At 43.4% G+C, this 144,179-nt stretch overlaps 3 protein-coding genes across 6 annotated transcripts; 2 read left to right on the top strand and 1 right to left on the bottom strand.

Annotated features, from left to right (window-relative positions):
• The first annotated feature begins 7,664 nt into the window (after positions 1–7,664).
• On the top strand, positions 7,665–64,651 carry Klhdc10 (kelch domain containing 10). Of its 2 annotated transcripts, XM_052719360.1 has the most exons (10): positions 7,665–7,949; positions 31,949–32,035; positions 45,081–45,302; positions 47,532–47,686; positions 50,384–50,532; positions 54,705–54,789; positions 56,214–56,280; positions 57,049–57,096; positions 58,862–59,001; positions 60,001–64,651. In XM_052719360.1, the coding sequence occupies exons 1-10, from the start codon at positions 7,769–7,771 to the stop codon at positions 60,208–60,210; spliced, it is 1,344 nt and encodes a 447-aa protein (XP_052575320.1). In that variant the 5' UTR covers positions 7,665–7,768; the 3' UTR covers positions 60,211–64,651. The 2 variants fall into 2 exon arrangements, with proteins under 2 accessions (XP_052575320.1, XP_052575321.1); XM_052719361.1 differs by lacking the exon at positions 31,949–32,035 and having other exon boundaries at positions 7,666–7,949.
• A 26,209-nt stretch (positions 64,652–90,860) lies between these two features.
• Positions 90,861–126,696, bottom strand: Tmem209 (transmembrane protein 209). Of its 3 annotated transcripts, none has more exons than XM_052719823.1 (15): positions 126,588–126,696; positions 125,613–125,749; positions 125,388–125,446; positions 123,195–123,326; positions 122,231–122,472; positions 119,350–119,551; positions 114,055–114,230; positions 112,885–112,956; positions 106,088–106,184; positions 104,680–104,805; positions 101,898–101,995; positions 100,278–100,392; positions 99,834–99,931; positions 97,828–97,901; positions 90,861–92,819 (listed from the first exon to the last, which is right to left on the bottom strand). In XM_052719823.1, exons 1-15 carry the CDS (start codon positions 126,588–126,590, stop codon positions 92,765–92,767), a joined length of 1,686 nt encoding a protein of 561 aa, XP_052575783.1. In that variant the 5' UTR covers positions 126,591–126,696; the 3' UTR covers positions 90,861–92,764. The 3 variants fall into 3 exon arrangements, with proteins under 3 accessions (XP_052575783.1, XP_052575782.1, XP_052575784.1); XM_052719822.1 differs by lacking the exon at positions 126,588–126,696 and adding an exon at positions 126,414–126,571; XM_052719824.1 differs by lacking the exons at positions 97,828–97,901; positions 126,588–126,696 and adding an exon at positions 126,414–126,571.
• A 2,437-nt stretch (positions 126,697–129,133) lies between these two features.
• Positions 129,134–139,108, top strand: Ssmem1 (serine rich single-pass membrane protein 1). The gene is made up of 3 exons (XM_052719825.1): positions 129,134–129,316; positions 135,675–135,732; positions 138,000–139,108. The coding sequence occupies exons 1-3, from the start codon at positions 129,134–129,136 to the stop codon at positions 138,494–138,496; spliced, it is 738 nt and encodes a 245-aa protein (XP_052575785.1). The 3' UTR covers positions 138,497–139,108.
• The last annotated feature ends 5,071 nt before the right edge of the window (positions 139,109–144,179 follow it).

Consider the following 144,179-nt stretch of genomic DNA (forward strand, 5'->3'; position numbering starts at 1 on the left):
TTTTTTAAAGAACACTTTTTTTTATAGAGCAATAGACAGAGACGCGGGAATGAACCCTAGTCTTAGTACTGAGGTAGATGAGGTTGTTGGGAAGAAATCTGTACAAGATCTTCGAAACCCTCTAGCTGGAAGACTGATGTATAAGAACAGCAAAGAAAGAGGCCAGTGGGATGAACTCTCTTCTTTCAGCTTACTTCCCATGTGCTCCTGACTCCAGCACTGTTCTCAAACACTGGAGCCTGAAGCCTACGGATCTAGCACTTGGGAAGCAGGAACAGGCAGATCTCTGCACCTGGTCTGGTTGGAGGCCTCAGGGTCTACATAGTTCCAGGCCAGCCAGAACCCCATAATGAGGCCCTGCTTCCAAAAAAGGAGAGGACAAAGGAATTCTTACTCAAGAATTTGGTTAATAGGCCCTGCAGGCCAAGAGCCAGAAATTTCAGCAGAACTGAAAATAGCTTTCAGAGATAATGCTTGTTTTCCTCTAACAAGAATATTTTCATTTGTTTGTTTTGTTTTCTTTTGTTTTTGAGATAAGGTTTCTCTGTGTAACAGAGCCATGGCTGTCCTGGAACTTACTTTGTAGACCAGGCTGGGCTCGAATTCACAGAGATCTACTTAACCTCAGCCTCTCAAGTGCTGGATTTAAAGGTATGCACTGCCACACCTGGCTACAAGAATGTTTTAATAAGCCTGGCAGGTGGATCTCTGAGTTCTAGGCCAGCCTGGTCTACAGAGCAAGTACAAAGACATCCAGGGCTACATAGAGAAACCCTCTCCTGAAAACCTGAAACATAAAAAAGAAAAGAAAGACAGAAAAAAGGAAAAGAATGTTTTAGTAACTAAACTACTTATATAGAGCTGGAATACCTGCTGCCTTGAGCTCGAGCTTTTCTGCATCAAATGTGTGAGCACTCTTCTCTCGTCCCTAAACATAAACAGTGCAGCTCATAAACCCACCTTCAAGTACCATTTATTGGGGCAGTGCTGTGGGAGGATCTCTGTGAGTTTGAGGCCAGTCTGCTGTACAGAGCTAGTTCCAGGACAGCCTGAGCCATACAGAGAAACCCTATCTCAAAAAACCAAAACCAAAAGAAAGAAAGAAAAAATGCAGTTTACAATAGGAAATCCTTTGAGAGGAATAAGAAAATTGTGGCTTTTTTACTTAATTTTAAATCTTTAATACCTAAACTTAGTTTAGTCTTTATTTTTTACCCCCTCCCCCTCCTGTCTCTCTCTTTCCTTTTTTCTTACCAGACAGGGTCTCACTATGTAGCCATGATTGTCCTGGAACTCCCTTTGTAGATCAATTTGGCCTTGAACTCATGGAGATCTACCTGCCTCAGCCTCTCAAGTGCTAGGATTAAATGTGTGCACCACCACTGCCTAGCTGAATCTTTTTTTTTTTGCTACATATCTATTACTATTTTTTCTTTTATGTGTGTGATGTATGTTCATGTACATGTTATTGTATATATGTGTATGCACTCATGTGCATATGGCAATGTGTGTAGGCCAGAGTGTGATGTCAGCTGTCTTCCTCAGTCACTCTCCACCTTATTTGTTTGAGGCAAGGTCTCTCACTTCACTGATTTGGCCTCCACACAACACACACACACACACACACACACACACACACACACACACACACACACACGAGCGTGCGAATGCATGCATGCACATATGAACAATGGGGCTAGGGAGATGTTTCTCAGTGAGTAAGAGCGCCAATTCTGACAACTTGAGTTCAATTCCTGGAACCCACATGGCTCATATCTAGAAGTTTTGAGCGTGTATACATGTATTTGCATGTGTGTGAAGGCCAGAGGTCAACCTTGGATATCTACCTTGGTTTTTTGTTTAGCTTGCTTTTTGAGACAAGGTTTTTCTGTGTAGCCCTGGATGTCCTGGAACTCACTCTGTAGACCAGGTTGGCCTTGAATTCACAGAGATCCACCTGACTCTGCTTCCTGAGTGCTGGAATAAAAGGCGTGTGCCACTGCCAACTGACTATGGCTAGTGGTTAAGAGTAGTACTTGCAGGGTTAAGGATTTAGCTCAGTGGTAGAGCGCTTGCCTAGCAAGTGCAAGGTTCTGGGTTCAGTTCTCTGCTCTGGGAGGAAAAAAAAGAGTAGCACTTGCTCCTCTTGCAGAGGCCCTGGGTTTGGTCCTCAGCACCCACATGAGGAGGTTCATAGCACCTGTAACTCCAGTTCTAGGGAAATCTTAGGTCCTCTTCTTACCTCCATGGGCACTATGCACACGGTGCCTCTGACTCCTGAGTATTGGGATTGAAGGAGTTCACCACCAGAGCCCAGCTAAAAATGTTTTTAAAATCAAAATTATAAATAACCAAGCAAACAAGTAAACCAATTCTAGGTCTGTATCTTAGACACAACTCAAGTTACTGGGCTTCTGGAAATCTAGTTTTGCTAAACACAATCCTTTTGTGCTCAAATAGTGATCGAATGCCCAACTGAGCGTGAGAGGGGGTTTAAAGGCTCTGAGGGAGGGGGATGTAGCTCAGTAGGGATTGTGTCTGCCTAGCATACGCCATATAAATCGGGCATAATGGCACTCGGAAAGTAGAGGCAGGAGGAGAAGTTCACGATTTTCTATCCTTTGCTACATAGGACATCCTTTGCTCAAGGTTAGCCTGAGCTACATAAAACTCTCTCTTAACAAACAAAAGGTTCTATAGTTCATCCGATCCTCCACAGTAGAGCTCTCTATTTGACTATCTCCAGGGAAGAGTTTTCTAGCTTTTCCTAGTTCCTGGGCAGGGTTTCCCACAAATCCCACTTTTAATCAAACGACTTTTTTTTTCAGAGTGATTTTCAGTTCACGGCGGATTAAATAGAACGCACAGAGAGTTCACAGCCATCCTGTCCCTGCTGTGTCCTCTGGCCATCCATCAGCACACTGCGCCCGCGTGTGGCTCGTTTGTTAAAATCGATGAACCAGTGTTGACATGTCATTATCAGCCCAAGTTCATAGTCTACACTAGTGTAATCTAGAAGTGTTCCTTCAGGAACTATTTTTAAAAACCTTTCTACGAGAGGGAGAAAAATCAAATCTGCTTTTTAAAAACTAGAGCGAGAATACAGTGAACTCTGAGGCCCCATCACCCAGCTGTAGTTAACATCAATTCTTAGCAATCCTAATCTGAATTACCGCCTTTCTCCAGTGTCCTCCATCCCACGCTACCATGTTCCTGCCCCACCCCCATCTCCCATTGTTCTAAGACACATACTAAGTATTAACATCATGATGTTTTAGGTTTATTTATTTATTTTTATGTGTACAGGTGTTCTTCTGCCTGCATGCTTGTCTGTGTGCCTTGGGGAGCCCAGAAGAGGGTATCGGATCCCCTGGAACTGGAATTACAAATGGTTGTGAACCACCATTGTGTTCTGAGAATTAAACTTGAGTCTTCTGAAAGAGCAGCCAGTACTCTTAACCACTGAACTGTTTTTTCTAGCTCTATCATAGGGGTTTAGCTATAAATATTTCCACCTAATTTTCTTTATTAAAGTTTATTTATTTATTTATTTATTTGTTTAAATGTTTGGTTTTTCAAGACAGAGTTTCTCTATGTAACAGTCCTGGCTGTCCTGGAACTTACTTCATAGACCAGGCTGGCCTCAAACTCGCAGAGATCCACCTGCCTCTGTCTCCCAAGTGCTTGGATTAAAGGCATGTGCCACCACCACCACCCAGTCCAACACTTGTTTTTTTTAATGTATATGTGTCAGTGTTCGCATGTATGACTGTGTACCACGTTCTTGTCTGTTGGCCACAGAGGCCAGAAGAGGGTGTTATATCTCCTGGAACTGGAGTTACAGAAGGTTGTGAACCACCATGTGGGTGCTGTGAATGGAATACAGTTCCTCTGGAAGAGTAGCCCGTGCTCTTAACTGCTAAACCATCTCTCCAGCTAACCCTGCTCCTTTGGAGATAGTATCTCACTATGTAGCTCTGGCTGGCCTGGAACTATGCAGACCAGACTAGTCTCCAATTCATAGAGATCCATCTGCCTCCAGCTCTTGAGTGGCTGGAATTAAAGGTGTGTACCACCATGTCCAGCAACTTTTTAAAGGTTTATTTATCTTTATTTATGTGTACCTGTGTATGCTTGCATGAAGTTATGTTTACCACATGTGTCCAGTTATGAACTGCCTGATGTAGGTGCTGGGACTGAAGCCGGGGTCCTCTAGAAGAGCAATAAACACTCTTAACTCATGAACCATAGCTCTAGAAAAAAATTTTTTTTAATAACCACGAGTCCAGTTGGTGTTCCTTACATGGTATGGGTGTGGGTCCCCACACTGGAGCATGGGCAACTACCAGTAGCCACACCTTTAAAGAAAAATGACCGCCCCCCAGCAGCCATCAGATGTCCCCAGTTCCTCAGCTAGAAGTAGAGTAGAACCTCATGACCACTGCCCACCCCCTACACACCCACTGTGGAATGTGGTCAGCTTGATCTTGTGCAGGCAGCCATAACCATCATTAGTTTCAAATGCAGTGAACAGTTTCCCAGTGTTTCTTCCCAGCTCCTACATCCTCTCTGCCTTTACCCACTGAGCCATTTACCTGCGCTCACCAGTTCTCATTGTTTGTTTTTTCCTTTCCCTTAAGCCTACTGCATAGTCATGTTATGTTCTGAAGGTACATATATTGTCATGTGATATTAGTGCTGGCTGGCATTCGAGTGGAAGGATCTCTTAATTATTAATGGTGACACACTGGTGGTATTCTAACATATCTTGTTTATGTAGAAATACTCCTATAAAGAGAACATTCCCTTACAGTAGTATTGGGTTAATCAGTTGGCCCAATTCTTAAAAAAAACAAACAAAACAAACACACATGTATGTGTATGGGTGTTTTGTATGCATGTATGTCTGTGCACCTTATGTGTGCATGGTGCTGTGGAGGCCAGAAGAGGGAATTAGATTCTCTGGGACTGGAGTTATAGATGGTTGTAAACTGCCATGTAGATACTGAAAATCAAATTCAAGTCCTCTGGAGGAGCAACCAGTGCTCTTAACTGCAGTTGTCTCTCCAGCGAGGTTGTACAGTTCTTTAGAAATTAACATGGGGGCTAGAAAGATGGAGTATAGGGGGCTGGAGAGATGGCTCAGAGGTTAAGAGCACTGGTTATTCTTCCAGAGGTCCTGAGTTCAGTTCCTGACAACCACATGGGGGCTCACAATCATCTATAATGATATTTAGTGCCCTCTTCTGGCAGTCAGGGATACATGCAGACAGAACACTGTATATATAATAAGTAAATAAATCTTAAAAAAAAAAAAAGGAAAGATTGGGAGGCAGAGGCAGGCAGAACTCTGTGAATTCAAGGCCAGCCTGGCTACAGAGTGAGTTCCAGGAAAGGCACCAAAGCTACACAGAGAAACCCTGTCTTGAAAAACCACACACACACACACACACACACACACACACACACACCCCACAGGCTCTCAGTTATTGCTCCAGTGCCATGTTTGTCTGTTCCCCACTATGATGATAAGGGACTGACCCTCCAAGACTGTAAGTAAGCCCCCAATTAAATGCTTCCTTTAAAAGAAAAAAGGAAAGAAAAATTAATTCTCCTTAATTTTGTTTTTCATAGTTTAGAACCACAGAGTTTGCTTTTGGGGCGTGGTTGAGGGAGCCTCATGTATCACAGACTGGCTTTAAGCTCATCACACAGCTAAGGAACTTGAAATTGTGAGCCTCCTGCTTCGACCAGTGAAGTGCTGGGCTGGGATGCAGGCAAGCACTATCACACTGGAATTCTACTGTTCTGTTTGGTCCTGTCCTTTAATTTAATTAAATTTTATGTTGTGTCTGGGTGTTTTGCTTTCTGTCTGTTTGTGCATCACTTGCATGCCCAACACCTGGAGGAAATCATAAGAGAGTGTTTAGTCCTGGATTTGAAATTACAAATGGTTGTGAACTGCTATGTGGGTGCTAGGAATCGAACCTATGTCCTCTGGAAAGCCAGCCAGTGCTCTGCACTCATCCTTCTGGCCCCTGTCCTGTTTTTTTTTTTTTTTTTTTTTTTTTAGACAGGAGATAATGTAGTTAAGATTGGCCTTGAACTTGGTTTATATCTGAGGTTGGACTTGAATGCCTGATCTTCCTGCCACCATCTCCTCAGTGCTGGGATTACAAGGGTGCCACCATGCTGTTTTAGACAGTGTGGGGACTGCACCCAGAGCTTGGTAAGTGCTAGACAAGCACTTTAAGCGACTCAGCTACCTACATTCCCTAGCACCACAGGCTTCCTCCCCCCCCCCACCCCCCCACCCCCGCCTCCCCCAGATGTCAAACGTTAATAAACTGCTTTATAATGCATAATGAATAAAATACTTCTTTTCCTACAGAAACTGGGCGTGGGGATACAATAGCACAAGGCTCGTGGTGACATGAAATTCGCTCACTAGGATCAAAGAATATTTCTCATCCCGGCACTTGGCACTTTCTCCTCCCCCACTCCCAATCCTTAAAAAAAAAAAAAAATTCAACGTGTAAGGTTCTCCTGTGTGAAATATCAAGGGGGCCAGCAGTCCATCAGAACAGATCTCAGAACCTTGAAAAGTTTTGTTTTCCCCTGAGAAATTTATATCCTTCTTCCTTATTTGGAAACAGCAGTGTGCATCTGCATTTTCTCATTTTGCACTGCGCCCCACCAAGTTCAAAGCCAAATTTTCTGTTTAATTTTGGAACAACGGGAATTTCTGATACATACATTTGATTTTTAAATCATATCGTCCGTTCTGTTTGCTGTCATTTACTTAATTTTACATGTCTTTCATTGTGTATATTGTAAAAGGATTGAGGTTGGTTTTTGTCTCCCGCCCACGCCCCCATCCCCCCAGATAAAACATTTACATGGCCATCGGTCACCTATGAGAGTATGTTTTGGTGGCACGGCACACACAAGTCGTGTGTTATTTAAAGATCTTCACTGATGTATGTATGTGAGGAGCCTGAAAGGTTTTCTCGTTGGAGTTTTCATTTGTGTTTCTATGATTACTCTTAAGATTGAACGGCTTTTCGGTATTTGCTGATTAGGTTTAAAGCTGTTTGCTTGGGACGTGACTTATAGCGGAGAAGGGTCCTGCCAATGCCACTAAGGGACAAAACAAATGATGAAACCCAGGAATAACTCGTTTTTCAGATTTCATCCCTGACTCCGCCCCCCTTACCCCCCACGAGCCCTTTGTGTGTGCCAACAGTCCGCAGACAGGTTCTCAATCTGCAGAGCTGGAGACAGATGTACTGACACCAAATACATGCGTTGTGTACATATGATACTTCTGAATACAATGCGAATGGGACAGAGTACTGGAGCACCGACCAGCCCCGGGTAGCCGCCCTGTCTGGGAGTCTCTTCAGGCGTAGCCTCCCCGCTCGGCTTTCGACTGGCTGGTCTGAGGACCCCGCATCCCGGAGAAGCGGGCTTGCTCGGGGAGGTCGATACGCTCTATGAGCGACTGCTTTTGCCTTTTCTCCCCCCCGCCCTTTTTTAGCTATAGCTATGGTTACCACGTCTCTCCCCGCCTCCCTCCACCTGCCAAGAAAGAGACTGCTCATTGGTTCTCTGTCACCAAGGCGGCCAGCCATTGGTTGCTGGTGAGCCCGGCGCTCCCCCGGCTCCTGTCTCCCTGGTCTCTTGAGGAGCCCGGGAAGGAGGCTCAGGCTCGCGCTGCCGGGGCAGGGGCTTGCCGGGACCGGGCTGCGGCAATCGTTAGCGGGCCATGTCGGCTGCCCAGGGCTGGGATCGAAACCGCCGGCGGGGAGGAGGCGGAGGCGCGGCCGGCGGGGCTGGCGGGGCCGGCGGGGCCGGCGGGGGTAGCGGGGTCGGCATGGCCGGCGGGGGTCGGGGCACCGGCCAGCTCAACCGATTCGTGCAGCTCTCCGGAAGGCCGCACCTGCCAGGTGAGTGGTGGGGCTGCTGCCGGCGAGAAGGTGGCGGCCGCCGGGCTCTGGCTGCTCCTCGGACACACAGCCGAGGACAGGGAGGCAGAGCCCCGGGAAGGTGGCGTTGAGGTCAGGAGGGGGACCAGAGCACGCCTGAAGAAAAGTCTCGCTGTGTCCACAGCTCGGGGATGAGAGTTGTTTTCCTCTCGAAGGAGAGGCCACTGTCTCTTTGACATTCCCAAATGATTTGCTTGCCTGGTTCCTAATCTTTTCCCCTTCCGCACATTGGTGTTGTGAAAGAAAGGCATGGGTGTTTAGCTGTGGAAAATTATTTGGAAAAGAGTGCCAAATTGAGAGGAGACGGGCAATACAAGAGTGATTTTGTTTAAAAGAAAAAAAAAAAGCCACCTAACTGTGTAAGAGTTAAGTATTTTGAAACGGAATGAGCATGTGAAAGTGTGTGTGTGTGTGTGTGAATGAATGTGTGTGTGTGAGTGTGTGTGGGTGTGAATGTTGGCTGGGGAGTATATGGGAAAGAAAACCAAAAAGATTAAGGAAAACGGTTGAATCATTAATATTTGGGGATGTCCAGAGACAGAATGGATAATGGTGTCTAGATTTTAAAAGGGGAAAATGAAGATCAAGAATATAAAGAAACAAATGATGCTGTGACCCTGGGTCAAAACTGAAAATTGGAAAAAAATGTACCTATTGCTATAATTTAATGTTCTGGTCTTGGAGTTCACATGCCTCAAAAAAAAAAAAAAAAAAAAAAAGCCCAGAGTCAAAATGATATGTGTGTAAACAGTTTTCAAAGAATACATTTATAAAAGAATTTTCAGTTTGTTAAAAGAAAGGTAGAGAATTAAACATGCACGGAATGCCAGTCATTATATTGGGCAATCGTGTTTTCTTACCGTGAAGAGAACTGTCAGGAATGATGTATTAGAGCTTCGCCATGTTTTTTTGTGTATGTGTGACTAGTGTTAAGTTGATTGTATCAGTGATATATTTGTTTCGATCAGTTTTGAGAACCTGATGGTTTCTGAATTGTGTTTATTACTGTGATTTGTGTTCTTTTAGGTAGTGAAAAATCAGTTGATTAATTTGAAGATAACAAAGGGAATTTTACTTACTCAATGAGACAATTACTAATATTTGTGATGTGGTTTTAATGTGTGCCAGAAGTTTTCATTAATCCATTTGTATGTGCCACTAAAATAAGATTGAGACATTTGTAAATAGCCAAATATACCATGAATTGGATTTGAAATGACAGTATCAGACTGGGTATCCTGGAATTACTAAATACGTGATTTTTAACATGAAAAAAGAAAAAAAGGAGACATCTTTTTTGTTGTCCCCAGTTAACAACAAAACCATAGATTTTTGTGTGTTGCTAGCCTAGAAGATAAATCCCTTGGTAAGCACTATTCCAGGTTGCCCTCTGCCACCGCAATCTTTAAGTCTTTGGTCATGGATTAATTATTATACCATGAACTTCATGTGGGCTTTCTCAGGGTCCTGTAACATGTTGGTGCAGTTCCTCACTGCTACCACATGAGGGCGGTGGAAGCCATGATTTCAAATAAGGGCCTGAAGTATGGCGCTATTTCTGCATTCCCTTAGCACACGAGGACAAGAACAGCCATTTGTCCAGAGGTGAAGATAAAACGTGCTTAAACTGTGAAAATTCGAGAAGTGGAGTCATCAGTCTTGGTTCTGCTTATTTTCTTCCAGGCTGGCACTCAATTCCTCCTTCCCCACACACAGGCATTCTCCATTTTTCCCTCATTGTCAAATTCGGAAAATGTCTGATATCTCAGTAATATACTTTAGAAATTATTTCATACTAACCTTTTGTTCTCACAGGTATTGCATATTAAATCTCTTAACTCTATTTTGAGATAATTTAAAAGGTTTTAAATGGTATGGAGGAATAGGAATGTGTAGGTCTGTTTCATGGCTGACCCTGCAGGCCTGTCTCCCCCCCCCCATGTGGTGTATTAATTTTCCATCTCTTTTGACCTCTGGTACTAGCTCCCACATACTGGAAGAACCTTTTTTTCTTCCCTTTTACATTTCTACCTTGTTCCCAGTCCCTGTGAAGCAAAGCAGTACAACCTGGTGATCTTCCTAGAATGCTCCCACTGCCTTTCAGGGATGGCATCTTTTGAAAAAAAAAATTAAAAAGACAAGGTCTCGCTATGTAGCCCTGGCTGTTCTAGAGCTTCCTGTGTAGACCAGGGTAGCCTTGGACTCACAGTGCTCCTCCAGCCTCTACCTCCTAGCGCTGGGAGTAAAGGCTTGTGCTACTAGCTGGCTTGGTGGGAGCATCTTTACCCATTTGCTTATGGGAACCTTAAATCGGGGTGACCTCCTCAAGCTCCCCACCAGCTTCGGTTGTAATTAGCTACCTAGTCTTGTTTCTTTGCTCCTGCCGTGACTAGTTCTTGTGGTCATTGTCCTGCAGTTTACCACAGTAGCTTCTGAGTACTCTTCTAGTCCACTAGCACCTTCTTCTTTCGTATGGTACTGGTCTTGGACAGTCCAGAATCTTTCCTCATCTCTGCTTACAGCCCTTTTCTGGCTTTTTTGTTTTTAAGATAGGGTCTCACCCCTGTCTATCCTCCTGCTTCAGCTTCTAGAGTAGTGGGATGCAGGCATGTGCCATCGCACCCAGTCTTTCTTGCTATTTCATTGCTCTCAGTGTCTGTGTCCTCCCCTTGGGTAGTCCTCCATTTTGTCGTCTGCTCTCGCTCTCTCTCTCAACACAGGCAGCCACTGCGTTTGTTCTGTCCTGCAGGGGCCTCCATCGATCCCTTCTCTAATGTAACTTGTTGTGTTGACTCTCAGTTGTCTTTTTCCCCATGGGAGCCTTCTCTTGCCTTCCTGACATGGTCCGTTCTCCCGGTACCCTCTCCTAGTATTATTTGTTTCTCCTTAGGCACATGTAGCATTTGTGTGTGAATATTCTTGGGAAAGACATACCATGTTTCTGTGCATACACACACACACTTATATCCTTATACCACAATGTAATGTCTTAAAATTTTTTAACTAGGAGCTGTAGAGAGAGCTCAGAGGTTAAGATTATTGGCTGCTCTTTCAGAGATGCAGGGTTTGATTCCCAACATCCACATAGTGACTTATAACCAACCATTTATAACTCCAGTTCCAGGGGATCTGATATCCTCCTTGGCCTCCACAGGCACCAGGCACATGTGTGGTACACAGACATACATGCAGGCAAAACACCTGTACACATAAAATTAAGATATTTATTTTATTAAAAAATAAAAACGAGCCGGGCGGTGGTGGCGCACGCCTTTAATCCCAGCACTCGGGAGGCAGAGACAGGCGGATCTCTGTGAGTTCGAGGCCAGCCTGGGCTACCAAGTGAGTTCCAGGAAAGGCGCAAAGCTACACAGAGAAACCCTGTCTCGAAAAACCAAAAATAAATAAATAAATAAATAAATAAAATAAAAACGAATGTATTGGCATTATGTATAAGATACTAATGTGCAATGATTTGATTTGATTATTGTAGTTCAATCCTCCATAGCCCCACTGGCTCCAGACAAACAGATAATATCGAGTTCTTAAAAGTATCTGGTAGTGTATCAGACATAGTCCCAGTACAGTGTTTTGAAATTTTGAATATTGTCTTCCCTTTCTGCTATCTTTTTAAAATATTTTTTCTTTAAAAACAGAATCACTTATTGTCTGTATGTGTATGAGCGTGTCACAATGTGCATATGGAAGTCAAAGGACTTTAGGGAGTCAGTTTTCTCTGTCTACCATGTGGGTCCTGGAACTAGAACTCAGGTCGTCAGACTTGGCAGCAAGCTCCTTTACCTCTGAGTCATCTTGCTGGCCCCTTTCTACTATTTTCCAAGATACAGCAGTGATGATGTATTTACCTCACAGGCCAAGACATTCACAGGTTTTTAGTCCTCAGTAATTAATAATCTTTATATACCCAGGGAAAAAGTAGGAAATGAGGGTGATATTTTGTAGATTAAGCATTTAGAGAACAAGGGAATTGTGGAACAAAATACAAGTTAGTATTACGTTTTAATATATGAGTTTAATTAAGGGAATGTGTTAGTAGGGAAAAACAGTTAAATATCATTGCTAACATAGAAACAGACAAAGAGAAAAAAAAGTACTGAACAGTTGGTAATGCTGGGTGAAAAATAGTCCTGAAATCTTAATTTAAAAGTCTTAAGTAAGGCTGGGCGATGATGGCACACACCTTTAATCCCAACACTCAGGAGGCAGAGGCAGGTGGATCTCTGTGAGTTCGAGGCCAGCCTGGTCTCCAAAGCGAGTTCCAGGAAAGGCACAAAGCTACACAGAGAAACCCAGTCTCGAAAAACCAAAACAAAAAAAACCTAAAAAAAAGTCTTAAATAAGAAATGTGGCGCCGGGCGGTGGTGGCGCACGCCTTTAATCCCAGCACTCGGGAGGCAGAGACAGGAGGATCTCTGTGAGTTCGAGGCCAGCCTGGGCTACCAAGTGAGTTCCAGGAAAGGCGCAAAGCTACGCAGAGAAACCCTGTCTCAAAAAACCAAAAAAAAAAAAAAAAGAAAGAAAGAAATGTGGCTGGATGGTGGCGCTTGCCTTTAATCCCAGGATTTGGGAGGCAGACACAGTCTGATCTCTGAGTTGTAGGCTACCTCTCTGTGAGAGCAAGTTCCAGGACAGGCAAGCCTACACAGAGAAACCCTGTCTCAAACAAACAAATAGAAATGTGTAAAATTTAAATGGTAGAAAGAGCATGTGATAGCCACACATGGTAGTACATGTCTGTGATCCCAGCCACAGGAGGAAGAGGCAGGAAGTCCAGGTCTCCTCCACTACAGAGCGTCATTTGAGTTGGAGGCCATTTTGAGCAACATGAAACCTTGTCTCAAAAGCAAAAAAGCAAAACAAAACAACACATGGCAGAAAGCAAGTTTTCTTTCTATCTTTGACCCTACCCATTGGCTTCTCTCCCTAGTAACAAACAGCGATACATTTTCTTGGGGTGTGTGCCATTTGCTTGGTCTGGGGGTGCTGTATGTTTAGATATGCTAGATGGGGCTTGCAAGTGCAGTCTCCTCCTACAGTGACACAGTGAATTGCCCTGTGTATGAGGGATTTTACACTTAGGATCTTTGTCTCGCAGGAAAATTCTAGAAGCACTGTTTAAACCTCGATGAACTGTCCAATTGCCCTTCATAGCAGTGGTGCCCGGTCATGTCTGATGACAGTGTTAGAGTGCTGGTGACTGCTTGGTCTCTTGGTAATGGAGTGGATTGCCCCCAACCTCCTGTCCTTCTAAGTACTAGGGATGGAGCCCGCCCAGGCTTTGTACATCATTGGAAAGCTTGCTACCCTGAAGCTATTCCCCCAGGCCAGAGATTGAGGTTTGGTTGGTTTGTTTTTGAGACTGGGTCTCACTCCATAGCACTGGCTGACCTGGAACTCCCTGTGTAGACCAGGCTAGCCTCAAACTCACAGAGCTCTTCCTGCCTTCTGAGGGCTGGGATTAAAAACCTTGTGCCACCATACCCCGCAAGCCCCCTTGATTTTTTTGTTTGTTTGTTTGTTTTGTTTTGTTTGTTTTTCGAGACAGGGTTTCTCTGTGTTGTTTTGCTGCTTGTCCTGGATCTTGCTCTGTAGGTCAGGCTGGCCTCAAACTCAAAGAGATCCTCCTGGCTTTGCCTCCCTGAGTGCTGGGATTAAAGGCGTGCACCAGCACCACCCAGCACCCCTTGATTTTTGAAAAAGGGTCTTTCTATGTAGCCCAGACTGGCCTGAAATGTGTAGAAATTGTCTTCTGCTTCTTAAGTGCTGGGATTACAGTCATTTACCATTATGCCTGGCTAAACTTTTATTATTATTATTTTTCAGCATGTATGAATGTTTTGCTTGCATGTATATCTGTGCACCGTGTGTGTTCTGGGTGCCTTCAGAGGTCAGAAGAAGGCATCAGATACCCTGGAACTAGTATTACATATGGGTACTGGAAATTGAACCTGGGTCCTCTGGAAGAACAATGGATGCTCTTAACTACTGAGCCATCTCTCTGAAGCCCTAAACAACTTCTTAAATTGCCAGTTTAATAGGAATATTTTCTTAAGCATCTTTTCAGCAAGTGAAAGAGCCATATTTGTTTCATTTTCTTATAGTCTCTGTTTATAGATTTTATTCGGTTTTCTATTGAAATATTTTATATTATTTATAGGAACTCATGTTCTAAGGAAACTTGTACTTACAATTCTTTGACATATATTGCAGATATTTTCTAAGGTTCTTTAATTTATCTTTGACCTTGTTTATAGATAGATTTTTCCAGCAGGAATTAAACGATGTTTATTAGTTTATTAGTCTTTTTGAGTAAAGCTTTTAAAAGATTAATTAAAAAAATTTTAATTATGTGATATGTGTGTGTGTGTGTGTGTGTGTTCATGTGTGAGTGCCAGTATCCTTGGAGTCCAAAAAAGGTCATTGGATCCCCTGGAGCAGGAGTTACAGGCATTTGTGAGCTGCAGGACATGTATGCTGAGACCAAAACTCAAGTCCTCTGTAAGAGCCTTATTAACTCTTAGCCAATAAGCCATCTTTGAGCAACTTTAGTATAATATTTTGTGTTTAAGAAAGATCATCCTGAGCCGGGCGGTGGTGGCGCAGGCCTTTAATCCCAGCACTCGGGAGGCAGAGCCAGGTGGATCTCTGTGAGTTCGAGGCCAGCCTGGGCTACCAAGTGAGTTCCAGGAGAGACGCAAAGCTACACAGAGAAACCCTGTCTCGAAAAACCAAAAAAAAAAAAAAAAAAAAGAAAGATCATCCTGAACTAATACTATTTTTAGCTAAAATTGAAATGGATAGTGTTGTGGTTTTTGGTACTTTCATATTATTATTACTATTACTATTATTATTATTATTATTGTGGGTTTTTTTTTTTTTTTTTGACTCAGGGTTTCCGCTGTGTACCCCTGGCTGTCCTGGAACTAGTTCTGTAGACCAGGCTGGCCTTGAACTCAGAGATCTACCTGCCTCTGCCTGTGGGATTAAGGGGATGCCCCATCACAGCCTGGCTACAAACGTAGTTTGAGGAAGCACTGAGGCAGACCTAGAAGTCTACCTTTTCTCTGGATGCCTGCCCACTACTGAGCATCCTCACTAAGTAGTCCCACTTTTTGTTTTGCATTTGAAATCTATCTATGGAGTGCTTAGTATGGGATTACTGTTTGCTTTATTGATCAGTCCGTTCTTGATTATAGAATATAATCAATACATTGCCCCTTGTTCTTTTCCTGGGTATTTTTCCTTATTTTTCCATAAAATATGGAATTAGCTAATTAGTGCCCCCATTTTATTTTATTTTGTTTTCTTATTGAGTCAGGGTCTCATGTATACCCAGTTGACTTTAAATTTACTATGAAGCTGAGGCTGGCTTTGAACTGATCTTTCTGCCCTACCTCCTGAGTGCTAGAATTACAGATGTGCACTGCCATGCCTGGCTTTTTTTTTTTCTTTTTCTTGGGGGGGGGATATGAGTGCCTTACTATGTAGCCTAAGGTGATCTTGTTGCAAAATCTTAGGCTCAAGTGTCCTTTTTGCTCAGCCTTTTGAGTCCTTGATATTGGGGTGGGCTGGAGAGCTGGCTTTTTATTTAAGAGTGTACATTACTTTTGCAGAGGACTGGTGTTCAGTTCCCAGCACCCACATAGTGGGGCACAGCTGCCTATAACTCCAGCTCCAGGGGATCTGGCAGAGGTGTGTGTCCTCACACACGTGTTACACATACAAATCAAGCGAATCCTTAAAAAAGAAACATAAGGCTGGAGAGATGACTCAGCAGTTAAGAGCACCAGCTGCTACTCCAGGGTCCTGGGTTCAGTTCCTAGCACCCACATGTCAGCTCACAACTGTCTATAACCGTAGACCCATGGGATCCGATGCCCTCTTCTGGTATGTAGATAAAACACCTATATACATAAAGTAAATAAATTTAAAAAAATACTTAAAATAGATAAAAAAGAAATGGCTATTATCTTTTGAGGGTACACCTTCACTTCTTTTCTTTTCTTTTTCCAAGACAGAGTTTCTCTGTAACAGCCCTGGCTATCCTAGAACTCACTTTGTAGACCAGGCTGGCCTCAAACTCACGGAGATCCACCTGCCTCTGTCTCCCAAGTGCTGGGATTAAAGGCATATGCCGCCCGCCACTGCCTGGCCTCATTTCTTTCTTTTCTTTTCTTTTTTTTTTTTTTTTTTTGAGACAAGGTTTCTTTGCTGTCCTGGAACTCACTCTGTAGCCCAGACTGACCTTGAACTGAGAGATCTGCCTGCCTGTGCCTCCCAAGTGCTGGGATTGAAAGGATACTACATTCATTTCTTGATTTTCATATTTTCTACAACACTCCACCACTTTTCACATTTGCTTATTTTTTATGTACGTGAGCACAAGTGTGCCATGTGTATGTATGTGAGCATGAGTGTGCCTTGGCACAGATGCTGAAGTCAGAAGACAGCTTTCAGAGTTGGTACTTTCCTTCCACTGTTTTAAGTTAGATATAGCCACAGGAGAATACATGTCTTATTTGAGCAATTGCTTAACCCCTTTATTCCTTTTTCAAATTTTTTATTTATTTATGTATATATATTTTTAATGTACAAGTGTTCTGTCTGCATGTATGCCTGCAGGCCAGAAGAGGGCATCGGAACTCAATATAGATGGTCACAAGCCACCTGTGGTTGCTGGAATTGAACTCAGGACTTCTGGAAGGACAGTCATCTCTCCAGCCCCTATTCCTTATTTTTAAAAGATATACTTATTGCATTTATGTGGTACACATACATACATGAAGATGAAACACCCATATACATAAAGTAGATTTTTACTTATCGGAGTCTAGTCTATTTTGCTTAACATGATCTCAGTTCTGTAATGTGATCTCAGTTCTGTTGATTTTCTTGGTAATGACACAATTTTATTCTTTAGGGCTAAATAATATTCCAGTGTGTGTATGTGAGTGTGAGTGTGCAGGGGCATATGTATCTGGAGGACAATCTTGGTGTCATCCTCAGGAACACTGTCCACCCTCTTTGATTGAATTTTTTGTTGACCTGGAGCTCAGTTAGGTTACACTGGTTTGCCATTGAGTCCCAGGGTAGTTTTTGTCTTTGCCTCCCCAGCTCTAGGATTCCAAGCACCACCTCACCTGACATTTTTACATGGATTCTGGATGGAATGCCTTGCAAACATTTACCAACTTAGCTGTCTCCTCAGCCCCTTCATTCCTGGTTTGGTTTTTGTTCGTTTTTACTTTTTTTTTTTGAGACAGGGTCTTGATGTGTAGCTCTGGCTGCTCTGGAAATTGTTATATAGACCAGGCTGGCCTCAAATTCATAGAGATACATCTGCCTCTGTCCCCTGAATGTTTTAAAGACATGCACTTTAAAGAGTCTTACTGTTTAGGCCTGGCTAGCCTGAAATTCTCTGCATAGACCAAATTGGCCTAAAGGCATGTACCACCACATCCAGTCTTGTGTTTTGTCTCCCCTTTACCCCCTCCAAGACAGGGTTTCTTGTGTAACCCTAAACCAGGTTAGCCTGGAACTCACAGAGTTCTGCCTGGGATTAAAGGAATGCACCGCGTCCTTCCCCCCAGGCTTGGTCTTCATAATTATGGAGCAAATGTTCTTATCCACCCAGTCATCTCTCTGACTCTGGCTTTATTCCTTCCTTCCTTCCTTCATTCATTCACATTTATTTGTGTGTATGTATAAGTATGTGTGTGGGCACACAAGTGCCGAGATGCACATGTAGAATTCAAAGGACAACTCTTTGGTGAGTTAGTTCTCTCTTTCCACTACTTGAGTTCCAGAGATCAAACTCAGCTTGTCAGGTTAGGAGCAAACAAGCATCTTTACCAGCTGAGCCATCTCACCCCCCATGTTTTCATCTTTTCCCATATTAACTTACCAAACCATCTGGTGATAGATATTTAGGTTGTTTGTAGATTTTCACTGTTAAGCATAATGCTGTTGTGTGTATCTGTGCACAGAAGTCTGGACGTGCCTTTCCCTTAGGTAAATGCCTGGAGTACAATTGTTGAATTGTGTAGTAACTCAGTGAACTATGTTTAGCCGTTTGAGGAATTGCAGACAGTTTTCCAGAGCAACTGGAATTTTACATTCCCACCAACGCTGTGCGCATCTTCCCGAACACTCGTCGTCTCCTTTTCTGACTCTGTAACAACTATTTTAATAGGTGTGAAGGAGAATCTCATGCTCCTGGTTTTTAGACAAGGACTTCGTGTTGTTTTGGCTTGGCTCAGACTCCTGGGCTCCAGCAGCCTCACTCAGTAGCTGGGCTGTAGGCGTTGTACCTGCGTACCTTCGTGTGGTTTCTGATCTGTTTTCCCTTGATGCCCAACAATGCCAAGCACCTTTGATGTGCTCGGTGACCATTGTGTCTGTTTCCTCTGTAGAGAGCTATGCATCACTTGCTTCATCCTGTTTTTAATTGGGTTGTCTTTTTATTGTTGTCTTAAGAGTTCTTTATATATTCTAAATATAAGTCCTTTGTTATTTATCTGATTTAACATTTATTTGTGCATTTCCTCCTATTTTATGGCTTTCTTTTTCTTAGTTGTGTTACTTGAGGCACAGTGATTTTTTTTGTTGTTTGATAAAGTCTAACTAATTACCTTTTTTTTTTCCTTTTGTTGTTTGTGGTTTTGGTGTGATATGCAAGGATCCTGTGCTGTCCTCTAGTGTTTCATGGTTCTCCCTTTGTCCCAGGACTTGGTGTCAGGGTCTTCCGAGCTCCTCTCCAGCCATCCCAGTGCCATTTGTTTCTAGCACTTTTCTTTCCCTTTTGAATGGTCTTGTCACCCATGTCAACAATCGGCTGATGGTAAAGCGGGCTCGTTCTGATCTCTCCATTCTGCTCCATTGATCTGCATGCCTGTTCATGTGCCAGTACCATACCACTTCATTTACTGGAGCTTTGAAATAAAGAAGTATGGGTCTTCCTATTTTATTCTTCTTTCAAAGGTTCATTTTGGCTCTTCTGGGTCCCTTACAATTCCATATAGATTTGGGAATCAGTTTGCCCACTAGCACAAGTCAATAGGATGGGTTAGTGGTTAAGAGTACTTGCTTTGCAATCATGAAGACCAGAGTTCAGATCCCAACACCCACGTACTGAACCATGCTCTCTGCACACACCGCACCTCTTCTCTGAGGGAGAGAAAGGAGGATCACTGTGGCTTGCCAATTAAAAAAAAATTTTTTTTTTAAAAGATACTTATTTATTGTGTATACAGTGTTGTGCCTACATGCCAGAAGAGGGCACCAGATTGAATTACAGGTGGTTATGAGCTACCATGTCGTTGCTGGGAATTGAACTCTGGAAGAACAGCCAATGTTCTTAACCTCTGAGCCATCTCTCCAGCCCTGGCTTGCCAAATTTTTTAGCCCACTGAGGAAATGGGAGCCCCAGGTTGTTCCCCAGGTTGTTCTCTGACCTGCACATGTTCATCATGACACACACAAATGTACAGGTACATACAGACATAAAATAAATGTAATCTTAACAAAGTTTTATTCTCTGTTGTCTTCTCCAGAGACCCAAATACTTCACAGTTCATAATAGGGTATCTTGTAACTCAGGCTAAAATCTCCCTATGTAGCAGGATGATTTTGAACGTCTGACCTCGCCTCAGCCTCACAAGTGATGGAATTACAAGCAAATTCCACCATGCCTGGCTTATAGTAAGCTTTATGAAATATGTGTTTATTGTCAGTATCCATAGCTCCTTTTGTGAGAGTATGGAACTCAAGGTTATTTTGCATTGAATAAATTATTATTATTTTTATTTTTGAGACAGGGTTTCTTGTAGCCCTGGCTGTCCGGGAACTCACTCTGTAGACCAGGTTGGCCTCAAACTCAAAAGATATTTGCCTGCCTCTGCCTCCTGAGTGCTGGGATTAAAGTTGTGTTCCATTATCACCTGGCAAATTTAATTTTTTTAACCTAGGAATCTGGCAAATGTGGATTTAGAATAGATTTTCTGGTTTTGGTTTTTTTGAGACAGGGTCAGACAGGCTTTAAACTCACTGTGTATCATTGGTTGCTTTGCTGTGGCAATCTTCTTACCTTAGCCTCCTAAGAGATGAGATTACATGCATGAGCCACCATATTTAACCAACTCATTTTCTTTACTTTTTTTTTTTAATAATTTATTTTATTTTATGTGCATTGGAGTGAGGGTGCTGGATCCCCGGAACTGGAGTAACAAGACAGTTGAGCTGCCATGTGGATGTTGGGAATTGAATCCAGGTCCTCTGGAAGAACAGCCAATGCTCTTAACCATTGAGCTATTTTTCCAGCCTGTCTTTTTTTACTTTTTTACTCTTTTATTTTTGTGGTACTAGGGATGGAATCTAAGACCTCACACATGCTAGGCATGTGTTATGCTTATCATGTGTAACCCAGGCTAAATCTCCTATAAGAAAATACAGAATACAATTTTAAAAAGATATAAAAAATACAGAATACACTCTTCTCTGAGTATCATCAGAAGTGATTGTAGCATCCTTCATAAGTGCTATGATTCCAACTCTTGCCTATCTCTGCACAGAATCCTTTCCATACTCTGTGAAGGCGTTTACATCTTCTGTCTTCTCTTACAGTCACATTCATGAAGGCTTTGTCTTTGGTCACCACACTTGCCCCCCATCACTTTCCCGAAACAGCTCTTGGTAAAATCATGAATGGCTTACATGTACCAGATCAAGTGGATGTTTCCAACCTCCATCTGATGTAATCAGTCTTCATAACGAAGCATCATTTCCCTTTGCTTCTGTGTATGTGTTTGCTTGTCTTTGTGTTGGCCCCAGTGTTCTTGGTTAGCTCTGCAACCCCCCCCCCCCCAAATAGCACCCAAAACCTTTCCCTTTCCTTCTCCTGTGGTCTTTTGAGGTAGGGTCTTGAGATGTAACCCCAATGAACTGGAATTCACTATGTAGAACAAGTTAGCCTCAAGCTTGTGCCATTTCTGCCTCTACTCATGAGTGGTAGGATTATAGTTCTATACCACTATGAGCACTTGCTTTTCGTTTGTGGTATTTTTTGTTTGTTCATGTGTTTTGTTTCTTGTTGTCATTTTTTCGAGACAGGGCCTCATTATGTGGCTCTGCCTATCCTGAAACTCATTATGTAGACCAGGCTGGCTTTGAACTCAGAATCTGCCTGGCTCTGCCTTGAAAGTGCTGAGGTTGAAGGTATGCATCACTATGCCTGCCTTAACTCTTGCTTTTTTTTTTACCAAAATATTTTTGTTTGTTTGTTTTGAAACAGGGTTTCATGCAGACCAGGCTGACCTCAAACTTGTTATATAATTGAGAATGGCCTTGATCTGATTTTCTTGCCTTCAACTCTGGAGTGCTGGGACTATGGATGTGGGCCACTATGTCCGGTTTATATGGTACTAGTCAGACGTTGAATCCAAGGGCTTCGAGCTGCTAGGTAGGCACTTTCCCAACTGAACAACAATCCAAGGGTGCCAGCCGGGTGCTTCCATAATAACATTTACTCATAACCCAATGAATAATTAGGTAAATTGGGTACTACTTTTTGTCCCCCCTTTTATAGGGAAGAACACTGAGGCACAGAGGGTAAGTAAGACTTTGTAAGCTGGGAAGGTACAGAGTTAGGCTTTGGGTCCAGACAGTGTGGTTCTCAAAGTCCTCCATCTTGACTGCTCTCCTGTGCTCTGCAGCTTGTTCCTCCCAGTTCATCCTATCACTAGCACAACTGAGGTGTTGACTGCCTTCCACTGCAGTGCAGAAATAGATATAGTTCATCTCAGTCTTCTTTCCTAATCTACTCCATGTATCAAAGCAGGACTAATCTTGCTAAAGAACAACTATATCTGTATTGCTTCCTAGATCATAATTCTTCGTTGGCTTCCTGCCACATTTAGAATCCATCCTGGACTTATGCTGTCTAGGATGTGATCATTGAACGAAAGCCTGGGTAGTGAAATGAGAAGTATGATGACTGATAAGAAAATGAGATGATAAACTATTGGAGTTGAATGATGCCTTTTCTTTGAGTTGTTTCCCTTTTTACCCACAGTGACGTCTTGCCATATGGTCTCCTCACCGTCAACTCCATTAGTTTGAATCGGATGTATAATTGATGAAATGCTAAACTATACATGTGTTGGTGTCACAGGAAACAAATTCCTTTAAAAATGTGCACACAAACCTCATGTAGGACTATGGAGTTTCCACTGTGCACATTGAATTTGATCATTTCAAAAGAAGTAAAGTATATTTAGTTTTAAATACAGATACATATTTAAACTATTCAGGAAAATAATTTCTTAAAGCTATATTAAAAAATTTAGGGGTTTGAGACAGCCATGGTGACACATGCCTTTAATCACAGCACTCAGGAGGCATAGACAAGTGGATTTCTGTGAGTTTAAGGTTAGCCAGATTTACATAGAGAGGTCCACATCAGCTAGAGAGGTCCACATCAGCTAGAGAGGTATATAGTGAGACCTTGTCAGAAAAAACAACAACAACAACAAAAAAAAACAAATAGGGGCCTAAATTATTATTTTAAGTGAAACTCACCTGCTATTATAGAAAAAACACTTGCATGCACATGAAATGTTATGAAGTGTTGTCTTTTAACATTCTGCTTTCCGAGAAAAGAATAGGCTTACTTTCCTGAGATGGCCTCCAACTTTGTAGTCTAGGCTGATCTCTAACTTATGATCCTCCTGCCTCAGCATCCTGTGTAACTTGGATTGGGGTTGAGCACACTGTGCTATTCTCAAAAATAGGTATTTCTGAGTGTAGCTCTTCATATAGAAGTCATACTAGGTATCATGCCTACTTTGGCCATATTCATAGTTCATCCTTTTTTTTTTTTGGAGACAGAATCTCATGTAGTTCATGTAGTTTTTTTGTTTGTTTGTTTATTTTTGTGTTTTCGAGACAGGGTTTCTCTGTGTAGTTTTGCGCCTTTCCTGGAACTCACTTTGTAGACCAGGCTCTCACAGAGATCTGCCTGCCTCTGCCTCCCGAGTCCTGGGATTAAAGGCATGCGCCACCACCGCCTGGCCTTAGTAAGTTTTCTATTGCTGTCAAAGCCTACCCTAGTGATACACCTCTAACAAGGCCACACCTTCTAATCCTTCCCAAACATTTCCACCCACTGGCGACCAAACATTCAAATATATGTACTTTGGGGGCCATTCTCATTCAAACCAATACCTGGAGGTTTTGTTTTTGTTTTTGTTTTTCCCCAGGTCTCGATGTAGTCTTGGCTGGCTGTCCTGGAGCTCCCATACAGGTCAGGCTGGCCTTGAACTCACAGAGATATTCTTGCCTCTGTCTCCCTAGTGCTGGAGTTAAGGGTATACACTACCATGCCTGGCCACACCTTGTTTTTGAGACAAAACTCCCTGTATAACCAAAACTGGCCTCTGACTCCTGGCAGTCCCCTTGCTTCACTTCCCTGAGTACTGCGATCATGAAGGCTGCACTCCTAGGCCTGGCTAAAACTACCTTTGGGGAGTGGGATGGAGTTGATACTGGGATTGAACCTAGGGCCTCATGCATGCTCGCCAAGTAGTGCGCTACCACTGAGCTATGTCCCCAGTCATATCTGTCACATTTCAATAATTTTTTTGTTGTTGTTGTTTTTAAGACAAGGTCATACCCTGTAGCCTGGGGTGGCCTAAAACTCACCTTGTAGCACAGTCTCAGCCTCTCAAATCCTGGGGTTACAGATATTAGCCATCATACTTGGTCTCCTTATTAAATATTTTTAAAATTAATTTTAATTACGTGTGTGTGTGTGTGTGTGTGTGTGTGTGTGTGTGTGTGTGTGTGTGTGTCTACACTCCACAGTGCATGTATGGAGCTCAGAGGACTTTTCAAGAGTCCTCTCCTTCTACCATGTGAGTCCTAGCGATCAAATTCAAATTGTCAGCCTTTATCCACTGAGCCATCTCTCTAGTCCATCCTTTTGTTGTTTTGAGATAGGACCTCACTATGTGGCCCTGGTTGACGCTCTCTGTAGAGAGGTTTGCCTAAAATTCATTGGGATCTACGTGCTTCTGCCTCCAGGGAGTGCTGAGATTAAAGGCATGCACCACCACCGCCTAGCTAAGAAATATTTATTTTTATTTTATATATGTGAGTGTTTATCTGCCTGCATGTCTATGCACCATGTGTATGCAGTGCCCACAGAGGCCAGAATGGGGTGATAGACCCCCTGGAGCTGGAGTTACAGCCACTATGTGGTGCTGGGGATTGAATCCAGGTCCTCTGCAAGAGCAGCCAGTGCTCTAACTGCTGAGCTGTCCGTCCATTCTGAGTTTAATTTCCAGCCTTACTGAGGGAAGGCTGGCTATCTGCTTTGATGTTTTTGTTTTTCTAGTCTAATGTCTTGATAACTGTTGAAATGGGTGGGTATAAGGATCTTGAAATATTTGTAATTCTTTTGAGAATTGTATGATTTTGAAGTGTCAGAGACTGTCCAGTATGCATGTTATATGAAGTATTTAGAGTTAGTTCTTCCTATCAAAATATTAAACTGGGCCCAAAGGGTGGAGTTGTTTTTTTTTTAATAAAGATTTATGTGTTTTATGTGGTTTTTTTATATGTATGTTTTGCTTTTTTATATGTATGTATGTGCACCACTTGGTGCTGGAGGAGGCCGGAAGAGGGCCTCAGATTCCCTAGAACTGGAGTTAAAACAGGACCCAGGTCTTCTGGAAGAGCAGCAAGTGGTCTTAATCATTGAGCCATGTCTCCAGCCCTGGGTAGAGTTTTTATGTTGAAGTCTTAAACATTAAGAATATGATGACATTATTTTAAGCCAGAGTGTTCCCAGGAATTTTATGTTTATTAGATTCAGATGTAATACTTCAATCTAACAGATTTATGAATTATAATACTTTTTGATTAATATATGTAAATTTTAGCTTATTTCCCAAGGATAGTCTAGCTAAGAATCAGTCATTTATGTAGATGAGTGATTTCAGTGTCACATCTGTTTGTGCCCTTCCTTTCTTCCCCCCCAAAGACAAAAACTCCTCATCTAATGAGCTGACTTTTTTCAGAAAAGGGATACTTGAATAACAAAACCAATGACAAAGACCAGCTCAAATTAGAAGCTGTTTTTCAGTATGCTGTGATTACTTCATGTTTATAGAAGAAAGTTCTGTGATAGCCTGCCTCGTTCTATGAAAACTAAGAGGAGTGTTGGAGGAATAAGAAAATCAAGAAAACCACTGCAGGATGGCAAGAGGAAGGGTGTCAGTCAGAAAGGACCACACCTGCTGAGAGCAAACAGGAGTACCAAGAACGGAAAGTCGGGAACTAGCCCTTTCTGCCCACTTCCCGTAGTTTGTTCTTCTCCTAGTCCCAAAAGCTGAGGTGGTTTATAAATGAACACATATGAAGAGATGGGGCTTAGTATAAATGTAGAGGGTACAGTTAAACTTGGAAGAGATAGCCTGTCTGATGTCTCAGGGCACAGAGTTGCTTTGCCTCACTCTACTCCTTAAGATCTGTTTGCTGTTGGTATTATGGAAGTACACTAGAGGAAAAGAAGTAGTCAGCAGCTCTTCACAGCCTAGCTACAAAGTTTATAAGAGCAGCATCAGAGTGCATGTGCAGGCCAGCAATGGTTTGTTTGCTTGTTTATTTGTTTTGAACAAGGTCTTTGTAGCCTAGGTGGGCCTCAAACTCATAATGTATTGGGGACTGTCTTTCAACTCTCATCTCACAGTTATTCTTTTTGTTTTTGTTTTTCGAGACAGGGTTTCTCTGTGTAGTTTTGGTGCCTGGCCTGGAACTCACTCTGTAGCCCAGGCTGGCCTGGAACTCACAGAGATCCGCCTGCCTTTGCCTTCCGAGTGCTGGGACTAAAGACGTGCACCACCACCGCCCGGCTCTCAAAGTTATTCTTAATTAATAGTTTTTGTTTTAACTCCTGAAACTTTGGTGTGATATAAAACATTACCATATTCTTCTTCTTCTTCTTCTTTTTTTTTTTTTTGTTTTGGTTTTGGTTTTGGTTTTGATTTTGGTTTTTCAAGACAGGGTTTCTCTGTGTAGCCCTGGATGTCCTGGAATTCGCACTGTAGACCAGGCTCGCCTTGAACTCGGAGATCCCCCTAAATCTGCCTCCCAGTGCTGGGATTAAAGGCGTGCACCACCACTACCTGGCTGATAAAGACTCTTTACTGGCTATTATATTTTACAAATACACTGGAGAACCATGCAGTTGTGCCTGCACTGGGAGAAACCCTGGGCCACAAGTCTGCACACTCTTGTGACTGAGCTGTGATGGCGGAACCTTTCATCGTTAATTGTGATGTAATTGCCTTGTTTTATAGTAAACGTCTATTTAGCCTTGTAGAAACTGCCATGTCCCTATCAGAGTGGCTATATAGCACTTATATTTCTTTGTGTGTGTGTGTGTGTGTGTGTGTGTGTGTGTGTTTTGTGTGTGCTTTTTTTAGACAATTTCACTGTGTAGCTCTGGCCGTCCTGGAACTCACTATGCAGACCATGCTGGCCTCAAACTCATAGAGACCTGCCTCTGCCGCAACTGCTGAGATTAAAGGTGTGCATTACCACACCTGGCAGTGTTTTAAACGACCTAGTTTCTATGCATGTTCACCAGTATTCAGTGCTATCACTTTTTAAATTGTCTCTGTTCTAATAGATGTATGATATAGTTTTGTTTTGTTTCATTTTTTTTGAGACAGGGTTTCTCTCTTTAGTCCTAGCTGTCCTGGAACTTGCTCTGTAGACTGGGCTGGCCTTGAACTCAGAGATCCCCCTGCCTCTGTCTTCCAAGTGCTGAATTAAAGGCATGTGCCACTACCACCACCCAGAGATACATCGTTCATAAAAATATATTTTTTAAAGATTTATTTATTTTTATGTGTATGGTTATTTACCTGGTGTGTTCATTAGGTTTATGTTGCTGTGATGACACTCTTTGACTAAAAGCAACTTGGGGAGGAAAGGGTTTGTTTCACATTTCCACAGTACAGTCCATCATTGAATGCAGTCAGGGCAGGAACTCAAACAGAGAAGGAACCTGGAGGCAGGAGCTGATGGAAAGCTTGCTCAGTCTGCTTTCTCGTTTGATTTTTTTTTTTTGGTCTTTTTTTGTTTGTTTTGTTTTGTTTCTTGTTTGTTTGTTTTGAGATAGGGTCCTGGATCTTACTCTGTAACCCAGGCTAGCCTCAAACTCACTGAGATCTGCTGGCCTCTGCCTCCTGAGTGCTGGGGTTAGAGGCGTGTCACCCCCACACCCCCACAAACCCGTACAGGGGACCATGAGCCACATCAATAGCTAAGAAAATATAGGCATGTACCACCACACCCACTCTGAGTTCTCACTGGAAATCATTTATTTATGAGTGTTCTTCCTTATGCCAGTGCCTGCTACTTTGAATGCTATACCATTGTAGTAAGTTTGGGAGTAGAAAGTGTTAGTCTTAGTGGGGGCGGTGGTGGTGCATGCCTTTAATCCCAGCACTCAGAAGGCAGAGGCAGGCGGATCTTTGTGAATTTGAGGACAGGCTGGTCTAGAGAGTGAGTTCCAGGACAGCCAGGGCTATTCATAGAAACCCTGTCTCATAAAACAGAAAAAAAGAAAAAAGAAAGAAAATATTAGTCTTTTTTCTTTTTCAGATTGTAGGGGTGTTCTGGGTTCCTTCCATTTCCATATGAAGCTTAAGAGTCATTTGTTCATTTCTGTAAACAACCACAAAAAACTGCTTCAAATTTTGGTAGAGATGACTTCTCTTCAGTATCTTAACTTTTTAAATCCTTCTGACTTTTTTCATGTTTGAGTCTTGGTTTTATGCTGGTTCATCCTGCTTTGAGTCATTGCTAGCCTTCCTGTGACCTTCCCTCGGTGTACTGTGCAGGTCCCCCATTGATTGTGGCAGGGATGAGAGAGTACTGAATGATGTACCTGATCCCTACCATCCTCTAGTGCAGCTGCCTCTTATCTGCCAGAATGCTGCTGTCCACACAAGGCTCTTCTTCTCTGATCCAACTGCTCCTTTTGTTCCTACCTGGAGAGCATATTCTTGGTCATTGCCACCATTCCTATCTGGGAAGAAATGCCTCTTCTTAAAAGAGAGAACTAGATGGGCGGGGTTGGCCCTTCACTTTACTTCTGTGCAGCACCAACCAGCTATGTGGTTAGTTTTACAGACTATGTCCGCTCTTTCTGCTGTTGCCCTCTCCGGCCTCAGTTCACCTGTTTATACCAGGAAAGCCACCGCTCATCCACTCCTTGCCTGGCCCTGTGGGACTGAATTCTTAGTCTGTGCTGTCAGCTTTGCCTTCTTTTTTTTCATCTCTCACTGATTCCTCATAGTTTTAGTCTATTAGGGCATTTCCTTTTGTTTTCTTCCTATTGTAGATTGTTTGTTTGTTTTGTTTTTCAAGACCCCTGTCTCCATGTAGTTCTGGCTGTCCTGGAAATTACTCTGTAGACCAGGCTGGCCTCAAACTCACAGAGATCCACCTGCCTCTGCCTCCCAAGTGTTGGCATTAAAGGCATGAGTGTGCCACCATGTCTAGCTTCTATTGTAGGTTTATAAAAAGATGATATTATTTATGATTTGGGGAGAAGATGAGTTAGCTTGTGTCTTTCTAAGTCTTTATTTTTAGTCTGTCTATGGTGAAGTAAATTTTGTAAAAAAAAATTAAGCTAGCAGGTAAAATATTGATTAAATCATTGGGGACATTATGTTTTTCTTTGTGAAGATTCCTTTTAAAATAAGCACTATACATAAGCAGCTTAATGTTTGTGTAAAATTTAACAAATAGATGTTTAGGTCAGGAATAAATTTATATGAATTTTAAAAGGTGCATGTTTCTTTAAAAATACTAAAGTGCATGTGCACGCTACTGCTGTGTTGTTATTGTTATGCTATTGTGCCTTTCCTCTCCTTTCCTTCTTTATTCTTTATTCCCCTACCCCTGCTTTGGGTGAATATGAGCACATGGGTCCTGAATCAGCACCCACTTTGATTGAATAACTTCCATGGAGTCAGCGTTAGCTTCTTCTGAGACAGAAGTAATATATTGGTTGCTGTGAGAGAAACATGCCAAAGACGTTTAACAGAAGTTCTAATAAAACAAAATGGGGTGGGGCTTAGGATCGAGCCCAGGGTCTTGTGCAAGCTGGTCAAATGTGCTCTATACTGAGCTACACACTCAGCCCTCCAAAACATCTTTGGTTATAGCTTTGAGTCACTAATTTTTAGTGTTATTTCAATATTCTAAAGTAGTTTTATATTTCACATGGTAGCCAGGTGTGGAGGAGCACACCTTTAATCCAAGTAAGGAAGAGGCAAGTGGATCTCCATGAGTTCAAGGCCAGCCACGGCTACACAGTGAGACCCTGTTTCAAAAAACCAAAAAGAATTTTCATGTGACTATATTATTTTATATAAATAATATGCCATATAATTTTTGGCTAACATAGGAGGAGTAATTATCCCAGCCTCCATCATAACTACACTGTTAACAGTTTGGTGTGTTTCTTTCCAATATTTTTTAAATTATATTTTCAAAAATTAAAGTAATATGGTATTTTTTTTTCAAGTCCAAAAGTAATGGGTACTCAATGAGAAAGCATGGAAAATAAAGACAAAATCATTTATAAAATCTACCCAAAGATAATCACAATTAAATTTTGTTGTATATCTTTTTTATATTTTTTATGAACATATACTTTTTTAAACTAAAATTATATACTATAATACTACTTTATAAATGGATCATTTGCAATATATTGTGAATGTTTGTTAATGGTAATATTTATATAAACTTTTAAGTGGTATGTAGCATATGAGCATATTTAAGTATGTTTAACTAACATACTTAACTATCTCCCTATCGTTGGACTTTGAAAGTGTTTCTAATTTTTTTTACCATTATAAATATTATCATAGTTAATATCTTTGTCCATACATCTTTCCATGCATCTATGATTGTTTCTTTAGGAATAGATTCCTAGAAGTGGAATAGCTGGGTCAAAGGGTATGTACACTTTAACGCTTTTGATACGTGACAATGTCAAATTTAAGCTAACCACTTGTTCTATTCTGTCTTGTACTGCTAGTCAATTGTTTTGTGTGTCTGTCTTGTCTTTCCCATTGGAACACAAGTGAGAGTAAGAAGTTTCTTCTGTGTGTTAGGACCCTTTGGCAGTGTGGCTTCCTGTGTTGGGCTCATGAGTCATCAGTGTATATCAGATTGATTCAAAGCAGTGGTTCTCCAGGGTTTTGGATGTCACAGTTTGTATATTTAAAAGTATACGTGTGTGTGTGTGTGTGTGTGTGTGTGTGTATATATATATATATATATATATATATATATATATATGCATATTTAGAGTAAATTTAGGTTTGCAAATTTCCTATTTTTCTAGGCAAAGACATTTAGAAATAAAACCAAATAAAATTTTCTATCACCATTCTCTTAGGAAATAAAGAAAATTTAACAATAAAAAAGGATAGAGCTCTGAAGAGAACATTTTAGCTTTTTGTCCATATTTTTATCATTTTATATTAGGCTGGGAATTTTCACCTTAACTTAGAAGTGAGCGAGAGGCTAACATTTGGGAAGCACAGACTTAAAAGATTTCAGAGCATTAAAAACAGAAACCCTGTTGCAGGAGTATAATTTCCCCATGTCTCTCTCCACAGTATTGTGAAGGTCATGCTGCTGCATTAAACAGGATTTGTGTTTCTCCATGTCAGTGTTTGAATAAACAAGCTAGACCTGCTGATGAGCATCGGAATATATTTCTAATCACTTAAAACAATGCCCATTTTCTTTCTAGGGAATTGGAGCCAGGGTAGGTGTGATGTAGTGGAAAGAAGGGATGTTTAGGCCAGCTCCTTTCCTTCCATAGTCAGTTTTCCTTGTTTCCTTACTAACATGGTGACTATGATACGATCTGTGAGTGGTTTTATAGCTCTTATTACACTTACTTCACTGTGATGTGATTATTTGTTTATACAAATCCTTTCTTACCTGTGCATGAGTTCTTCCAGGTAGGCTAAGTCATATCCTTCTTTTGCAGCTCTAGGTCCTAACACAGGGATCCAGGCATAGCAGGTGCCTAATAAAATGAGTGCTGAGCCCGTTCTGGATTGTTGAGGGAATTAATTATGTGATATCATGTATATGGAAGAGCTTCATAAACTTTATGTGCTATGCAAACAATGGTAATTTTTGTTTTTGACAAGGGCTATTTTAATGGGGAGTCTCAAAATGTTGGGAAGGGAGAAAATTGCTCCTTTGAACAGTTCTGTAAGTGCATTACATTTTTCTTCTATTTTGTAAGAAAACAAATTTTAATTGGGGTTAGTATGGAGCTAATTTGCTTCTTAGGAAGGCATATATACTCCTCTTCCCTGTGCTACATGGAGGTGCCCAGATAGCAAATGTTTGTTTGACTTGGTTATCATCTAATTTTAATTTTAATAAGCCAGTATCCATTGCTTCATAACTAGTATAGAAGGGTGCCACACCTTGAGCAGAGGAGCCTGTGTTGTGCCTGATGCTTCTGGGTAGAGCTCCTTTTGGCTTCATTGGCTTTAAAAGACTGTTCTTTCTAATTGCTTCTAACTCCTGGTAAATTTTTGCCACAAGATGGCATTGGTGATTATTTGAGTGTACATGTTATTGACACAGCTCAAAAAAGGTGCACATGATTGTATTGTTTGGGGGGGGGATAAGAATTAAAGACTTTCATCACTGCTTATGTATTACTTCATTTTAACTTCCAGAGTTAAATGATACTTTATATCACTTTCCTTCTGTATTCAAGTATTGTTTTGTTTCCTGTTTTTCTGTCTTTATAATACAGTAACTATGTATTATTTGCCATGTGTTGTATGTGTCTGACTTACTGCTGATAATTGTGGTGACAGGTAAGAAGAAAATACGATGGGACCCAGTTAGGAGACGCTTCATTCAGTCCTGTCCCATCATAAGGATCCCTAACAGGTTCTTGAGAGGTGGGTGATCACTAGCAAGAGGTCTGTGCTTCCTGTGGGTTAAAGGGAATTTTGAATGGATTTTCTAAATTCAAAACTGTTTTTCTTTAAGTTGTCTAACAGCCAACATTGAAGTAAAAGAGTATAGGCCTCAGTTTTAAATTTATGTTTTATATTGACCACTGTTGGAATTGTAATGACAAGTTTGGGGGAAATTAGACTCTCTTAATGTATCCTAGATGGTAGCATAGATTACCTCACCAGTACCACTGGCAGTCCATATAACCTTCAAGTTAGGATGGGATTCTAAGGAAGAAATAAAAGACAGTGTGATAGTCTAAACTAAAAAGCCTTTATATTAAATACCATAAATCAAAAGCCATGGAAAGCATTTGTAATGGGTCATTAATATGAATATAAAGAGCTTCTAGAAACTAGTCATCTATACCTACTAGAAAAATAAGTAACTGCATAGGAATAGTCAATCCATAAAGAAATGCTCAGGACAAAAGTGCTTGCTGTCAAGCCAGGCGGTGGTGGCACACGCCTTTAATCCCAGCACTCGGGAGGCAGAGGCAGGCGGATCTCTGTGAGTTCGAGGCCAGCCTGGGCTACAGAGTGAGTTCCAGGAAAGGCGCAAAGCTACACAGAGAAACCCTGTCTCGAAAAAACAAAAAACAAAAAATGCTTGCTGTCAAGCCTGGTGACCTGAGTTTGGTCTCTGGAACCCACATGGTAGAAACAAAGAAATGACTCCCGTAAGTTATCCTCTGACTTCCATACATGTGCTGTGGTACAAGCACATGTATGCACACACAACACATACAGCTTATAAAATAAATAATACATAAATGTAATAAAATGTTGAAAAATAAATGCCAGTAAATATAACCCTCACTTAGTTCACTCCTGTGAAATAAATATGATAATTAAAATAATATAATATTTTACTTATTAGGTGTGAAGATTAATTAAAGTAAAACTACCCATGTTGGCAAGGATGGTGAAAAGAAAGCTTAAATACTGGGCTTTTTTGCAGACATTTTGGACCTAAGTGGCAAAATGTAAAACTGCTGGTGCTTTTGGCTGGGCAGCTCTTCCTTTTAGAAAGGCCATGTTGTTTCTGCTTAACCACTTTTCTGTCAGCTGTAGACTGTGCTGAGTGAAAAATTGCTCGGAAGAGGATTGAAAACTTTAGCTTATAGCAAATTATTTGTCTTAGCTATAGCAAATTATTATACAGGCATGCTTGATGTTGCACTTTAGATCTTATTAAATTACTTACAAATCATTTTGTCTAATTTTAACTGGAGAGATTCAATTAAAAACGTAAGCTGGGTGTAGCTGCAATACACCTTTAAGGCACACAGATCAGTGAGTTCCAAGCCAGTTTGGTCTCCATAGCAAATTCCAGACCAGCCAGGGTTACACAGAGAGATCCTTTCTCAAAAAACAAACAACAACAAGAAGTTACCTACGGAGAGATTCTACAGCTGCTATAGATGTTTCTCTGTCTAGTGTCTTCATATTTTTAGCAGCCAAACCCCGGAACATGAAAAAACTAAAACCAGGCCTAAATAAATCAAGATCAGAAATCCAGTGATAGTGAGCCACCTTTCACCGTCCCAAAAGAAAATAACTCGGCAATAGAGTTAGTGAAGAAAACGCTTGTGTGAGGCTGGAGAGGTGACTCAGAGGCTGAGGGCGCTTGTGCTCTTGCAGAAGACCCCATCAGTTGCCAGCACCCTCATGGCGGCTCCCAAGCGTCTATACCAGTTCCAGAGGATCCCATGCTCTCCTTTGGCTTCTGGCAGCATCAGGTGTGCATGTAGTGCACATACTTGCAGGCAAACACTCAAACACATTTTAAGAAAATCTTTAAAAATCGTGTAAAATCCTATAAAATATAAAATGACAAAAGAAATAGTCAAAACAAACTTGGTTATATCAGCATGGTAGGTTTTTTGTTTTTGCATAGTCTCCATTTAAAAAATTTTTGATCATGGGGAAAATACTGCACAGGTAAGTTTTATACCATTGGATGTTTGTAAGTCCTAAATTCAAAATGGCTGAGGAAGTTGGTGATAGATAATTCTGAAAAGAGTGAGGTGGGAGCAGGCTTAGCACTAAGGATATAAAGATCACCACAAACCTCCTTTGAAGCGGTGGCCTTGTGTGTCTTCTCACCTTTGACCAGTTTGAGTGTTGGATGCTGTTGGCCACCTGCATTTTCTCTTCCTTTGGGTCACAACACTGTATGATCCTAGGTGTTTTCTTCTTCCTCTTTGTCCATTTTGTTCCCTTCTCTAGTTTTTTATTTCCACCCTTTAAAGGTGGGAATTCAATGTTCTGTCTTTTCTCCATGATCTCTGATTGTCCCATCAACTTTCTTAGGTTTAACTCTGTTCATCATTCATTCCTTCATTTGGTATTTCTTCCTATGTAGCATTTACTGTACTTGTTAGATTGATGATGCAGATCTTAGAAAATCAGGTAAACAGACAATTGCAGAGTAATTGGGATGAAATTATTTGTGATAGTGTGTCCTGATAAGGTGGTATGGCATGGGGCACACCAAAGAGGTTTCTCATCAGCAAATGGAGAAGAGGATGACAGAATAATGTCATTTGATGTTTTCGAAAAGTTGCTTAAATCTGAATGGGTTTTTGCAAGGGAAGGTAGATCTGCAGACCACAGGTGCAGGTAGCTTGGATATGGTGTTTATGCAGACCCAGGCATGGTGCTTTCAAAGATTTAGAGCAAGTTTAGCATAGTGGCAGCTAGAGGCTGGAAAGGGCCAGATAGAAGGAGCACCACTGAAGGAGAATTTTCAGGATCAGACTTGGTTTTGTAGCTAGTAGAGAGAGTGATTCCAGTTACCAAAGTGAGGAGAGCTGCAGCCTGAAATAAAGGCGGCTGGCTGGAAGTAGGAATTGGGGGATGGTTAGGTAGTTTGAACTATGCATATGCTAAATTAGATAAGATTTGATCACTAATTGAAAAATAGGAGGGAAAAACAAGTAGTGACTTCCAGGGGCTGGAGAGATGGCTCAGTGGTTAAGAGAGCTCACTGGCTGCTCTTGCAGAAGGAACAAACCCTCTTTTGGCCTGTTTGGACACCAGGCATACACCTAGGGCACATGCATACTGAAGGCAAAATACTCATACACAGAATAAAAATAAATCTTTTTTCAAAATGGCTTCCAAATTTCCTGTGTGACTTGTACTGCTCTTCTCTAGGTATGGCATAGATAATCTTAGGACAAGTTTTAGGAATAGGTGATACACTCCCATTAATCTGCAAACCAGTAGTTGATTATCCCTTCACTAAGAAGTATTTCCAGAAAAACTTCTATTCTTTCTTAATTTTTTGGTTATTTTTGAGGCAGAGTTTATATCTGTGTAGCACTGGCTGTCCTAGAACTAGCTTTGTAGACCAGGCTGGCCTCGAACTCACGTTGATATGCCCGCCTCTGCTGGGATTAAAGGCATGGACCACCACCACCCAGCTAAGCCTCTGATTCTTTAACACTAAATTTAACAGTTATTTCCTGGGAAACTTGGAAGGCCTGTCCCCTCTCTGTTCTGATGTCACCTGTCACCTTTCATGGGCTACCTGTATTAGCACTGATCACATGGAATTCTATTCACGTGTGTGTGCCTCCCCGAGCTCAGGCTGTAAGCTCTGCAAGAACAGGGCAGTAGGACAGCTGCTCTGACTTCTTCGTCTCCATTTGGTAGCACAGTTTATGTGAGAGGGTATATTGAGTTAGAGCTAATTATAAAACTGTTGTCAGGGAAGAGAAGGGTATAGACTTTAGTATACTCTCAGTTGTAGTGGTAAGTTAATGAATTGTTGAGAACATGAACACACTTGTTCAGTGTTCATTAGGTGTTTTCTTAAAAAAAAAAAACCTTATTTATACTTTAGAAATAACCTTTCAAAATACTTTCAAGCCCTTTATTTTGGAAACCCCTTACCTTGATTGAAAACCGTTTCATAGGTCTCTTTTCTGTAACTAGATCCTACATCTTCTCAAAAGAGATTTCTGCCAATTAGCAGTGTGCTGTGGTAAAAATAGTTCTGATATATTAAAATGCTGGGTTTCCACCATGAAGTAGTAAACTGAAAGCATCCACTTAGCGTCCTCAGTTCTCCAATACCATTGAAAAGGGGGAAAAAATGATAAATGATGATGTTACATCGTAATTGTATTGAAAACAAAAGACAAAGGAAGTTTGGAGCCAGATTACCTGCATGTGAATCCAGGCTCTGCCATTGGCCAACTGTATGACCTTGGGCAAGTGCTGGCTTATTTTTTTTTTTAATTTCTTTGCCTCAGTTTTCTTATTTGTAAAGTTAGAATGGTGATAATAGTACCTACTTACAGAGAGAAATACCAAGAGAGAATGTTTGAAAAGCTTTTAATTACGTTTAGGAACATTTAGTTAATGTTAGCTGCTAGTTTTTATTGTTGTGATAATGCCAGGAATTTTGAGGAATTGCAGGGTAATTAAAAATAAGCAGATGGTAGGGGACGGAGCCTAATGGTAGAGCACTTACCTATATGAATTCAGTTCTCAGTGCTGCAAAGCTAACTGAAAACTAAGCCTGGTGTCACCCGTTTGTATCCTAGAAAGTGGAAGGTAGAGGCAGGAGGATTAAGAGTTCAGGTTAACGTCAGTTATATAGTAAGTTCTAGAACAGCCTGGGCTACATGAGGCTGCCTTAAAAAATGGTACATCGAATGAGAAACACTGAATATAATGTAGTTCAAAAGCAGGTATTCTTGATACATGATAGAGACTTTATTTATTTTAATTAGTTAGCTTTTTTTTGAGACAAGGTCTCACTATGTAGTCCTAGCTGGCCTGTAATTTACTATCTAGACCAGGTTGGCTTTGAAGTCACAGAGATCTGTCTATCTCTGTCTCTTGAGTGCTGGGATTAAAGATGTGCATCCCCATAACTGGCCTCACGGTGTTTTGTTGTTGTTATTGTTGTTGTTGTTGTTTTTAAAGACTCAGTCTCAATATAAATATAAATAAATATTATATATACATATGTGTGTATATGTGTGTGTATATATATATATATATAAAATGTATGTATGTATGTATGTATGTATGTATGTATATATCCCTTGCTGGTCTGGAACTCACTCTACAGACCAGGCTAGCCTTGAATGCATAGATCACCTGTCTCTGCCTCCTGAGTGCTGGAAATAAAGATGTGCATCACCATGCCTGGTTTGCTTTTTTTTTTTTTAACTAGTATTTTTTATTTTTATTTTATATTTAAGACAGGGTTCTCACTAAGTAGCTCTGGCTTGACTGAAACTTGCTGACATCAACTCACAAAGATTGCTAGATTGAAAGTTTGTACAGTTATGCCTGGTCTTGAGGAAACACTCTGGAACATTAGGAAGCTCTTATCACAAGTGTACCCTCACAGAGTGATAGTGAGTTGTTTACTCAGCAGGACTCAAGACTGACCCCAAGTTTCTAACATGCATCACAGACTGCTAAATAAGAGATCTGAAATTTTTTTTTTTTTAAGATTTATTTATTACATATACAGTGTTCTGCCTGCATGTATCCCTGCAGGCCAGATGAGGGCACCAGATGTCATTACAGATGGTTGTGAGCCACCATGTGGTTGCTGGGAATTGAACTCGGGACCTCTGGAAGAGCAGTCAGTGCTCTTAACCCCTGAGCCATCTCTCCAGCCCCGAGAGCTGAAATTTTATGCTGTCCACTCATTTTGGGAAAATTAGTTGTAGAGGTTCTTCTGATAATGTGAAAAATCCAAAATGAGGAAGGTTTGAATATATGAAGTTGTATGTGGAGACTCTAGTATACTTACCTGTGAAGCTAAGTCTAATTGCAGAGATTTCTAATAATAAGAGGAATTGTGTAATATGTGTGTATACATAGGAATTACACTCCATACCTAACATTGAGCATGTTGGAAGTAGTGCTAAGGTCTCACAGTTTGGGGTTTTAAAATAGACAAGTCTTATTGAGGGGATTAGGATAATGGCTTCATGAGAAAAGTGCTTGCTGTGCGTGCCTGAGGGCCAGTTTGGATTCCTTAGATTCCATGGAAGTTCCAGGGGGCATAGTACCTGTAATTTCAGTCCTGGGAAGGCTGAGACAGGGCTTCCCAGGAGCAAGCTGGCTAGCTAGACTAGCTGTATCAGAGCTAAATTGAGAGACCTTAGCCGGGCGGTGGTGGCGCACGCCTTCAATCCCAGCACTCGGGAGGCAGAGGCAGGCGGATCTCTGTGAGTTCGAGGCCAGCCTGGGCTACAGAGTGAGATACAGGACAGGCACCAGGCACCAAAGCTACACAGAGAAACCCTGTCTCGAAAAACCAAAAAAAAAAAAAAAAAAAAAAAAAAAAAAGAGAGAGAGAGAGCGAGCGAGCGAGCTTTCCTCAGTGACCAGGATGAAGAGTGATGAAGACTCCAGGGCAGCCTGGCCTCCATGCACACGCCTATGCTCACAATCACAGATGCATACACACCACACACACACACAAGCAAAAAGAGATCTTAGTAAAATATAGAGTTTCAATATTGAAATATATAGCTGAAGAGTAAGCATCCTTGTTGCAAGCTTATGCAATGAATAAATAAATAAATAAATCAGTTTTTTAAAAAGACATTTTAGTTGGGTGATGGTGGCACACGCCTTTGATTCTAGCACCCAGGAGGCAGAGGCAGGTAGATCTCTGTGAGTGTGAGGCCATTCTGGTCTACATAAATGAGTTTCAGGACAGCAAGGACAGGGAAACCCTGTCATAAAAAAACAAACAAAAGACATCTCACTAGAAGAATATATAAAAGTCTGGAATAGGCATTTACTGAAAGGAAAATTCTAATTGGCCAATTAACATAAAAAGTGCTTAACTTGGTTGGGCATGGTTGTCCATGCCTTTAATCTCAGCACTCTGGGAAGCAGAGGCAGGAGGATCTCTGTGAGTTCAAGGCCAACCTGTCTACATAGTGAGTTCCAGGACAGCTATATAGAGAAAGCCTGTCTTCAAAAACAAAAAAACAAAAGAAAAGTGCTCAGCTTCCTAAGCAATGAGAGAACTGTGTGTTCTAGCATGAGATAGGTTTGTAGACTAAACGGAAGATGACGGAGTGACTGTACCAAGAATTGGTATGCAGGTGGGGCTGAGAGATCCCTATGCTGCTGGTGACTGTGAAAACTGTTCGAACCCTTATCTAATCAAGATTTCCTGTAAGACTCAGAAATTCCATTTCTGGATTTATAGCCAACAGCAGTATACCCCCCCACCCCCGTGCACCCGAAAACATGTATGGAAATGTTAACAACATTATGAGCCACAGATTGAAATTATCTAAGTGTCTGTTCACAGAACTAGACTGAATAATAAGTAAGTTGTGCTGTATACTCACACAGAGAAATAAATGCTGCTTAACAATGGGAATGAGCAGACTATGTACACCATCTTCAACAGTATAACACAAAGGAAGCCACAGAACAATTGGAAATAAGAACCTAAAAGAATGTATTGTAGCATTTTGTTATACACTTTCAATATTATTTAGGGATGCATACCTAGGTATGATAGCATATAATATAGCTATAAAGAGAGTGCTAGTTTTATGATTGACAGAAAAATTAACAGGGTTAGAGAGATGACTTAGAGGTTAAAAGCATTTGTGGCTGTTAGGTTTTGATTCCCAGCACCCACGTGGCAGTTCACAACCATCTATAACTCCAGTTCCTTCTGACCTCCATGGGCACCAGGTATGCACATAACACCTATGCACGCATACACATCAAATCAGTCTAAAAAGAAAATTAGTTCTAGAAGTGAAGGAGTGAGTTGGAGGGTGCTGTGGTCAAGAAGAGAAAGCTTCTGGGAGTTGGCAGTACTTACACGTACAGGTTCAAAGAAAAAGTATGACTTTTTCCCCCTGATATAAAAATAGCAAAAATTCATTTTGTTAAAATTACTCACACTGTGGCCTTATATGTGTACTTTCTGTATGTAACATTTTAGTGCAAATTTTAATTTAAAAACATACCCTTTGCTGATAGGGAACAACCTTTTTTGAGATGGTTTCTCTGTGTAACAGCTCTGGCTGTCTTGGAATTCTCTCTGTAGACCCGGCTGACCTCTAACTCACAGAGATCTGCCTGCCTCTGCCTCCTGAGTGCTGGGATCACCACCACTGCTCTGCTAGGGACAAAATTCTTAACATCTAGAGATTATTTTATTGGCAGACCGTTAACAAGAAACCAAGAGGAAATAAATGTCATACTTAGTGGTAAAATCTGACTGGCATCCTCATTGAATTAAATTTAAAAAGACTGTTCAGTATCATCTCTGCTATTGTCTATTCAGTTTCAGCTAAAAACTTGAGTAGGATAAACAAAAACAAAATTACTTGCTGGGGGACCGGAGAGATGCCTCAGCACTTGATAAAGACCCTATTTGGGTTCCCAGCACCCACATGGCAGCTCCCAACTGTCTGTAACTCTAGTTCCAGAGGATCCGATGCCCTTTTCTGACCTCCTTAGGCACTAGGCATGCACATTGTATGTATGCTTACATTCAGGCACTCATACACATAGAAAATCTTAAAAAAAAAAATGTTTTGCTGGGTTGTACTCTTGTGAGGCAGAGGGAGAAGATCAATAGTTCCAGACTTGTCTGGATGTGGTGGTGCATGCCTTTAATCCTTGCACTGAAGAGGCATAGACAGATAGGTTTCTATGAGTTCAAGGCCAGCTTGGTCTACATAGGGAATTTCAGGCCAGCCAATGCCATATAGTGAGATCCTGTCTCAACAAACGGAGTTCAAGGCTGGCCTAGACTGCATACCCAGACCCTGTCTCAATAAAAGAAGCAAGAAAGACAACAGTGTTGGGAGGGGTGTGTAGCTCAGTTGGTAGCATACTTGCCTGTCATGAATGAAGTCCTGAGTTTCATCCCCACCACTGCAAACATACCTGTAGTCTCAGCATTCTGGAAGTAGAGGTAGAAGGATCAGGAGCTCAAATCATCCTTGGTTATTTAGAGAACTTGAGGTAATCCTGGGCTACCTAAGACCGTTGTCTCAAAGAAAGAACAAAATATACACGTTTATACACATATTTAGGAGTATAAATTGGTCCAGTTCAGCTATTGGAGGAACAGTACGGCTCTACAATAGTTTTATCTGTAAACATTTGAAACGTGTGTTCCTTTGACCCAAAAGCTCTGTTTCCAGATATAGTCATACATTTTTATATGACTATGTAAAAGAAACTTTATGCCAATATTATTTGTTATAATGAGAGCATTGGGAATGACCTAATCATCTGTTGTATAATCTCAGACAGCTAGTTGGTTTCTGTTAAAATTCAAGCCCGTTTCCCTAGTCACTATCCTCCTGTTTATCCCGAGTTAGAGTAAATGCTTGACCCAGGAAAGCCAGGTCCATGGTCTCACAGCTACATGTGTCTACTGGTTGTTAGATCACCTCAGCATGTAGGTTCATTTTCCATTTTTCACTTCTACATTTGCCTTTTTATTTAAAGTTTTTGCATTTTATGTGTATTTTATGCGTGCGTGCATGAGAGAGAGAGAGAGAGAGAGAGAGAGAGAGAGAGAGAGTGTGTGTGTGTGTGTGTGTGTGTGTGTGTGTGTGTGTGTGTGTGTGTGTGTTCAGAGGACAGCTTTCAGGACTGAGTTCCCTCCTGTCATGTACATTCTGGGAATTGGATGCTGGTCTTCAGGCCTGGGAGCGAACAACTTTACTGCTGAGCTCTCTGTGAACCCCTGATCCCATGTTTTCTAGTGAGAATTCTGGACCCAGGTAACCCAAACCTGGAGATGATTTTATTAGCCAAAAACTTGAGAAGATTCAGAGACTTTAGACTAAAACCCAATCTCATTTTGTCAAGATTGAGGAGCCTGTGCTATATGCCATATGATGAAAACTCATGCTTAGTTCCTGTGGCATTGCCTTGATAAATTGCTGTGATTTATTAAAAATGAAATGGGTTCTGATATGTGAGTGAAATGGGTGGGAAGGAGTGAGTACTCAGTGCAGCTAGCTGCAAAGGTCCCTTGACAGGATGGTTAGCATTTGTCAGGCACTGGTCAGATGCTCTTGACCCAGGCGTTTCATTTGAACAGACCCCGAGAGCAACAGAAGTGAGCTGTAGATTAGCCCAGCACTGTCTGATAGACATGTGAGCTGTGAACTTACTACAAAGCATGGTGTTAATATTTTTATTTAATCCATGCCATCTTAACACATCATGACTATAGAACTGGTAATTTGACATTCTTTTAGGGATGCTAAATCTTTGAACACAAATCCCAGTTTTGCCCAGCCCCATTTCCAGTGTGGCCAGGAACAACTGTGCCGTGCAGGGCAGAACTAGACTGTAAGCCCCACTGACAGTGTCACTGGCCCACACCTGTCACCATAACAGTTAACAGGTGCTGCCCAGTAATATTTAGGCTGAGAGTGAATGAATGGATACATTTTATGTCAAATCATCTTTTCATTTTGCCTCAGTATTTGATCCACATGAATTCTTCTCATCACAAGGATAGTTTGTGGTAAACTTGGATCACGTTCTCTGCTGTGTGTCCACTGAAGTCTAGAGGAAGTCCTAGAATGTTACTGTATTCTTTTCACATTTGCCCAAATGTGAAAAACCTCAAAGTTATCTAATGGCTCCTGGAAATGAAAAAATAATAACATTCTAGAGATTCTTAGTTCCTGTCTATTGAGCGTAGCAACTGTTTTAAGTTTGCCTTGCTTATTCCTAGATGTCTTTATAACTTGCAAAGATCATTCCACAGTCTAACACCTGTCCCTAGACCACACTCTCCCCTTCTTCCCCTTCTCCCTTTGCTGTTGGGGACTGAAGCCAGGGCCTCACACATTCTAAGCACTTGCTCTGCCCTTGAGCTCCATGCCATATATATTGGGAAAACCATGTCAGAGTACACAGAGATGGACATTGTTTTGAGTGCTCCTGTCACTGGTTACTTTGGCCAAAAGTTAAACTCAGGGAAACTTTAGGATGTGTTGTGTTTTTCCAGCAGTGCCTTCTAGGTGTTGTGGGTGATGCAGGCCAAGTATACATGCTGTTTGCCTTTGAGGAACGTTTACTGTTTGCATTAGAAAGACAAACAGATGAAATGAGTAGAGAAGAATCAGTTACTAACTAGTTCATTCTCAACGTTGTTCAGTGTTTTCTGTGAGCCTGTAAGTTAGAGAAAAGTGAATGCACATACATTTCTCTTCCCTCCAATAGCTCACTGTGACCTGGAAAGATACACACATAAGCCAGTGAACATTTAAAAACAGACCTGGGGGACAGTGATACTATCCCCAGCACAGATGAGATTTAGTGAAGGTCAGTGGCTTGCCCAAGGTATTGGTTGAAAGAACCTGGATTCAACCTAGATGTCATGGAATCCCGTGCTCATCTTGCACATACACTCTCTGGGTTTCCAGTGTGCCAGAAGGAAGCAGTTCTTCACTTGCATTAAGTCACAGCTCATTTGTAAATTCGCCAGCTGGTTGTAGTTGCCTGGCATTACACTCGTATTTACAAAGGTACACCGCTCCCATCTGATGACTGTTAGGTCTGCCCTAATGTTTGAGCAGGAGGCTGCTAAACCAGAAGAGCCCTCAAAGGGCTGCACAGAGTAGACTTGGGAGCGTTTTTACACTGGAGACTTGAAGGCCAAGATCAAAGCAAGGACTAGGACTGCTGAGCAGTGAGGCTGACTCAGCCCTAGTGAGTAAGTAGAGGGAGTAGTTTAGCATCAGAGGTCTCTGAGATGTTGACCCAGGCCACTAAAGGAACCATCAGTGATTTGTACACAAAACTGACATGGACCAGAGGAACTAAGATTCATTGTTGGTTTGTTTTTTGGTTGCTCTAGTTCTATGCATATTTTTTCAAGTTTTGTTCTAAAGTGTACCCTAGAAAGTGGGATTTTTGCTTAAAAAGACATGAAAGGCCTTATTAGGTTGGTAATAGGTACTTGTTAGTAAAGCATATTTATTGTCTAGCCCTGTCCTAAGTATTAATGAACATTATACTAGTATCAGCACATGAAAATAGAGATGTTTTTAGGACTATAGCAAATATAGTATCATCTTAGTCCATATTGTATTTTATCTTGTTTGGTTCTCTAGTCAAGGGTTCATGTAGACTGGTATAAGAAGTTGTAAGGATAATAGAAATATAAATAGTGGGCTTTTTTTCACCCTTTAAAATGATCTCAAAATAATTTTGAATGAAGTAATATGCATGTATATAATTTAATCATTTACTTATTGTATACTGGGGATTAAGCCAAGGGCCTTGAATATGCTAGGCAAGTACTCTACCCACTTGAGCTGTATCACTAGTCTTTTTTTCTTTTTTTAATTTTGAGACAGGCTATCCTTAAATTGCCTAGGTCTTGAACTTAGGCTCTGAGCCCAGGCAGGCATTGAAATTATGGTTCTCCTGACTCAGCCCCCCGAGTAGCTTAGATTACAGGCTTGTGCCACAGGCCTGGCTAGTAAATGTAACTGAAACTTTAGAAAGAGTCTGTGTCTGTAGCTCAGTGGTGGAGTGCTTGCCAACCATGCACAAGGCAGGTTTCATTTCTGTATCATAAAGAAAAAAATCTTTCCATTCTAGAACTTGCCTCCTTCCTGTTTGCCAAGCTTTGCTTTTGTCTGTGGTCCTGGGTCCTATCCAGGATCTGTACTAGGCCTCTCTTCTTCCTTTTCTTGAATTCCACATCGTCAGCCATTTCCTTGAGTTTACCATGCTGTGTCACCTCTCCTGGGAAAACTCTCTCCTAGTCTTTGAAATTTAGAAATCATGAAATAAAAATGGAGACGAGCTTCTTAAAATCTGAAGTAGTGTGTGAGTGTATAAAATAACCTAAGTAAATGACATGTATTGTGTTAGGAATCCTTGCTGACTCCCTTTAAGGTTCAAATGGTTGTTACTAATTATTTGTGTGTTCTTCATCTGTGGGCCACTTTTGGAAAACTGTCCTCTTCTTCCTTAGGCCACAGACCTCCCCCAGCCCGTAGTGGACATCGCTGTGTGGCAGATAATACCAATCTCTATGTGTTTGGAGGGTATAACCCAGACTATGATGAATCAGGAGGGCCGGATAATGAAGACTATCCTCTCTTCAGGGAGCTTTGGAGGTATCATTTTGCAACAGGCACATGGCACCAGATGGGGACAGATGGCTACATGCCCCGGGAATTGGCATCTATGTCACGTAAGTGCCAGCAGTTCTCAAAATTTGACTTTCAGGTTCAGTGTCACTTGTTCCTTGTTAGTAGTTTATACTATTGTAACATGATTAAGTGTTGTCACTGTGATGATAACACAGTGTGGTGACCTGGAATCCCTGAGTTCCTGGGTTTGAATCTAACTGTATAATATTGGATTGCTGGTTCAGTTTAAAGTATTATATATATATGTGTATATATAATATACATATATATATGTGTATACATATATATATACACACACAGGAAAATGTAATCAAAATGAAAAACTGGAGTTGCAACTATGGTAGTTAAAGCTATTAAGGAAGGGAAGGACTTCACTTCCTTACAGCATCACTATAAGTTTCTCCAGTGATTGCCATTGTATAAATGAAGAACTCAAGGTTCCATAGAAGCCCTGATAATCATAGCTAAGAGTGCATGCTCTGAAGCCAGACTGCCTGGGGTTGAATCCCAGCCCTCTTGAGGAAACCCTCAGCAAGTTATTTAAATTGTTCTTACCAGACATAGTGGTGCATGCCTGTTATCCCAGCACTTGAGAGGCTGAGAAAGACCTTTGCAGTGAGTCCCAGGCTAGTCTGGGCTACATAGCAAGATCTTATCTCCTGAAAACAAATAAACAGAGGAATTAAAACACAAACATTTGCTCTGTTTCAGTTTATCGTCTCTAAAAATGGAGGTTGGGCTCATTGCTTAGTGTAGAGCGCACCAAGTCCTAGATGCAGACAGCACAAAACGGGAGGCAGAGGAGAGGGGAAGATAACATTTACAGTTCCTACCTCATAGAGTTGTTGTGGAGATTAAGTTAGGGAGGTTAACTAGTTTTCCTGAAGTCACACTAGAATTAAATCCAACTCTTGACAGCACTACAGTATAGACTGTTCACCTCTTCGGGGCCGACTGTTGACTGCTGTGGGGGCAGACTGTTGACCTCTAACAGCTACAGGGCAGACTGTTGACCACTAACCACTGCAGGGCAGACTGTTGACCGCTATCCGCTGAAGGGCAGACCGTTGACCGCTATGGGGGCAGACTGTTGACCGTTAACCGCTGCAGGGCAGACTGTTGACCATTAACCACTGCAGGGCAGACTGTTGACTTCTAACAGCTACAGGGCAGACTGTTGACCATTAACCACTGCAGGGCAGACTGTTGACCTCTAACAGCTACAGGGCAGACTGTTGACTGCTAACCGCTAGGGCTAACTGCTATGGGGGCAGACTGTTGACCGTTAACCGCTGAAGGGCAGACCGTTGACCGCTATGGGGGCAGACTGTTGACCATTAACCGCTGTAGGGCAGACCGTTGACTGTTAACTGCTCTGGGGCAGACGGTTGACCTCTAACCGCTGCAGGGCAGACTGTTGAACACTATCCGCTATGGGGCAGACTGTTGACTGTTAACTGCTATGGGGCAGACTGTTGACTGTTAACTGCTATGGGGCAGACTGTTGACCACTAACCACTGCAGGGCAGACTGTTGACCATTAACTGCTATGGGGGCAGACTGTTGACTGTTAACTGCTCTGGGGCAGACGGTTGACCACTAACCACTGCAGGGCAGACGGTTGACCGCTACGGTGCTGTTAGCCACTATGGAGTATGAGTTAGCACATTGTGGGCTAAGTTGGGGAGCTACTGAAATGAGAGAGGCAGATAAAGAAGGGAAGAAAGAAAAAGAGAGGACTCTGTAAATTGTGGCAAACAGAAAAGATAAAGATAGAATACCAAACTTGTCTGCAGGATATTGATGTTGCTTTTGATCTGGTGGAGGATTAAACTGACAGAAACCATAGTATAAAATATAAAGATCATTCCTCCGACCGAAGATCCTTTTGATTCTCCCATCTGAGTCCTACAGGTTCTTTTCCAAGGCAAAGATGATAAATTGTTTTCCTCTGGCTTGCTGTGATTTGAGCTGTCTTGAACAGCAATGGTGCTCTGTAGTTTGTAGACTTGACATTGCTATGCACAGTTTTATTTAATGAATTCTATAAGTGCATTTGGCTGTGTATCATACATGTAATAGTGAACCATGGGAGATAATCGATATAGTGCAAATAAAGCCATTTTCTGAAGAATCCGGTAGTTCAGTGGAGTGGTCTTAATAAGATCATTAAAGTAGACATGTTTGAGCTTTTCAGATGATCTGGGTTCATGGTCAGCACACTGCAGGAAGCAATTGCATAAGTGGAATGTGTGTTTCTTCCTCCCCAGTTGTGCTGCATGGAAACAACCTGCTAGTGTTTGGAGGTACAGGCATCCCGTTTGGTGAGAGCAATGGCAATGACGTCCATGTCTGTAACGTGAAATACAAGAGATGGGCTTTACTCAGCTGTCGGGGGAAGAGACCCAGTCGTATATATGGACAGGTACTAATCTATGGCTAATGAATGGGGACTGTGCTTATTTCATATTTTTCTAGTCTAGCAGCAGTGTCAGAATACAGTGCTACCATTATTTTAATAGAGATTGGAAGTAAATTCATGTATCTTACCACTCCCTCTCTTGTTTTCACTATTCTTTGCTGGGGGTAGGCTAGGGGACAGCCTCAGGTATTGATCTTAGGAGCCGTGTCCACCTTCTGTCTCCTTTGAGACAGTCTCTCTGGGAGATCTGGGGCTGCTGAGGCCTCCCCAGCGTTGCTTTTACAAGTGGCTCCGACCACTCCTGTTTGTTTGTCTTGTTGTTTTTCATGAGTGTAGGGATGGAGCTCTGGTCCTTGTGCTTGCACACTGGCATTTTACCCCCAAGCCATCTTCCCAGGGCCACTGTTTGCTTCTGATCCAGTTTTAAGGTTAGGAGCTAGATCTACGTAGACATTTCTTTGCACAACCCCTAGTGCAAGACTGAGCTTTAGCATGGTCTGAGTCTGCTCTGATGATGGCCATCTAGGAAGAACTTTATTTCCTAAGAAGTGTAGCTCATCAAGAGACTCTACACAAAGCTGAACTAAAGCATGTAGAGACTGTTCGTAGGTCAGTTTAACCTTTGGTCTTAGTTTTATGTTTGTTTGGTTTGGTTTGGTTTTTCAGGACAGGGTTTCTCTGTGTAGCACTGGCTGTCCTAGAACTCACTCTATAGACCAGGCTGGTCTTGAACTCAGAGATCCACCTGCCTCTGCCTCCTGAGTGCAGGGACAAAAGGTGTGTGCTACTACCACTTGGCTTAATCTTTGGTTTGTAAAGTTATATCTGAAAGATAGTGGGCTACCCACCCTAACTAGACTTTTGAGACCCGTGCTTGAACTTGGAATAACCACCATTTAGTATCAAGCTCAGTCAGCTGTCTTGCACACAGGAGTGATTAAACCCTTCTGAGTTCTAACTGCGAAAAGGTTCTTCTAGACCACTCTCTCTGACTGCAGAGGCCACGCAAGCTCTAAGAAGTAGCTGTGAGCCGGGCGGTGGTGGCGCACGCCTTTAATCCCAGCACTCGGGAGGCAGAGCCAGGCGGATCTCTGTGAGTTCGAGGCCAGCCTGGGCTACCAAGTGAGTTCCAGGACAGGCGCAAAGCTACACAGGGAAACCCTGTCTCGAAAAACCAAAAAAAAAAAAAAAAAAAAAAAAAAAAAAAAAGAAGTAGCTGTGGCAGTGACTGAAGAGGAGTCTGGTGGAAATGTCAGCTCTGGGCTCCAAACTTCTAGGACAGTGCTAGCCTCGTTCCCATCTGTTGCTGCTGCTTAGGAGTGTGAGAGGCGGCTTTCAGGGGAAAGGCTCCTATCCACTGGCCCTACATTCTTGACTCTTAAGATAGTCACCGAACAGATACCTTTCTGGGTAGAACTAGCAAAGCTTTACTTTGTAAAGGTAAAACAGCCCCCAGGTTCTAGAAAAAGATTTAGTCATTTGTTCATGAACAAGGTTTCACATGTTGCACAGACTGGCTTCAGCCTCATGAATAGTTGGGATTATAGGCGAATGTCAGACACCTGGCTTTAGGGTCTGATTTATCTTTAACCTTTCAGAATTTTTGTTTGTTATTACTTGTGTGTGTGTGTGTGTGTGTGTGTGTGTGTGTGTGTGTGTGTGTGTGCGCGCGCACATGCAGCACAGCTCAAAGAGAACAACCTTTGTGGTTGGTTGTCTCCCTTGGCCGCAGGTTCTGGGGATGAACTCAAAGTTAGGCTGGCACTTTTGCCCACTGGCTCATCTTGCCAGCCCTTTAGCTTTTAATTTTTGAGATTCTTGGTAGGGTCTTTTGGTTTTGGGGGTTTTTGTTTTGTTTCTAAAGTCTCACTTTGTAGCTCAGATTGGCCAGGAACTCAACTCTGGAGCCTTTAACCTAGCCTCAGACTTCTTTCTGATCTTCTTGCCTCAGCCTCATGAGTACTAGAATTATAAGCAAGCACCATCATACCTGAGTCAAAGTCTGATACTTTATTTTATTTTTAGATTTTTGTTTGTGTGTATGTGTATTTTGCCAGCATGTGTGTGTGCTTAGTGCTCATGAAGGTCAGAAGCGGGTGTTGGGTCTCCTTTAACTGGAATTATGGGATGGTTGTGAACCACCACGTAGGTACTGGGAACTGAACTCAAGTGCTCTTAACTCCTGAGCCATTGATCAGCTCTGATATTTTATTTTTATATTATGTGATATGTGTGCACAGATGCCTAGGGAGCTGAGTGACAGGTGGGTGTGAGCTACCCAACATGAGTGCAGGGACCTGATTCCAGTTCTCTGGGAGAGAAGAGAGCACTCCAGCTGCTGAGCCATGTCTCTAGCCAAGATTCTCATATTTTAAAGGGTTAAAAAGAAGAGAAACCGGGCGGTGGTGGCACACGCCTTTAATCTCAGCACTGGGAAGCAGAGGCAGGCGGATCTCTGTGAGTTCGAGGCCAGCCTGGGCTACAGAGTGAGTTCCAGGACAACCAGGGCTACACAGAAACACACACACACACACACACACACACACACACACACACACACACACACACACTAAAACAAGACAAAACAAAACAAAAAGAAGAAGAGAATTTGATACAACATGATTTGGGGGCATTGTTAAGTTTATGTTCTGTAATAAAGTGTTAAGGATTAAGGAGTCATTCTTATTCACCTTTCTACAGGCTATGGCCCTCATCAATGGTTCCCTTTATGTCTTTGGGGGAACAACTGGCTATATCTACAGCACAGATCTGCACAAGTTAGATCTCAATACCATGGTGTGGACACAACTCAAACCAAACAACCTGTCCTGTGACCTGCCGGAGGAGAGGTGAGGTGCTGGGGCTGAGCACGGTGGTCTTTCTTGCTGAGATTCGAGCTTTTCCAGAATCTTGGCACCAGGAAGAAAGAACTCGCTTGATAAAGTAGTTAACTGGCACGTGGGTCCAGATCAGTGGTAAAGAAAGGGCTGTTGGTGAAAATACAGTGTTTTCCTCTAAGTGTAGAATTTTTAAAATATTATTTCTCTTGTATGTTTTAGTCTTTTAGTAGCAAGAAGCTTGTAGTTTTGAAAGGAGCCAATGGTAGCAGTTGCCGATAAAAGTCATAATGAGGGTCAGTGAGTGTGGATTGGAAGGGGGGCAGATGGGAAGAGAGATGATGGATGGAGGGTAGCTGGGATAGTCCTTTATCTCACCGTCTCTGAAACATCCCAACATCCTGCTGCTTTCTGTTTTTTGTTTTTTGTAGCCCAGGCTGGCCTCGAACTCACAGAGATCTGCCTGTCTCTGCCTCCCGAGTGCTGGGATCAAAGGTGTGCCCCACCACCGCCCATCCTCTTCTGTTGCTTTCTACTGATGGCCTTAGATCTTTCACCTTTCTTTCCATAGGAATAGTTACCTCTTAGAATTAAACTTAATGACAAACTTAGTATTATTTTCCTGAGTTTAAAAACAAAGTAAATATTTTTTAATTTCCTCTCTTCAGACTAATTGGGTGTCTTTTGTTGCCTTTAAGCAAAATGTCAGCATTTGCTGTACTCTAGTATCCTTACAGTAGCATGTTGGTGGGCTGGCTATTGCAGAGTTACTGGGAGGAAATGGGAGGTAGCTATTAATGCAGTTATTTGGATATAATTTATGCTGAGAGCACTAGGGGCTTTCAGGGAAAAAAAGACAAAGCATTTTCACATAGTGGCCTTCTTTAAGTTATTTTATGGACATTGTTGCCACTAGAAGACTTAAGGCAGGAGGATTAAGAATTCCAGTTCTAGCCGGGCGGTGGTGGCGCACGCCTTTAATCCCAGCACTTGGGAGGCAGAGCCAGGCGGATCTCTGTGAGTTCGAGGCCAGCCTGGGCTACCAAGTGAGTTCCAGGAAAGGCGCAAAGCTACACAGAGAAACCCTGTCTTGAAAAACCAAAAAAAAAAAAAAGAATTCCAGTTCTAAGGGGCTGAAAGAATGGCTCAATGGTTAAGATGGCTGGCTGCTCTTCCAAAGGCCTTGAGTTCAATTCCCAGCACCTGTATGGTGGCTCACAACCATCTATAACTAGTCCCATGGGATTCTATAGTTGTTTTTTAAAACTCTTATTCTTTTGGCACTTTTGGGGGCGCCTATCACCCAGCTCCCAAATTCTTTTTGTTTTGTTTTGTTTTGTTTTGGTTTTTCGAGACAAGGTTTCTCTGTGTAGCTTTGTGCCTTTCCTGGAACTCGCTCTGTAGAGGCTAGCCTCAAACTCACAGAGATCCACCTGCCTCTGCCTCCCAAGTGCTGGGATTGAAGGCATGTGCCACCACCGCCCGGCAGCTCCCAAATTCTTATGAATGCCTGGCCTTAGCTTGTCTTGTTTCTAGCCGGTTTTTCTTTTTTTTTGAGCTGAGGATTGAACCCAGGGCCTTGCGCTTGCTAGGCACTGAGCTAAATCCCCAACCCAGGCTTTTCTTAACTTAAAATTATCCTGTCTATCTTTTGCCTCTGGACTTTTTTTTCAAGACAGGGTTTCTCCATGTAGTTTTTGGTGCCTGTCCTGGATCTCACTCTGTAGCCCAGGCTGACCTTGAACTCACAGAGATCCACCTGGCTCTGCCTCCCGAGTGCTGGGATTAAAGGCGTGCGCCACCACCGCCCTGCCCTATATGCCTTTCTTTACTTCTTACTCCATGGCTTGCTTGTAGCTAGGTGGCTGGCCCCTGGAGTCCTCCTCCTTTTCTCGACTCCAGATCTTCCCAGATTTCTCCTCCTATTTATTGTCTCTGCCAGCCCCGCTTATCCTTTCTCCTGCTTTGCTATTGGCTGTTCAGCTCTTTATTAGACCAATAAGGTGTTTTAGACAGGCTCAGTAATACAGCTTCACAGAGTTAAAACAAATGCAACATAAAAGAATGCAACACATCTTTACATCATTAAACAAATGTTCCACAGCATAAACAATTGTAATACATCTTTATTCTATGCTTCCCCCTTTTTGTCTAATTAAAAATGAAAAATTTTAACTTTTTTTTTTTCTTTTTGAGACAGCGTTTCTCTGTACAGCTTTGTGCCTTTCCTAGAACTCTTTAGCCCAGGCTGGCCTCGACCTCACAGAGATCCGCCTGGCTCTGCCTCCCGAGTGCTGGAATTAAAGGTGTGGGCCAGCACGCCTGGCCTATGTTTCTTGATTATCCTAAATTGTTTATAAATAATAGCTTTCAAAAACTAGAAGTTTGCCTTACATTTTTAAATGAACTGCATAGGTACAATACCTTAAACAAGAGTAGAAACATATATATATATATATATAGTGTGACAAAAATAATGTGAAGACATCTTTAGGGGTCCCTGAGAAAATTGAGATAATGATCAAGTCCTGGGAAGACCAGCAGCAGTAACCTTTGTTGATAGATATTACCTGTCAAGGTTCAGAGGTCTCCCTTGATCAAACCTGATCCATATTAACCTGGAGTGAATCCACAGCCTCTTGTTTCCTGTGGAAACAAAGCATTTTTAACTTACATTTTACAAATATACTTTTTGACTTTTATTTTAAAGTGAAGGCATCCCTAAAATGTCTAGGCTGGTGTGTGTCATCAGTCCCCCTTCAGTCCCATGTCTCTCGGCAGCTATTGATTGCTTGTCAGCAATCAAAACATTCAAAATCAACACAATGACACCCAAGATCCAGACTCCCTCTGTGTCTCCCTTCTCGACATGGCTTATTCTTTTTTATATTACTTTACTTCTCTCTTTAAAGACTTTATTTTTAAACTATTCATTTTTTTCTATGGCTATACCCTTTTTCTTTTCTTAAGCCTACACACATTGTTAAACACACTATTGTCTGTTTAGGGTTTTTCCATTTGTACCTCTTGTACTGTGTGTCTTTTATCCTGTAAGGCCAGTGAAAGAATGGACTTTCCAAAGAGAGAAAGCAGGCAAAGAGAGATCAAACTTCCTTCTTCCAGATCTTTTATATAGGCTGCCAACAGAAGGTATGGCCCAGATTAAAGGTGGATCTTCCCACTTCAAAAGATATGGATTAGGCCGGGCGGTGGTGGCGCACGCCTTTAATCCCAGCACTCGGGAGGCAGAGCTAGGCGGATCTCTGTGAGTTCGAGGCCAGCCTGGGCTACCAAGTGAGTTCCAGGAGAGGCGCAAAGCTACACAGAGAAACCCTGTCTCGAAAAACCAAAAAAAAAAAAAAAAAAAAAGATCTGGATTAAAGATGTGTCTTCCCACTTCAAATGCTTTAATTAACAAAAAAATTCTTTGCTGGGAGGTGGTGGTGCACGCTTTTAATCCCAGTACTTGGGAGGCAGAGGCAGGCGGATCTCTGTGAGTTTGAGGCCAGCCTGGTCTATGAAAGGAGTTCCAAGACAAGCTCCAAAGCTACACAGAGAAACCCTGTCTCGAAAACAAACAAACAAAAAACAAAAAAAGAAAGAAAATACAAGTCAGCAAGTTGAAGAAAAGAAAAATAAAACTAACCTTAGAGGTAGCTAAGGTTGCCATCTAAGATGGGAACACCCTTTCCTTCCTGTGTGTTTGCACACTGAAAGGTTTTTTTTTTTTTTTTTTGGTTTTTCGAGACAGGGTTTCTCTGTGTAGCTTTGCGCCTTTCCTGGAACTCACTTGGTAGTCCAGGCTGGCCTCGAACTCACAGAGATCCGCCTGGCTCTGCCTCCGGAGTGCTGGGATTAAAGGCGTGCGCCACCACCGCCCGGCTGCACACTGAAAGTTTTAAGACTGGCTGCAGTCTATTTCACATGGAGCTCATTTCCTTTCCAGTTAATGGTATGAACAGAACTTTGGGATGGATTAGCCGTCCTTTGTTTCTTATTGATTGTATACTAATGCATTTTATGCATATTCTATAGTTCATTTAACTAGTTCACTATTAGTTAACACTTAGGTCATTTCTAATAATTTATCATCATAAATAATGGCAATATTTAGCTAATAAAAACCTCACAGCTAAACCTTAGGGAGGTCATTTTCACCTAGTTATATTTTTCAATATTTTCAGGTACAGACATGAAATTGCTCATGATGGGCAGAGGATTTACATCTTGGGAGGAGGGACTTCCTGGACAGCCTATTCCTTAAACAAGGTACTTTTTTTTTTTTCCTTAAAGAAGTAAAAGGTGCCGGGCGGTGGTGGCGCACGCCTTTAATCCCAGCACTCCGGAGGCAGAGCCAGGCGGATCTCTGTGAGTTCGAGGCCAGCCTGGTCTCCAAAGCGAGTTCCAGGAAAGGCGCAAAGCTACACAGAGAAACCCTGTCACCAAAAAAAAAAAAAAAAAAAAAAAAGAAGTAAAAGGTAGTGGGAGACAATAGGCAGAGGAATATATCTTACTAATCAAGATGATTCTGTTAGTATTTGAATTTTTGAGCAGCTTCCTCGACACTTGTGTAGAAGTAACCAACCGTCTTATTAAGTAAGAAACACAGAGCCAATGCAGAGATGAAAGCCAAGAGGTCAGAGCAATAGCTAAGAGCTAAAAACCTTACCCTTCACTGTGGCGGTGGTCCTACCTCTCCGAAAGAGACCTACTTCCTGTGTGTCTGTCTTTATAAAGACTTTCTGTTCTGCCTTCTCATTGGTTGTAAGCCCAATCACATGACCTCCTCGTCACTGCCTGTCTGTACAGACCTCCAGGTCTTCTATGGTTTGTATTGAGATTAAAGGCGTGTGTCTCCATGCTGGCTGTATCCTTGAACACACAGAGATCTACACTAGCTCTGCCTCCCAAGTGCTGAGATTAAAGGCGTGCACCACCACTGCCCAGCTTCTGCTAAGGCTTGCTATTAGTTCTGACCCCCAGGCAACTTTATTTATTAACATACAAATAAAATCACATTTCAGTACAAATAAAATATCACCATACACTTGTTTTTGATCAGCGTTCTCTGTGACAGAAGGTTAAACTCAGTGCTCCTGATGTGCTTTGCAGCTGATAGTCACATTTATCACACGCTGAAAAGTCTGTATGAACATTGTGGTGGATGAGGACGATAACTAGAGAATGTATAGTAATTAGAGTTGGAGTCAGTCTTCACAGAATGTCACATCCCTCTCGTTGGTGCAGTGCATTAAAAAGGACAGACAGGCTTAGGGCTGTACATTACTGATTCCAGAGAGCCCAGCTCCTTAGGGCTTTTAGTCCTCCATCCCCATGGCATTTAGAAAATGTCACAGTTAGAAATCACAGAGGAGATCTGGGTCAGGTGACAGAGCTTCTGGCCTGCCTTGGACCTTTAAGGAGTTTGTTGATTTGTCCCATTCTCTTACCAATGCTGCTTTTTTCCGTCACAAGAATGTTTCTCGCTCACTGTGGAGATGTCAGAGGAGTAGCACAGCATACAGAGCGCTGAGAGGCACGCATGCGCACACGCTTCTCTCCTCATTCTAGCCTTTTCTTTTCATTTTTTCTAAAACTGCATTCAAAATGTTCATTTTCAAAATCTGCTTTTATAGTAATAAGATTACAGCTATTTACTTGTACATATGTGCTTTTTTTTTTTTCCTTCCAAGATCCATGCATACAACCTTGAAACAAATGTATGGGAGGAGATCGCAACAAAACCTCATGAAAAAATAGGTAAATTAAAAGTATTGATTCATGTCTTTAGCAAATGTATTTTATACTTGTTGGGGGGGCGGGGTAAGGGTAATTTTCTTAAGTGATATGGCACATAAAATAGTTATTAAAATGATGTTAGAAGTTCCTTTATTCTTCAACTCAGTTGTTATTCTCTCTTAGCTACTGAGCAGAGAGATTTTAATAGGGATCACTGAGTTATGTGGCACAAGCGAAAGAACACATGAGAGATAAGAAATGGAGCCGGGCGGTGGTGGCGCACGCCTTTAATCCCAGCACTCGGGAGGCAGAGCCAGGCGGATCTCTGTGAGTTCGAGGCCAGCCTGGGCTACCAAGTGAGTTCCAGGAGAGGCGCAAAGCTACACAGAGAAACCCTGTCTCGAAAAACCAAAAAAAAAAAAAAAAAAAAAAAGAAATGGGCCTTAGGGACTGGAGAGATGCTTAGTGGTTAAGAGCTCGCACTGCTCTTCTGGAGGACCTGAGTGCAGTTCCCAACATCAGGACCGTACAACCTCCTGTAACTTTAGCTTGAGGCACTGTGAGTTCCTCTCCGGGGGTCTTTGAGGCATACACATGTATTATATACACATACTCACACAAGAATGAAAAAGAGAAAAGATAATGGGAACTTAAAATCTGCCCATCTATGACACTGTCACCCCATCCCTTCTCCTTTCTCTGTTTCCCTGACACTCCATCAGGAAGAACTGGAATGGCTAGCTGTTGTTTTCTTGAATAATGCAATTCCTGTATTTATGTGTTTGACAGGTTTTCCTGCAGCCCGAAGATGTCACAGCTGTGTTCAAATAAAAAATGGTATGGAGTCTAACTAAAATTTTGATTCATTTCTGTAATCTTACCTGCTGAGAATGACTGATTTCCTGATTAGCTCCTCTAAGGGGTGCATAATTTTGTAATTTAAACTTAAAGGGAACTCTAGGCAGTTTTCAGAATGTAAACTAGTTTTGTGTCTGGGCTCTCTCTGTTAAAAGAACTCTGAAGTTGATGATAAATAAGCTTTTATTGGATCTTCCAGCATGATTTATGGTTCTAGCGCTGTGAGTGCTTGCACAGATAGACCTCGGTGCACATTGTACTAAAATTGTAATAACTTCTCCAGAATACTATAGCATAAAGTTTATTCTGTTCTCTATCTGATGTCAGAACTCTGAGTTCATCCCTTGGTTCTCCTGTAGCAAAGGCCTTGTATGATTTCAGAAAGTAGCAGCTACTTGAAGCATGATAACAACTCTTCTTTGGCTAATATTTCTGGCTTTTGATTTACAGGACATTTTATAGTTTGACATACCTCCTTGAGCACCCCTTACTCTCCCCCCCACCTCTGGGAAGGGGTATATGCCGGAACTTGATAGCCTGTATCCTTTTAGCATCCCACTTCAGATTTAAGTAGTATTTATCTGCCATTTTTTGTACACACGGGGACTTTTTAAAAATTATGCTTCTGCTTTTTGGATAAGAATTATAGGTTGTGACACTGTTCTGCTTTGCCTCTGAGAATGGAGCTATTCTTTAAAGTTTTTCTTGAGTCCCAGCCAAAACAAAAGTTCCTGGTATATTTTATAGTTTAATTAAGTATTGGCTTAAACTTGGTCCAAACTTGACTTAGCCATTTATTCATTTGCTTCCTGGGAGCCATGCATCATTCAGTTGGAACTTCTGGGCCTTTAAAAGGTCACATGGTCTTTGCTACGAGTTGATCAATAGTTAAAACTAACCCACCCAGAGCTATACAGATCAAATGAGCTTTGGCTATATTTATTTACTTACTATTTATTTGTTTGTTTGTTTGTTTATGGTGGTTTTTCCAAGACAGGGTTTCTCTGTGTAACAGCCCTGGCTGTCCTGGAACTCACTCTGTAGACCAGGCTGTCCTGGAACTCACAGAGATCTACCTGCCTCTGCCTCCCCAGTACTGGGATTAAAGGCGTGTGGCACTGCATCCAGCTCATCTCTTTTTTTTTTTTTTTTTTTTTGTGAGGAAGGACCCATTTTGTGGTCCAGACTGTATATAATATTTTGTGGTCCATTTCTGCATATGCAGAAATGCAGTGAGCATTTCTCCTAGGTGAAATGTCCATGGGGAGGATATTTGTTGGTAGGAATAAAAAAAAAATGCATGCTTTTTCCAAGATGTTACTCAAAAGAAGAGTTGAAAGACTGGTTTGTAGCTGTGTTTTGTTTTTGATTAGTGTTTTCTTGTCTAGTGGGATTTTAAGCTTCTCTTGGAAATGGAGAAGCAGTGGCTAGCCTGCTCCTTCCAGGGCGTCTCCCTTGGGCTGCATGGCCAACCTCCTTCAGAGCATGAGCTTTCCCCAGACCTCAGTTTCTTTATTTCCAGCTTCCTGTTCCTTCACTTTCGGTGCCTGGAACCAAGAAATGTTTAAATTTGAGAAGCTGACATGAAGCCTCCCTAGAGGCTGGCATCCGTAGTCCCAGGGAAATGTCCCAGCTCTGTTGAGGAATGGCCCACCTGTCAGCTAACCATATGTTCTCCCGGAAGACATGCTGTAGCTGCAGCTCACGGCCTTTGTGTGCTATTGGCTTTCTCCTTTCTTGGCAGATGTTTTCATTTGTGGGGGCTATAATGGAGAGGTGATCCTGGGAGACATCTGGAAGCTGAGTCTGCAGACTTTCCAGTGGGTGAAGCTCCCTGCTACCATGCCAGAGCCTGTTTACTTTCACTGCGCAGCTGTTACCCCCGTGAGTTTGTTACACCATTCTTACAGAGTGGGTTGGGAGGAGTCTTAGCAAGGAGAAAAGATGCTGATGGTGACAAACTGTGGGCTACGAAAAGGAGAGGAAAACACTACTCCATCCAGGTTGAAAAGAGCACTATAGATGTAAAGGAAATTCAGTATGTGGTTATTTTAGGTCCTAACAGTCCATTCTAAGGTGTTTCCTAAGAGGGCAGAATAATATTATCCTTTGGTACCATATTATTAAAGATACTGTTTTTCATCTTTATATTACCAGCATTTGATATTTTGGATACTCATTATACTCTAAAATTAATTGTTAATAAAAAGTTGTTTGTAGTTTAAAACACACACACACACACACACACACACACACACACACACACACACACACACAAAGCCAGGCAGTAGTGGTGGCACATGCCTTTAATCCCAGCACTCGGGAGGCAGAGGCAGGCAGATAGATCTCTGAGTTCAAGGTTAGCCTGGTCTACAGAACAGGTTCCAGGACAACCAGGGCTACAGAGAGAAACCCTATCTCAAAAAAAAAAAAAGAACAAAACCAAAACACAATATAAAAAAGAAAACAAAACTATAGAACTAGACATGGTGATTCTACCATGCAGGAAGCAGATCAGTTGAGCTTAAGAGTTTGATTTCAGCTAAGCAATGTATGAAGCCTTATATCAAAAACAAAACAAAAATCCCACCAAAGTCCTATTTTTTTCTTTACTAACCCACTCATTATATAAGCACTCTTCGGTTTCTGCATAGGCTCAGATGAGTTGAGAAATTCTGTGTCTGTGGAGCTGGGTGTTGAACCGGGGGTTGGCGGTTATACAAGTACTCTACCTGATTGCAGTTCCAGCCTGAGGGTTGTTTTGTTTCTTCTCACCTTAATTCCATTTATGCTGCTCCCTTTCCTTTGCTGAGAAGTCTCTGCTTTGGTAGCTTTTGCTCTTCCATTTGAATTTGTCTTCTTTTAACTGCCATTTGTTCATAGGCTGGTTGCATGTACATTCACGGAGGAGTTGTGAACATCCACGAAAACAAACGGACTGGGTCATTGTTTAAGATCTGGCTGGTGGTACCTAGCTTGCTGGAACTGGCATGGGAGAAGCTGCTCGCGGCCTTCCCCAACCTAGCAAACCTCTCCCGAACACAGCTTCTGCACCTTGGACTAACACAGGACCTCATCGAACGCTTGAAATGAGGATTCTGGACTGTTCATTGATACTGGAAGTGTTAATTTAAAGAGACTCCTTTATTTATGGGCAGTGTAGAGTGTGCTACAAAGAGAATTGGTTACCCTGATCAAGGCCTTATTCAGAAAATACATCAGATGCCTTTCGTGAATGGGTTTAAGTTTATGGACATCTCACTCTCTCATGTGCTATCTTCTTTGCTTCCCTCCCTCCTGCCCCAGTCTGCACCCCATATATGCATTCCCTCTTTCCTGATGGAGCTGAGGGAACATCTGAAAGTACCTTCATGATGTTAGGAATCAAGAGAGATAAATTGTGTGTGTGTGTTGTTTTTTCCTTATTTTAAAGAAATTCTAAACATATTGACCATGTCAGCTAATACCACCTATTAAAGCATTATCATCAACAAACACCAAGTTTAAAAAGCCAGCAACAAGTGGTCTGGGAGATAGATCGAGAAGACTGACCTGGATAATCTTGCAGGTTGTTCTTAAATTTGGATGTTGAGTTAGTGTTTCTGAGATGTGTCTGAGTGGCTGGACTCAGACAGCAGTGGTTGACTTGGTGCAAAGATACCTAACCTTGACGAAAGGAGAGAGTTCCCCAGCGTTTGATTAGTGAGCCCCTCAACCTGTTGATGCCCCCGTGGTTAGCATTGGCCTGCTGAGACTTGGCCTTGTGTGTCAGCGTCACGTGGTTGTTGTCTTTCAAATTAAATGTATGGCGTCAAGTTCTTTCTAGGCAGTTGTGAACTTCCCCTGCGCTTACTACTGGCTTTAACTATGTCGTTAACCTCTCCACGGGGAACTGTAGATTCTAAGTGTGTGGTGTCAGTGTCAGAGGACAGTAGAGTAGAGCGTAGCACCTGCACCCTTCAGACTTAGCTTAGCTTCTGCTTGGGCGATGGCCTTTGACTATCAGAGCAGCCGTTTCCTTTTAATCTCTGGACCACGTTCTTGCATTTTCTCAAGCAGTTGGTCCCGGAGTCCCTCCTGAGCTTCTGACCCCCTTGCTGTCTGCTTCAGTGTACACGGTGCTGTAATTGCCTAGTCATTAGGTCAAAGGTCTTAGGGAAGAGCACAGCTTATCCTCCTCAAGAAAGAAGCAAGTGGCCTTTGAAAACCAGCAGGAGGAAGGAGTGAGACAGGATCATTTGCCTCTTTTGTGAGAGCTTTGAGTTCTCGTCTGTTGTGTTTGGAAGGAAAGTGACCTAAGTTTTCACTTGTTTTGTCTTCAGACTGCTGGAAGAGTTGTGGGAGTTGCTAGTGTCAGCCTGTGGGTATCTGTAGGGGTAGTCAAAATACTGGAGGCCTGCAGGAGGGCGAGCCAGACCCTCCTGCAGGCCTGTTAGGGAGGAGACATGTGCAGGAGATTTGGAACACTATTTTTCCTTTAAGTGCCTCTTTTTCACCTAGCTTTAACATTATTCTTTTTCTTTTCACCCAGAAGAGATCTCTTTAGTTAGTGTGGATTTAAAGTCACCTTTGAGTTACAGTTGAAAAGTTCCTGCCCAGTGTGCAGTCCTAGGGAGGTCTTTTGACTTCTCACCACAGGCCTTCTGCTCCATCCGGGTGGGCTGTCAGTGGAGCCTTTGCTCACAGCCTGGAAGAAGCACTTATCTGTGAGTTTGGGTCATTTCTGAGGAAATGGAGCTGCTCTTCTAGGGGTCCCATCCCCCAAATCTCACCATTTCCTGTTGGTGTGGCTTTGACTTCTTACCATCAGAGGAGCCCTCTCCAGAGTAAGTCAGCCTGAGCCACTTTGTGAGTTCAAAACTTTGTGACTCCAGGCCAGGTCTCTGGACCGTGGCGGAACTACATCCCAAACTAATAAGCCATGTTTTCCAGGGTGACAGATGGATTTTTGTCATTGGTTTATATAGGGACCAAAGACTGTTCAGCTTCTGTGCTTTGACTGCCATGGTCCTTGGAATACAAGAAGGCCTCTGGTTCTGTTACACCAGAAAGTTGTCAAGAGAGGGCTGATTCAAGCCACACTTGCTGGCATCCTTTTGAAGCCTTTTGAAGGCACTCTTCTTTGAGATAGATGCTGGAGGCCTGACATCAGTGACTGGATGTGTCTTTGAGGTCCATGTTTGGTCCAAGTGTCTTTGAATAGAACACCAGTGGAAATGGTGCAGGGGGCAGCTGCGCTCCTGTGCACGTGTTCTGGGTGCCAAATGACTGTAGGTGAGGACTTAGGAAGGTGACTGCGTTCTCCAAGGGTCGCCAGCATTGTAGTTTCTCTAGAACCAGCACTTGGACTCCTAACCTGGAGCGGGAAAGGTGATGGCGCCTGCTGCTCCTCTGCCTCTTTGAGGTAGGCCCCGCCATCTTCCTGTGCCCTGGAAATGGAAGTGCAATACTTAGACATGAGTGGTCTGGATAGATTATGTAGAAGCAATGACTGTAGAGAGCTCCACTACCGTTTGTCTTGGGCAAGTCAGCTTATTGCTTTAGAGTAAAAGTATGCCAAGGATTTTCAGTGTGATCATAAGCCAACTTTTGGTAAAGCTGGATTTTTTCAAGTCCATGTTTTCCTATTCTAGTTCATAAAAAATTGCTGTTCCTTGGTTTATTAGAGTTGAGATATTTTTTTTTCCCATTCCTGTTTGTATTATCTTCTGTTTGCATGTCTTGCCCAGGAATAAGGAAGTCCACTTGAAAGTGTTGCCCAAGTGGAGAATTAAAACCTAATATTAATACAGTTCTCCTACATGTACACTAATTTATCTGGGAATTTAATACCTTATTAAATGATGCCTCCATCACGATAAGGTATTTCCCACTTCACAGAAAAACTGCAAACCAGTATATAATAGATTGAAGCTCTGCCTGCTTTTCAAGGCAAACCAAACCCTTTGCACTGGCAGGAATCTTCTTTCAGGGCCTAATGACTTGATATAAATGCTTGCTTTATAGCATTCGTGTCCAGCACAGAGCTAGATTTAAAAACTATATATATAAAATGAAAATATTAACATTTCTAGATTAAAAAAGTATGAGACAGTGACCTTTGGTTCTCCACAGTAGCACGATGAAAGCACAACAGACAGTTGAAATCCACAGATAAATCAGGGTTTCAACTCTTCTGTTCAACCATTTCTTTACTTATCTCCCTCTCTAGTCCTCTCCCACAGACATCTCCTCTTCAAGGGACTGGTAGTTAGAAAGGACGGGCAGCTCAGAGAGGGCCTGGAGCCCGCCGCCACGCCAGTGCAGAGCTGCTGAGCGCTGCTGAGAAGCCATAGCGTCTCCCTGGGCTGCGTGGGGCCCTGAGTATGGTCTGCTGCTGCCGAGTTCTCTGCTGCCTCCTGACCAGAGAACTCTCAGTTCCTGTGGGGAGAAAAGGCGGTGTCTCACCGAAACGGGAAACGCCATCATCAGAACACATCTCTTTGGCTTTTGACAAAGCTTGCTCTTCTGGTTCTTCCTTTGGAGTCACCTTCTCCAGTCTGATAGGCTGGTGTTCAGGAAGGGCGCACTGTCCTCGTGGACTGTGTTGGTTTGGTCACCTCTAAAACCAGTTTGGTGGTCTGTGGTCTTATGTGACACTTACACTCTGATGTAGCACAGAAAGTCATTTTCCCTTTTCTCCTTCCTTGTGTTCCGGGGTTGGGCTTCAGGGTGAATGAGGGTTTATTGTTATAGCCATGCATTTCAGTGACTGGTTAGCATAGGTGTAAATTCCATTGGTCCCCGGGTACCTTAGAACTCTGGAAGCATAGGCAGGGCCTGAAGTGGGCTCGGTGGGGGTCTGGAACCTCCATGCGTAGTCTCCCTTCTAAGTCTGTGAGATTTGGAAGAAAAAAAATCTCCCCTTGTCTAGTGTCCTCAACAGAAGTTCTGAGTTGTGCTTCAAAGGTAGTGCCATCTTCTTGGTGTACTTCCCACGTTGTTATTTTTTTTAAACTTTTGAGAAGTTTTTTGAAGGCCCCGCTTAGTCTGCACAGGCCGAGTCAGAGGCAGTTTTCAGAGACAAGGCCACTTTCACTAAGTATAGTGATTGCTGTTGTACTAGTTCCACCGCAGCAGCGGGAAGAGAAGGAGGCAGCGGAGAGCACACTGACTGGTGGAGTCTCCAGGGAGAGTGCAGGCATCTCCCTGGAGAGACTGGAGGATAGGCTAGAAAGGAAGGAAGGCCTCTCTTTGGAGCTGCTCTGAGGCTGGGCCAGGCTGGCTCGTCCGTCCTGCAGTTGCGAGGCCGTACACAGTGCTTGCCTTACTTTAAAGCTATTGCCACAGTCCTGTGAAATAGTGTGGATGTCCTTTTGCAGTCTGGTGTGCATGCCATGTGATCAGGACCGCTTTTCCACCTCCCCTGGTTTCCTACAAGCAAGTAAATCTACCCTGAAATGTCCAGTCTGTACTTACGTACCTTGTCAGTGTTCCCTGTTGGTTTTCTAAAACAAGCTGATCAATAAATCTCTACACATACTTGGTCCAAGTCGCCATGATTGTCTGCAGTCATTTGTGCACATCCGTGTGTTCCCCTTTTGACCTATATCACAGACCTAGCCCTTCACTCTTCACACTCAGTTCCCACCAGAGTCAGCTTTGCTCTGTCACACCTGTGTGCCCTCCCTACCACCCCACCCTGTGATGGCTTCTGTCTGCTCACTTTCCAGAGCTCCTGGACACACAGTTAACTCTCAGGAGAACTTGGCTCTCTGCAAGGGAGCAGCTGTGGGGCAGCCCCCTCCCTCACTGCGCCATTTCATATGCCCCGAACCACTGCTGAGCAGGTTGGTGATGTGGAGGCTTCCCTGAAGGTTGGAGGAGATGAAGGAGGTCTGAGGGAAATGTGAACCTATGAACAGTCATAGGACCTCACAATCCAAAGGAAAGGCCGGAGTTGGAGCAGAGCCCTGCTCTGGGGTCCTCTGGGGATAAAACCACAATTCTTACCCTGCTTCACCTTCTGACCTTCTCTGTTAAATCCAGAGTAGACAAGGACACTCATCCACATTGGGTTACTTTAGGGTCTGCCTCCTAGCAGTGGACACACTCATTCTGTTCCCATTGGCTGTTACAATGTAAATCTACAAAGAGGAGAAAGGGTATGCTCATACATACACCATACCGACAGTATAGTCATACCTACACCATACATACATACATACATACATACATACATACACCATACCGACAGTATAGTCATACCGACACCATACATACACCATACCGACAGTATAGTCATACCTACACCATACGTACATACATACACCATACCGACAGTATAGTCATACCTACACCATACATACATACATATATACATACACCATACCGACAGTATAGTCATACCTACACCATACGTACATACATACACCATACCGACAGTATAGTCATACCTACACCATACGTACATACATACATACATACATACACCATACCGACAGTATAGTCATACCTACACCATACGTACATACATACACCATACTGACAGTATAGTCATACCTACACCATACATACATACATACACCATACCGACAGTATAGTCATACCTACACCATACGTACATACATACACCATACCGACAGTATAGTCATACCTACACCATACATACATACATATATACATACACCATACCGACAGTATAGTCATACCTACACCATACGTACATACATACACCATACCGACAGTATAGTCATACCTACACCATACGTACATACATACATACATACATACACCATACCGACAGTATAGTCATACCTACACCATACGTACATACATACACCATACTGACAGTATAGTCATACCTACACCATACATACATACATACACCATACCGACAGTATAGTCATACCTACACCATACGTACATACATACACCATACCGACAGTATAGTCATACCTACACCATACGTACATACATACACCATACCGACAGTATAGTCATACCTACACCATACATACATACATACATACATACACCATACCGACAGTATAGTCATACCTACACCATACGTACATACATACACCATACCGACAGTATAGTCATACCTACACCATACATACATACATACATACATACACCATACCGACAGTATAGTCATACCTACACCATACGTACATACATACACCATACCGACAGTATAGTCATACCTACACCATACATACACACATACACCATATCGACAGTATAGTCATACCTGCATCATACGTACATACATACACCATACCGACAGTATAGTCATACCTACACCATACATACATACATACATACATACACCATACCGACAGTATAGTCATACCTACACCATACGTACATACATACACCATACTGACAGTATAGTCATACCTACACCATACGTACACACATACACCATATCGACAGTATAGTCATACCTGCACCATACGTACATACATACACCATACTGACAGTATAGTCATACCTACACCATACGTACATACATACACCATACCGACAGTATAGTCATACCTACACCATACGTACATACATACACCATACCGACAGTATAGTCATACCTACACCATACATACATACATACATACATACATACATACATACACCATACCGACAGTATAGTCATACCTATACCATACGTACATACATACACCATACCGACAGTATAGTCATACCTACACCATACATACACACATACACCATATCGACAGTATAGTCATACCTACACCATACGTACATACATACACCATACCGACAGTATAGTCATACCTACACCATACATACATACATATATACATACACCATACCGACAGTATAGTCATACCTACACCATACGTACATACATATACCATACTGACAGTATAGTCATACCTACACCATACATACATACATACACACACCATACCGACAGTATAGTCATACCTACACCATACATACATACATACATACATACATACATACACCATACCGACAGTATAGTCATACCTACACCATACGTACATACATACACCATACCGACAGTATAGTCATACCTACACCATACGTACATACATACACCATACCGACAGTATAGTCATACCTACACCATACATACATACATACATACATACATACACCATACCGACAGTATAGTCATACCTATACCATACGTACATACATACACCATACCGACAGTATAGTCATACCTACACCATACATACACACATACACCATATCGACAGTATAGTCATACCTACACCATACGTACATACATACACCATACCGACAGTATAGTCATACCTACACCATACATACATACATACATACACCATACCGACAGTATAGTCATACCTACACCATACGTACATACATACACCATACTGACAGTATAGTCATACCTACACCATACATACATACATACACCATACCGACAGTATAGTCATACCTACACCATACATACATACATACATACATACATACACCATACCGACAGTATAGTCATACCTACACCATACGTACATACATACACCATACCGACAGTATAGTCATACCTACACCATACATACATACATACATACACCATACCGACAGTATAGTCATACCTACACCATACGTACACACATACACCATATCGACAGTATAGTCATACCTGCACCATACGTACATACATACACCATACTGACAGTATAGTCATACCTACACCATACGTACACACATACACCATATTGACAGTATAGTCATACCTGCACCATACGTACATACATACACCATACCGATAGTATAGTCATACCTACACCATACATACATACGTACACCATACAGACAGTCCTATGCGGATTAGCCTTCCTTCCTCCGGGTTATTCTCCTAAAATGCACTTCCCTAGACCTACCAAGAATAAGAAGTGGGTCCCTTTAACTCCATACTTTTGATCTGCCAGAGCTTTGAAATAGACTCCTGGTTAAAAAAAGAAAAAGAGGTATGGTAGTACACATCCCAGCACTCCAACAAGCCGATCTCTATGAGTTTGAAGCCAGTCTGGTCTACATAGTGACTTCCAGGTCAGCTAGGATGACATAAAGATCCTGTCTCAAAACAACACAAAACAAAAAGACCAGTGCCCAGAACTGGGGTTCCAGGTGGTTGTGAGCCACCTGGCATGGGTGCTGGGAACTGAACTCCTCAAGACTGCCAAGCCACCCTTCAGTCCCTGAAAGAGACTCTTGTCTGCATTTGACTGGGTTTCTAAGCAAGGATTCTAGCCCCATTTTTGGCCTAGGGGGAGGGGCTGCAGTATCTCAGTTGGTTTGCATGGTTTTGTTTCTCTTGTTCCATTTATAAAATCCTAGTTTGTCAGAAACAGTGAGAGTCCCTAATGCCATCACAGCCCCGTGTGGTTAATCTGTGGCACTGCGGTCTCCATACGGCCCCCATTGTGTGTAACCCATCGAGCCTTCTGTAGTGAAGGACACGGTCTCTGTCTGCACTGTCCACTAGGGTGACAGCTGCTAGCCACGTGTGGCTCTTGAGCACTCCAACAGTGCCTACTGTGACAGAGAAACTGAATTTCGAACTTGACTTAAAGGCATTTAAATATAAGTAGCCACACATGGCTCCAACCACAGATTGGCAGTTTTAGAAAGAGATGAGGGGTTGGGATGGGGCTCTCTGCCCCTGCCTCTGTCAGTAACATACTTCCTCTATGGAACTCACTTTTTCTCAGGCCTTGGTTTACTCATCAGTCAGAGGAAATGGAGTAAGTGATTCCCAAGGTCCCTTATAGGTAAGACACCCTGTGAGTAGGATGCTGGCCAAAGACTGTACAACTTTATAACTGGCCTAGGGTAGCCACTACTCCTTGATCGGATACTCCAGTTGTTGGTCCCCCTGTGTTTGGGGTCAACTCTGTGGACTAGGTGAGTGCCACATTTGTGGCATGCACACTTGCGTGCTACAGGTTTGGCTAGAATAAGCCGTAAATGGGGTAGGAAGTCCAGAGGCAGCTGCACAGCTAACCTAACCTATAAGCACTGGTTTCTAAAGCATGCAGAGCTGGCCAGATGACTCAGCAGGAAAGAGCTCAGGTGCCACCTAAGTTTGAACTATAAAACACCCATAAAGGTAGAAGGAGAGGGGGCTGGAGAGATGGCTCAGAGGTTAAGAGCACTGCTTGCTCTTCCAAAGGTCCTGAGTTCAATTCCCAGCAACCACATGGTGGCTCACAACCATCTGTAATGAGATCTGGTGCCCTCTTCTGGCCTGCAGGGATATGTGCAGATGGAAAACTGTATACATAATAAATAAATAAATCTTTAAAAAAAAAAAAAAAAAAAAAAAAAAAAAAAAGGTAGAAGGAGAGACGCACCTCTGAGGGCTATCTTCTGTGCACAGTAGTCATTCTAAAGGTGATACATAATTATTAAATGAGGTCTAAATCCCAAATTCAGTCCTGGTAGATATTCTAATTTCAGTTCTGATTCAGCTGGCTTAAGAGGTTTGGGGACCCTGATCCACAGCTGCGCACTGTCTCCCTTGTTGCTATTATAACTGTCCGGCAGAGAACTGTGGAGCCAAGGCCAGAAGGAGTGAACATTGCTTGTCTTTGCCTGGTTATCCTGATGTTAGGCTGACAGTCTGATTACACAGGCTTGTCTCTTCCTCTCTTGAGAACCACTGAAATAATAGTAAAGTGCTTTAGTGTCATTTCCCCGAAAGTGGGGTTAATATTATCTCCTGATACCACTGTGAGGCTGAAATGCCTGTGTAAAGTGCTTAGCCTGCTGCCTAATGATAATATTGTGTAGTTGTTAGTCACTGCTGTTCTCTAGAGCAGGGGGGGTCTCAAACCGAGACGGTCATTTAGGTGACATGTTAATTAGAGACGAAAAGGATAGTACCTAAAACAAATGACAATAAATAAGCCATCACAGCCTAAACTGCTTAGCACTGTAGCCCTGAGACTAGAGTGAGGGTTGGGGGTACAGCAAGGTTATGGGGATCTGCCTAGCACAGGACATGTGACCCCTGGGCTAGATCCCCATCATCTCCCTGTCCTTCAAACAAACATCTTGTTTTTCTGGATATTGTGGATGTATCTTTTCTTGGCTAAGTCTGTAGTTTGAGTGACTCCAAGGGTGTGGCTGTTAAGTCCTTACTCGTTCAGATACAGCCTGGTGTTTGGAACCTTAATTTTAAGAACCAGTCTTGGGAAAAAATGAAGGGGAAGGAGGTATATTTAAAAACAAAACAAAAACACACACACAAAATCCGGTGTGCTAAGTGTGTGTGGTTTTAGTGTCTTGCCCAAAGCTTATTCCTCACTCTCATAATCTCAAGCAACAACATTACTATACCACATTTTTTTCTCCTTAGCCAGATGAAAGCAAGTGGAGAGCCTTACATGATGAAGAAGAGATCCAGCAGATTCACCATCCTACTCCACCAAGGCTCTGACACCCTAGCCTCAGATACAGAAGTGAGACTTTCAGCTCAGGGAGCTGCCAGGCAGGAAGGCCGGCTCAGTATGGCTCCTCAGCACAGCTCTAGGGTTAGTGGAGAGGACAGAGACAGCTGTACACTTGGGCCACTTACGATTTTGGTACCCTTCATCAAGCCAGGATCCTTACAGCAATTGCATGTGTGAAATAAAGCAGGCGTCAGGGTGTGTCACCTTAGAAGGGACAGGCAAATCAGTTTATCTTTCCTAAATCTTTTCAGCAAAGCTGCCAGGAGTCTAGAGCTGAGAAGACTCTGGTGTTTACTGCAAATATCCAAAATTTCTCCCATCCCCTTGCAAATCTGTTTACAGCCAGGTGGCTGAGGCTCTCATTTACTACAAGAACTCCATCCTCCAACAAGCAAACGCAGATTCGGGATTAAGGTGTCAGCAACTGTTCCTTGCCCACCCTGCACTGCCTGCCACTCAGATTAGAACCCTTAGGAATGGTGAACATGGGGGCTGCTCACAGCTGCCAGCACATCACAGGCCCAAGACTTCAAGGGCAACTTCCTTTACCTCCTTGGTGGCAGAGCCGGATGGGCTGTCAGTCCAGCATTTCTCCGTACACTTTCCGCATAGCTAATTGGTGCGGAAAGAGCGTGCGGTGCGTACGTGCTTTTCATTCCAACATTTCAGAGGCCCAGGCAGGTGGATCTCTGAGTTTGAGGTCAGTCTGGTCTACATAGTGAGTTCTAGGCCAGCCAGGGCTTCTTGAAACCAAACCAAACCAGAAACCAACCAAACAAAACCATCGTATTGGAACATAAGCTTGGGCTTAGCCATATTTCACAGGATAGGCCAAGGTCAACCAAAGTGTGGTTGCCAAGGGAGTTACCAGCTCTCCTAAAGCCAGACCTTTCCTGCGTCGGGCCCCCAGGGCCACCGCGAGCAGAAGAGCTCAAAGGAAGGGACCCTTCCCCAGATGGGCGTGGCTCCGCAGAGCCGCAGTGCTGCCTGGTGAAACCTGGGGCAGGGCCAGGTAGCCGTGCAAGAGGCGGACACCAGGTCCCCCGGGTGCCACCGCCAGTCGCTTGTCCCGGCCAAGCTCCCAGTGTCCACACTGCGGGGGAGCCGGGGCAGGGTTTTCGGTGGGTAAGATGGCCTCCGGTTTCGCGGAGAAGCCGCCCAGGGTGGTTTCTCTGCCGCCCCCTGGCGGGCAGCGAGGCGGGCAGCTCAGGGCCAGGTCGTGGCCTCCGCGGCTTGCAGCGACCCGTGCCCACGCAACCAGCCGGGATGCCACGGGGGCACAGCCTTGTATTCAGGCAGATTGCACCCGGAGGCAGGGGTTCTGTCCAGCAAACGAGTCAGAGGAGAGTAACCAGGGACTGAGGACAGAGTAGGTCGGTAGGAATCTCAGAGGAGCATCGAGAGCTAGTTCTCCAGGGCCAGCTCCCACCTTCTGGTGCCTTCTGGAAGGGGAAGAAGCCTGCGACAGAAGCCAGCAGAACTGCAGGAAGAAATGTGCAAAGTGAGGGAGGGGCGAGGCAGTGCTGGGGAGCTCTGATATATAATCGGGGTTCTCGCTCTAAGGCAGTTAGTTGGGGAATTTTAAGTTCGAGGCCACGCCAAGGACCCTGCTTGGTACACAGGGTGAGGCCTCTTGGGCCAGGGCACTCGGGAGTACACAGAGCAAGGGCTGGATTTCAGCTCCCATCTCCTTATCCTGGGGTAGACACTTGCGTAATGACAACCTGAGGAACATGGCAGCCACCCCGGGGCAGCACCCCCAGGGACACAGGGAGGTCCACGTGGAACTCAGACGGGTACTGTGGGTCTAGGACCTTCTCCACTAAAGCTTTGCGGGTGCGGCCCCTCCCTCCCTCCCTCCCCCCCTCCCTCCCTCCCTCCACAGCCCCCTGGTAGCACTGCGGTGCTGTACTGCAGAGGGGCCCAGGCTGCGGGGGAGAGCCACTCCGAACCGGAATGATCTGGTTTAAGGCGAGCTGATTCTCCCTCCCGCTCCCATCCCCCCTCCCCGCTCCCACTCCCTCCCTCCCTCCCCTCCCGCTCTCCCTTCTCCTCCAGCGACAGGCTGCTTTCTGCCGCAGTCCCCTGACCAAGGTAAACAGGAGGGAGGAAAGAAAAAGCTCTGTTTCCATGGCAACCTGCAGGGGCGGTCGATATGGCTCTCTCGGAAGTGCTTGTGAGACTTGAGGGAGAAAAGAGGCCCCACTGGAAAAGCAACAGGGAGGAAGGATCCTAGCTGTGTTCATAATGGGGTCGTTCTGGAAGGTGATGTGGTCCTGGAGCAGGGGAGGTCAGGAGCCTGACACCCTCAGCGAGGTGGCAGATGGGGTAGGGACCTGGAGGCACAGCTGCACCCCAGGGGCTGGATTCACACCAGAAATGCCACCATCAACTCAGGAAGTATCAAACAGGTACCAAGAGCTGTCAGGACCTGCCTAGACCCTCACGCCTCGCTGGCCAATTCCGAAAACCTTCCGTGGCAGCTCAGGCACAGGGTGAGACCCAGACCCAAAGACAGATTCTGTCTGAAAGAGGCCCCCACCCAGTCCCTTCTCCTCCCCTGAGAGGAAGGCTGCAGCATGGTTTCTTCTCCAGACTGGCCCAGCTCCTCAGTGTGGCTTCAGATGAGAACAGAACCTCTCCAGCATGGGATGACGGGGGTGGGTCACCCCCTCCTGAAGGACAAGGACTATCCTGTCACTCTCCAGAGGACGATTGAAGTCCTCGCTGCCCAAATAATTACCACACTTTGAAACTTCTCTGAGGAGCAAGCTGAGAGGATCAGAAGCCTCCAGGCTTCAGGGTGCCTTGTCAGCTTCCTCAGAAACGCCTTCCACGGGGGGGCTAGGAGAGGGGAGCAGCTTTTCTTGTCACTAGCTGCCATCTGAGTGGCTGGGCTAAGAGAAAGGCAGAAACAGGAGTTGTGGGCTGGTCATCTTCCCACCCCAGAGAGGCAGCTGTGGAGATGCCTGTGGAGTCCCTGTGAGGGGCCATCCTTTCCCCGGGCCACACAGTGAATCCTGGCAGGGGGGCTTCCAAGCCTTGGAAAGTCCAGCCCTGGGCCTCTTCACTTACCAGGAGCCCCCCGGAAGCATGTGATCGGCCTGGATGGCACCTTTCAGACTAGAACAAGGGAACAGACCGACATGCTTTCCTTGCCTAACACTCAGAAAGACCCCATCTCAGCTCTTTCCTCGGCTTGCGGATTCCAGAGCTACCTGACCTTAGGGTCTCCCCACTGTGAACCTTTAGTCCGGCTCCAGCGCCCTCCCCGCTGCTCCTTGGATCATGAGGCATGCTCCTTGTTAGGGTCTGGCTCGGGTGCCTCACTCCATCTGTAGTCTTGTGGCCCTGTCCTCCATCTCCAGTTCTCTATTCAAATATCATCTCAATGAGGCAGAGCCAAAGCTGGGGTGCTGCTGGGGAGACTCCAGGCCTTTGTCCTGACCCCTGGATTCCCAATTCTGTAGCCTCCCCTCCACGGGCCTGCCCGCTTCCCATCCCCCTTCCTGTTCATATTAAATAGCTTACTGCCTAACTACTCATTCCACTCTCTCGAGGGCTGACGTGCTCTGCCGTGTTCTGGCGCTGTCTGTGTCCTCAGAGCCTGGAACACAGTAGACAGTCAATAAACACTTTGAGATGGCTGGATGGTGGGGGCCCAGGTTCGGAAGGTGGTGTCTTCCATCTCTTGGGCGGTCTGCAGTCTCTCGAGGCCTCCTGTAAGTGCAGAGCCGTGTAACACACACCCAGTACGGCTCACAGAGGGATTCCATGTGTCACTGCTAAACAGAAAAGAAGCAAAGGCTTTTATAGGCTGGGTCACCACATCCAGGCTGTAGGGATCCTGGGCAACATCTAAGGCATGACTAGAGTGATTCAGGTCAACCTGAGGTCCGGGATCCGGCCCACTGGGTCTTCCCACTGTGGTCCTTTAGTCCGGCTCCAGCACCCTCCCCGCTGCTCCTTGGATAATTAGGCAACTGCCTGAGCATACTCCCTGCCTCTGGGGGACACCTGGAGGCCTGTGCAGGGTCTGGGCCAATCATTCTATCCTCTCAGCTTTGAGCTCAGGTAGTGAGTGGGCCGAGTGCAACCCAGCCCTGTGCACTGGGAGATGATGAGTGGGCTCAAGAAGAGAAGGCCTGTAAGAGCAACATTCTCTCAGACAGGGAGCCGTGGCAGTTGTGACAGGGGCTCTGTCTACCCCTCTGCTTCTTGAGGCTACATGAGCCTTGGCTGCATGTGACCACAGTGGCAAGTTCCAGCAGTTTCCTCAGCCAACCCCCCCCCTCCCCGACGCACACAGGCTTGCAGTGTGAGTCACCTTCAATTTCCTGCCTGCCTCTTCCCCGACTGACCTGATAAATCCAGGACAGCTTTTATTGCTTTTGGCAAAACACCGCCATTAAGATTTACAGAGCCGAAAGCCGTACAATGTAATCTTCAGAGTAATTTACACAGTGAGTTTCAAAAGATGAAAAGTTAGCATTTCAGAGGTAATTTCATAAAAAGGATTATCAGATTAATCACTGTGTCGATTTAATAGTGGTGTCTAAAATAATTAATTAGCTTGCTTGAAGTCAGCAATGCAAAAGGGCTCCAGAAGGGATACAAATGGCCATGTCAGACGTGAGTGTGTTCGGGGCGGTAGATCTGCAGAGGAGTCTTGCTCAAATTACCCCGGAAAAGTGTCTGGTATGGGCGCGCCGGCTTAGAGATAAGAAAATGAAGTGTGGTTCGGTGGCACATGCTTATCATCCTAGCACTTGGGAGGTGGAAACAGGAGGAATAGGGGTTGCAAGGCAGCTTGGACTTCACAGTGAGTTCAAGGCTAACCTGGGCTACACAGTGAGACCGTTTCCAATCAAACAAACAAACTGAAAGCAGATAGAATGAGTTCCAAGTCTTGAGGACAGCCTTCGGATATGACTGCTGGATGCTTGTCCTCACCCACAGAGCAACGGCTGATCTGCCATGTGTTGAATTGCCTTGTGACACCTGGAAAATGTGTCCAAGCAAGCCACATCTGACTGTTGACAGGTCGCGGTGATGGAGGATCCAGGTGTGAATTGCAGCCTGCTCATGAAATTACCTGTGAGTGTTCCGAGATGGAATGGAGTCTGCAGCAGCTGGGCTAGTCATACACAGTCCTTATGGTGCCCGCACCAACCCAGCTCTGACGCATCTGCACGTGTCATGGCGATGCTATGTATGTTCTTTGTATTATTATCAGCCGAATAGTGCCACCCCCATCTTCCCTGACACCCCACCCAAAAAGAAAGAAAAAAACACCACAATATTCGAGTCCTAACCTGCAACATCACTGAATGTGACCAGTCCTGGGCACCGGGCACCTTGAACTCTAGCTGACCTCAGGAGCAGTCCTTCAGGGAAAATGCTCTCTTCTCAGTATCTCTTTCTCGCACCTCAGATAGGCCTCCCCAACCAGGGTAGCTTGCAGTGCTCCCTGGGAAAATGACAGCCAGTTCCTTCAGAAAGGGCACTGAGCCCCGCACTCAGCCAACAGCGGGGTGCACTTCCCCAGCCTGAGGAGCCTGAGGAGGCAGCCAGGCAGGGGCAGGCAGTCCAGGAGCTCAAAGCCACAGAGAACCCTTTGGTGGGGAGGCTGAGTTCAGATGTCTTCCTCCAAAGCCTCCTGAGGAGGAGGAGGAGGAGTTCAAGCCATTCCCTCACAGTATTTCTGAGAGCAGAGCTGAGCGAGCTGAGTCCCCTGCTGAGCCCTGCCTGCTCCCATTCTTTCCTCCTTTTTCCTAAGAACATATATACATACATGTACATACACGTATGTATATATCTACCAAGTAGGGCAGGGCCTAGCCCATCCCAGCGTGTGGGGAGCTGCCTGTCCCCAGCAGAGCTGCTCTCCCAGGTCTGGGCACTTGGACTCCCTTTCCATGACTCTTAGAAAAAGTAAAGATCTCTGTGTACCACTGTAGCTCTCCCTGTGCCCCACAGGATGGTACCTGCTGGGTGGGTTGCCTCTTCTCCATCTTCCCTTCATGGGCTGAGGTTCGGAGTCTTCTTCCTCTGGAGAGCCGTTGGATCCTGGGAAGAATTAGTGCTAGGTTGTATGGGAATAGAAGACAAGCTTCCTGTCTACCAATGTGCTTCCTGCTTTTGGACTTCCACACGTCTCCTGGGGGAGCCTGCTGAGGGGCCCTTCTTGAAGAGGCAATGCTGGACTCTTGGACCTAGGACAGGACAAGAGGGGAGCTGGACCAGGGGTGGAACGTAGGATGCAGGAAGCTAGTTACTGTTGCTCCTCCTCCTTGTTTTTAAGACAGACTCTTGCTTTGTTGCCCAAGTCAGCCTTGACTGCCTGATCTTCCCCTCAGCCTCCCCGGTGCTGGGATTACAGACATGTGCTACCATGCCTGGCATCCAGTGATAGTCTAGATATAATTTGTTTTAGGGTTTAATTTTTATGCCCATGGGAAGTAATTTTTGGTAACCTTCAATCCCAAAGTCGGTTGTGGTTCACACTTCCCTTGGCAGGCCCAGGTGGTGCCATCCCTTTCCTGTCCACTCTGGCAAGGCTATGGAGGAGATAGCTGGTGACTTCCTCTTGGTGTTAAGTTACTGAATTCTTCAGAAGTTTACTGATTAAAGTCTGTACATTTCAAGAGGCCAGCGGGAGCCAAACAGTATGTCCCCTTCCTTTCTGTGGAACTGATATGGAACGTATGGCCTTTTGCATGCTAGACAAATGCTGTAACACTGAGCCACACCCCTAGTCCCAGGATGCTCTTCTGGATTTCATTCATTCATTAGTTAATTGTGTTGGGATAAACCCCAGGGCCAGGCCCGTGCTGAATAAATACTCTACTACTGAGCCCCAACACCAAACCAGACTTCCTTTTAGTGAGGTCGGGGTTGGGAGAGGACTGGATGGTGAGGCTGACTGCTTGGTGCCCGAGACTATGGCCAAGATGGCCTGTCCAGCCATGCGTTACTTTGGTTCTCCTACAGAGCACAGAGAGTATTCTCAGTCCCTAGACAGAAGATTCTGGTGATAGTTTCTGTAAGACTGTGTAGCTCAAGGGTATGGGGAGGTTAAGAGCCATGAAGACAGACACTTGGTACTGGGCAAACCATCCTGGAGGATTCCTTCCTGATGCAGGGAGCTGTCAGTCTACTTCTTATTAAAACCTGAAAGTCGAGCCAGGTGGTAGTGGCGCATGCCTTTAATCCCAGCACTTGGGAGGCAGAGGCAGACGGATCTCTGTGAGTTCAAGGACAGCCTGGTCTACAGAGCAAGTTCCAGGACAGGCTCCCAAACTACACAGAGAAACCCAGTCTCGAAAACAACAACAACAACAAAAAAAAAACCCTGAAAGTCCCTCCCATCCCCCCAAAGTTGCCCAGTGCCTGTTTGGCTTTGAAGATTTGTTGTCCCTTCCAAACTCCAGCTGCATAGGACTACAGATGACATGCAGCACCAAGGTCTTTTCTTTTTTTTTTTGTTTTTGTTTTTGTTTTTGTTTTTGTTTTTGTTTTTCAAGACAGGGTTTCTCTGTGTAGCTTTGCGCCTTTTCCTGGAACTCACTTGGTAGCCCAGGCTGGCCTCGAACTCACAGAGATCCGCCTGGTTCTGCCTCCCGAGTGCTGGGATTAAAGGCGTGCGCCACCACCGCCCGGCTCCAAGGTCTTTTCTTATAGAATGTGGTACCTTCACTTCTGTTGGACTGGAAGAAGCAGGGGTTGGGGAGGGCTGCTACTGAGCCTAGGTAAGATGATCGGGTTCACTAGTGCCGTATGCACGCCTTGAAGATGTCTGGCTGGGTGTTCTACCCACCACTGCCAGCTGCAGCTGACCAGCTACACTCTCTTCTGCTCTGGTCTGCCAGGAGGTACCTGGTGCCAACTTCATGGTTATTGAGCAAAGGCAGTTGGTGCCAGGCTGGTCACCCCTTTCATGGGTGGTGCCAAGCTGTCAGCTGCAGGTGTGGGGACCATGGACGAGAGACCCCACCCTAACTCCATCAATGCTCACTAGGCTCTAGGAGTTTCTCCAGGACCTCTGTGATGTCACCATTTTCTTTCAGCAAGTGGCTGAGCACAGGCTGCAGAGAGACAGAACCCCCACATTCGGGGCTGGGGATGTGCCTCAGTGGGTGCAGTGTGGACTTAGTCTGCATGAGGTCCTGGTTTTGACCCCTGGCACCAGAACAAGCAAACAACAACTAAAGAACCACACGGGACACTGGAGAACAAAGGAAAGAAAAGCGGCAGCCGAGTGTTTGCTCTTGCGGATCTTGTTAAGGTGGTTGGAAAGAGATCTGCCCACCCAACAGCCAAGAATAAAGAAACGCAGTGAAGGATTTATGCACAAGACCACAACAGTGGGGGCTAGTCAGAAGAAACATTAAAGATTCGAGAGGGTTAGCATGTGAGGACAACAGTGACCGGGGAGATGCTTGCTGCTGTGGAGGTGGGTCCTACCCCTGCAAATGTATCCCAGCAAACAGAAACCCCACAGGCAGGTGCTGCGGATCTCGGAACTCCGATGGCTGTGGCCAGGTAGCTTAGGCCTGAGCGTGCTGAGGAATTACCTGGGGATCTTGTGATAAATGCCGCAGGGGAGGCCCTCCCACTAGAGGTGCTCCACTAACCTCTCAGGGTGGGCACAAACCCGCATGGCCATAAGGTCGACAGCTGGCGCTGCTGTACGTGGAGTTGCCATGTGCCCTTGAGAACTGTAACCAGAGCTCCCAACCCCGCTAAGGCACCAGCCACAGGGGCAGCGCCCTCAACACCAGATACCACACTAAACCCCGCTCATGACACATGTACCACAACTCCGAAACCCACCCACCTCCACAAACCACATGTAACATACCACACCCTTTACACACTACACATATACCACATACCCCCACACTACCCCACAAACCACACATATTTCATACTACCCCCCACAAACCACACACACCTCATACCACCCCTTACAGACTCCTTATATCACTCTCCCAGCCACCCACCCACACCCACACACACACTATCCACCCAAAGCCCCCCCCTCCTATGGAAACACATTACATATACCACATACAGCCCCACACCACAAATGCAAATTCACTACACCCACATACCCAAAATGTACCAGGACCTATTAACCTTGGCCTGGGCATGAATCTGACAGGGATTTAGAATCTGTGACTTGAGACAGCCGTGTTTGCCATCCATTCAGTGAGTTATCGAGCAGGCAAGGGGTCGTGATTGGGGCTCCCTGCATGTTATTGCCATTAGAGGCAGAGTGCGTCATTGCCTCGCTTGGGCCATGGCTGTGCAGAAGAGCAGAGACCCCGGGCTGTTTGGTCACCAACAGGGCTGTTACCGGCCCTCCTACCTCGGTGCTGAGATTTATTGATCTCATTTTCAGATGGAGAAAATGGCTACAGGGAACCAAGGCGATGAGCCAGAGGTGAAGCAGTCGAGGCCCCGGGCAGCTTACGTGTTCAATAAATCCGCTGATTGAATCACAGGCCAGGAAGGACACGGAAATGTGGGCGGCCATATTTTCCTCCTCCAACGCTGGCCAGGCAGCAGAGCAGGGGCCTGAGCAAGCCTGCAGTGGTTTTTCCCTTTGCCGGGGCCAGTCAGGATGGAGGTCCTCCCACCCCCATTTCCTGAGTTCCCGACTCCTCCACTCCCCACCCAGCTGCTCTGGTAGGAGAGAAGCGAACTTCATGGCCACCGCAGGGCAGTCAATTCTCTGGCCCCTCGGAGCTGCGTGTGTAGCCCCAAAGGTTACATCTAGATTGTGAGACCATAGTAACTGCCTGCATCCCAAGGGCAGCCCAGGGGTCAGGGAGATGGCTCAGTACGGTGTGTTGGATTCCCAGGACCCATGTAAAAACAAACATCAACAACAAAAAACTGGGTGTGGTCGACGTGCTTGTAATCCCAGCACTGGTGAGACAGAGGCAGATCCCTGAGGTTCACTGGCCTACCAACCGAGCCTACATGGAGAGTTTCAGGGCGGTGAGAGACCCTGTCTCCCTCTCACAGCTATCAGCCTCTCTACTGCCACCCTGTCTCACCCCACTTCTTTCAGGGCTCTCCGGAATGCCGACCCAGGTTCCTTGTGTGTGTGGGGGGGAGACAGAATGCCAGCCCTGTCACTGGTCAAGGGGTCACAGAAAGTTGTCTCCTGTGCCATCTCACTCCGACTCCTGAGACCACTGGTTGCTCCGGAGCCAAAGAAATTAGGTTTCTTCTGTCTGTAACTCCCCATGTCATGAAAAACTAGTGGCCATCAGTCAGGGACAGCCATATTGCTGTGGTCACAGCTGCCTCCAAGCCACCCTGGCCAGAGCCTCTCCAGAACAGTTGAGTCAGAATGCCGCAGTGCCAGTCAGGAAGGAGGACCTTTCCCATTTCAAGGTAAGGGGCTGCCTGGTGTCTGTCTTGCTCCAATCTCCATAGGGTGGTAGCTGGATCCAGGCTTTGTCCTCCTCAGGGGCCCCCAGCAAAGGTAGTGCTGGGAGGGAGCCAGGCCCTGTCACCTTCTGCTTTCCTCACAGTCCAAGGTCTTCGGAAACCAGAAGTCTCAATGTGTGGGGTGAAAAGTGGGAGGCAGCAAGGCAGGAGGGCGGGGGGCACCAGGGAGAAGTATAGCTCGCTAAGTTGGGGCCTGCTCAGAAGCCACGGGAGCAAGCTGTACCCAGAGGTAGAAATAGTAGGCAGTTCTGGACCCAAGCCAGGAGCAGGTGGCCATTAGAAGCCAGGCTTCTAGCCCATCCTCAAGAGGCCCCGCAGGAGCTCTGGCCCCTTCCCTCTACCAGCTGTGCAGCCTGGCATGGAGTCGTACCCAGGAGGGCCTGCTGTGCATGCAGCTGCCCAAGGGACTGGATGCATGACTCATTCTCCCGCTTGCTAATCATTCCCCTGTCCTCTGCCTGGCTTCTCGCACAGCCTGCCTGCCCCTGGAGAAAGCGTGCCCATCTGACACCTTCCCTGTATGTCCTCAGTGCTCCCGGTACATTCTTCTGCCCTTGTGGCTGCATCTACTCTGTGCAACCTCCATGCCCAGCCTGTCACCTGATACTCTTGTCTTTCCCAGGGTATAGTCTGCCCAGTTCCATCCAGTTCCTTCAGGGTGAGTCTTGTGCCCAGCAAGCAGGCTGTGTTAAACTAAGAAACCTTCAAGTGGCCTTTCCAACCACCTCAGTATACAGGACAGGATGCCTAGCCTGGAAACATCTTTGAGAGTGACTATCGGAGTGTAGTGGAGGGCACCTACCTTCTCGGGGCACTATGAGTCCTTCCTATGACTCCTCTCAAGGGAGATAAGGACGGGTGGCCCCTTGTCTCTGACAAGAAGCTAGACAATCTAACCCAAGTTGGCAATGGGAGGCTCTGGGAGTATCAGATAAGGTCTGTGATGGGGTACCATGGCACCAGCCAGGTGGGAGGGAAGAGGAGGAAGTCACCTTGGTTGGTTCCTGGAAGATAGGCCTCGGATGCCAGTGCCCAGCTCCATACCCTCTGGGCTTCTGCAGAATGAGACAGTTAATCAGCTTGATTTCCAACCACTTCTAAGCTTTCAGATCCATGACAAGGAGAAAATTCTCACCAAAAAGCTGAAATGAGAAAAGCCAACACTACTTGTGTGTGTTCCTTCATATATATGAACAGAGCCTGGCTTAGGACACAGAATTTGGCTTCACAGGCCTGCAACTTGGGCAGGCTTATGGGATCCTGCCCTTGGGAAGAGCTGGTTGGTTTAATGCTCCACTGTAGCTGTCTTGAAATTCTACAAGGAGCCCACTTTTAGAACTTTGCTCCAAGACCTGTAAATTACATAGCTGATGTGGCCCAGAACACTTAGACTATTGTCAATAGGAAACACTATGGACATATGTGCAATGGTTTTACTTTAAAATTGACCTCTGGATGACAGAATCATTGGTCATTTCCTCATTTCCAGTGCCCGAAGAAAGAAGAGAGTGAGCTTGTTAACAAAGTGTTTGGTGAGAATGGCATCTTTCAGATAGGGTGACCAATCCTACATCCACAGCAGTCACCGAACCTGGAAATCAGGCACTGTCAAATCTCTGTGTACACATTCAGACATATCCCTTAGTGACAGACTGCTATGCCATCTTATAGCCATCCTTCCATAATGCTAGGGCTAGTAGCTGGCTATGGCATAACCATGAGAAACTGAAACATTTCCCAGACTCCCTTGCAGCTATATGTGTCCATATGATGAAGTACTACTGGTCAACAGGATGTATGTGGGGGTAATTGCTACCATCTAGACTTTAAGAAACAGCTGATGTGTTCCTTTCTTGTTTCGTTTTGAAACAGGGTTTCTCTGTGTAGCTCTGTCCTAGAACTAGCTCTGTATACCAGGCTGGCCTCAAACTCAGAGTTTCACTGGCCTCAAACTCAAGAGATTCACCTGCCTCTGTCTCCTAAGTGCTGGGATTAAAGGCATGTGCCATCATCACCCAGTGTGCTCCTTTTCTTTGGGGTTTTAGTTTATTCTTATATATCTGAATACCAGGTCCCATGGAAACCAGAAGAGAGAGCACTGGATCTCCTGGAATTGGAGCTACAGAAGGTTGTAAGCTATCATGTGGGTGCTGGAAACCAAATCTAGACCCTCTACAAGAACAAGTGCTTCTAATTAATTACTGAGCTATCTCTCCAGCCCCTTGGCTTGTAGTTTTGATTTCTACTATAGCAGAAGAGTTTTAAACCCTTGGACTAAAGAGTCAGAAACATATACATTGTTCACCTTAATGAATGTTATAGAGGGGATTAGCAGTATGTAGCTACTGTTATGTCCAATTCCTCCAACAGAAGGGGAAGGCCAACATATCAGTGTATGGTGGAGGAGCATGAGGAAGCGGGTAAATCCACTCACGTCTTTACAATGAACAGCAGAGCAGGTGAGGGCACATCGAGTGCTGGGGTTGCTATTGCAGGGTGGCAAGGGACAGTATTGTATTGGGTACATTTTGTTGAGAGGAGAGAGAGGTTTGTTCTGGCTTACAGTTTGATATGATATGATCTCTCATGGGAGGAAGGAATGGCTGTGGGAATGTGAGGCCACTGCTTGCTCCCATTTCAGCAGACCAGGAAACAGAAATGGGGCAGAGAGCATGGAAGAGCTGTAGACCTCAGCCTATACTAGGTCCTGTCTCCTCAAGTTTTCTGTAGCCTTCCAAAACAGTGCCATCGTCTGGATACCAACTGGTTACATACACAGGGTGCTGCCCTTTATGTCCAAACCTTAGCAGTTATGGAGAGGTGACATTTGGACAGATCTTACTATAGACAGGAAAGCGTACATCTGGCTGCCACTCCAGCTCCAAGGAACCTGACACTCCCTTCTGGCCTCTGTGGATACCTGCACTCACGTGTGCACACACCCACCCACAAAAGTGTGCATGTGTACACTATTTTATTTAATTGGTTTTTTTGTCTCTTTATAGCTCATAAAATATTACAGAAAAGTTTGTGTTTCAATAAAAAGACTATCATTTTAGCAACTCTGCCACTAAGGAGTTTTTGTGAATAAATTTTAAGAGTGAATACTGTTTTCAAATTCCTTTTGCTTTTTACAAAAACAGAGCTATTAAAAATGATGGACACATTTTAATTAAAAACTGTTAAAGCATTCTGTATTTAATTTTAACTATAATAGATTACAAGAAGATGCTTATGAAACAAATAACATTTGTTTTAGTACATGTCTTTAAAAGATAGACTTATATGTATGTAAACAACTATATAATAAAGAGTTTCCAAATATATCCCAGCACTCGGGAGGCAGAGGCAGGTGGATCTCTGAGTTCTAGGCCAGCCTGGTCTACAGAGTGAGTTCCAGGACAGGCAGGACTACACAGAGAAACCGTGTCTCGAGTAACAAAACAAAAACCCCAAAATTCTTTTAAATAAAATAAATTATTTTAAAAAGTAATATACCTTTGAAAAGCACTTTAAAAAATGAACACCAGCAGCCTACCATATTCCTACCTGGACAAGTGAGTTTAAACTTATGTTCTCTCCTATTAACTGTGTCTTAGAGCTTCTATTGCTGGGAAGAGGCACCATGACCACGGCAACTTTTTTTTTTTTTTTGAGACAGGGTTTCTCTGTGTAGCTTTGTGCCTTTCCTGGAACTCACTCTGTAGCCCAGGCTGGCCTCGACCTCACAGAGATCCGCCTGGCTCTGCCTCCCTAGTACTGGGATTAAAGGTGTTCGCCACCACCGCCTGGCTAAGCTGAGAGTCCTACATCTTGCAGGCAACAGGAAATGGTTTGAGGGTCACACTGAGCAAGGCTTGAGCAAGAGACCTCGAAGCCCACCCCCATAGTGGCACACTTCCTCCAACAAGGCCACACCCACACCAACAAGACCACACCTTCTAAGTGCCACTCCCTATGAGCTTAAGGGGGCCAATTACATTCAAATTCCAGCACCATGCATAGTTTTACATAATTAGTTACTTCTATCCTGCACTTCAGCATCCTACAGTCTTTTCAAAGTTGTAGGAGTACTAACTGCTCATTCTTTTTTTTTTTGTGGTTTTTTGAGACAGGGTTTCTCTGTAGCTTTGGAGTCTGTCCTGGACTAGCTCTGTAGACCAGGCTGGCCTCGAACTCACAGAGACCCACCTGCCTCTGCCTCCCGATAACTGCTCATTCTATCTATACTTATTAGCACCATCACAGCATCTCTAGGGGAAACCTGAGCTGACCTACTGTAACTTATTGACTCGGTACTGAACACTAGGATGGGTTTTTGTTAAAGGTTACACTACTTGAGGTTACGAAAGTATCTTCAGTCTTTTTTATATCCTTAGCACCTAGCATAAATTACTTTAATATTTATTGGGTGGATGAATAGTGAATAAATGCATCCCATGACTGGGACTGGAGGCACAGGTCTACACACCCAGCTACTTGAGAGGGTGAGGCAGAATTATGAGTTCAAGGTCAGGCTGTGTCAATTTGGCAAGGTGTGGCAGGGCACTGGTCTTGTGGCTTGGTGGTAGGCTCTTGTCTAGCATGTGCAAGCCCACGTTGGATTCCCAGTACTACAAAAATAAATCAAGAGTAAATAACACAATAAACCCACACAACGAATACTTTTAGATGCAACTAATTTTTTCTGTTGATTATATTCTTAGAATAAATTTCCCTGCTATCAATGAATCATGTTTGGCATTGCATATTACAGCAGATTGTATTTTCTAAAGATGGCCACACAGATGTCCATGTGCCTACGTCTTTGGTGAGTAAAATCTATCATCTAGGTTATCTACATGTAATGTGGGACATTCCTCGACCAGGTGGCAGAGGGCTGTGCCTCTCCCCCATGAAGCTCTTTGTACCTGCCTTGGCAGAAACAGCAGAAGAAATGCTGGAACTTTCCAGGGCCTTCAAAGCTCCTATCTCCTTTGCCTTCTCCTTTTCTCAAGGCAGCTGTCTTTGGATTTCAGCCACCACACTATGAGGAAGAACAGGTGGTATATGGAGGCTGGGTGTGGGCACTCTGCTAATGTCCTTCCTGTGGCAGCCCTGGGAATCAGCGGGTACTGGCTGCCAGACCCCAAGTGCACGTCTTGATGCTGTGGAGACTGTGGAGCAGAGAGGACCCGTCCCCGCTTAGCCTGCATCCCTGATGCTGGGAAAAGTGCCCAACAGTCAGTGTTTGGCTGGAACACACGTGCAGGTCCACTTCTGTACTGGCTGCACAGCCTCCAACTATAGAGGAGTATGGTAAGTGCCTCTCAAGCTCACCCTTCTCAGAGACACGCATCTCTCCAGCTCTCACTTTATACCTCCACCCTTTGAGAAGGGATCATTTATTTTTGCTCCCAGTTCTTGGCAGAGTCTCTAGCTGGCACCAGGTGTGTGTGTGTGTGTGTGTGTGTGTGTGTGTGTGTGTGTGTTGAAAGTATCACCAGAGTGTGCATTTGTAAGATTATTGCCAGATCACACTGGACTTAAGTTTCTACATCAAAGAAAGCATCTCCGAAAGCTGGCCTCTGGCATCCACATGTACACCATGGTGTGTGTACGTGTGCGCACACACACACCACAGATAAGTCAGTTAAAAAATGTCAGTGGGGTGTGTGTGCAGGTGTCTCTTTCATGACCCTCCTAGGTCAGATCCTCTGGCCTCATTCAGGGCCCATGAGCATGGTATCCTGGGACTGGATGAGTATCCTCATCCTCACTGCATCTGTGCCAACCTGGCACTGACTGAGACGGCATGAGATGCTGAGACTGTGGACACAGAGCTCCAGATGGCCTCTTCTTCACAGCCAGCTGTAGACCTTTTACTAGAGTCCATTTTCATATCATCCAATGAAGTGGTGGTGGTGGGGTCACAGGAATGCAGAGTGGAGCCCTCCAGCCTGTCCTACAGATCTGGAAACAGCCAATTGCTAGCTCCTTGCTTCTCTTCACTGCCACCCTGCCCACTGTGGAGTCCTCTGGTCTTTAGCACAGGAGGTGTATTCACAGCACAAGAAATTCAGTGAGCTCTGTTTATATAGGTCAGTTATTAACTCAGCAAATATGTACCGAGCACCTCACACACATTTGCTCTAAGGCTTCCAAGGAACTCAGTCTTCGGGAGACTTGTTTTCCTCCATTTGTTCAGGAAGTGGCCGCCAGGAGGGTCATGAAAGAGATACCTGCAGACCCTTACACTGACCAGTTTTAAAAATTACACTTATTTGTGTGCATGTGTGTGGGTTCACACACTATTGTGCACATGTCGCGGTCACAGGACACCTTGCAGGAGTCAGTTCTCTCCTTCCATCCTGTTGGGCCTGGGGACTGAACTCAGGTCATCAGGCTTGGTGGCAAGCCCCTTTACCCACTGAGCCATCTCGCCGTCCCCTCACTGGCTGTAAAAAGTCCCGGCAGTGGGCGAGTGGGAAAGGGAGACAGATGTGTGATGAAGTAGCAATGTCCTCCTCAGACACAACAAGCAGTTCAAGTGAACGAGAGCTGTTCTGGTTCCACAGGAACATCTAGTGTCAGCGTCCATCAAAGGACCATGTTAGGATGTGGCTTCCCTCCTAGTTTGATCCAAGTCACACGGCATAGATACTGACCACTACTTACGGTCTTTCCCTCCAGGAACTCCTAAGACAGCATCCAAAAAAAGGTTCATTAAAGAAGTTGTGCAGAACGCTGACCTGAATGCAGACCCTTACATGCTGAGCTGATGGTAAAGGACGGTCAGCTCCTGAGGGAAGCCACGCAACGCCTTCTCAAACACCAGGTTTGGGGCCCGTGGCTTCAGTGCAAGACTTCTGCCAGGTCTCTCCATAGGTAGCAGGACATGTCCAGCCATGGGGTGGTCTGGGTGATACCTTCCTGTAAGATGCACAAGGGGCCTTTCTTTGCAGCTGGAGTGCCGTAAATTAGTGCCTATCCTCGGCCAAAACCATCAGAGCTGTTCTTGAGACATTTGAGAGAGTTGTGCCTGGTTGCTGCCCACTCCGGAGCAGACTGCCACCTTCTAACTTTCCCCTGTGGGACACAGCTTATGAAAGCGGTCTGATTCAGCGCTGTTCCTTTTTCCTTCTAGTTTAGAGGTGGAACAGGGGGAAGGAAAGGGGCTGTTTCTGTAGTGCACCACAAAGCTCAGCCTGCACGGCCAGGGCTGGGTGTGGAAGGAGAGCAGCTGAGGTGGGGCGGAAACTGCCAAGGCCAGAAGATGGACATCCCAGTGACTGAAAACAAGAAAGTTGTTGTCCAACGCCAGGAGAGCTGGTGGTAGGCTGATTTTGGTCCTCTGAAACTCTCCAGCCTTTTCTTTCCTAAAAGCACAGTCAGCATCTTTATTCCAGTCCTCCTCCCCCAATCAGAAACCCCACGGGAAGCCAGGTACGGTGACATTCACCTGTCTGTAATCCCAGCACGTCAGAGGCTGAGGCAGGGGTAAACACAGACTACACAGCGATGCCCTGGTTAAAAAAAGGGAGCTGGCTGGGGAGGCGCTCGCCTTTGATGCCAGCACCGGGGAGGCAGAGGCCAGTGGATCTCTGAGTTCCAGGCCAGCCTGGGCTACACAGAGAAACCCTGTCTTGAAAAACAAAAAATAAACAAAAAATCATTGCTTTGCTCCAACAGTATTAGTTTATTCTGGCAAGTGGCTCTTTTAAGCCTGATTTGGAATACTCACTGGTTTTGGAGTCAGGATTTATTTATTGAGAGAGGGTCTTTCTATGTAGAACAAGCTGGTTTCAATCTAGCTCACCATGTGGGCTAGGAGGAAGTGTCTTTGGGGTCAATGCTATCTATCCTTGGGGTGCACTTGGGCCATCCCCATCTTGCATGGACCTCTTCTTCCTGACTCCATGGGATCCATCACAAGCCCTCACTCATTCAGGGTAGAAAAAAAATGGAATTACTGATATCTACTGAGATGCAAATCAGGCCTGATATGTAACCATCCTACAGCCTTGGTGGGAAGCTTACTCCTTGGTCACTGGGGTCCTGGTTGTGCCTTCCCACCCTAGGTGGTCAGACAAGACATCCTTCCCAGAAGCCTTCCTTCCAAGGAGCCTGCTAATGCTCAAAGACTTTGACATAGTCCAGAGTAGGCCAGCCAGCCTCTGCTGGGTCCTCTCTTATCATCTTATCTGGGACAAAGTGCTCTACTGTGGCTTCATCCCAGGTTGCTGAGGAAGGCCTGCAGAGCACATGGAATTGGTCCTGGGGTATCACTAATGGTTCACTTTCTCACCGGCAGTGCTGTGTGGCAGGTACAGGTCTGGGAATACTTCTGCACTAGGAAAGCCAGTGTGTCTGACTGGCCCACCGTTCCCTGAGGGTACCTCTAGTCATAAACAGGTATCCCTCAACAGCAGTACCCCAGCTCAAACTAGTCACCCACAGTCCTTGTGTGACGACAAGCCACTCAGCCATTTCCAAATCTGTTAGTAGGCATGCTGACTGCCAAAGGACACGGGTCTCATTTTCTGGAGGAAAATGCCGGCTGGCTGGCATGGTTAGGACCAGGTCCAAACAGCAGGTTTAATCAGAGTGAGTCTCATGGAGGGGGGACCGTGTAACAGGAGCATTCCCAAACAGTGTAGAGGATGGGTAGAAACAGCACACAGAATGACACAGAAGCAAGCAGGAAGCAGCCTACACTGGCTAGAAACAAAGATTTGGGTACAGAAGGCCCAGCTGGGGCCAGATTGCGGAGGGCTTTAAATGTCAGGCTGAGGGATTCATCAAGGGAACGAAATGATCAAACAGGTGTTTCAGGAAGATAAATCGGAAGAGAATGTGCAGGATGAATTGGAAAATCTGGAAGCATGGCAACAATTAGAAAGCTATGAGATTAATTAGGCCGTTCCAGCAGTCCTGTGTGAGTTAATAAGGGTGTAAATGAAAGAAGTGGTGGCAGAAATGGACAGGGACAGCTGCAAGCCCCGCTGTAAGAAAGAATGGATAAGGTCTGCTGCCTGATTGGACGGGGATGCAGGGAGCTCAAGGAGTCCAAGCATGGACAACTGGTAGTACAACGGGCAGACAAAGGGAGGCTGGAGACCTCACTGGTTTTCGTAGATATGGATGGAGTTCCAGATGCAGAGCCCACAGGATAACCAAATGCAGATGTCTGGCAGGTTCCTGGATGTGTACTAATGGAGCTCAGGAGAGACGGAGTACATGTTAATGAATCTGGGAATCAGGCTGAGAAGGAATAAGTGAGTCACCACAGAGACTGCACGGTGGAAGAAACAATGGCTGCCCTCTGGAGAAGTCCCCAGAAGGAGGTTTTCTACTGCAGAGCCAAGTTGAGAAAGGGCCACTCTGCTGACATCTCATTGCCATTCAATACCAGCTGGAAGAACATATTAGTTTGAGAAAACCAAGTAATGTAGCACTTTTGTCTCAGTGGGAACTAGATTATAAACGCCTTTAGTATGCCCTAAAACAAATTTGGTTTAAGTAAAGGCTGGTATTGATAAAGAAAAAAGATAAATGTCACAGTGAGCATCATCTAGCTTCATGGATTTGAGTCAAGCAATGAAAAGGAACACGTGATACACGTCCTAGGGTGACATTTGATTTGCGGTATTAGTAGATATTGACTCACTTTAATACAAGAAATTGCTAGATTGGAGGCTTGGGATGCAGCTCAGTGGTACAATGTTAGATGTACCCTGGGTTCAATTCCTAGTAATAAAAACAAAAACCCAAAACAGAACAAAAAATGATGCTGTATTTGCAGCACATTTTCTGTATAAGAAATTCAAACTATTTCATCAGTGCAGATTATTATTATTCTTTTATTGTTTTACATTTATGCAAGATTATTACTAGCCTAGTTTGGTCTTGAACTAATGATCCTCTCACCTCATCCTCATGAGCAGCTGAGGTTCCTGGCCTATCTCACCATGTCTTTACGGACTCTGTTTAAATAAAGGTATTATTAAGTACAGCGCAATCCAACACTTGTAAAGAAGTTGCTGGAAGAACTCTACAGCAACCCACACTAAGTATGTAGACAACTTTTCCTTTCCACAGTCAAGTATTTTTACATATATTTACTATATTGTATTTTTTGATGGTCACAATAAAATCAAAGGTTGGTGGTGTTTTATGCACTGTTAAAATTCTCTGGAGATTTTAGTACCGTCTACGCAGTCGTATCCTTTATAGTACAGCAGCTGATTCCATGGTACCTTCAATCTCTCTCAAAATCACAGATTTACATTGTAATATGTCCTTATGTTCAGTGAGTTCAGTGATTATTTTCTTTCATGGGGTGTTAACACTTATCGAGCGCAGCGAGGTGACAGCTCCTTTCTTCTTTCTTTCTTTCTTTCTTTCTTTCTTTCTTTCTTTCTTTCTTTCTTTCTTTCTTTTTGTTTGTTTATTCGGAGCTGAGTGCTACGCAAGCACTCTACCACTGAGCTAAATCCCCAACCCCTCTTTCTTTCTTTTTTAAAGTATGGAGAAAATTTTAGATATAAGGGAGAAGGCTGGCAGAGTGAAGAGTCCAGGCTGAACATGGCCAGCAGACTAAAGCAGACCGTGAGAGGGGAGGGGAGGGAGGGAGGGCGAGAGAGGAGACGCCGATGGAGAGGCGGCCCTGGGCCATGAGGCCAAGAGCAACGGCATCACCTTTTAAGCTCAGGTCAACCCTCTGACTTTTAAAAAAAATCCAAACTACACAAAATGGGATGCACCCGTCACCTGTTTAAACACAGGTGATGGAAGCCATCTTTAAAGACACGTGTGACCACTAATTACTTCATCTACATATAGGAAGAAAAGATGGAGAGGCAATCCTCTATCCTCCACCTGAAAACCAGAAATGGGAAGGCCAATACTGGGATCTTAAAGAAGGGAGTGGTAGAATGGACCCAGGTTCATGCCCCAGCACACAGACACACAGAGACAGACAGACACAGACACAGACACAGACACACACACACACACACACACACAGAGTCAGGCAGTCAGACAGACACAAACACACAGACAGACGCCTACACACATGCGTGCCCTCTTGCCCCAATGGGCAAGAAAGAGGTGCTAACCGAAGTAGTAACAGTTTTCTTGACGTCCTTAGACATTTAACTAAAACCCAAAGTTTAATTTTATCAGCTAAATTTAATGCAAGTGTGACCTTTCAAGATGCCAATATTATCAAATCTCTTTTAATATTAAAAAAACCAATGGGGGCTGGGGAAAAGGGCTCAGCAGGATTAATTACTACATCACTGAGAAATTAATTTCATTTCAGCTTTCGGCTGACTTGTAGAACACTGGGGAAATCTAGAGACACAACAAAGAAAACTAGCAAGGTTCACTGTGAGTACTCACACTCCCACACAACAAGGAAATAACAGTTTGTTCAGGGTTGGTTCTCACTGGGGTTACAGTGGAGAGGAGTCCTGGCCTCACCAAGTCAAGGGGACTGCACTAGTTCACACCCCGGGGCTGCAGTTCTAGAGTCATCCAATGGAGTCAACGTTTCGTGGGGTAGAAGACACGGGCGTTGTTATGTCAGAAGAAGATTCCTAATAGCTTGTTCTTGTTACATCTAACAAGTCTGCAAAGCACACATCCTATTTCAGAAGAGGTGCTTCCTTGGAGATGCTTAGCTTCAACTTCTTCCAGGCCAATTAGAGCCAAAATCCAAATGTTTGGGATTAAATGATGAACTACTCTCCAAAAATCCATAAAATATTCACACCAGAGAGCCCAAGATTAACTCTCCTACAAAGAAAGAAAAAACAGTTTTAGCAGAATTGCTCGCCTGAGTACCAAGGTCTGATCCTAATAAAGTCAACAACAGGAGGGACATCTCTTTAACTGGTGACAGCAGAGCTGTCACAGCCCAGCAGGTGAGCTCTAGTAACTGTGTTTAAAAGCTAGGTTTAGAAAAAAGAGGTTTATAGGGTGCTGAAAATTAATTTTTCAGTTGGGAGGTGGTGGCACATACATGCCTTTAATCCCAGCACTCGGGAGGCAGAGCCAGGTGGATCTCTGTGAGTTCGAGGACAGCCTGGGCTACAGAGTAAGATCCAGGACAGGCACCAAAACTACACAGAGAAACCCTGTCTTGAAAAAAAACAAAACAAAACAAACAAACCAAACAAAAATCCAAGTCCGAAACCTGCTGTGGCCAACCTGAAGCGCTGGAGGGTTGCACTACTTCTGTTAGTCACAACTATGACGTGTGGTTTCAAAAACTTGAAGTGGTTGTCTTTGGGAAACAGGAACTGTTCATTTTAGTCATCAACTTTCTGCCCCAGGCTTTACTGAAGTCATTCATACTCTAAATTATAGGATGGTAGTTTTTGGTTTTTTTAAAGACAGAGTCTTAACTGTGTAGCTTGTGTTGGCCTGGAACTCACTATACAGCTTAAATTCACAATCCTCAGCTAGGTGGTAGTGGCACACACCTTTAATCCCAGCACATGCGAGGCAGAGATGGGTGGATCTCAGTGAGTTTGAGGCCAGCCTGGGCTACAGAGCAAGTTCTAGGACAGCCAGGGCTACACAGAGAAACCCTGTATTCAAAAAAAAAAAAAAAAAAAAAAAAAAAAAAAAAGGACTGGAGAGATGGCTCAGAGGTTAAGAGCACCGACTGCTCTTCTAGAGGTCCTGAGTTCAATTCCCAGCAACCACATGGTGGCTCACAACCATCTGTAATGAGATCTGGTGCCCTCTTCTGGCCTGCAGGGATACATGCAGGCAGAACATTGTATACACAATAAATAAATCTTAAAAAAAAAAAAAAAAAAAAAAATCACATTTCTCCTGCCTCCTGCCTCAGCCTCCAATGCTGGGATTACAGGTATATTCCACCACACCTGGCCTCAACTATCTGCTAGTTTTTAAAAGCACTTTTAAAGGTTTATTGTTTTATTTTTGTGTGTATATACACCATGTTTACTAGTCCTTGGGGAGGTGGGTAGGGTGTTAGATCCCCTGAAGCATTGTGAACTGCTGTGTGGGTTCTGGGAACTGAACTCGGGTTCTCTGGAAAAGCAGCAAGAGATTTTAATTTCTTTTTTTTTTTTTTTTTTCCGTTTTTCGAGACAGGGTTTCTCTGTGTAGCTTTGCGCCTTTCCTGGGACTCGCTTGGTAGCCCAGGCTGGCCTCGAACTCACAGAGATCCACCTGGCTCTGCCTCCCGAGTGCTGGGATTAAAGGCGTGCGCCACCACCGCCCGGCCGAGATTTTAATTTCTAAGACAGCTGAAAAATATTAATACTTTTAAAGTTTTTTTTTTCTTCCTTGGTTAAAAAAATACAAGGGAGGATGAAGAGATGGTTCAGTGGGTAAAGCCCTTTCTGTAATCATGAAGACCAGAGTTCAGATCCTCAGCATTACCGTAAATGCCAATTGGGCAGGGCAGCCTCTCTGTAATTCCAGTGTGGACAGGGCAAAACCTGGGCAAGCTGGTTAGTTAGCCCAGTCAAATTGCTGAGCTCTAGGTTCAAGTGGTGAAACCCTAATACACTGTTTAGAATAATGGAGGAAGACACACAACATCAACTTCTAGTCTCTACACATACCCACATACATATATGTGAACACACACAGACACATGCACACATAACACACATACATACACATGTAAACAAACAAGAAGTAAAAAAAATTAAAAATTTAGCCAGGCAGTGGTGGCGCACACCTTTAATCCCAGCACTCAGGAGGCAGAGCCAGGCAGATCTCTGTGAGTTCGAGGTCAGCCTGGTCTGCAGAGTGAGATCCAGGACAGGCACCAAAACTACACAGGGAAACCCTTTCTCAAAAAAACAAAAAAAATGAAAAATAAAAAAATAAATAAAAATTTAGGGGCTGAGTGGTAGAGAAATTGCCTACTTTGGGTTCAATACCCAGCACACAGAAATAACAATGGGAACTAAGCATTTTTAAACTTATAGGAATTCTTTTGGGCCTTAAATTACTGCTCAATAAAGTTCTTGAGGTTTTTTTGTGTAGCCCTGGCTGTCCTGGAACTCACTCTATAGACTAGGCTGATCTTGAACTCACAGAGATCCGCCTGCCTCTGTCTCCTAAGCGCTGAGATCAAAGGCGTGCGCCACCCCCACCCAGTGAAGTTCTTGAGTTTTATGTTATCAAAACCAATCAATTATTACATCAAAATATCAATATGGACATTTAGGGGAAAAGAAAAATTTCAGAAAGCAATAGAAGACACACCCAATGTCCTCTGGCATCTGTGAGTGTGCTCAAGGGTGCATGAGTGTATACACATACACACACACACACACACACACACACACACACACACACACACACCAGTGTAAAGTCCAGATTGGGAAGCTGGGCACGGTGGTGCTCACCTTACTAAGAACTCTGGAGTTGGAAGCAGGAAGTTTGGGAATTCCAGGACAGTGTGTGACATATGAGACACAGACTCAAAAGGAATTCTTCTAAAACATTAGAAGTCCAGGCTGGGGATACAGCTCAGGAGAATACTCAGCATGAATGAAGCCCTGGCTCCACTGCTCAGCACTGTCAAAACTGACCCAACAACCTAAGTCCTCAAAAGCTAAAAACTCACTAAGTATTTAAAATATTTTACACTAAATTCATTGTAGCATGAAAACAGCCTTTCAGGAGCCAGGCATGGCAGTGCACACCTTTGATCCAAATGCTATGGAGGCAGAGGCAGATGGATCTCTGAGTTCAAGGCCAGGAAAGCCAGGGTTACATAGAGCAACCTGTCTCAAACAAACAAAACTCCAGCCTTTCAGACACACTAAGTAAAAAACCTTTTTTTTTTTTTTTTTTTGGTATTTAAACTTTAATTTTTTCTGTGTCTGAGTGTTGTGTCTGCACATGTGTATGTGTACTGTGTGTGTATGTGTACTGTGTGCATACCTAGTGCCTGTGGAGGCCAGAACAGGGTGTCAGATCCCCTGGAACTGGAGTTAAACAACTGTGAGCCACCATGGAGGTGCTGGGAATTTAACCAGGGACCTCCGCAAGGGCACCCAGGCTCTTAACCACTGAACCACGCCCAGTTTCAACAGTGATTTCTGTATATTAACAATAACACTTGTTGCAAATTTCATATTCCAGTCTATATATGCATACATATATTTATAATGAAGCCTTACTAGAAATTTTAGAAAAAAATATGTGCTTAGTGATACTGACAAATGCCTAAGACACATCATAAAATTAAAAGTCAGCTCAAACAGCATAAGTTTGGGTGTAATTCATTTTTAAACAAGTGAAAGATACAAGCTCATTTTCAAATTAGTCTGGATATTGAAACCCTGACACTGGGCACCTTGTGAGAGAGGAATGGAGAGGCTGAGTTGAAAGTTATTTTCATTTTCTGGTGTGCACTGTTATGCCATTTCAGGATTTCTATACTGAGCATGCATTATTTCTGCAATTGAAAAATAATGAAAAACCTTCTTAGTTTAGATGCTTTACACAATGATTTTTCTATTGAATCTTTCTTATATTCAAAAATATGATGCAAGAAGTGACTGAAGGGCTGGTGAGGGCTCAGTGGGTAAGGTGCCTGCTGCCGAGCCTGATGGCCTGAACTTAATCCCTGGGACCCATGTGGTGGGGTGAACTGACTCCTCCAAGTAGTCCTCTGACCTCCATACATGTACCTTGGGGTCTATGCTCTCCTCACCAAACAGACAGAGAAACGTTTAGAGTTTCTACTCACATCTGCTTTAATCTTTGACATGTCATCAATACATTTGGGACAGAGCTTTGCTTGCATTAAGGCAGTGCATTCCATAAGAGGTAAGCATGCCGCCATGTCACCCTGTCTCCACATTCCCAGCAGACTCCTACACAGCCACATTCAAAGCAGCGCTCAGGATGTGAACAGCACAGAACTCATGGAAGCAGATAACTGCTTCTTTCAGTGAAGTCTGATACTCATTTTGCCTTCTAGGGTGTCTCAGTTCAGACAAGTCATGCTCTGAGTATTCAGTGGCACACGTGCCCATGGCTGCGGTGCTGGCAGCACGTTCTGGAACATGTCTAATTTCTAAATTATGAACAGCACATTTAAACACAACCTTTTTCACAGAGGCATGCCCACCAGAGTGGAACCAGCCACAGATGTCATGTGAACCAAGCATTTCCCTTGACATTTCATTAATTTTCGGTCCTTGTTATGACAGCTGGACCCCAGAAGCTAAGTTTTCAGACTCCCAAATCATATATTACCAGATTTCCTCAGCCATGGGAGTGGTCCACTTATTTCAAACAGTATTTGAAATACTAAAGCACTGAATCATCAACATGACAATACAGTAATTTTGAATTTGTAAATAATGTGAGCTCATTACTGAATTCATAAACAACTTCGACAGACTATTTTTCATCCCAATTAGCAATATTTTGGAGTGGGTACAGAGTAGGCCCTTTGGAAGTATACAGATTTTTGCGGAATGCTTTGTGTCTAAAATGGAATAGCTTGGAAAGCAGATTCCAAGTTTCTGCTTTTATATCTTCAAGTGGCAAGAGTCTGATTTTTATCTATTTCAGAGATGTTCCCCAGGGGATACAACAGTAAAGCCAACTGGACGGCGTCCAACTGACTTTACCAACAGGGAGACGGGAAGTTCTGAAGCCTTAGTGGACTAGACACTGGTTGAGAATTCTGTCCACGCGTCTTCTGGTGTATGTGCTGCCTCCTGCAGAATCTTAACACAGAAAGAAACTCTAACTAAATTAAGTACTTAACTTTCAAATCATAAATACCTACCCAAGCATCCCCGACTCTTTGGTCTTTATGATGTACAGGAACATCAACAATGTATGAAACATGTTATTTCTGCCCTAGAATCAAGACAAAAACAGTAAGATTGAAACTAAAGAGTTTCAGTCATGTAGGCAAATGCAGATCTTACAGTTTGTATCCACTGGTTCAGAATTTTCCATAACTCAGAGTTGTATCCGTTCACTACACAACACTACTGCGGCGAGACGGAAAGGATCCAGAACACAGAGCTGACTCTGAGCAGGAAAGGCCTGGCAGTGCAGGCCGAGGAACAGGTGGGAGGAGGGCGATGGGGAGCAGCATGCCAGAGGACAGAGAAGCCTCCAACCTTGACTGCAGAGGCAGGAAATGGCTTCTGAACTGCAAAAATGTAAAACAGACTTGAACTATGAACAGAAAGTTGACAGACTGGGTGGGGTGGGGTGGGGGTCTCACACATGCAGAACCAATGTGGTGAAGTGTGGAAGAAAGAAAGCATTTCTGATGTTGACACACACGACACGTAAAACATGTTCCATCCCAGTGAGCACAGTAACAGAGCGGTCGGACTCACATAGCTCTTAGTTATACTTCAGAATACACTGCAGTATGCTTTCAGTATGTAAAGACCATGCTAAATGATTTTACTGCTAAGGGACAGTTAGGCAATGTTTTGCTGGCTCTGAAATCCAACTTTTTTTTTTTTTTTTTTTCCTGAGACAGGGTTTCTCTGTGTAGCCCTGGCTGTCCTGGATCTCACTCTGTAGACCAGGCTGGCCTTGAACTCACAGAGATCCTCCTGGCTCTGCCTCCCAAGTGCTAGGATTAAAGGCGTGCACACCACTGCCCGGCTGAAATCCAACTATTATATGTAAGTGTTGGGCTACAAAATCCCTCTATTGCTAGATCAAATTTCCCTTGACTTTGGGTGTTTGCTCGGGAATCTGAGGATACCTGAATTTACAAGGTAGTGGTTTTCTTTCATACATAAACAAAGGGTGGGCATGGGTAGTGACAGCAATCTCCAAGGCTCACAATACTTACGCATTTACCCCAGGAAAACCAATAAGCCAGAAAGAAGTGAGATTACTATGTCTGCTAGGATCCGATGGAGATCTCACTGTGTAATGATTGCCAACAGCTGTGTGTGGAGGAGCCTGCCTGAAATGCGAGTCTAAGGGAAACTGAGGCAGGCAGGACTGAGCATTAGAAGCCAGCCTGGGCTACATTTTGAGAGCCTTCCCCCGCCCCAATCCAAACTAAAAATCAACAAAAAGAAATTGCAGTCAATATAAAGATGCTGATTAAAAAAAAAAAAAATAGAAAGGTCTGAGGCCAGCCTGGTCTACAAAGCAAGTTTCAGGACAGACAGGACTGTTACAGAGACAAACAGCCTTGAAAAACCACAAAACAAACAAAAAACACCTAGACCCCCCAAAAACAAAAAACAAAACCAGAAAGAGCTGAGAAAATGGTGTACATCTCTAATCCCAGCACTCAGGAGGCAGAAGCAGGAGGATCTCTGTGAATTTGAGGCCAGCCTGGTCTACAGAGCAAGTTCTAGGACAACCAGAGCTAGTGAGACCCTGTTTCATACCAAACACAAAAGAGAGCAGAAGGCCCCACAGGAAGCATTCGGGAGGTGACCTGACAAGAGGCAACAGCGGCGGCGGCGGCTTCTCAATGAGTGGTTTTCTTCACACTCCCAAGTTAAAACCTGTTGTGTTCACGGTACACAGAACACAAAACCAAACCGTGTTCTGTCTCACACACACAGGCACAGCACTTGAGAAGCTAGTGTTAAGATTACTGAAAACTTTAGGCCAGCCCGGGTTACAAAGTGAGACCCTGACTCAAAAATAAACAGATTCCATTTTTAAAATGTTATCAAAATGCCATCATGACATCCCCTAGCAGCAAGGTCTTTAGGGTTAGGGACGCAGTTCCGTGGTAGAACGCCTGCCCAGTATACGGGAGTCCTGAGTTCAATCCCTAGAACTGAAAAGAAATACCTTTGGAAGGTTGTAAACATGACGCTGATAGATTAGCTCATAATGTGGAGGGTTGACTGCACTCTGGTAAATACAAAACACATTTTCATTCGTGACATCTGTAAAGAAAATATGGCATGTTAAAAAACTAAACCATGGCCAGCAGCGGTGTGGCACGCCTTTAATCCCAGCAATCAGGAGACAGAGGCAGGCAGATCTTTGTGAGTTCGAGGCCAGCCTGGTCTATAGAGTGAGTTCCAGGACAGCCAAGGCTACACAGAGAAAGCCTGTCTCAAAAAACCAAAACCAACCAAGCAAAAAAACCAAAAACAACCCCCAAAAACAAAAACAACACAACCCCTCCCCACAAAAAACCAAACCAACCAACCAAAACAAAAAACCCAACACAAACCATAAAGGAATTTCAGGGGAAAATCTCACCGAGTTCTTTTTAGGAGGTAGTACCTGGTTTATTTGGTGTCTGAACGAAGTGTTGAGAAGTGAATGTTTTCCCATCGGGGTACTTAGGGTGTGGAGGTAGTCTGGAGTCAAGGTAGGTGCAAAACACATGCATGATGATCTGAGGAGACAACAGCTGTGCAAAGTTAGAATGGCAACCTAGTACAGATCCATGTACAGATAGAAATATCTGTACAGATAAAAATAACTTTTTTCTTTGTTTTTCTTTTTGAGACAGGGTTTCTCTGTGTAGCTCTGGTTGTCCTGGAATTCAATCTGTAGACCAGGCTGGCCTCAAACTCATAGAGATCTGACTGTCTCTGCCTCCCAAGTGCTGGGATTAAAGGCGTGTGCCACCGATGCCCAGCTAAAAATTACTTTTTATAAAGAAAAGAAATTTACTTAAATCACAAAAGAATTTAGTGTGCTGATAAGTAAGGCTAAGCTTATAGTTCAAACAATCCACTCCAGGGCTGGTACGTAGCCTAGTGGGTAGAGCACCTGCCCTGGCTGAGATCTCCAGCACCCCCCCTAGAAAATTTCACACAAAATTGAAAAAATATATTTTCCATCATATCAACTTAATCTTTTAATGGAAAGTTTTCCCTTCCAAATTTTAAAAGGAAAGGATTAAAAGCTCCAACGTGAGGGGTGGGTGTGGTATATGCAGGGTAACGATTTAAACACCAAACTTACTTCATCTTCATTTTTGTTTTTTTATAGCAATTCAAGGAAGCAGAACATTCCTCCTCCCTCTTTGAGTTTCTCCCTCACCCTTGTGTGCATGCATGTGTGCGTGTGTGTGTGTGTGTGTGTGTCTGTGTGTGAGCGCATGTATTTGGAGACTGTACCCAGAGTCTCAAACACACGAGGCACATGTTCTGTCACAGATCTATACACTTAGCCCTTTTTTATTTTGATACAAGGTCTCATTAAGTTATTCAGGTTAGCCTTGAACTCACTCTGTAGCAGCTTAAGCAGGCCTGGAAGGGAACTTGCCATCTTTCTGCCTCAGCTTTTTAAGTAGTAGGGATAACAGGCCTACACTTGACCTGACTCCTTATTTTAAGTAGAGAATTTGCAGTCATGCAGCCGCCAGCAAACCAAGGAAATCTGCATACATTCAATTCTCAATTTGAATATCAACATCAAAAATTAATTTTCATGTAAATAGTTAATTCAAAAAAATCCACAGTTTTGAAAAACATAAACTTTAAAGCCCTTTGATTTGCTAAATATGATAGTAGCAATCTTTCCTAAAATAATAATCCCACATAAGAAAGAATGTGTCATAATATTCTTTGCTACATTATGTAACACAGAAAAACAAATTCTTTCCCATCATCACTTTATCAATAGTTAAATGATGACACCTAATAATGTGAAGTGCTTCAATGTCACAAAAGTGAAAAGGGAGCAGAACACATCAGCGGCACAAGTGTCCCTCAGCCATCCTCAGGGACCTGAACCAGCAGCAGCACCACTTGACGGAGCAGACAGTCTTCGCAGTGGCTGGGCAAGAGGCTGAGGGTACTCTGATGATGATTTTCCTTAGTTCCCAAATCCTTTCTAATACTTTGTAAGGACAATAAAAGCATGGGAACCGAACAATAAAGACAGCCGTACAGCAGCATCAGTGGGCAGGTCTGTATCCCACTTGCGCCCTTTGAAGTCTCCACCTCTGTTCCAGCGGAACGAGCTCATACAGCCTCCCTGAGAAAGTTCTGTGCAAAGAAAGTGAAAATTAAAACGCTGAGACATATTCAAAAAAAGAAAAACAAACCAAAGAGAGAAAGGAAAGCTAGAATATTACAGGAGTAAAGCACACTGTTGTAAAAAGTTACCAGAATATTCCCCAAAAGGAACATAAGATATAAAAGTTAACATCGCTACAAAGACTCAGGTAATTCTGAAATATGACTGCACAGTTAGAATGTCTTATATGGGCTGCTAACAGAATTCTTTAATGTGTGGAGAACTGCATTGTGGGTATGTAAACCATGTTCTTAGCAAAACATATGCTGAAAAGCGCTGTGGGATGTCTTTGTACGCTGTGAGTGTGTTGCTCTGATTGGTTGATAAATAAAGCCGTTTAGCCTATGACAAGTCAGGCTATAGCTAGGCAGGAAACTGAAGAGAGAGACAGGAAGAAAGGCAGGGGGGCGAGAGCCAGCACCACCAGAAGAAGCAAGATGTGAAATTACCGGTAAGCCACGGCCATGTGGCAACTTATAGATTAATAGAGATGGGTCAAGTTATAAGAGCTGGCTAGCAAGAAGCCTTCCATAGGCCATGCAATTGTAATTAATATTAAGCCTCTGCATGATTATTTTATAAGCGGCTGTGGGACCTTGGGGCCAGGTGAGACCGGAGAAATATTCCAGCTACAGAAAAGTAATGATGTCTACAATGTAATCTCAAAAATTGTGTGTATGTATACACATGGAGGGAGAGTCAAATATGGGAAAACACCTCTCTGTTCACTCTAAGTGGCATGACTTTCATTATAGCCTGGAGGTGGTGGTGCACACCCTTAATCCTAGCACACGGGGGTCAGAGGCAGGTGGATCTCTGTGAATTCAAGGCTAATCTAGTCTACAGAGTGAGTTCCAGAACAGCCACAACTGTTACACAGAAAAACTCTGTCTCAAAAAACCAAAAAAACAAATGAAAAACCAAAAAAACAAACAAAAAACCAAAAAACAAACAAAATAAGGCATTCAATTTTTTTGTATTTTGATGATACCTCATACACATATTTTCAATTTATATGTACAAATACTATCAACAAAGCCAACACTATCAAAATATCTGAATCTGAATCTATAGGAAATATAGAGAACAGAGGTTCTATAAACTATACCATGGATATATTCACAAAACCCAGCTCTATAAGACAACAATCTATGTCTTTCAACAAATACCGTGTAAAGATTAAAAAAAAAAAAAAAAGGATGGACAGGAAAACTACAACTTAAAAGAAAGAGATTAATTTATCATAATACATGATAGTATTTGAACCCTGCTTCAAACAAACAGTATTTAAAACAGGATTATATATTTCATGAGATGGTAGGATATTTAAACATATACCGGATGTTTCATAAAATAAGGGAAATATTACAAATGTGAGGTATGATAGCTAATATGTGCTAATAGTATGGTAGCATTGTATAATGCTTTATGTTTTAGAGATACATTAAGGAAACATTATGGGGGCTACAGAGATAGTTCAGTGGTTAAGAACACCGGCTACTCTTCCAGAGGACCTGGGTTCAATTCCCAGCACCCACATGGCACCTCACAACTGTCTGTAGCTTCAGTTCCAGGGAATCCGATACCCTTATAACATCCATGCAGGCAAAACAGCATTGCACATGAAATAACAGTAAGTCATTAAAAAAGGAAACATTACAGATGAACGGACAACTGAAAGACCATCCATTGAGGAGCTTTACAAATGGACGGCCCTGTCTGACAGCAAACCTAGGACTTCCTCAATCAAACAGAAGTGAGAAAGGAATACAGGGCAGGTGGCCTGAGCAGAGATGTCTGAACTGGCTGATGTTTAGAAGAAGGCTGTGTGAGGGTTTTTGTTTGTTTGTTTGAGGTGCTGGGCATTGAGTAGGCAATCAGATACGTTCTCTATCATGGAGTTCCATGTAGTGTTCCATGTACACGTAAAATTCTCCGTATGTGCTAAGTTTCTAGAAAGTCATGAAAAAATGCTTATTCCTAAGTCTGAATCCAAGCATGGGTTAAGGCAGAGGACTCTAACACTTTCCAGTTAAAATATCTGAAAAATTTGAATACTGAAATACCATTTTTAAAACTTGCTTTAACAAAGGAACATTTTACAGTCTGTCCAAATGAAAAGTAACTCTAACTTTATAAATTGTTCTCTAAGTAGAGAGGTATAATGAAGAGAGTATACGGGCAGGCTTGGGAGGTTGATCTTCCTGATTCCAGGTCAATTTCCTCAGATCCCATTGCCCCCAATCCTAAGCACATAACAGAAACCATGAATTAAATAGAAATCACAAAAATTACAAGAAGGAGATTCGCATACCAATATTACAAAGAAAATCACAGTGGCACCCAGTCCTCGGTAGTGTGAGTACAAGATGAGTGCAGCCTCTTAACTCATATTTACGTTTCTTACACAGAATAAAAATAATTAAAATATTCAGGGACAGTCCTCTGACACTTCTTAGTGTGCTAAATAGGTGACTGAAAAGGTGTTCAAGTATAAGCTTTAATTAACCCGTGCTTAAATATATACTTATAAAATAGAAGACCATAATTACATTTTTACTTTTTCAAAATATGTTTTTCCTTGTTATCTTTCATTTAAAAAATCCTAATATTGCAAAAGAGCTTTTAATTTTTCCTCTTCAAATCAAGTTACCTTTGATTCTTTCAAACAAGTACTCCTGATTTGGTGTTAGGTCTAAATACTGCACAATTGCATTCAGAGTTGGGATGAGAGGAGCTTTGACCAGGGCAGCTTGCTTCAAGCTGGTAACACTTGCCTCTGTTAAAACACAAAGAACACAAATTCCTCACCACAGAGACTTGCGGTGAACTTCAAAGTTTTCCCTCACCTGTTTTCAAATAGCTGGCTCCTTAACGCCGTCAAGGTTTCACACAAGTAGGTGATGTCTTCCTCACACTCTAGCTCACATTTCACCCTCTTCTCAGCACAAAGATGAGTAACTACTCCTATGCTGTGTTTCTGTCCAAGCACTAATTATTTTCTCCTACCAGTCTGTCTCATCTATTAGAAAGAGCCCAACAAAGGCAGGGGCTTCAGTCATTGTTTTATAGTGCTACGCCATCCCAATGCCTAAAACAGGACCCGGCACATTGTAGGTACTCAGGATTTGTTGAAAGAATAAAGGAGAGCAAGAATTAATCTTTCTTAAAAGATTTACTTTATAATTTAAAGATGTCTTGCCTACATGTATATCTGTGTACCACATATATACTTGGATGCCATCTAAGGCTGAAGAGGATGGCAGATCCCCAGGAACTGGAGTTACATTTGGTTGTGAGCTGCCATAGAGGTGATAGGAATTGAGCCTGGTCCTCTGGAAGAGCACAAGAGCATCTTTCTGGCCCCTTATTTTTCAATGATTTTTAACCATGCCTATTTCTGTGTGTCTGTGTATAAAGAGTGCAGGTGCCCATGGGAACCAGAGGTGTCAGATCTCTTGGAGCTGGAGTTACAGTTGGTTGGCGGGTACTGGAAACTGAACTCAGGTCCTCTGTCAGAGCACTATGTGCTCTTAATACTGAGTCATCTTTCCAGGCCAGAATGGGTAATATTGTAAAAAATGCATTTTGAGTATTAGTTGGGCATACAAAGAAATAAAGTACCTGGGTGAAACTTAAAAACATTATTTCCCGTGAAAGACATCAGTCACAAAGGACCACACACTGAGTGGCACCACTAACACAAACTATCCCGACAGGCCTGTCTGCAGAGACAGGAACAGGCTGGCGCTTGTACACGGCCGAGGGAGTGTGTGGAAAGGAGAGGGACTGCTGAATGGTGTGGGGTGATGAGACAGTATAAAATTAGCTGGGGTGATGGAGGGTTCAAGCCAAACCTATGGACTGTCCACTTTCAATAGGCAAATGGTACAGAAGGTAAGCATACCTCAAATAAAGCTGCTACATTTAAAAAACAATTACAAATGTTTCCTTCCTCACCTGAAGACAACGGAAGATGTTCCACAGCCCATTACAAGAAGCCGTTTTCCACTGAACTCATTTCCTGGAGTAAACCCCAGACAGAGTTCTGCTTCACATACCTCCTATCTGTAGCTCAGGACAGCCCATCCGTCTCATCTGAGTGCTGACAGACTCGATCTCTTGCACAAGTGGCACTAATATTGTCTCACTGATCCACTAGGAAGGAATGAAGAATAGCTTCTGTAGTTACCATTCCAAAGTGTTCTTAAATCATTACCTTTTCCTTTTTCAGGCAACCTTTTGTCTTCCACTTGACTAACAGAATCATAAACCACGGAGGTGCTGAGAGCGCAGGTATGCTCCCACGCACAAATCAAGCCATGTTCTTAAGTCATATACGCTTTTCATTTCAGAAAATGTGAAACTTTCAACTAGATTATCAATTTTTTTTCTAAATTTCTGTTTTTAAGATGGACACAGTGACTCATGCCTGTAATCTGAGTACTTGGGAGGTCAGGCAGGAGGATTGTTAGAAGTTTGAGACCAGCTGGCATATATATATCAAGTACCACATCAGCCAGAGCTACATTATAAGACCTGTCTCCAAAACAAAATACTTTCTGATTGCTATTCTTGACTGAAAGGAAACATGACCGTCAGTCTACATTTCTAGAGGTAATTACTCACATATTACCATACCACTTATACTGGTTTATAATCAGTAAAACAGTTTTCAAACTAGGGTAACTGATTAACTCATTATAGGCTTGCCCATGACTAGCTGCAGACAAACACATTTATTATATTTAAAAGCAGTTTGTAAATATTACAGTATTTAAAGGTAATACTGTAAAGATTGGGGATTTCAAATCCCCCTTTCCACAGCTAGTATCAAACTAATCTGGAGGTGTGAGAAGGCTGCACAAAGGGAATCTCCGCCTGGTAAGTTTGTGTGTTACTGTTCTCTGTATCTGCAGTGACCCTGACCACTACTTTTGTTCCTAAGCTTTTGTTTAACTATGAAAGGATGAAAATGTTCCAGACGAAATACAAATTCACAATTCCTTATAACAAGTTTGAATCATAAAACCTCTGAAAATTGAAAGCCCCTTTCTTTCTTTTTTATATTATTTTATTTTTAGTTGTGTGTGTGTGTGCGCGTGCGCTCGTGTGAGTAGAGGGGCTTACTCAAGCCAGAGGCACTAGAAGCCCCTCAGCTGCAGCTACAGGTGATGTGAGCTGCCTGACATGGGTTCTTGGGACTAGACCCAGGTCCTCTGCAAGAGCATCCATGCTCACAGCTGCTAACCCATCTCTCCAGCTCCGAAAGCCTGTCAAGTCTTTTCATTGTAAACGTTAGCATTTCAGTCTGGCTTGTAATGGAAGTATAACAATGTACAGTTCCAAGGACATCCTGTCACTTACTCATTCTTAACATTATTACATGCAAACAACTCACTATCTACTCTTTGGTGCTAGCAAAACTGCCTAGTTAAAAGAGATACAGGCCTCATGCCCAGAAATTCTGACTGAGAATGATGGGACTGGACTCAAAATATTGTATGTATGTATGTATGTATGTATGTATGTATGTATGTATGTATGTATGTATTTATTTTCTTATATTTGTTTTCTCTTGAAACAGTGGCCCATGATATAGCCCCAGCTAGTCTTAAACTCTCACACTCTTGCCTCAGTCTCCTTAGAATGTATTATATGCACGTGCCACCATACCTGGCTAGTTACCTCTCCCTCTTGATACCTTACTTAAAGCATAATAATAAAACAAAATTCTTCCAAGCCATGGAGGGGGAGTCAGTCTGTCACAGAACCTGGGACTCACAGACACTCTGAGAATGGGAGAAGAAAACCTGAGAAACGAGCATGCCTGTGTGGGGGAGTCGGTGTAAACAGTGGGGGGATTCTTGTCTAGGGAGGGAAGGAAACTGCGTGAATACTCTCAGTAGCATCCAGCACACGAGAGTTTTCCCAGGGTTGCCTTCTTGTCTCCTCACAATTCTAGGTATGTAATGTACTGACAGAAAATCTTTTGGGGAAATAAAATTGAAAATTTGGAAAAGGGAAGAACTTAAAAACATGCTGTTCCTTTATTTTCTCTAACTACACTGATTAAACACGGAAAGGAATATACAATCCCAAGAAAGCAGATGCTGTGAGGTGACTGTCCTCTCTACCCTATGTGCACCTTGAACAGTCAATTCTAACAGAGGAGACTCTCCTCTCTACTCCTCTATGTGCACCTTGAACAGTCAATTCTAACAGAGGTGACTCTCCTCTCTACCCTATGTGCACCTTGAACAGTCAATTCTAACAGAGGTGACTGTCACTTTTTGTTTTTGTTTTTGTTTTTTGAAGACAGAGTTTCTCTGTGTAGTTTTGGTGCCTGTCCTGGATCTCGCTCTGTAGACCAGAACTCAGAGATCCCCCTGGCTCTGCCTCTCCAGTGCTGGAATTAAAGGCATGCACCATCATTTTTAACAGTTAATTCTAACATTCTCATGAATAACCTCAGCTGATAGTCTGATATTGTCCAGCAACTGGCACAAGACACAACTTACATTTCTTCTTTCCTTTCTTTTTTTTTTTTTAAAGTAAGTGTGTGTGTGTGTGTGTGTGTGTGTGTCCAGAATCATAAGCCTACCCTACACCGACTGGAAACAGGCAAGCCCCCATCTCCAGACTGGCAGATCAGGTCTTTAGCCCCTAGGCCCCACCCATCGGGGCCCCAGGGACCAGACAGCTACCTTTCCCTGCTCCCCCACCAAAAAACCAAAAAAAACAAAAACCAACCCCTATGAACCTAACAACCACTGGAGCCATAAGCACACCCTGTACCAACTGGGAACAACTGGTCCCTGAGACAGAACCCACTAACACTGATTGGACTAAGCTGCTTCCAGAAAAACAGAGCCCAACAGCACCGATTTGACCAAGAACTCCTAGTGGACCAAGATTAACAATTAGATCAAGAGAGGCACCTTCAGACACAGACACTGCCTGCACCGAGCAGAGGAAGAGATAAGTAGACGCCAGTGCAAAAATACAGGCAACAACATAAAGACCTATATGACAACATCAGAACCTAGTGATTCTACACCTGCAAGACCTGAACATACCAAGGCAGAAGAAATCAATCCTAAAAATGACTTTAAGAAGATGATAGAGGCCCTTAAAGAGGAAATGAAAAACTCCCTTAAAGAGGAAATAAAAAATTCCCTTAAAGAAAGGGAAGAAAAAACAAACAAAAAATTGGAAGAAATCAAAGAAAGCCAAGAAAAAGTAATTAAACAGATGAAGGAAACAGTTCAAGATTTGAAAATTGAAATTGAGACAATAATTTCTCAATTGAGAAAACACAAACTGTGGGAATCCTGGAAATAGAAATTCTGACTAAATGAACAGGAACTACAGAAGCAAGCATAACCAACCGAATGCAAGAGATGGAACAGAGCTCTGACGTTGAAGACACAATAGAGAAAATGGATTCATCAAAGAAAACACTAAAGACAAAAAAGTCATAACACAAAACGTCCAAGAAATTTGGGATACCATAAAAAGACCAAACCTAAGAATAACAGGGATAGAAGAAGGAGAATACCAACTCAAAGGCACAGAAAATATATTCAACAAAATCATAGAAGAAAACTTTCCTAACCTAAAGAAAGAAATACCTATGAAGATACAAGAAGCTTACAGAACACTGAATAGGCTGGATCCAAAAAAAAAGTCCCCTCGCCCATAATAATCAAAACACTATAAACATACAGAAGAAAGAAAAAATATTAAGAACCTCAAAGGAAAAAGGCCAAGTAACATACAAAGGCAGACCCATCAGAATAACACCAGAGTTCTCAATAGAGACGATGAAAGCCAGAAGGTCCTGGACAAATGTTATGCAGACACTAAGAGACCACGGATGCCAACCCAGACTATTATACCCAGCAAAACTCTCAATTACCATAGGTGGAGTAAACAAAATATTCCATGATAAAACCAGATTTAAACAATACCTATCCACAAATCCAGCCCTACAGAAAGCACTAGAAGGAAAAATCCAACCTAAAAAAGCTAAACACACCCATGAAAACTCAGGCAATAGATAATTCCACATCAACAAATACCAAAGAAGGAAAACGCAACACTACCACAAAAAAAAACCCAGGAATTAACAATCATTAGATAAGAAAACAGGATCCATCCTTCTGCTGCATACAAGAAACACACCTTAACTTCAAAAACAGACACTATCTCAGAGTAAAGGGCTGGGAAAAGGCTTTCCAAGCAAATGGACCTAAGAAGCAAGCTGGTGTAAATATCCTAATATCTAATAAAAATAGACTTCAAACTAAAATCAATCGAAAGAGATCAGGATGGACATTACATATTTATCACAGGAAAAATCCACCAAGATGAAGTCCCGATTCTGAACATTTATGTCCCAAATACAAAGTCACCCACATTCATAAAAGAAACATTACTAAAGTTTAAATCGCACATCAAACCCAACACATCAGTAGTGGGAAATTTCAACACACCACTCTCACCAAAAGACAGATCTACCAGACTGAAACTTAACAAAGAAATAAAGGACCTAACAAAAATGGCAATCTTACCAAAAGCAATCTACAGATTCAATGCAATCCCCATCAAAATCCCAACACAATTCTTCACAGACTTGGAAAAAAAGTACACAACTCCAAACATGGAAAAACAAAAGACCCAGGATCGCTAAAAGAATCCTATATAATAAAGCAACCTCTGGAGGCATCACCATCCTTGACCTCAAGCTCTACTATAGAGCTATAGTAATAAAAACAGCTTGGTACTGGCATAAAAACTGACATACAGACCAATGGAATCGAATTGAAGATCCTGACATTAATCCACACACATATGAACACCTGATTTTTGACAAAGAAGCCAAACTATACAATGGAAAAAAGAAAGTATCTTCAACAAATGGTGCTGGTATAACTGGATGTCAATATGTAAAAGATTACAAATAGATCCATATTTGTTACCATGCACAAAACTCAAGTCCAAGTGGATCAAAGACCTCAACATAAATCCAGTTACACTAAACTTGATAGAAGAGAAAGTAGGAAGTACTCTTGAACACACTGGCCCAGGAGATCATTTCCTAAATATAACACCAGCAGCACAGACACTGAGAACAACAATCAATAACTGGGACCTCTTGAAACTGAGAAGCTTTTGTAGAGCAAAAGACATGGTCATTAATACAAAAAGACAGCCTACAGAATGGGAAAAGACCTTCACCAACCCCACATCTGACAGAGGACTGATCTCCAAAATATATAAAGAACTCAAGAAACTAGACTCAAAATACTGAACAATCCAACTAAAAAAATGGGTTAAAGAGTTAAACAGAAGCCGGGCGGTGGTGGCGCACGCCTTTAATCCCAGCACTCGGGAGGCAGAGCCAGGCGGATCTCTGTGAGTTCGAGGCCAGCCTGGTCTCCAAAGCGAGTTCCAGGAAAGGCGCAAAGCTACACAGAGAAACCCTGTCTTGAAAAACCAAAAAAAAAAAAAAAAAAAAAAAAAAAAAAAAGAGTTAAACAGAGAATCTCAAATGGCTGAAAGACATTTAAAGAAATGCTCAACATCCTTAATCATCAGAGAAATGCAAATCAAAACGATTCTGAGATACCACCACCTTACACCTGTCAGAATGGCTATGACAAAAAAAAACACTAATGATAGTCAATGTTGGAGAGGATGTGGAGCAAAGCGAACACTCCTCCACTGTTGGTGGGAATGCAAAGTTGTACAACCACTGTGGAAATCAGTATGGCGGTTTCTCAGAAAATTGGGAATCAATCTACCTCAAGACCCAGCCATACCACTCTTGGGCATATACCCAAGGAATGCTCAATGCCACAAAGATACATGCTCAACTATGTTCATAGCAGCACTATTTGTAATAGCCAGAACCTGGAAACAACCCAAATGCCCGTCAACTGAAGAATGGATTAAGAAAATGTGGTACATATACACAATGGAGTACTACACAGCAGAGAAAAACAATGACAGCATGAAATTTGCAGAAAAATGGATGGAACTAGAAAATATCATCCTGAGTGATGTAACCCAAACCCAGAAGAACAAACATGGTATGTACTCACTCATAAGTGGATACTAGATATAAAGCAAAGAACAATCAGACTGCAACCCACAGAACCAGGGAGGCTATATAGCAGAGGGGACCCTAGGATGACTGTGGCTTATAATAAGTTTTGGTTTTACTCAATCACTGGGCAAGCCTCAGTGAAACATTTCACTAATAGGATAAGAATTTGTACTGTATCAAGCTGATAATAGAAAATAAATAAATAAATAAAAATGAAAAGAAAAAAAGTTTGAAAGGAAAAAAAAAGTAGTCGACCAATGTATAATGGACTCTACAGTTTGTCTGTGAGCTTTTATTTGGTTACAGTTGGTGTTTTGTTTGGGGTGGTATTTTATCTTATTTCCTTGGTTTTGTTGTATTGGTTTTCTGTTTTTTGAGAAAGAACTTAAAGTTATATGGGTAAGGAGGGGGAGAGGATCAGGAAGGACTTGGGGGAGGGGAAGAATATGATAAAAATTTATTTAAAGTTAAAAATTGTTTTAAATAATAAAAATTTAATAAGAATTTTAAAAAAGATTTATTTATTTTGATTTTATGTGTGTGTTCATATGCATGTATATATGCCTACCAGAATGTATGCATGTTTGGTGCCCATGGAGATCAAAAGAGGGCATCAGATCTCCTGGAACTAGAGTTATAGGTGGTTGTGAGTCATCATGTGGGTGATGGGAATTGAACCTGGGTCCTCTGGAAGAGTAGCCAGTGCTCTTAACCACTGAACCATCACTCCAGTCCACAACTTACATTTCTAAACTTGGCTGTCCATGAATCCATGTGGTCAAGAAGCTGTCTATTCATAGTGACTCTCGCCCAGACCTGTTTAAAAGAAAAAAAAAGGCCCTTCAGATACACTAATATTCATTTAATTAGCAGTTAGTAATTTTCTTATTATAAACTCATGGTTGTTGTTCATGAACAAATATGTCTTTAAAAGTTCCTTATTCTGGCCAGGCGGTGGTGGGAGGCAGAGCCAGACAGATCTCTATGAGTTCGAGGCCTATAGAGCAAGATCCAGGACAGGCACCAAAACAACACAGAGAAACTCTGTTTTGAAAAACCAGAAAATTCCTTATTCTGGTAGGTTAGAGCATCTGTGTGTTTTGCTTTCAAGCACAAAGTAAAAATATAAAAGCCCATATCTGATATTAAATGGATGAAGAACAGACTGGCAAATGTACTTTTTTTTTTTTTTTTTCTCCGAGACAGGGTTTCTCTCTGTAGTTTTGCGCCTTTCCTGGAACTCACTTTGTAGACCAGGCTGGTCTCGAACTCACAGAGATCCTCCTGCCTCTGCCTCCCGAGTGCTGGGATTAAAGGCGTGCGCCACCACCGCCCGGCTTGGCAAATGTACGTATTTTAAAAGCAATGGTCTGGCATACTGAGAATTTTTTAATTATTTATTTTTATTTTATGTGCATTGGTGTTTTGCCTCACGTATGTCTGTGTTGAGGATGTCAGATCTCTGGAACTGGAGTTACGGAGAGTTGTGAGCTGCCATGTGGGTACTGGGAACTAAACCAGGGTCCTCTGGAATAGCAGTCAGTGCTCTTAACTGCTGAGCCATCTCTCCAGCCCCGAGAATTTCTTTTTATTTTTTATTTGGTGCAGTGCTAAGGATGAACCATAGGGCCTTGTGCATGCTACACAAGTAGGTACTCTACAACTGAGTTAATACCTAGTTGTTGAGAACCTTCTTTCTAATGATCGTAGGAAGGTATTTTAGGCAGGACAGTTTAGTCAACTATGTGTCATAAACTAAAAATTTCAATGACAAAAACTATTCCACAAATGAATATAATTTATATTTCTAACCAGTAAAAGTGAAGATCATAGGAAAAAAGTTTTCTAGAGATAAACTATTTTCTAGCAATCTGAAAATCATAATATATGAAATCATTTTTATTTTCCCTTTACCTCTTCTGCAGCTTGCTTAGAACTGAGATCAGCTTCATCTTTGTTAGCACATGGGGCCTGAGACCTACAGGCCAGCTGATATTGAAACTTCTTTAAGGTTTGTGCATAGTCCCCCACAGAACGACTGTAATTCCAGAAGGTAGGGCTGGTGGAAGAGGAGGTGGAATCTGGGCTCCCTGCAATGAAAAACGGAAGAGTTTGAGTTCTTATAGTAACTTTTTATGTAGCATAACTCAGAGACACTGGGTATCTAGGAACTAGGCAACTTCTGACAATACTCAAGGAACCAGAAGAAAAGCACTCCCCTACAGTACTCAAGGAACCAGAAGACAAGCACTCCCCTACAGTACTCAAGGAGTCAGAAGACAAGCACTCCCCCACAGTACTCAAGGAACCAGAAGACAAGCACTCCCCCACAGTACTCAAGGAGTCAGAAGACAAGCACTCCCCCACAGTACTCAAGGAACCAGAAGACAAGCACTCCCCCACAGTACTCAAGGAACCAGAAGACAAGCACTCCCCCACAGTACTCAAGGAACCAGAAGACAAGCACTCCCTTACAGAACTCAAGGAACCAGAAGACAAGCACTCCCCCACAGTACTCAAGGAACCAGAAGACAAGCACTCCCCCACAGTACTCAAGGAACCAGAAGACAAGCACTCCCTTACAGAACTCAAGGAGTCAGAAGACAAGCACTCCCCCACAGTACTCAAGGAACCAGAAGACAAGCACTCCCCTACAGTACTCAAGGAGTCAGAAGACAAGCACTCCCCCACAGTACTCAAGGAACCAGAAGACAAGCACTCCCTTACAGAACTCAAGGAGTCAGAAGACAAGCACTCCCCCACAGTACTCAAGGAACCAGAAGACAAGCACTCCCCTACAGTACTCAAGGAGTCAGAAGACAAGCACCCCCACAGTACTCAAGGAGTCAGAAGATAAGCACTCCCCCACAGTACTCAAGGAGTCAGAAGACAAGCACTCCCCCACAGTACTCAAGGAGTCAGAAGATAAGCACTCCCCCACAGTACTCAAGGAGTCAGAAGATAAACCCAGTAGCATCTCCCCTGGCCCCCAACATTATCTTCTCTTTGGAGCTCACTGGTTAGAAATTAAAAAGAGCCGGGCGGTGGTGGCGCACGCCTTTAATCCCAGCACTCGGGAGGCAGAGCCAGGCGGATCTCTGTGAGTTCGAGGCCAGCCTGGACTACCAAGTGAGTTCCAGGAAAGGCGCAAAGCTACACAGAGAAACCCTGTCTCGAAAAACCAAAAAAAAAAAAGAAATTAAAAAGAACATAAAAGAATATTACTAAGCACTATCAACTTAAGAGGCCTAAGAATTATGAATAGTTGGAAGAGTCTTGTTTCTTTCGGTTGTAAAATTAAGCTTGTTATTCTCTAAGATGGTTAATGATCAGGAAGACCAAATGTTTGGAAGTCCTCTGAACGGAGTTAACAGCAGCACTGTTAAAAAGCCTTTCTGAACTGCAGGCTATACAAATTGTGTTTCCCATGGTACCCTGTAGTAATTCCTGTGTTGATTAAAACTATCTGTGAAATTTATGAACGGCCATCTAGGAGTCCCTTGCCATCAGGGCCTCCTCTTACTTAAGGCCCTTACTGCACTTAAGGACTAGTCAGTCTGCACTCCCCAAGAGAAGCTAAGTTCTTTTACAGCAGGAATGACTTCTTTTCCACCAGCATGTAGCACAGCTAACAAACGAGTCCTCAGTAACAAGTGTACTTATGAAGGGCTTATTCTTTCAGAGTCTGAGACAAGGTTTCCTTACAGCCTGCCCAGAATACACAAAACTCTGCTAAAACTGAAAAGTAAACAACAAAAATCATACAAATTACCAGCAAATGAGACCCCAAGCATAAAAACCAACTGCAAAAGTGGAGGAATTTAGTCTCCAAGAATTTCAGATAATTGAACTGTTGGACCAACTTTGAAAAAGTGGGTTTAACATCACTGAGGTAGCCAGACAGTGGTGGCGCACACCTTTAATCCCAGCACTCGGGAGGCAGAGGCTGGCGGATCTCTGTGAGTTCGAGGCCAGCTTGGGCTACAGAACGAGATCCAGGACAGGCTCCAAAGCTACACAGAGAAACCCTGTCTCCAAAAAAAAAACAAAAAAACAAAACAACAACAACAAAATCAAGCATATTTGAGAGAAGCTAAACTTTGAGTCCAAAGTGACTAAAAACAACCTCTCTGAGAGATAACAAGGTTGTTCTTTATAGAAGAATGCCAGATGACTCAATGTGGAAGGAACCCACAAGCAAGTCTCCATTTGCAATCATCTTTGCATTGATCCATTTCAGCAAGCTCTCTGGGGGATCACCGCAGCAAGGGTGGCTGGGAGCAAGAAATCCAAGGAAAACTACTGCGAAGGAACCTGCTTCCAACCATCGTGACCAAGTGATGCAATTCTCTATCAGCGGAGACCAGTGTGCCACACACCTCCTAATCTACCACAGAGACAAGCCACCAAGCTGTGTTCCTACCAGAAAACATTTGAAGTTAACGCTTATGAAACAACTGGACAAAACCCAATTTTCACAACAGCCTGATGTCTTTACAAATATGTCATAAAGATACACATACGCACACCTAGGTTAAAGAAGGCAAAGGAAATGCAACTAAATGGAGCGGCCTGCATCAGTAAAAGAAAAGAGTAAAAAAGTAAGTTCTTTTTGGGGGGAAAAAGGTCATCACTGGGTCAACTGTATTAATGTGTCTGAGTTAGAGAGGTATCAAAAGAAATGAATTTTGAAGTTATAGAGGAAATGTCCTGTTCTCAAGAGACATGTGGAATACTAAGGGATAAAGTGTCACAGTCTACAATTTGTTTTAAATGACTCAGCAAAACCTCTCAGGCATGTATGAGGAAGAGAGGCTATGAATGTGTGAATGTCTGCCTAGCTTCTCACTCTTGGAAAACTGAGTTGGGAATATGGAACTGGAATTATCTATATAGACTATTTGTTAGTTGTATGTTATGAGAACCTAAAATATGATACCTAAGTAACAATAGCATGCCCAGTACTCAGATATTAATTTTTTTTTTTTTTTTTTTTTGTATTTTGAGACAGGGTTTCTCTGTGTAGCCCTGTCTGGTCCTGGATATCACTATGTAGACCAGGCTGGCCTCGAACTCACAGAGATCCGCCTGGCTCTGCCTTCCAAGCGCTGGGATTAAAGGCATGTGCCACCACTGCCCTGCCAGATATTAATTTCTAAAAACCATTCTCCTCAAAAGAACCCAGTCTTATGAAAAGCGGAGCAACTCCAGGGCCAGCCAGGGAGAGTCCAGAATGATTCTCTATTATTGTGTGGTTTTAGACAGTGGGGGGTAGAGAAGACAGGCAAAAACGGGAAAGACAGGGTACAGATGGGTAAGACAATGTTTCAAGAAAGACATCAAGAATACAGAAGTCTTTTCTTTTTTTTTTTTTTTTTGAGACAGGATCTCACTCTGTAGCCCTACCAACTGTCTTGGACTCACTAAGTAGACCAGACTGGCCTGTAACTCACAGAGATCCACATGCCTCTACACTGGAGAGGTGAAATTAAAGGAGTGTGCCACCACATCCAGCCAAAAATAAATCTTAAAGAAGAAAAAAAAAAGTCAAGTCATTATGGACTATTGATGTCAGGCAGTCCTAGGGAAGCCGAGGTAAGTGGATCCCTGGGGCAGCTGGCAAGCCAGCATAACTTAACTGCCAAATTTCAGGCCAATGATAGATCCCATGTCAAAAACCAAAGTGAACAGCACCCAAGGAAGGGGCATCTGAGACTGACCATATGTACACACATGAATCCCAATGCACGGGGGGAAATATATGTGGGATGATACAATTAGAAAGTCCCATACACACAGGCCTAGTACTCAGGAGACTGCGTCAGGAACATAGTAAGTTTGAAGATTGCCTAGAAGACATAATGAATTCCAAGCCAGCCTGCATGACTGTCTCAAAAGCACAAAGACATAAAAATCCCCATGAGAACACAGCAATAATTTTGAAAAGAATTTTAAACCAATGTTAAAAGCAGCATTAAAATTTGTAACAGGATATTTACATAGCCTGAGAGCAAGGAGGTTTGCAAAAATTTTGTATTAATTTATGCTGACTATTTAAATCACCTAAAGCCTAAGAACACAGCAGAATGGTTAAAAGTACAGACACACACAAAGACACACCAGGCAAAGAGCTAGAGAGCAGAATTCAGAGTGCATGTTCTTTTCAATGTGTCAGAACCATTTATACAAAAGTGACCAGAGAGCCTCCAAGCAAGTCTAAGATTAAAAAGCCTTCCCTACACAGGGAAAGAAGAGAAACCTCAACATTAATAGATATGGATCAGAATCTCTAACCGCAGCACAATTAACTTAGGAAGAAATAAAGATAACTAGGTCTTGTCTGGCTTGACAGTGAAAAGCAATAGCAATAACACTTACAAACATCGATAACAATACTTCTAAATGGGAGAGAAAAAAGAAATGAAAAATATCTGAAATCATAAAAGATATGTATCAATTGTTCTTTGTGCTACTCTATAATTTTCAGTATACTTCAAATAGCTCAAAATTTCAAAAAAGAAGAAAGTAACAAGATAATATTGATTTGTTTCTTTGACATTTGTGGCACTTGCAGGCAGAATTAAATTAAAAACCCCTAGAGAGATTTCAAGCGACACAAAGAGCCATGCTCCAATAACTTGGCTTCTTCACCATGGCCACGCTTTTGCACCTAATGCGCTTTCTGTGGAAGTTCCTGGGGGGAAATCATTACTCAGTTCAATAACCTAATTTGGTTTCAAATAATTGACTTTGTAATAATCAAATCCACCTCAAACAGATTAAGACTTGCTAACACTGTTTCCCTAGGTAAACTATAGGCTTTAAGGGATTATTAAGAGACAAATTTTAAAATGTTACTAAAAAACAAACAAACAACAACAACAACCCAGTAGCACTTACGAGCAACATCTCTCCATCTCCCCACCCTCTCACCTCCGCCATGCACATCAGTCTTCCAGAAAGACTAGCAGAGAACTATCATTTGAATAAGCTTTGCTACACACTGCTTGAAAACACACACAGCCACGATTTAGGGAAATTCTAGCTTGTGTGAAGAACTTTTAAATTTACCACAGAGAAAGATTCAAGACTGCTCAGGTCAACTATGTTTTACCTCCTAAGTTTAACAGCTAATGTGCTATCAGTTTAAGGATTGTGTAAAGTGAACACAAAAATAACGTGCATCAGATGTAAACAAACTCCAGTTACCCAGCTTGACTCTGTGCTGCTTCTCCTCCTCACTCCTGAGGAAAGTGTCCAGAGTGCGCAGGTCTGTCATGTAGTCTTCTTTGTCAGTGGGTGAGTTATAGACCGTGGGGGAAGAACGGTAGCGAGACCTCACCCCACTGCTCTCCACTGGGCCCACGGTGGTAGGGTATGGAGAAGAAGGAGACAGACTAAAGCTTGCCAACTGCACAAAAGGAAAGGATGGGGCTTACTTCCAATTGAAATCTAAACATTCATTTTGGATTTTTAAAAGTAATACATGCCGGGCGGTGGTGGTGCACGCCTTTAATCCCAGCACTCGGGAGGCAGAGCCAGGCGGATATCTGTGAGTTCGAGGCCAGCGTGGGCTACCAAGTGAGTTCCAGGAGAGGCACAAAGCTACACAGAGAAACCCTGTCTCGAAAAACCAAAAAAAAAAAAAAATAATAAAAAAAATAAATAAAAGTAATACATGCAAGCTATCTCTGAAATGCTGGCACACAGGAGGAGGAGGCAAGAAGGCTGAGTTCAAGACCAGCCTCTGCTACATGGGCAATTTGAGGCCAGCCTGGCTGCATGAGGCTCTATCTAAACAACAACAGTTTAAAAAAACACAACACAGCACAACACAGCAGAGCCAGGAAGACGGCTTAGCAGGTAAAGGTGCTTGCCACCCAAAGATACAAGCCTGACAACCTGAGTTTGAGTCACACTAATAAAATAAAAATTATCTTGAGTAATTTTTCAGTCTTGAAATGTATTTAGAAAAAACTGTGGTTGCACATAATCCCAGTATTTGGGAGATGAAGGCATCAGGTTCAAGGTTCATCATCCTCAGCTACACTGTGAGTCTGATGCTAGCTTGCGCTACATGAAACTGCCTATATCTCAAAAAAGAAAAGAAAAAGAAAAAGCTACACTACAGCCTGCAATCCCAACTACGCTGGGATGGATGGCTGAGACAGGAGGATCCTAAGTGCAAGGCCTGACTGGGAAACACATGGACATGGACACTACATAAAATAAATTTTTAAAAATTATTTCTCGGGGCTGGAGAGATGGCTCAGAGGTTAAAAGCACTGACTGCTCTTCCAGAGGTCCTGAGTTCAATTCCCAGCAACCACATGGTGGCTCGCAACCATCTGTAATGAGATCTAGCACCCTCTTCTGTATACATAATAAATAAATCTTTAAAAAAAAAAAACAAACAACCCAAACCAAAACAAAACAAAAGAAAATTATTTTTCATTCTGTTCTATGCATTTACATTTCTTTTGAGTTTTTGGCTGTTATGAACATCACTGTACATAAATCTTTGCCTGAATTTTTGATAACTTTAAAAATTAATTTTGATTACATTTACTCATGGGGGCGGGTGTGTGTGTCTGCATGCAATGCTAGTGTGTGCCATAGGGCGGGTGGTGTGCCTGTGGGAGGACAGCCTTTCGGAGTTGCTTCCCTCCTCCTACCATTCGAGGCCTGGGTCAGACTCACGTCCTCAGGCTGGGGGCAGACTCCTCTACCTGCTGGGCCCGCTTGCTGGTCCTTCTGCCTCTTTAGGGCACACTCCTCAAACTGAAATGATCTGGCCAGAGCAGATCACCCTTTTAGACACTCACTTGCATCCATTAAGTAAAAGTGTTACCGTAAGTCATATTCCTGTCAGGAAAGGACAGGGGATCTGTTTTGGTATATGTTCATCAATATTACTACTTTAAAATGTTTGTTGCATGTAGAAGAATTTCTCTTTTCATCAGATTTGTAAAACAAGAACTTTACTCACTGAGCCATCTCCCTGGCCTAGAAACCTTCCAGGCCAGCCTGGTCTACAGAGAGAGTTCCAGGACAGCCAGGAATACACAGAAAAACCCTGACTCAAACAAAAACAAAAACAAAACAAAACCAAAAAGCCATACTCAGGAGGGCAAAGAATATAATCAAAATATATTCTATAAATTTTTTTAAACAAAAAGAAAAAAAACTTATTTTCTTAAAAAAAAAAAAAAAATCTGGAGCTGGAGTGGATTAAGAGCACTGACTGCTCTTCCAGAGAACCCAGGTTCAATTCCCATCACCCACATGGCAGCTCACAACTGTCTGTGACTCCAGTTCCAGGGGATCCAACATGCTCACACAGACAAATGTGCACATAAAATAAAAATAAACAAATGAATAAATAATCCATACTAGCCTGTGGGTTATCAATTATAACCACACATTTCTCATAGCATTTAACTTCTACAAAATTAAAAAATTCTACTCCCTAACATTGGCTAACTAGTAGCATGGAATTTCCTTTTCCAACAGTTAGGTGACAGGCTGAGACAGGCTGCTGCTTTCTTCTAGGCCACCTTCTTCAATCCAGTAGCTAGAGATGCTAGCCCGACATGACAGTCAGAGCTTCTGACAGACTGCTTCTCTTCTGATCCTTTCTTGCAGCCTTATGGCTTACAGAATTTAAATTTCAACATACAACTTTTGCTAGTAATACCCTAAAAATTTAGACCAGCACTGATATTACTACAGAATTTAAAGATTTCTACCCTCGACACATCAAGCGTCCATACTCCAGAACCAAACCACATAAGAGGATCAGACATGATCCTAAATTCTACAAGAGAAAGTGAAGCTTTCACACAAAAAAGCTTTAAAAGGGAAAATATGCATAAAAGAAACCAAAGTTTCAAATTATTTCAAGACTTGAAACTAGCTGGTGACTGTCATGTTTTGTCATCTTCAAAAGCGCTCATGTTAGGATGTTGTTTAAAGAACTTCGGACTGAGTGACAGGACACTCGGTTTCTGTTCTTGGCTCTCACTGGGTGATTTGAGTGCAACTCCCAATTCTAAAATAGCACTACTGGCCAAACAAGACGAGTCATTACCTTATTATAACCACTGAGTGGAGAGTAGGTCACAGCAGGGCTATAGGAACCACTGCCACCTGACGACAGACCTTGCAGTTGAGGGCTGTACCCAGTCATGCAGCTGGCGGCAAACTTGGGACTGGGACTGGGGGAACGAGACGGGCTATAACTCAATACACTCTGACCCTGGATTGAAGGGGAAGGTGGCGAGGGAGGGACTTGGGTGGCTGCCAGATCCCGGGGAGGTGTAGTCTGCACGACTAGAAGGAAGAGAACAGAAATCACACACACAATAGATGCTTAAATGAAAACACAAAGTTAAAAATTAGGGCTTGCTATGTAATTCAGGCTAGCCTTGACCTTAAGCTCTTCCCACCTCAGTCTCTTGAGTATAAATACAATTATGAAAACAGATTTGCCGGGCGGTGGTGGCACACGCCTTTAATCCCAGCACTTGGGAGGCAGAGGCAGGTGGATCTCTGTGAGTTCGAGGCCAGCCTGGTCTACAAAGCGAGTTCCAGGAAAAGGGCAAAGCTACACAGAGAAACCCTGTCTCGAAAAACAAAAACAAAAAAAAAAAGAAAACAGATTTAAGGGCTGGGTGTGGTGGCACATGCTTTTAATCCCAACAGTTGGGAGGCAGAGGCAGGTGAATCTCTGAATTTGAGGCCAGGCCAGCTTGGACTGCCACGGCTATGTAGAGACATCAAAAGAAAGTAACAGAAGGGTCTGGCTAGTAAATTACATGAAGCATTATTATAGAAACACAACTAAGCAGTTGTTTACCACTTCCACGATGCTCAAAACAGTATATGTAACATGAAGTTGTCTGATATTCCACTCAATGCATACAAATAACAGTGATACTCACATGACCATTTTCTATAGATTGGCTCAATGTAATAGACGGCCTTCTAGCTCAGAGTCTATGAGAAGGACAGCTAAGGAGGAGGACCACTGCCTTCCCCCACTCCCCACTCACCGGCCGTTTTCAGCCCTAACAGCGCTTGCTGCCCGGGGCTGACCACCAGACTTGTCGGTGCTACAGTATATTTGAAGTATCTCCAAAAATCAAATAAGGCATTAAGACTGAAGAGAGATGCCAGGGCAAGTTCTGGAAGAAAACAACAACTATTATTAAAAGTATTCTTTTTATTTACTTGTGGGGTGCGAGTGGGGGATGTGGAGGTCAGAGGACAACTTGGGGTTCTTTTCTTTCACCATATTTGGTTCTGGAGAATCAAACTCAGGTCATAAGGCCTGGTGAAAGGGGCTTTACCCAGTCACCTCTACAGCTCCAATTTGTTTGTTTGATTGTTTGTTTGTTTTTTGATTTTTCAAGACAGGGTTTCTCTGTGTAGCTCAGGCTGTCTTGGAACTCACTTTGTAGACCAGGCAGGCCTGGAGCTCAAAGATCCACCTGCCTCTGTTTCCCAAGTGCTAAGATTAAAGACATGTGCCACCCTGCCTGGCCCAATTTATTATTTTTAAAAGCAAAAAGTTCTTGGTTCCATTTGCAGCAATTTAACATCAAAAATTAAAAAATCAATTTCTCTCTCCTCACAATAGGCACACTTGATTGAAGTCTAGTAGGTGCAGAGCCTTTGCTAGTGAGTTTTAAACTAATTACTAATTCTTATAAACCTGTACAATAGGTATTTTGACATTCATTTTAATAGTCAAGTGAGTTTTAGGAGTCCCAGCTAGTTAGAGAGCCATGACTCTACCGTAGCTTGATGATACTGAATCCCTTCCTTTCCCATCTGCCACGCCCACTCTGATAGATTAAAAAATAACGTTATTTTATGTGTATGAGTGTCTTGCCTGTCTGTATGTATGTTTATCATGTGCCTGCTTGGTATAGGCAGAGGCCCAAAGAGGGTGTTGGATCCCCCTGAACTGGAGTTGTGAGTCACTATGTGGGTGGGTACATGGTCCTCTGCAAAAGCACTATGTGCTCTTAACCTCCGAGTCATCTCTCTATTCCTCCATGACAGATTTCTTTCTTATTTGTTTGTTTTTCTGAGACAGGGTTTCATTGTGTAGCTCTGGCTATCCAGGAACTAACTCTGTAGCCCAGGCTGGCCTTTGACTTATAGAGATCCACCTGCCTCTTCCTCCCAAGTGCTGGGATTAAAGGTGTGTGCCACCACCAGCTCTCCACAATAGATTTCAATTTTCATAGACTACAGATTTATTTTAACATCTCTAGGACTCTTTATGTCCTAAGGATTAATCTGGTCTGGCCTTGAAGGTGAAGAGGTGAAGAGGATATTCCAGGAACGGCACAGGTAAATCTTATCACCCACATGCTTTATTTTCTTTCTTATGACTCCTAACTACCCAACTCTGTATTGTTTATTAGCTTGGCTTATTTGTTTAGAGACAAGGTCTCATGTACCAGGCTGGCCTCCAACTTCTGATTATTCTTCCATTTCACAAGTACTGGGATTAGATGTTCACTACCATTCCTGGCTTCTTCTTCTTCTTCTTCTTCTTTTTTTTTTTTTTGAGACAGGGTTCTGCTATTTATCTCAGGCTGGCCTCGAACTTGAATAATCCTCCTGACTCAGCCTCCTACTAGAATGTTCTTCCCTTAAAAATATTTTCCTGCCAGGCGGTGGTGGCGCACACCTTTAATCCCAGAACTCGGGAGGTAGAGGCAGGTGGATCTCTGAGTTCGAGGCCAACTTGGGCTACAGAGTGAGTTCCAGGAAAGGCGCAAAGCTACACAGAGAAACCCTGTCTCGAAAAACCAAAAATAAATAAATAGATAGATAGATAGATAGATAGATAGATAGATAAAGTGTTTTCCTAGTCTCTTCTCTTTGATTTTCATTGTTTTGGGAAACAGAGTAGGTAACTCATTATTTGTCTGAATGAAAGAGTGAATCATGCCGGGCGGTGGTGGCGCACGCCTTTAATCCCAGCACTCGGGAGGCAGAGGCAGGCGGATCTCTGTGAGTTCGAGGCCAGCCTGGGCTACCACGTGAGTCCCAGGAAAGGCGCAAAGCTACACAGAGAAACCCTGTCTCGAAAAACCAAAAAAAAAAAAAAAAAAAAAAAAAAAAAAAAAAAAAAAAAAAAAAGAAAGAGTGAATCTAAGCCGAATTAAACTTACAAGCAAGTTTTCATTTCTAGTAAATCTAAATTCCAGTGAAAATTAATTACTTACCAATATACCAGAGGGGCCAGTATGTCACATTATAATATGTACTAATTAACTTTCCAGTCCTGAAAAGATTAGAAATGCTTTTCAGTTATTTAAAAATATATATATATATATATCCCCAAAACTCCATCCCAAACAAACCAAACACTGAAAACCAAAAGAAATATGAAAAGCCATAGAAGCAGCCAAGGATGGTTTGAAGTTTCACTTTCGGGCCGATGAACTTACATTTCAGTATATATCATTCCAGCCATGGAGACATTCAGGAGCCCCCAGGCTAAAACCACTTTCCTAGTTTCTGCTTCTTTCCTCATCTTGATGGTTCTGTCAATCAGAGAAGCACTGGGGCCTACGTCTCCTTGCATCTATTCAAAGGCAAAACAAAACAGCCTGGAATTAATCAGAAGAAATCAAAAGTGTCTGTTGTAAAGTAACAACCCCACAGACTTTTCCTCTTCCTTAACACTCCTTCCCAACTTCCCCCCCAACTTTAATATTAGTATATGAAAAGGGAATCCTAAAATGATACTTTCTTTGATACTACAGAGAAATCAACACAGAACTGGTCAGTTATTTCAGAGAAGCTAATGGTTGCAATAAATGATAATGTCTTGTTTCATAATGTAATGGTTTGCTATTAAGTCTGCCAAGAACTCACGGTTTGTCTGTGACTCGAGTATGTTCCTAGGTCTCGATGAAGAGACACAAGATACAAACTTCTGTCATTACTGTGACACACTCTAACCCTGACCTTGGAGTGATACAGATCCGGGATCTCCTTTTGGTGACAAAATGTTAAGGCTTTACTGATGAGGTGGACGGGTACTATCACGTGAAGGGTCAGGAGGGAACACGTGCATTCAGTTTTGACACACTGGGATTGTATCTCCTTTGTCTTGCTAGGCTCAGTTCCGCAACCACTGACACTGGCAGCTCCTGGGAGTCGTATTCTACAGAGCAGACTACTATCCTTCCCGCCATCCAGCCCCGCGCCAAAACTCCCGCCGGCGAGCTTCCCTCCCTGGCTACCTCTGCACAAACTTTAGCCATCCTTCTGTGTCTTCCTTCCCTTCCACTAAAGTGGCAGGACTTCCGGCCACATCCTCCCCTGGCTGAACCCCAGGCACAACTTTAAGCGTGGAACTCCGGGGGACCGCGTGAACTCCACGTCCAGGAAACACAAAGACAACCCCCCAAACGCACCATATTCTTCAGCCGGAAGCCGCGAACTCGCGCCACTCCCTACTGCACATGCGCGAAGCCAAGCCTAAGGCGGCGGCGGGCTGGGAAGACTACAGTTACCGGAAGGACTGAGCTCTCTCTTCTCGCGAGAAGGAGGGGGTTGGGCAGAGAGACCAGGGCAGCGATCGTTGCCAGGGCAACGCCCTGGGATTTGTGGCTCCTACTCAGCTACAGGGAGAAAACTGAGCTGCATAATTCAGACCAGGTTCTGAGCCCTTAGTAAAAAGTAATGACTGTAACAAGCTGAATTTTGAATATTGTCAATTGTAGACTTATTTAGGACCCTTATGGGCTCACATTTGTAAACAGGTTTTATTTAGCCAGATGGCTAATTGTAAGATACAAGCATGCCTGATGTGTCCAGACACAATCAGCAATGACAAAGAAATTTTCCAGCTTTGAAATGTTTTTTTCCCCAGTTGGTCTGACCCAGTGTAAATTCTCAAATATCCACATAATGAGGATGCAGTAGTAGGAAGAAAAACAGAAAGTTCTAGTGAAGTTAGCTGTTTTGACGTTTAAAACAAAACAAAACAAAAAACTACCTTTGCCCTGAACGTTCTTTGAAAGAACTGAGAAAAGGTTCGCCAGGGAGGTGAGTGGGTTTCACTTAGTAGTTAGTACAAGCTCTGACAATGTGTGGAATTGGGGGGTGGGAGGTGGGGAGAAGCTCCCTGGTTATTGCTCCAAAGGGCTTTGCCTGAATCCTACAGGTGAAGTGGAAACAGGGAGACGGGGGAGGTATAACCAGTATAGCCTGGGCTCTGGAAAAGCTTTCTTGGGAGCAGCAACACTGGCCAAGTTAGAGGACTAATGGCCAGTGTGCCCAGGGACTGGGGACTCATTCCTACAGAAAAGTGTGCCAACCATGCATGGTGGTACCTGCCTTTAATCCTGGCACTCAGGGGTCAGAGACATGTGGATCTCTAGAGTTCAAAAACCAGCCAGGGCTACATAATGAGACTGTCTCAGAAAACGTAAATAAATAACAAGATTAAACAGAAAAAAAAATGAAGTTTCATTGTGGTATTGCATATGAAAACTTGCAGTTTATTGTATGCTCTTAAAGAACTAATGGGTTTTTTTTTTAAGTGACATTCTTATGTCTATATTGTCTTAGTATAATGTTGTTTGGATCTTGATAAAGATTAAGAGATGAACTAACTTGAAAACTGTTCAAAGAGAAAGGGTTCAATTCAGTGTACAGTCAAATTAGAATGCCAGGTTCTCTTTTCTCCACATTTAAGTCTATCTATAAAGAAATTGTATAACTTTGATGTAGTTCCTAACGGGGGTCTCTTTCCTCTTTTTTTTTTTTTTTTGGTTTTTCGAGACAGGGTTTCTCTGCGTAGCTTTGCGCCTTTCCTGGATCTCGCGCTGTAGACCAGGCTGGCCTCGAACTCACAGAGATCCGCCTGCCTCTGCCTCCCGAGTGCTGGGATTAAAGGCGTGCGCCACCACCGCCCGGCTCTCTTTCCTCTTTTTAATGTAACAAGCTATTGTGCATTTATTCAAGGCTTATACAACACTTGTCAGATTAAAGTTGATAGATAGTTGCCATTATGTATACCCCAAAACATGAAGTGCCTCCTCCATGGGAAAAAAAAATTAGAGACCATACTTTAAAAGAGTAGACATTGTTCCCGCACATCCTTTGGGAAGATGTCAGGAGGGCTGGATTCTTCTGAGCCTGGTGTTGCTGGCTTGCAGATGGCCTCATCTTAGGCTCTCTTGTGGCCTTTTTGCCTATGTTGGTGAGTCCTTGGTGCCCTTTCCTCTCCTAGAGACTGCTAGCTAGATTAAGGCTCTACCCTTGTGACCTGATTGAGCCTCCATTAATGTCTGTAAAATCTTTTTGAAGTTACGTTTATTTACTGTGTGTATATGCCTATATGTGGGTGCACAAATGTCACAGTGAACACAGGGAGGTCAGAATACAGTTGGAGGGAGTCAGTGGTCTCCTTTCGCCATGTGGGTCTCAGGGGATTGAACTCAGGTCGAAAGTCTTGGCATCAAATGCCTTCACCCACTGAACCATCTCACTGTGTCTTTACTACCTGTGTTCTGCCTTATCTCCAAATACAAGATGGTACTGAAGGCGTCAACATTCAAGTTTTAGGGAACACACAATGCAGCCTGTAATACATTAGAATTGTGTATGTTAATTTACAATGGTATGGTACACATTTAAAAAGGGTAGAGACTGATAAAAAAAAAACAATACCTTAAACACTTAAACGGATGAAGATAAACATTATGTAAGTTTGAAAGTTCCTAGGCAGAAGAAAGTATACTGAGAAATTCAGGAAATTACCCTACACTATTCAAGATGTCATTTAGATAAACGTGCCCATCTAATCCAAGAATATTTATCAGTTCCTGCAACAGTTGCTTAGGTGTATGTCATAATAGGTTGCCAGGGAAGTTGTCATAGGCCATGGAGGGAAATCGTTCCCAGTCACCTTTAGCCCTTTGAGCATGTTTTATTTTCTAAACCAGAAGCTATCATGGGAGACCTTTTGTCTTTATTCTGGGGGGTGGACCCCCCTCCCAGGCCCCTCAGTTTTACCATTCCGAGTCAGGATGCCGAGTGCCGGAAAGACGACTCTTGTGGGACAATAGGAAGTTTCCTGCTTTGGTATTTCATCGTCATACTGATCCTCATGTTTTTCTCTCGGGCTTCTGTCTGGGTAGGGAATCCTTTTCTCTTTAAATCGTATCTTTATAAGGTTTTTCGTCAACTACATTGTCTGTACTTTGATGAAAGTTACTTTTTCTTTAAGGTTTTTGTTTTGTTTAAAAATGATGCAATTTAGCCGAGCAGTGGTGGCGTATGCCTTTAATCCCAGCGCTGGGGAGGCAGAGGCAGGAGGATCTCTGTGAGTTCGAGGCCAGCCCGAGCTATAGAGTGAGTTCTAAGAAAGGTGCAAAGCTACACAGAGAAACCCTGTCTCGAAAAACAAAACAAAATGATGCAATTTCACGCCAGAGCCATGATAAGATACTGAAAAGAAAAAAGAACATTAAAAGTGCTCTTCTCCTTTTCCGTAGAGATAAATACTGATAAATTTGTGGAGAACTTCCTTCTAGGTTACTTTTTTCCCCTCCTTTTTCTCAGTGTATCTCTCTATCCTTGCTCTTTCATAGTCAAACTTATATTTTATGTATTTTCATATCCCGACTTTTGAATTTAATGTTTTGTAAATACTTCCCCATGTTATAGTCATGCAACAGCACCTTTCATTGTAACTTTTCTGTCTTGTGGCTGCACTATAAAAATTCTGCAGTGGAAGCGGGGCAGTGGTGGCACACACCTTTAATCCCAGCACTCGGGAGGCAGAGCCAGGCAGGTCTTTGTGAGTTTGAGGGTAGCCTGGTCTACAGAGCGAGATCTAGGACAGGCACCAAAACTGCACTGAGAAACGCTGTCTCGAAAAACCAAAAACCAAACCAAACCAAACCAAAAACAAAAACAAATTCTGCAGTTGAAAATTTAGGTTGTTTACATTTTGTCCATATGCTATGTAATACTGAGATAAATCTCTCTACTGGTTAATGACTTCCAAATCCCTCTTATAGCCATATAATTCTATTATCAAAGATATAAATGTTTGTCATGTTGATAGGACACATGTAGGATTTGGGGAGTGGTTAGAATGAAGTAGTATGTTTTATGCATAGAATAAGATACAGAATTAAACTAAACAGAGCCAAAGTCAGCACTGTTAGTCACAGATTAGCAAAAGAAAATGCTAGAAGTATAGGAATGGTATAGTCCACTTTATCAAGGTTGTGGCCCTCAACATATTTTGAGCAACCAACCTCTTATAAATTGCTGACACAGAATCTTTTCTGGCCATTAATAATGGACTGGTGATTAATCAAGCTACCATCATTTAGCATTACAGCCAGAGCTCACCGCTGGCAGTGGTCAGCTAGATTGAGTGCTACATTAGTTCTGGATGGAGAAGAGAAGGTTTGTTATTTCCATGCCAGGTAGATTCCATTATAATAATAAAAAACTCTTCCCCCTACTACCTCCTGGCCAAAAAGTTTTATCTGAAGTCTAAATGCTTCTTAAGGTAAATACTTTGCCAGAAGGAGAATCAAAACTGTGATAGCTTATATGTGTTTAGACTCCCTAGCTAAGTATATTGAATTTGGCCTGGCCAGAAAAGCTACTTTAGAAAATTAACAAAAACTTGGAATTGATCACTGGCAATTTCATCATGAAGACCAGTTAAGAGGTCTAAGCCGTTCTTTTATTCTCCTGCTTACATCAGCAATTTAGAGTCCTGGAGCTCTGCTTCAAGGACTGAAGGGGGCATGTGGTCCAGCCTTCTGTCTGTAGGCCAGTAAAATACTTTTATTTTTTTGGTTGATAAAGCCCAAGGAATTTAAGTGACTTGTCCAATGTCACACAAGTGGCCAATGACAGAGTGACAGAGGGAGAATGGATCCAGATTTCCTGCCATATTATTTGTTTACTTCAAAGCATAGTTTGAAATGTTGAATTAAATCTACTCAGTGCTGATTAAAACCTTAATTATCTCTGAGGTTTCATCTTTCACCTTGTGCCCTTGTGGCAGCTACAGTTGGTTGGCCTGCTGCTTCTGAAAGGTCCCAGATTTTGAAATCTGAGACCTGTAGGAGAGCTAGTCAAGGAAGATAGAATTTCCTCCTTTGAAAGGCCCATGGTCTCTGTGAAGCCATGGGCCTCTATCTCCAACCTTAAAGCAGTGGTAAAGAAGGACAGACATGTAGAAATTATCCTCCAAAAAGCAACAAGCCGGTCACCTCCATTTGCCACTTTTACAAAGATGTGTCTTCCCTTTTGTTTCCAGCTAAGAGACACCCCGCTGTCCAGTTGACTTGCTTGTTTAGATTTCCTAAGATTGCGAGTGCTGGTTATTTTCCCAGACGATATTAATCTGAACCCCTTCTTTTTGCATGTGTAGAAATTGAGCTTAGAAGGTGTTGAGTGGCGATGAGATGGCAGAGCTGCTGCGTGGCAGAAAGATGGAGTGCAGCCCACACTGTCTGTCCTGCCCTGCAGAGTAACCACTGTCACTGCTGTCCCTCACTAAGTCATACACGGGGACAGTTAACGAAATGCTTGTGGTAACCACAACTCATACGATTCCACTTAGTTTAATGCAAAAATCTTTCTTTTGATTTTGTGGTTATATTTTGATTTGACATCCAATGTGGAAACTCTCCATGGAAATGATTTTATAAACCTAATAAGTGCTTTTAAACACCTTTTCCCTCAACTACAAAAGTGCACACTACAGAACACACGATTATTGGAATGTAGACAAAATGTAACAGACACTACTCTAGATTATATAAACATCACAAACTACTATTAGCATCTAGGTTCATAGACATCCAATCTTTTAATAACTCTATACATGTTAAATTTAAAATATGCACAGAGTCCTAATACATTTTTAAAAAATTATCTTTAGCCGGGCGGTGGTGGCGCACGCCTTTAATCCCAGCACTCGGGAGGCAGAGCCAGGCGGATCTCTGTGAGTTCGAGGCCAGCCTGGGCTACAGAGTGAATTCCAGGAAAGGCACAAAACTATACAGAGAAACCCTGTCTCGAAAAACCAAAAAAAAAAAAATTATCTTTAAAAAGGACTTCAGTCTCAAGATATTCAGAGAATGTCTTCTATAACAAGAAAAAAAAAAAAAAAAGACAAGGAAATACCCTATTAGAGATATAGAGAAAGCAATGAGCCGGGATCTTGGATTTTGCTGCTAGAACTATCAAAATATGTGCCAGGTGTGGTGGCATGCACCTGTAATGCCAACACTTAGGAGGTGGAGGCAGGCGGATCCGGAGGTTCAAGGTCATTTTTGGCTACATGGTTAGTTCCAGGCCAGCTGGGCTATATGAGGACCTGTCTTAAAAAAGCTAAAAATTTAAAATGAAGTAACTTAACACATTCAGGCAGAGCACTTTTCAACCTAAATAAGTTTGACTTTCTGTACAAATTGTATTTCCTAATTGTAGACAATTTGGAAAAAAAAAGAAAAAGAAGGAACAAAATCACTATTTTAACCATTTAAAGCCTGCCTTTACTTCATACACGTTTCTATTTATTATTTATTTATTATTAAGGAATTTGTTTGTTTGTTTTTTTAGACAGGATTTCTCTGTGTAGTTTTGGTGCCTGTCCTGGATCTTGCTCTGTAGACCAGGCTGGCCTCGAACTCACAGAGATCCGCCTGCCTCTGCCTTCTGAGTGCTGGGATTAAAGGCGTGTGCCACCTGGCAATTAAGGAATTTTTTATTCATTTTACAACCACAGATCCCCCTTTCTTCTCTCCTCCAGCCCCTCCAGCCTTCCCCCACAACCCACCCCCGATTCCCTCCTCCAACAAGGTGTGGCCTCCCCTGGGGAGTCAGCAGAGCCTGGTCCATTCAGTTGAGGTAGGTCCAAGCCCCTCCCTCCCTCATCAAGGCTGTGCAAGATGTCCCACCATAGGTAGTGGGCTCTAAAAAGCCAGCTCATGCACCAAGGATGGATTCTGATCCTGTCATACATGTTTCTTATATACGTATGTCCCTTGTCGTTAGCTATCTTGCGGTCATGTTGTTACATATGAACTTGCATCTTGATTTTAGCCTGATAGTCAAATATTTTCTCACATGATGACATACTTAAGATATTTACAACTGGGGTTGGGGATTTAGCTCAGTGGTAGAGCGCTTGCCTAGCAAGCACAAGGCCCTGGGTTCGATCCTCAGCTAAAAAAAAAAAAAGATATTTATTTGCAACTGTATCTTACATGGTCACACCATAATTCAGTTAACCATTCCTACTTTTGAATTTAAGTTCTGTGTTACCCTATATATTATATATGTGTGTGTGTGTGTATGTATATATATATATATATATAGTACCACAATGAGTATTTCTTTTATTTTTATTTATTTATTTATTTATTTATTTATTTTCTTTTTGAGACAGGGTTTCTCTGTGTAGCTTTGCGCCTCTCCTGGAACTCACTTGGTAGCCCAGGCTGGCCTCGAACTCACAGAGATCCGCCTGGCTCTGCCTCCCGAGTGCTGGGATTAAAGGCGTGCGCCACCACCGCCCGGCTATTTTTGGTTTTTTTTTTTTTTAAAGATTTATTTATTTATTATGTATAGAATGATCTGTTTGCATGTATTTCTGCAGGCCAGAAGAGGGAGCCAGATCTCATTACAGATGGTTGTGAGCCACCATGTGGGTGCTGGGAATTGAACTCAGGACCTCTGGAAGAACAGCCAGTGTTCTTAACCACTGAGCCATCTCTCCAACCCCTATTTTTGGTTTTTTTAAGACAGGTTTCTATGTGTAGCCCTGGCTGTCCTGTAACTTGCTCTATAGACCAGGCTGGCCTCAAACTTAGAGATCTGCTTGCTTCTGCCTCCAAGTGCTGGGATTAAAGGCATGCACCAACTCTGCCCAGCCATAATGATTATTTCTATGTACAAAGCTTTCAGTGTATGTGTGTTTTTTTTTTTTAATTTTGTTGTTGTCTGTTGGGGGAAATAGGAAATAACCTCTTGGTAATAGATTACCTGAGAAAGAATGTCAAATGTGTTCATGAGTGCCAGGTGTGGTGATCCCAGAATTCAGGAGGCGGAAGCAGAAGAATCCCATAGTCAAGGTCGGTTTTTGCTACATAGTGAGACCTTGTCTCAGAAAAAAGGACAGTGAGTGTTTCTTAAGTCATTCCTGATATTGTTGCTTTCTACATGTTAGGGTGACAGAACTTACAATTCAAAAGTAGATAATGGCTAATTAAATTATGGTGTGATCATGTAATATACAGTTGTAGGTCAGGCTGTGGTGGCACACGCTTTTAATCCCAGCACTTGGGAGGCAGAGGCAGGTGGATCTCTGTGAGTTCGAGGCCAGCCTGGTCTACAGAGTGAGTTCCAGGACAGTCAGGACTACATAGAGAAACCCTGTCTCAAAAAAAAAAAGAAGAAGAAGAAGAAGAAGAAGAAGAAGAAGAAGAAGAAGAAGAAGAAGAAGAAGAAGAAGAAGAAGAAGATACATTTGTAAATAGCTTTTGGTGAAATCATTTTCAGCCTCAGAAAATGGGATGCTAGTGCTAATGTGGAGATTGGGGCAAAGGTATTTAGAGTTGGAACTGTGCAAAGAAATTTAGCATTCCTAGTTGCCATGCTCACAGAGAGCATATTATGGTGGCTTATTGGAGGAAAGTTGAAAAAACAGTCAAAATTTGTATGGTGATGCTGGGACTCGATATGTAGTGTGGTCCAAGTTAGCCTTGAACCCGAAGTCGTCCATTTCAGCCGCCAGAGCAGTGAGATTACAGGAGTGCACCACCACAAGGACTTTTAATTCATTAATTAGTTAATTAATTAATCCATTTTTGAGACAGGGTCTCATTATAAAGTCCTACCTGACCTGTAACTCATTCTGTAGACCAGGCTGGCCTTGAACTCACAGAGATCTGCCTGGCTCTGCCTCCCAAGTGCTGGGATTAAAGGCGTGTGCCACTGCTGCCCGGCTGATATTTTTTTTTTTTTTTGACTTTTATTTTATAAAATTTGTTTGTCTGCTTGAGGGTGTCAGATCCCCTGGAACTGAAGCCACAGACAATTTTAAGCTGCCATGTGGGTGCTAGGAATTGAACCCAGGTCCTCTGGAAAAACAGCCAGTGCTCTTAACTGCTGAGCCATCTCTCCAGCACCTCTCCCCAGTCTGTTTTTAAACGAAACTTCTCTGTAATATAAGTGATAGAAAACTTTATCATCCCATGAGTATTATTTTATCTATAGTCTTTGCTCACTTTTGCTTGGTTAAAACATTTTGGTGGGTTCTGCTGTCAAAGCTTGGTCTTGTGAACTGGCCGTGGAGGGAGGTTCACCATTACAGGAACTCAAGATGTACTCATTCAACAGGGTTGACTGTTTGAAGTTAGAACTTAGTAAAGAGCCTTGAGCAATGGTGCTGACCATGCAGATGCTAATGCAATGCGACCGACTGAGTTCCTCTTCCTGTGTTCCTGAAACAGATGTCTGAGAGCAAAAGGGAGGACGAAGACCGCAGGAGGAACGCGTCAGGAAGTAGAGGTGAGAGTCCGCACACTTGGTGTCAGAGGAGAGAAACGTGTTGCTGAGTGTGGAGAGGGCAGAGCAGAAGGGAAAAGCAGAGAGAGACTCGAAGGCCTCACCACACCAGCCAAGGCCACTGGATGAACCCCGTGCTTCCCTACCCCCAAATGCAGAGACAGCTCAGATGGCCCAGCAGAGCCACCATAAAGGACAAATTACTGGCAGATAGAGCTCACTTTGTTGCCATGTCTCGGGGCTTACATTCACAAAGCTTTGTGAATAGACAGATTTGTGTGTCTATAATATCTATAAAAATGTATCGATAGGAAAGATTTCTATTCCACAATTCATAAAGAACGAAGTGTATAGTACTTGTGTTAAGTGCTCTGTAGACTACTGATTTCACACACAGTGCTCTCTTTAACTTTGGCCAGTTAACCCTTGCCTCCTGGGTCATGTCATAGTTATAAACTACCAATTGAACATAATGTTAGCATAAATGTTATTGTCCTCAAAGTTAAGGAATGAAACGGAATCGAGACATAGATGTATGTTGGAACTCAGCTAAGTCCCATATGGCTTCTTTGTTGAAGTGAACCATAGCTTCAGAATACCGGAAGAATATTTCTTTTGTTGTTGTTGTTTGTTTGTTTTTTATTTATTTTATTTTTTTTGTTTTTTGAAGAATGTTTCTTAATTTTGGGTTGCTATTCACAATATAGGTGGCAGCCATGACGATCTACACCAGAAACACACATACTCCATCATTTTCTTAGCCCTGGGCAATCAGTGAAACTATATACTAAGCCCTGATCTTTTTGCTAGTTTCCAGGTAAATGCTCACTCCGATGATGGTTTTGAGCTGGCACAATATTGTCACAGAACAGAATTGGAGACAGATGTACAATAATAGCACATCCTCAAATAGTACTTCCCACATCCAGATAAACAGCTTTGAGAGCACAGAGCATAATAAACTGTAGTAAGATAATTAGGAAATTATGGGCATTAAGTAATTATCACCTTTTTGGTAGATTGATTTAATTGTACATTTGTGTAATTTGTTTAGTAATGACTGTTTAACCATCTCACAAAATTTCCAAAAATGTATTAGATTTTTTGAGCTGGTATGAGCCACCATCAGCATGGAAAAGAACATGAAGAGAAGAGAGGACTTCTTGCTGTCACGTCACTCTCATACACACACTGGAACCTTTGAGACTTCAAGACAAAGGGGGCGAGGTCCTTCTCTGGGAACTTTCTTCTCTGGAAGCCTTCCCATTTGATAACATAGTCAGGGTCTGCAAAAGTTCAAAAGAGACTTCAAGAACCCGTGTGACTCCTCCAGTCTTGGTGGGGTGGCGTACAGTGCTAGCAATGGAGTCATTTTGCTGACATTGGCCAGTGATTGAGAGAGGCAGTGGTTTGACCCCTGGTGATCCTACACATGTGGCAGGCTTTCTTGGGTGATGGGAAGTTGTTAGTCAAGGCCCTATCATTTTGAAAAGTGCCATTTTGAAAAGTTCTAGCAGTTTCCTGAAACCACAGTAATCAACAATCAAGACTACATACAGTAGCTTACCTCCCTAGATTCCTGCCACTGCCCCCACTGAAGACCCTGATAAGGGCTGGCCATAAGAGACACTTATGGGTGGTCAGATGACTTGTTTATTTATTTAGATAGGGTCTTATTATGTAACCCCATCTGACCTGGAACTCAACTTTGTAGACTAGGCTGGCCTTGAACTTACAGAGCTCCATCTGCCTGGGAATCTCCCTCCCCAGTGCTGGAATTAAAGACATGTACCACCACGTCTGACTGAAGGACCTAACATTCTTTAACTGATTACTCACTGGTTATGTCAAACAAGGACCAACTGCGAGCCAAAACCAAAACTCTGAAACCTCCACCTCTGTCCCAGGTTCGGCCCTGTAACTATGCCAGTGTGTAAGCAGAAGGCGAGGCGCTGGTCCTGCAGACGCCCTCTGTGGCCCCCAAGATGTACTCTAAAACGGTCCTTCCCTTGTCTGCCTGTCCTTCTCACTGACCTTTGTTTGCCTGTTTTGTTTTTTGAGACAGGGTTTCTCTGTGTAGTCCTGGCTGCCCTGGATCTCACTCTGTAGACCAAGCTGGCCTCAAACTCACAGAGATCCCTTTGCCTCTGCCTCCTGAGTGCTGGGATTAAAGGCGTGCGCCACCACCGCCCTACTTCACTGACCTTTTTATAACAACCTGTTATTAATGACTATTATTGCCTAACTTGTCGATCTGTTTTGTTGGTTAGAAAGCAAAGAAACTTCCCATAAGCGACAAAATAAAGACGGATCCTGGGACTCGTCACAAGTAATGAAGAAGCCAAAGCAGAACCAACTTTCTGTGGTAACTGACTCCGAAATGGCTTTGGTCAGTGCCTACCTTGAACAAAGACGAGGTAGGCGCCATTCCCAGTTCCACCGGGTGAATCAGATCCAGCAAGACAGTGATACCACTGAGTGTGACAGCGAGGAATCTAATTCTGGAGTGTCCTCATGGAAGGAGAGCGAAAGCGAACACCATCCATCGCCCGCCACCATCAAGAGGAGAAAATCAGTGTCGAGGCCAAGGGATCTGGAAAATTACCAAATCAGAGAAAGGCCTTGCCTCCACTGCAAAGCCATGAGAACCAATGAATGGTTGACACGCCACTTCCCACCAAGCACTTCAGTAATGTCTCCCATGAAGGGAGAGATTCAAGAGGAGAATTTGACACCTGGCATCAACACAAAATTAAGTAAATTTTGAATCTTGGCATCCTTGCCTTACTTGAAGTCAAAAGAAGGAGATGAATAAAACATGAAAACCAGAGTTGTAGGTGAGGAGACGTTTACAATAAAGCCTCTTTGCTCACAACGAAAGTATAATTGGAACCCAAGAGGTCAGATTTCAGGCAAATTCATTGTTCAAAACCAGGGCAGAGAATTTGTCCATGCCACCACAGGAACACGGAAGACTTGTATCTTCCATGATCTTTTTTTTAAGTCAAAAGAGCCCCGGGCAGATAGTCCATACCCTGGGTGTATGTGTTTTGTTTATGTCAATGATACAAATACAAAAGGTTTTTGAAAATATATTTATGTTGAGAAACCATTGAAATCTATTCATATGTTTTGATTATCTGACTGACTAAACAAATGAGGTGACTATGTGAATCAGGTGATTTTTGTAATAGCTGAAGTGACTCTACTAGAGCTGTATTGATTGCTATATTGAGTCCACTAAGGGCTGTTGTGGAGGGAGTTTAGGGGCCTGGAATGTGACCTTACTTCTAGAGTACATCAGGGAGAAGGGAAGGGTGACTCGGAAGGCAGCTGGGCTGCGACTTGTCCTCCACTGTTGTCCCAAGACCATGGCAAGTGTTAAAACTCTTTTTCTGCCGGGCGGTGGTGGCACACGCTTTTAATCCCAGCACTCGGGAGGCAGAGCCAGGCGGATCTCTGTGAGTTCGAGGCCAGCCTGGGCTACCAAGTGAGTTCCAGGAAAGGCGCAAAGCTACACAGAGAAACCCTGTCTCAAAAAAAACAAAACCAAAAACTTTTTTTTCTGGCACTTGTTAAGGAGAAAATTATTTGATACTATTACAGTACAGATTGATAAAGGAGCTACATAGAAATGAAAGCCCAGTATAACATAAATGATTTACAGCCAAGGAGAAGGTTGAGGAGAGTCCTTGGATGGAAACTACTAGAGGAGGGTAATGGATAATCCCTGCTAAACTTACCTAACACTGTTTTGTGAGACAGGGTCTCACTGGGTAGCCTTGGCTGGCCTGGAACTCATTATATAGATCAGGCTGGCCTCAAACTCACAGAGATCTGCCTGCCTCAGCATCCCGGGTACTGGGTTTAACAGTGTGGGCCACCACATCAGGTCTCTAACATGATTCGTGGTGAAGGTGGGGCTTAACCATCTCAAGTATGGTCAACTATCAACTTAACAGGATTCTTGCTAAAACAGCTCAGTAGGTCAGACAGGACCAAAGTTGAAGCCTGGTCAAGAGGAGGACTCAGAAGAGCCTGTAGGTAGAGTTTTCCTGCCTGGCCCACAGTCAGGATAAATCTCTGTCACCCGCCAGTCCCACAACCGCTCAGACCCGACCAAGTAAACACAGAGACTTATATTGGTTTCAAACTGTATGGCCGTGGCAGGCTTCTTGCTAACTGTTCTTACAGCTTAAATTAATCCATTTCCATTAATCTATACCTTGCCACATGGCTCATGGCTTACCGACATCTTTACATGTTGTTTGTCATCATGGCGGCTGGCAGTGTCTCTCTGACTCAGCCTTCCACTTCCCAGCTCTATTCTCCTCCTGTTCCGGTTATACTTCCTGCCTGGCCACGGGCCAATCAGTGATTTATTTATTGACCAATCAGCAACACATTTGACATACAGACCATCCCACAGCAGAGCCTGTCTCAAGCTTGGCAGAAGAGAAGACCTTTGGCACAAGTAGCTGAAATCTAGGCAAGCCTGGGACCAGATTTTTCATTTCAGTTGGGGACCCTAGCAATGAAGAGTTCAAGGCTAAGATGGATGGGTAGCCGTTCTATGGATCACTTTCCAGGTGGACGACAGGCACCCAACTGTGTTATAAAACAAGGTCCAGATCCTAGAGGGGACTGGCAAGGATTAGGAAATGTGACATGGACTCTGGTCATGGGGCCAGAGTTCAAACAAGGGTGTAGGCCTTGGAGAAAGACTTGGTTACCATCTATGGTGGATGATGTAGCCTGATACAAAGGACTGTGACTTTCATGAGGAGCAGGGAAAGGACTAGCACCGAGAACAGATAGCTGTGACTTTGGACCCAGGATTCACCTTGGCAAGAGCCGATTCCTTAACTAGTTATAACAAAGACTTTGGAACCAATGTAGAAGTCTAAACCCCTGGGGTCTAATTGGGATAATCTGGGTGAGCATTACCAGACACCAGAGGCAGAATTGCTTGATAGAGAACATGATAGCTTTGGGTTCCATCCCCTGTGCTGCATAGACCAGCTATGGAGGTGCATGCCTGGGATCCCATCACTGAAGAGGTAGAGGCAAGAGCATCAGGAGTTCAAGGAGTTCCAGATCAGCCTGGGATACAGGAGACCCTGTCTTAAAACAACACTAAAGAGAGGTGGGAGGATACCTAAGGAGAGAGTTGCCCCTAACCAAATGAATGAGACACAGATGTGGTTAGGTAAGAAACAAAAGCATAGATACCTAGGTTGGGACTAGATTAAAGAGGGCAGTGCAGAACTGGTGAAGTGGGAGATTGCTCATGAAGCCAAGGCTGCAAATACTGGTCAGAGCTGGATGTTGCCTCCATGCAAAGCCCAGTGTCACTCTCAGGGTGGGACTCCTCTTCAGTCTCTCCTAGGGCTACATGGGATCTTCTCTGATGTTCATGGTCAAAGCCTGGTGCCTGTTTGGCTGGCTGGCTTGAGGGAAGGCTTGCCTCTGTTTGGTGACTCATCCATGAGTTTCAGAAATGACCTCTGTAACAACTGCATCACGTATCACATTGTTTTTTTTTTTTTTTTTTTGGCCACAATTCTTATCAGGAACTGAGAGGCAAAGAACCGTAGGAAGCAGGAAAGGGTCTGACTGAAATGGATGCAGTGAAGGAGATCATGTATGCAGGGGGTATTTGCAGAAAGACAGGGAGCGAGATGATAGCGAACGTGGGTTACCAGATGGTCGGTGTCAATCTCTGCTTGCCAGATTAGGTGATGTGGCTTTGCTTGGTGCCAGTGGCTTGTCAGGGTGGCAGGGAAGCAGCCTGAAGGGGTCCCTTAATCTTTTGCAGCCTTGACTCAGGTAAAACCAGATCCTCAACTTCAGCAAAGAATCGAAAGGGAAGCCGGATGAAGCAGAGTTGGAGTTGAGTAAAGATTGACAAGCGGTGCGCGTGGGGAGGTTGACACGCCTCAGAGCATGGAGTGGCCTGCCCAGGAAAGAGTTGCTCTTCCGTGTCTTAGCATTAACCGTAGTTACCACTGGGGCTCTGGAGTCACAACTCAAAGGGCTGCTGAGAGACTCGACACTTTCTCTCTTTTCGATAAATGAAATGAAAGGCAATGCCTTGAGTCACTAGGGTTGCTCAAGGGCCTTAGGACATATATTTTACTATACATGGGGTTTCTAGTGAAATTCCTAGGAAATTATAGGTTTAGAATAGAGAGGAGAAAGGCCTAAAGCAAATGTTGATTGTATCACGATTCTTCTCATCTGGTCAAGACTGCAGACCTCTAGGTGAGGGGTTCTTTTTCTGCTCAGGCTCACGTGCTTTTGGTCCTGCTTCAGGGTAAATCTAAGTGACAGAAACACAGTAAGTAATATTGTTATTGGGGAACATTTAGAGAATGCTTGCTACATTTCAGTCACATTTCAGTAAGTATTTACAAAAACTGTTTTCACAAATCTGCCCGATAGGTATTATTGAAACCTGGTGGATGATGGAATTGAGGCAAGGAGAAAGGTCAGACCAGTTGGTAAACGTGAGAGATTCGGGTTTGGGGTCATATCTAACCACAAATATGATCTTCCCTGCATGATAATACAGTAACCATTTTATTTTATTTTTTTTACATTTATTTGTGTGTGTGTATGTGTGTGTGTGTGTGTGTGTGTGTGTGTATGTATGTGTATGAGCACATGTTGTTATATACATGTGGAAATCAGAGGACCACTTGCTGGAATCTGTTCTCTCCTTCCACCACGTGGGTTCTGGGATTGAACTCAGTTTGAGGTAGTGAGCGCCTTTACCTTCTGAGCCGACTCACCTGCTCTATCCATGTTCTTTTTAAGGATTTCTTTTATGTGTACAAATGTTTTGCCTGAATGTATCTATATGCACCTTGGGGCCCACAGAGATCAGAAGAGGGCCTCAGATCCCCTGGAACTAGAGTTATGGATGGTTGTGAGCCACCATATGGGTGCTGGAAATTGAATCTAGGTCCTCCACAAGAGTTACAAGTGCTCTTGACCACCGAGCCATCTCTCCAGGCCTATTACACATTCGTTGTTGTTTGAGATAGGGTCTCACTGTATAACTTTGGATGGCCTTGAACTCAGAGATCTGCCTACCATGGGCTCCTGAGCACGGGGATCAAAGTCCTTCGCCACCATACCTGGCCTCTACTGTGAAGATGAGCACACCAAATACCAACTACAGACCAGAGGACTGTCAGTGGAAACGACAGCACGAGTCAGAACCTCGATGGCGAGGGGAGCGTTTCTAAGGGAGCTGGGGGCTCGCCTGTCTGGTGGAGGGAACTCAGAGCTTCCGTTTGCCTCAGCTTCTGTGAGAAAGCCTGGCTTGGCTCAAAACAAAAGGGGGAAAGCCTATAAAGGCTGGAGGCCCTGGGAAGCAGGCATGAATGGGGCTGAATGTTGAATAGCAAGAGGCAGCAGGGACTGGAACAGTGAGGATCTGAGAGGAGGGGAGTGAGAGGCTCTGATTTAGAAGGGTAGTGAGTAAGGACCCGTCTCCATTCCAGAGCAGGGAGGCTCCTGGAGGCAGCAGGCCAGCTACTCAAAAAGACCAGATAACAGCTGCAGAACTCCACCCAGCCAGCCACCTCGTCTCCGAGGAAGGAATGCTCTTATCTCCCAGTGTGTCTATCCTAGGAAAGTGATTTCAAAACAGCTGCCCAACCCCTACCCCCACTTTTTTTTTTTTTTTTTGGTTTTTTCAAGACAGGGTTTCTCTGTGTAGTTTTGATGCCTGTCCTGGATCTCGCTCTGTAGACCAGGCTGGCCTCGAACTCACAGAGATCTGTCTGCCTCTGCCTTCCGAGTGCTGGGATTAAAGGTGTGCACCAGCACCGCCCAGCTAATTATTGATTTCTGACTATACATCAACGAAACAACTTCACTCCTCCTCCATCTGCTCCTTCTCTTCTAAGAAAACTCGACTACCCAGCAAAGAGTATAAAGGATGTAGGAACAAGGGATCTGCCAAATAGACTTTGTTTTCTCCATCACTATGGATAGAACCCAGGGCCTTGAGCATGCTCGACAAGGGCTCTACCTAAATTAAATTTTATCATAGGTACACACAACACACAGACACACACACACACAGACACACACACACACAGACACACACACACACACACACACACACACACACACACACACGAAAATCATCTATGCATAAAGTTCAGTGCCCTCTGGTTTCCACAGCCTCTGGGAATAATTCCCCATGGTAAGGGTGGGGGCTGTTGTAATCAGTAGTGAAATCAATCAGTGGTTGTAACCAGCACTTATCAAAAAATAATAGAGGGTAGCAGTTGTTTCAGGAGAATTGTTTCTGTTTCAGGGTACGTGTGCTGAGCTGCAGTACAAAATGTGTTTCTTACTGTGTTAAGGTAAAAACCAAACGTACTGCTGGATGGGAGTTTTCTACTTCTTCTGCAGCAGCCACACCACTAAGT

This window comes from Peromyscus californicus, unplaced genomic scaffold (genome assembly GCF_007827085.1).
Source record: "Peromyscus californicus insignis strain IS unplaced genomic scaffold, ASM782708v3 Scaffold_6__1_contigs__length_162567912, whole genome shotgun sequence".
Taxonomy (NCBI): domain Eukaryota; kingdom Metazoa; phylum Chordata; class Mammalia; order Rodentia; family Cricetidae; genus Peromyscus; species Peromyscus californicus.

Excerpts from the sequence above, each read along its gene's own strand:
- Klhdc10 (XM_052719360.1), top strand. The coding sequence starts at position 7,769 with ATGTCGGCTGCCCAGGGCTGGGATCGAAACCGCCGGCGGGGAGGAGGC. Across the intron at positions 45,303-47,531 it reads GGAATTGGCATCTATGTCAC|TTGTGCTGCATGGAAACAAC; the intron begins GTAAGTGCCAGC and ends CTTCCTCCCCAG. Across the intron at positions 56,281-57,048 it reads AAAACCTCATGAAAAAATAG|GTTTTCCTGCAGCCCGAAGA; the intron begins GTAAATTAAAAG and ends TGTGTTTGACAG.
- Tmem209 (XM_052719822.1), bottom strand. The coding sequence starts at position 126,434 with ATGGCTAAAGTTTGTGCAGAG. Across the intron at positions 112,957-114,054 it reads CTAAGCAAGCTGCAGAAGAG|GTCTGGGCGAGAGTCACTAT; the intron begins GTAAAGGGAAAA and ends TCTTTTAAACAG. Across the intron at positions 100,393-101,897 it reads ACCTGCCCACTGATGCTGCT|ATCATCATGCATGTGTTTTG; the intron begins GTACGGCTGTCT and ends TTGTCTCCTCAG.
- Ssmem1 (XM_052719825.1), top strand. The coding sequence starts at position 129,134 with ATGGGAGACCTTTTGTCTTTATTCTGGGGGGTGGACCCCCCTCCCAGG. Across the intron at positions 129,317-135,674 it reads TCTCTCGGGCTTCTGTCTGG|ATGTCTGAGAGCAAAAGGGA; the intron begins GTAGGGAATCCT and ends TTCCTGAAACAG. Across the intron at positions 135,733-137,999 it reads GAACGCGTCAGGAAGTAGAG|AAAGCAAAGAAACTTCCCAT; the intron begins GTGAGAGTCCGC and ends TTTGTTGGTTAG.